This window comes from Gossypium hirsutum, chromosome D01 (assembly GCF_007990345.1).
Source record: "Gossypium hirsutum isolate 1008001.06 chromosome D01, Gossypium_hirsutum_v2.1, whole genome shotgun sequence".
Lineage (NCBI taxonomy): Eukaryota > Viridiplantae > Streptophyta > Magnoliopsida > Malvales > Malvaceae > Gossypium > Gossypium hirsutum.
The window spans coordinates 57,543,375-57,687,553 of record NC_053437.1 but is presented as its reverse complement, the minus strand read 5'-3'; the positions used below and the strand labels follow the sequence as shown (position 1 = coordinate 57,687,553).

The 144,179-nt window shown below is 32.5% G+C and overlaps 9 protein-coding genes, 3 long non-coding RNA genes and 1 pseudogene across 13 annotated transcripts; 5 read left to right on the top strand and 8 right to left on the bottom strand.

Moving 5' to 3' along the window:
• Nucleotides 1-42,271: 42,271 nt before the first annotated feature.
• Nucleotides 42,272-45,242, top strand: LOC107921034 (RHOMBOID-like protein 10, chloroplastic). Its single transcript, XM_041086400.1, has 7 exons — nt 42,272-42,522; nt 44,023-44,077; nt 44,344-44,440; nt 44,512-44,594; nt 44,740-44,838; nt 45,023-45,095; nt 45,166-45,242. The coding sequence occupies exons 1-7, from the start codon at nt 42,272-42,274 to the stop codon at nt 45,240-45,242; spliced, it is 735 nt and encodes a 244-aa protein (XP_040942334.1).
• On the top strand, nt 45,031-49,473 carry LOC107921528 (protein SSUH2 homolog; annotated as a pseudogene).
• Nucleotides 49,474-49,514: 41 nt separating this feature from the next.
• Nucleotides 49,515-52,277, bottom strand: LOC107921529 (RHOMBOID-like protein 10, chloroplastic). The gene is made up of 9 exons (XM_016851370.2): nt 51,728-52,277; nt 51,346-51,611; nt 51,214-51,268; nt 51,017-51,097; nt 50,835-50,931; nt 50,681-50,748; nt 50,436-50,534; nt 50,146-50,187; nt 49,515-49,987 (listed from the first exon to the last, which is right to left on the bottom strand). The coding sequence occupies exons 1-9, from the start codon at nt 51,881-51,883 to the stop codon at nt 49,844-49,846; spliced, it is 1,008 nt and encodes a 335-aa protein (XP_016706859.2). The 5' UTR covers nt 51,884-52,277; the 3' UTR covers nt 49,515-49,843.
• A 268-nt stretch (nt 52,278-52,545) lies between these two features.
• On the bottom strand, nt 52,546-53,510 carry LOC121213964 (transcription factor KUA1). Its single transcript, XM_041087490.1, has 2 exons — nt 53,084-53,510; nt 52,546-53,001 (listed from the first exon to the last, which is right to left on the bottom strand). Exons 1-2 carry the CDS (start codon nt 53,276-53,278, stop codon nt 52,726-52,728), a joined length of 471 nt encoding a protein of 156 aa, XP_040943424.1. The 5' UTR covers nt 53,279-53,510; the 3' UTR covers nt 52,546-52,725.
• Nucleotides 53,511-75,666: 22,156 nt separating this feature from the next.
• On the bottom strand, nt 75,667-77,078 carry LOC107921165 (uncharacterized). Its single transcript, XR_001690957.2, has 2 exons — nt 76,319-77,078; nt 75,667-75,892 (listed from the first exon to the last, which is right to left on the bottom strand). It is a non-coding gene; the product is annotated as an uncharacterized lncRNA (long non-coding RNA).
• A 1,082-nt stretch (nt 77,079-78,160) lies between these two features.
• LOC121213963 (uncharacterized) lies at nt 78,161-80,596 on the bottom strand. The gene is made up of 3 exons (XR_005909550.1): nt 79,754-80,596; nt 79,591-79,675; nt 78,161-79,496 (listed from the first exon to the last, which is right to left on the bottom strand). It is a non-coding gene; the product is annotated as an uncharacterized lncRNA (long non-coding RNA).
• An 854-nt stretch (nt 80,597-81,450) lies between these two features.
• On the top strand, nt 81,451-82,430 carry LOC107925465 (elongation of fatty acids protein 3-like). Its single transcript, XM_016856165.2, has one exon. The coding sequence runs from the start codon at nt 81,451-81,453 to the stop codon at nt 82,270-82,272; it is 822 nt and encodes a 273-aa protein (XP_016711654.2). The 3' UTR covers nt 82,273-82,430.
• Nucleotides 82,431-82,683: 253 nt separating this feature from the next.
• LOC107922362 (uncharacterized) lies at nt 82,684-88,687 on the bottom strand. Of its 2 annotated transcripts, XM_016852359.2 has the most exons (11): nt 88,074-88,687; nt 87,554-87,782; nt 87,249-87,396; nt 86,685-86,792; nt 86,364-86,521; nt 85,610-85,775; nt 85,042-85,178; nt 84,202-84,886; nt 83,995-84,107; nt 83,460-83,715; nt 82,684-83,344 (listed from the first exon to the last, which is right to left on the bottom strand). In XM_016852359.2, exons 1-11 carry the CDS (start codon nt 88,246-88,248, stop codon nt 83,042-83,044), a joined length of 2,478 nt encoding a protein of 825 aa, XP_016707848.2. In that variant the 5' UTR covers nt 88,249-88,687; the 3' UTR covers nt 82,684-83,041. The 2 variants fall into 2 exon arrangements, with proteins under 2 accessions (XP_016707848.2, XP_040943423.1); XM_041087489.1 differs by lacking the exon at nt 86,685-86,792 and having other exon boundaries at nt 88,074-88,627.
• Nucleotides 88,688-89,109: 422 nt separating this feature from the next.
• On the bottom strand, nt 89,110-91,728 carry LOC107921119 (probable plastid-lipid-associated protein 4, chloroplastic). The gene is made up of 6 exons (XM_016850988.2): nt 91,258-91,728; nt 91,022-91,135; nt 90,853-90,948; nt 90,533-90,607; nt 89,635-89,702; nt 89,110-89,388 (listed from the first exon to the last, which is right to left on the bottom strand). Exons 1-6 carry the CDS (start codon nt 91,567-91,569, stop codon nt 89,316-89,318), a joined length of 738 nt encoding a protein of 245 aa, XP_016706477.2. The 5' UTR covers nt 91,570-91,728; the 3' UTR covers nt 89,110-89,315.
• Nucleotides 91,729-107,009: 15,281 nt separating this feature from the next.
• On the bottom strand, nt 107,010-107,993 carry LOC107921532 (basic blue protein). Its single transcript, XM_041087488.1, has 2 exons — nt 107,595-107,993; nt 107,010-107,464 (listed from the first exon to the last, which is right to left on the bottom strand). The coding sequence occupies exons 1-2, from the start codon at nt 107,764-107,766 to the stop codon at nt 107,265-107,267; spliced, it is 372 nt and encodes a 123-aa protein (XP_040943422.1). The 5' UTR covers nt 107,767-107,993; the 3' UTR covers nt 107,010-107,264.
• Nucleotides 107,994-108,779: 786 nt separating this feature from the next.
• LOC107922486 (protein SUPPRESSOR OF GENE SILENCING 3) lies at nt 108,780-113,658 on the bottom strand. Its single transcript, XM_016852552.2, has 6 exons — nt 113,513-113,658; nt 111,700-112,693; nt 111,205-111,499; nt 110,311-110,555; nt 109,841-109,995; nt 108,780-109,399 (listed from the first exon to the last, which is right to left on the bottom strand). The coding sequence occupies exons 2-6, from the start codon at nt 112,657-112,659 to the stop codon at nt 109,120-109,122; spliced, it is 1,935 nt and encodes a 644-aa protein (XP_016708041.2). The 5' UTR covers nt 112,660-112,693; nt 113,513-113,658; the 3' UTR covers nt 108,780-109,119.
• A 9,321-nt stretch (nt 113,659-122,979) lies between these two features.
• On the top strand, nt 122,980-125,108 carry LOC121213962 (uncharacterized). Its single transcript, XR_005909549.1, has 2 exons — nt 122,980-123,074; nt 124,929-125,108. It is a non-coding gene; the product is annotated as an uncharacterized lncRNA (long non-coding RNA).
• An 8,462-nt stretch (nt 125,109-133,570) lies between these two features.
• On the top strand, nt 133,571-134,003 carry LOC107921533 (GATA transcription factor 20). The gene is made up of 2 exons (XM_016851374.2): nt 133,571-133,880; nt 133,987-134,003. Exons 1-2 carry the CDS (start codon nt 133,571-133,573, stop codon nt 134,001-134,003), a joined length of 327 nt encoding a protein of 108 aa, XP_016706863.1.
• The last annotated feature ends 10,176 nt before the right edge of the window (nt 134,004-144,179 follow it).

The window sequence follows — 144,179 nt, the reverse complement described above, 5'->3', positions numbered from 1 at the left end:
AATTAAGTTGTTTAGTAGTAGTGTACTAATATTGTCTTTAATGCCATAGCTTAGTGTCATGGGTTGCGCATGGGAGCCCGCAACCATGACACATTCGTCCAATCCATCATGTGGGAAAGAGGTCATTTGGCCCGATCGAACTGGCCCGTTGCTTGAAAAGATTGAAGGTCCATCTACAGATATGGAAATATAATCTTCAAGGATATGAAATCCTAGATATAATATGTAATCCTAGAAGATATGATTTTGTAATATTAGAGATTTAATTTGTAGATACCTTTAAATCTTAGCCGTTGATGTATTTGATCTGTACCGTTGAATTTGGAAAGACTCTACTATAAATAGAGGCCTCTCCCCTCTTTGTAAAGCACTTGAGTTTTGAAGAGTAATAAGAATTCTTGAGAGTATTCACTTAAACTTCTCTCTTGTGTTATTGATATTCGGAGGCTTGTTCTTATTTTTTTCTTCGTTCATCTTTGTTTGATCTTTGAGTTGCTTTTGTTTGTGTTAGTTTTTTAAAAAAAATTCCATTGAATCCTCAAATCGTGAGAGTTAGGCTGACTTAGGCGTTTTTTAAGCAAGAAACTGCCTAAGGCCGCACGGATTGTGAGGCGAAAATTCTAAGTCCGTGACAGTTGGTATCCGAGCCAGTCTTACGAAAGCATTGTTGAAGGATGTCAAAAGAAACTGTGGAGAATGAGCCAATGGAGACCCGTGTGAGGGCTAGTAAGGCTAGTCGATCGACGGACATGTTGTCGAGCTTGGAAAATTGGGTAATCAATCTCAAAGAGTCTGTTGGTGACATGAGAGAGACACTCGAAGTGGTCCTGACCCGTATGGAAAAATTGAGGGAAGACAACAAAGAATTTGTGCTGGACACCCTTAGGTCCACATTGGACAAATTGACGGGAAGGGAAGCTCTTGAGGCCCTGGTGATTGCCATGAAAGAGGAGATTGCTGAGCTTAGGGGAGAGCTCACAATCTATAAAGCTGCTTTAGAAAGTGGGATGTTGGCTTCGAGACCGAAGCAACGTCATGTGGATGTTCCAAAACCCGAGAAGTTCAAGGGGGCTAGGTCCGCAAGAGAGGTGGATAACTTTCTGTGGGAATTGGAGTAATATTTTCGAGCAATGGGCATTAAGAATGATGCCGCTAAGGTAAACACTGCTTCGATTTACTTTACTGATGTTGCTCTCTTGTGGTGGCGATGTAGGTCCACGGATGAGAAACGCGGAGGAATGGCTATTGGGACTTAGGAGGAGTTCCAAAGAGAGTTGAAGAAGCAGTTTTATCCGCAGCACGCTGAAAAAGAGGCTCGTGCTAAGTTACGTCGGCTTACGCAACAAGACAACGTTTGAGATTGTGTTCAGGAATTCAGTGAGTTAATGCTTCAGATCTCAGACTTAAATAAAAATGAGGCATTTTATTGGTTCGAGGATGGGCTAAAAATGTGGGCTAAGCAAGAGTTACGTCGCCTAGGTATCACTGATTTGACTGTAGCCATGGTTGAGGCGAAAAATTTCTACGATGTTGGGGGGAGAAATTTTGATAATAGTGACTCGTCCAAGCCCAAGCCAAGACCCAAAGACAATGATGGAGGAGACAAAGATCAAGCAGAAAAGAATGGCGAAGGCCCAAGGGTTAGTCAAGGTAGACCGTGGGATAAGAAAAGGCCAATGAAATGCTATCTTTGTCAAGGCCCACATAGGATGAGGGATTGTCCAAAGAAAGTCGCGTTCAATTCCATGAAAGCACACGAAGGGGCCGACTACGATACCAATAGTCTTAATTAAATATTGGGTGGTATCGAAGACAAGGCGAGTAATGGACTGATGTTCGTGGACATCATTCAGAAGATTGAATGCCCTTGTTGATACTGGTGCGTCTGACTTATTTATGTCTAAAGAAATGGCGAACGAATTCGGTCTCAAAATAGAGAAAGATTCGGGTCGAATCAAAACGGTGAATTCGAAAAGTATTCCCATAACGGGTGTGGCTAAAGGAGTGGAACTCAGGTTTGGCGAGTGGACTGGCAAGGCAACCGTTAAGGTAATCTCGCTCGATGATTATGACTTTGTGGTTGGATTGAGCTTACTTGACAGACTTAATGCGGATATGCATCTATTTGAGAATTACATGACAATCTCCGATTCGAACCATTGATATACGGTACGAATGAAAAAAAGAGGAAGCATGGAAGAAAAAATGTTGTCGGCAATCCAATTTGCCAAAGGAGTACGTAGGAATGAAGTTTTCTATTTAGCCACCTTGATAGACAATGTGGAGGAGAAATTCGAGGGAGAATTTCGAAGGAAGTGAAGCAATTGTTGAAGTCATTTGAAGATGTAATGCCCATGGAGCTGCCCAAAACGTTGCCACCTAAGAGGGAGGTGGATCACAAAATTGAGTTATTGCCCAATACTGAACCGCCAGCAAGGGCACCATATTGAATGTCTCCACCCGAGTTGGATGAATTGAGGAAGCAGTTGAGAGAGCTTTTAGATGTTGGGTTCATCAGACCTTCCAAAGCTCCCTTTGGTGCGTCAGTGTTGTTCCAAAAGAAGCATGATGGGTCCTTAAGATTGTGCATCGACTATAGGGCCTTAAACAAGATCACTGTGAAGAACATGTATCTCATTCCTCTTATTGCAGATTTGTTCGACCAACTTGGTAACGCGAGATGGTTTACTAAGTTAGATTTACGATCGGGGTACTATCAAGTGAGAGTAGCTGAAGGGGATGAGCCCAAGACAGCCCGTGTGACTCGATACGAGTCTTTTGAATTCCTTGTGATGCCGTTCGGGTTGATAAATGCTCCAGCCACGTTTTGCACCCTGATGAATAAGGTATTGCAACCCTTCTTAGATCATTTTGTGGTTGTTTATCTTGATGACATTGTGGTGTATAGTAAGACGCTTGAAGAACACGTGGGACATTTGAGGGAGGTCTTCCAAGTTCTACGGAAAAATGAGCTATATGTCAAGCAGGAAAAATGCTCGTTTTCCCAACGAGAAGTGCCCTTTTTAGGCCATATTGTGGGCGATGGCACGATCCGAATGGATGCAAGCAAAGTTCGAGCAATTACTGATTGGGAGCCACCAACCAAGGTGACGGAGTTGCGGTCATTTCTTGGGTTAGCGAATTACTATCGACGTTTCATTGAAGGCTACTCCAAGATCACTGCACCCTTGACAGACTTGTTGAAAAAGGGTAAAGTATGAGACTGGGACTCTCAATGCGGAAAAGCCTTCAACCAAGTGAAGCAAGCAATGATGAGTGAACTTGTACTTGCTTTACCGAACTTTTCGAAGGAATATGAGGTACGCACGGATGCTTCAGATTATGCAATTGGGGGAGTATTGATGCAAGATGGGCATCCAATTACTTTCGAGAGTCGAAAGCTGAATGAGACGGAACGAAGATACATGGTCCAAGAAAAAGATATGACTACTATGGTGCATTGTTTGCATACATGGAGACACTATTTGCTGGGTTCCAGGTTCGTGGTATTCACTGATAATGTTGCAAATAGTTATTTCCTAACCCAAAAAAAGTTATCTCCCAAGCAGGCTCGTTTGCAGGTTTTCCTAGCAGAGTTTGATTTCAGCATGTACAAGCCGGGGAGTGCAAACACGGTGGCTGATACACTGAGCCGAAAAATAGAGTTTGCAACGATAAGCCAACCCAATAGTCCTTAATTGGAGCGTATTCGAGAATGGTTGTCCTATGATGCTACAGCCAAGAATTTGATTGAGCTTGTCAAAAATACAAAAACGGGGCGATTTTGGCTCGAGAGAGAACTGTTATACACTCAAGAACAACACCTATATCTGCCTCAATATGGGAATTTGCGAAAAGAATTCATGAAAGAATGTCATGATTCAAGATGGGCTGGCCATCCAAGTATGCATCGAACCTTGGCTCTCTTAGAGGATCAGTTTTATTGGCCTCACATGGGTGATGATGTGGAGACTTATGTAAAAACTTGTTTAGTAAGCAAATAAGATAAGATTGAGTTAAAGGCTCCTATTGGTTTGCTACAACCTTTGCCTATTTCGGAGCGCCCATGGGAGAGTTTATCCATAGACTTCATGTGGGTTTACCTAAATCTAATGAATTTGCAAGCATTTATGTTGTGGTGGACAGGTTCTCGAAGTATGCAACTTTTATCCCCGTAACCAATGGGTGTCCTGCTGAGGAGATAGGTCACTTGTTCTTCAGACATGTGGTGAAATATTGAGGAATACCACAGTCTATCATCAGTGATCGAGATGGATGATTTACGGAACGATTCTGGACGGAATTGTTTAAGTTAACGGGTTCAGACTTGAACTTTTCAACCAGTATGCATCCACAAACTGATGGGCAAACCGAACGAGTGAATACATTATTAGAGATGTATCTTCGGCACTATGTGAGTACCGCACAAAGGGATTGGTCAAAGTTGTTAGATGTGGCGCAATTCTCGTAAAACTTGTAAAGGAGTAGGGCAACAAACTAGAGTTCGTTCGAGATAGTGACGGGGCAACAACCACTTACACCTAATGCTGTTGCAACTCGTTATGTGGGACCAAACACAACAGCTTATCGGTTTGTGAGAGATTGGCAAGAGCAAAACAATTTAGCTAGAGCTTGTTTACACAAAGCAGGAAGCACAATAAAAAGTGAGCGGATCAAAATCAAAGGGATATGCAATATCAGGTTGGTGACTTAGTCCTTGCTAAACTACACTTGATTTTGCGACACAATGGGTTGCACAAGGGGCTTGTGCGACGATATAAGGGGCCATTTCGAGTTGTGAAGAAGGTAGGCAAGGTGGCCTACAAGCTTAAGTTGCCTGAAAAACTCAAACTCCATCCAGTGTTTCATGTTAGTATGCTGAAGCCATTCCATGAAGATGGAGAAGACCCAAAACGAAATGAGTCCAAACGAGCACCAATGGGAGTAAAAGTTGCCTATGATAGAGAGGTTGAAAACATTGAGGCAGATCGCGTCATCAGACAAAAGTACTATCGACCGCGGCATGAATACTTAGTCCGATGGAAGAGATTTCCCGATAGTAAGACAAGTTGGGAACCCGCTGAAGCCTTGTGGCAATTCCAGGATATGATAGATCAGTACCATGCGGAAGACGCGACAAGGGTGTCGCTAGAATCGGTGGGGGAAAATGTCATGGGTTGTGCATGGGAGCTCGCAACCATGACACATTCGTGCAATCCATCATGTGGGAAGGAGGTCATTTGGCCCGATCGAACTGGCCCGTTTCTTAAAGAGATTGAAGGCCCATCTACAGATATGGAAACATAATTTTCAAGGATATGAAATCCTAGATATAATATGTAATCTTAGAAGATATGATTTTGTAATCTTAGATATTTGATTTGTAGATACCTTTAAATATTAGCCATTAATGTATTTGATCTGTACCGTTGAATTTGGGAAGGCTCTACTATAAATAGAGGCCTCTCCCCTCTTTGTAAAGCACTTGAGTTTTGAAGAGTAATAAGAATTCTTGAGAGTATTCACTCAAACTTCTCTCTCTTGTGTTCTTGATATTCGGAGGCTTGTTCTTATTTCGTTCTTCGTTCATCTTTGTTTGATCTTTGAGTTGTTTTCATTTATGTTAGTTTTTAAAGGGGAATTCTATTGAATCCTCAAATCGTAGGAGTTAAGTTGACTTAGGCATTTTTGAAGCAAGAAACTGCCTAAGGCTGCACGATTGTGAGGCGAAAATTCTAAGTCCGTGACATTAGCATGTAGTTTCCAGGAAATTCTTTTTTGTTAAAATACTTGGTAGGTTTATTATAAGAAATGAATTAGTGTCTTCCATTATAAAAATGAATTGAAAAAAATTAAGTATTTAAATTTATTGATTTATCTTATTTTAAAGTAATACATAAACAATTTAAACATTTAAATTTATTGTCACATTTGCTCACTTGGTATAATCCTTCATACATAAACTTGTACCCAGAAGCATTAGCATTATTATCACTGTCGTACTTACATATCACCCTCGTAGGTCTTTTGTAACGTAAATTATTTTTCAATGCAAGGTTTTCACCTTCAAGCCTTTGATCTCTATTTTTTACCTTCTCCCGTGTATGTCAAATTAGGACAAGAAACTTTACTTGTTATACCATTGTCAAATCGGCGGGAGTCAACAATGCTAGTTGCAAAGGTTTTGCTTTTAACTGATGAAATAATATATTCCTCTCTAAAAGTTATAGTGAAGCCTAACGACACATAACTCACTCCTTCAATGGTATTCATCACCGATTTTAATCCTTGGAAGACATCCTATTTACTTGATTGTGTTAACCCATTTACCTGATACCTTAAAGGTACGTTTGGTTAACTATAATTGAATAGAGCTGTAATGGAATAAAGCTGTAATCAGTAATTCAATTGTTTGGTTGAATGGAATGGAATAGAACTGTAATAGTATTCTTGTGTTTGGTTGAATGAAATGATGTTGTAATAGCATAAAGAAAAAAAACTAAAATAACTAGAATACCCTTAGTAGAATTTTTTTAGGTAGATGATTATTGTTATTGTTATTAAATTTTAATAAGATTATTATTAAAAATAATAAATAATTTAACCATATTTTAACATAATTATTATTAAATATAATTTAATAAATTCTTAATATAATTTTTATATGAATTAAAAAATCAAAATATATAATACAATAAAAATAATATATAATCTACTTTATTATTTTTAAATTGCAATACATATTTAATGCGCTAAAATATTATTAGTGAAACAAATAATTTAACCATTCTACAATAAAAAACAAAATATTAGAAGTAATAAATAACTTGAGAATTATATTTTACATCCAAACATAATATTCATATATTAACAAAAAATTACATGATTTCATTAGTTTATCATAATTCATATGTTATAAAATTTTACAACATTGTAATGACATTCTATCATGTCATTATACCATACAAATATTACAAACACAAAAAGTTACCAAAATATTATCAACACAACCATGATTTTTAATGGTCAGCAAGAAATCTTCTGACCCATTCCAATCGCACAGAAGAAGGTAAACTAAAGAAAATTAGCATTTGTGTTGATGATCTGGAATTTTGCTCAATGCGCGATAGCGCTCATCTTTAGTTAAATCTTCTACTTCACATAATGTTGGATATAATTTTAAAGCTCTTTCTTAAATGTTCATTTCTGACTTTTGTTGAATTAGCACTTTGAAGGCAATACTCTTATTGATTTCAACGCCAACGGTCCGTGTGTTTTCCGCCAATAAAGTGGCAGCATCATAAAATGAAGTAGAAGAAATATGATCACTTGCATCAGAATTTTTTTTTCTTTGAAAATGTGGAATCGCATTGGTTTCTATCTGGTTGCGGTTGTATAGTTGAAACATCCATATCATTCAAAGAAACATTAGCTTTGCATCAATAAAAAATGTTTCTTTGTTCATGAATATTTGTAGTAGCTACATCCTCAATATCTATTTCTTCAATAATATCAGCGGCTGTTTGAGCATCTTTCTTAGTGACTCGATCTTTTGCGTAGATAACAATAAGTTGGTCATAATAAGGGAAACTACGATGTTTGAATTGACCGACTTCTTTATAACTCTATAAATATGAAGAATTCATATTAGATATAAGTTTGGTCAAAATAAGATAATAAAGACTCAAAATAATTATTACATTTATATATGAGTTCCACGCCATATCTTCAGCAACAACAAGTTGCCTATGCTCACCCCAACCAAAATCATTATTATTTTTTCCACTAAGCATGTCATAAACGATTGACCAATACCTTTTTAATGTCCTAATTCTCGATTTAAGATTAGGTTTAGCCTTCAACATGACATTGGGTAAAACTTTTTCTAACATTTTTTCCAACTCATTTAAATAATCAACTTTGAATCCCGTATCAGCATTAAAAGTTTCAAGATTGAGCAAGTCGACCATACAGGCAACTAACGCAGCATATTCTTTTGGAACCCATTTCCTTTTGGTAACTTTTTGACCATTAAAAATCATGGTTGTGTTGATGATATTTTGGTAACTTTTTTGTGTTTGTAATATTTGTATGGTATAATGACATGATAGAATGTCATTACAATGTTGTAAAATTTTATAATATATGGATTATGATAAACGAATGAAATTATGTAACTTTTTGTTAATATATGAATATTATGTTTGGATGTGAAATATAATTCTCAAGCTATTTATTACTTCTAATATTTTGTTTTTTATTGTAGAATGATTAAATTATTTGTTTCACTAATAATATTTTAACACATTAAATATATATTGCAGTTTAAAAATAATAAAGTAGATTATATATAATTTTTATTATATTATATATTCTGATTTTTTTAATTCATATAATAATTATACTAAGAATTTATTAAATTATATTTAATAATAATTATGTTAAAATATGATTAAATTATTTATTATTTTTAATAATAATCTTATTAAAATTTAATAACAATAACAATAATCATCTACCTAAAAAAAATTCTGTTATAGGTATTCTAGTCATTTTAGTTTTTTTCCTTATGCTATTACAACATCATTTCATTCAACCAAACACAAGAATACTATTACAGTTCTATTCCATTCCATTCAATCAAACAATTGAATTACTGATTACAGCTTTATTCCATTACAATTCTATTCAATTACAGCTATATTTCATTACAGTGAACCAAACGTACCCTTAAAGTTTTGTGGTTCAAATGTATTTTGATGAGTTATTTTTTGGTTTGTGACTTGGAACAGTAACAAACTTGAGATAAGCAAAAGCAATTCTAAGCTGTCACCATGCCAACCTATAGAATTTCAGTTAAGCTGTGTTGGATGAGACTAGTCCTTATAAAAATAGACAATTTAAATAGAAATTAAGGATCTATTTCTTTACTTGTAAAAAGTTTTAAGAAAAACATTTTCATTATTTTCACATGTTTTTTCGTGAAAAATGAATTCTTCCTATAAATCATTCTCTAAAACACGAGAAAATTAATTCCATAATTAAGCATTGAAATTGAGTTGTCAATGTAGATTTTAAGTTATGAACTCTTACTGTTGACCGGTTCTATTGTATGTCTCAGAGCAAGCTATTCCTCACCAAAGTCCTAAATTTTCTAGGCAGACAATCATTAGTTGGAACAGGTTCTTATGAACATTAATCTTATTTTGCGAATAAGTTCGAGATGACTTACTCATCCAATTATTACGCCTGATGTACCAACTGCGGATGCTTTGAAGAACCGGTAACTTGTGGCGGCACCTAGTTTTCTTTGACTGAGTCAAAATCATACTTCCATGCAGGTCCTATAAGCCAGGACTCTGCTGCTCCTCCAAGAAGCCACATAGCTGAAATTGTAAGATTAGATTTTGATCAATCTCAGAAGTAAAACCGTAACTACCTGTATCAACGAAGTATGGTGATCCTTATGGTACATAACTGTTACTTTAAATAGGGGTATACTACAAGCACACGTGTAATAGTTAAAACTTATGTGTCCCCAATTATCAATGCCTGTAGACATTAGCCCAATAACCAGCATGATAAACATTCATTACCACTAACATGCGAAATGCATGTGCAAAAGCATTTGATGCGTTAAGAAAAGTACGCATGAGGGCAGTAGAGACTACACCTTTTTTCAGGGTAGTCATTCTATCACACCAGTAACATTAACAGAAACTTGGATAAATCTAGACTTACTAAGGCATCAACTCTAGGGACTGCATTTGGTATATATGAGCCCGGTTTATTGACATGTCTTTTACGGTTCCTCCGAATCTCAAACATTGAATTGCAAAAGCTTTGAATCATACCGTGTTTGGGAAAATAACTTGTGCCATGTTCTGCAGATCTTCTTTGGCATCTCTGATCAAACCTCTGTCTCAAGAAAAACACAACAACAAAAATAACTTAAACAGCCAAGAGATTGTCAAATGAGAAGAAGACCAGCGATAAAAGCAAACAATCAATTTCCCAAGCAAAAAAAAAAAAAACCCTAGATTTTAAAAGCGGACAATCATTAGTTGGAACAGGTTTTTATCAACATTAATCTTATTTTGCGAATAAGTTCGAGATGACTTACTAATCCTGAGATTGCACCTAATGCACCAATAGCAGGTGCTTTGCACAACCAGCAATTTATAAGATACTCTAATGAGTTTAAGAGTTCTTACTTGAAAGAGCAGAGGTGAAGTAAACTGCAAGGGATCTTCTTGGACCGCTTAAATTCTCCATAGTAGGTCAAACAGAATTCAAAGAATAACAATTGACCTAAAAACAACAAATTCTATTAAATCAAACATAGAAATAAACTTCCTAGTTAAGAAATTTGAAATCATCTAATTCGAAACCATACCATAAGGTTTCCGATATTAGCATGCAAAAGAGAAGATGTGGCCAAACTCCAAATCTCTCTTTTGTCAATAAGACAATTGAACCCCTAACAATATAAGGCATTTTTCCCGTGGCGGAGTTTTATCCTTCTGAAATTGCTGAGAGCCCGACTGTTTTAAGAGGCCTGCCGTAGGTGTGGATTCGTAGAGTCGAGAGCACCTCGGTTGACGGAGATATGACCTGCAAAACTCACTGGAGAGGTGCCACTATAGTGTCTAACATTAATTATGGAAATCATTTATGTGTGAGGAGGCTTGAAGCACCAACCTAAGTTATATAGGCAATCTACTTGCAAGTATGATACCACTTGAGCCTCCCTGCATGTAGATCTAGTTGTATTTTCTAAAAAATCTAATATAATTCCATAATTTTATTGTCTACGATTAACTCATGCACCAAACGCGGATATATTTTTTTGTATTAGTAAAGATAAACAGAAACTTCTATTTCACTAACACTAAATGATAATCTAAAGTGGTGGGTGGTGGATATGCATAATGCCATATAAGGAATTTTTATAAATGCTAGCATTAATTAAGTTTCCCATTTTTTAACGGATATGATTAAGTGTAATAATCATAAATCAATGGTCAAGATTCAACGAGCTTCAATATAAAAAAAGGGCCATCTTCACTTCAAACTTCACTACACTACAGATATCAGAAAACAGATTGTTTTGCTAAAATGCAATACAGAAATGGTGGTGAACTCTGAACGGTCAGTGATGTATCAGAATATGGCTAGGGAAATCACCATCATCACTTCAATTATTTTCTGGTATATCACTGGTTCGATTAGAATTCACTTCTACCTTGCAAACCCCTTGCTATACTTTGCACATAGGATAGCTGCAACCAATTTAAATCAGAGCCTGTGTCACAATTGTCAATACTTACACTGGTTCATCGAGGTTTCAGCTTTCTGTCAGTAAGGTAAAAAATGGTTTTCAGTCTGAGAATATTCTTTGGCCATTGCTGGTCATAGATTCATACTTCCATGGAGGTCATACAGACCAGTAAACTGCTGCTCCTAAAATCAAGCCACCTATCTGAAATTGTAAGTTAAGATGTTAAACAATCTCGGATGTAAAACTGTAAATGTCTGTATTAATGAAGTATAAGGAGATTCTTATGATACACAACCGTTACTTTAAATATGGGTATACTACAAGTACACGTACAAGAAGGCATTGTAGTTGAGACTTACATAACCACAATTATCGACGCCTCTTGACATTAGCCTAATAACCTGCATGATCAACATTCATTACAACTGAGCTCGGAAATATAAGAGCAAAAGAACTTGATGCACTAAGAAAGTAGACTGGAGGATTACTAGATACTACGATTTTCTTCAAGGAAATCATTGTATCAAGCAGTAACATGGCAGAAACTTGAATAAATCTAGACTTACGAAGGCATCTAACTCTAGGGACTGCATTTGGTATGTATGAGACGGGTTTTTTTATAGTTAATTATATGGTTTTAGGTTCTCAAACATAGAGTAGCGAAAACTTAGAATCATACTGGGTTTGTGGAAATAACTTGTGCTGTGTTGCAGATCTTCTTTGGCATCTCTGATCATACCTCTATATCTCGTTACAAACACAGCAACGGAACCAGCCTAGACAACCAAGAGAATGTCAAATGAGACAAAGACAGGCAATAAAAGCAAACAATCTATTTCAAAAGAAAACCTAAATTTCAAGGCAGACATTCATTAGTTGGAAGAGGTTCTTATGAATATTAATCTTATTTGGCGAATAAGTTCGAGGTGAGTTACTAATCTAAATATTGTGCCTGATGTACCAACTGAGGGTGCTTGGGAGAACCAGTAACTTGTAGCAGCACCTAGTTTTCTTTGACAGAGTCCAAATACAATATGCATAACCGGTAATCAAATATCAACCCACAGTTTCTAAAACTACAATGAAACAAAAGCAACAGCTTCCCTTGTGTTGCCAGTTGTGCAACATAAATTCTGCAAATTATATAATTTGCTTTTCGTTTTTATACAGACAATTCAATCTTTTGTTGAATGAACATGTAATTGTTTTCACAAGCGAAAACTTACAACACATTGACATCTATAAGGGTGTTGGGCAATTTCCTTGTGTTAAATGAATTTCTCCTGTAAGTATATATCTTGGATGATCCACTATTACCCGCAATTCCAAACCCTTTTCTTGGTTCTTCGCATTGAAGAATAAGTAAGATGAGCACGAAGGGCAGACAGCATCATTTGCACATCGAAAATTGCCAGTTGTCATGAGTTTGGAAGTTGTTTCAGACCATACATGCTTCAATCTAGACACATTACATAGATGACAGAGTTTCTGAATGACATAAGAACCAAAGAATCAATCTTTTTATTCTCTCTCTCTCTCTCTCTCTCTTTTGCCCTTAAAGATAAATTTGATGGGATTTATCAGCTGGGAAATGGAAAGTAATAGATGGGGGTACCTTGAAGGCGGAGCTGGTGGCGGGGAGAAGCAGCTGTGGTGATATGGCACAGCTGAACCCATCAACCGAACAACACCAACACCAAAGAAGAACAGTGTCTTGGCGAAACCAAACTGCCCTTTGAGTAATCGAAAAACCTTGGTAGAAAGCAATAATTTTGCAGTACTTTTTTGAATTTTCGTATTTATTTTTAAACTCTAAATTCAATTTAAAAATTAACCTGCAAAGTAGTTTTTTTGGTTAAAATGTGCCTATAATCCCTGTACTTGTAAAAAATTAAGAATTTAGTCCTTCTATTTGTATTTTTAGAAATTTAATTTCTACTTTTTAAGTTTCAAAATTTAGGTTTTAATATTTTTACTTTTTTATTGAACGTCTTCGCTCATCTTGTTTTGATCAACTTATCAGAATCAGAATTTTTTATCGTATTAATTTTCACTCTACCTTTCTCGAGTTTATTCTCAAAGGAACCCCATTTCATTTTAAGTATTTTATCAGATTCCTTTTGATATCCTTATTTTTTAATTTCGTTGGAAATCATATAAATACAATTCTTATTTGAGATAGCTATTTGTGCAAATATTTTACGATTTAGAAGCAACTGTTTCTTGTACAGATTGTGTATTAATTTACTATAACTATAGGATATCCCCACTCCGCGAATTACTGCATTTATTCGAGTGATCCACAAACAACAAAAATCTCTTTCTTTCCTATCTCTATCTCTATCCCGATGAGCCAAAACCAAAGCTCTTATTCTTTGTTGAGTAATAGTTCGAGTAAGTCTTGAATAATCCCCTCAAAAGCTTGATGCAAATAAACTAAATTGTGTTCGACGTCTACGAGTTATTTATCCCTGTTTAATTCTAGTCATTGAATAAAAGAAAATTTGATGAATAACTAATTCTTACTTTCAGTGATTCTTTTTTAGTCTATTAATAACAAAACGGATTCTTCCAATGTATCAAATTAAAATTCCAATGGCTTTTGCTGCTCTAATCGTCCCGACCACGATTTTTCCTTTTTTTTTAGGCATTTCATTTTGCCTTGAAATAAGAAATTGTATTGATGCTAGGTTTAAAAAAAACATATTAACTAAAATAAAGGAGTAAATAAAAATGGATAAATAAATAAATAAATAGTGGGTTCCATCGTTTATATGGTTACTTCTTAAACGGTGAGGTCCTCTCTATACACCGGAGCTCATTCCTTCATTTAATTAGTAACTTGTACAGTTCACACTCTTCGGCTCTGTAATACCCCGAAAATTACTACAGTAAGAAAGTAGGTATCTTTGATATAGTAAAATAAGGAAATAAAGCGGCAAAAAGGGAAATTTTGAGTTATGTCAACATTGGGAAGTATATAATGACATATTAATTCAAGAAATGATTAAATCGCAAAAGTGAGAAAAGCTTTGTTGCCCAAGAGTAAGTACTCAAAATTTGAGGGGTTAAAGTGTAAATTTGAAAAAGTTAAAGGAAAAATAGTGCAAATATTTTAAGGGTAGAATAATCTAGAAACTAAGGAAAATGGATGAATTAGGACCAACTTGAATAGGTGAAGAATTATGAGGGACTAAATCATAATTTTACCAAATTAAGTGATGACTAAGGATGGAATTTTAAAAGATCATAAAGGGCAAATGGTCAATTAGAAAGAGAGAGAAATCTAGAAGGTAATGATGATGTTGGTGATATTTTTAATTAATTAATTAGATCAATGTTATTTAATTAATATTTTATTAAGATTTTTAGTATTATTTTATTATTAAATGATTAATATAAAAGGGAGGGAAGATGAAGATAATTTATCATCATCTTTCATGCATGTCTCCAACGTGAGAAAAGAAAGAAAGAAAGAAAGAAAATTTCTTTTCTTTACAATTTGGTCATTTCACCAAAAATCCACCATTTTCACTTAGAAATAAAAAAAAAATTCCGTAGCCACCAAGAGAGAAAATTGATAAGGAGACTATGGGGAGCTAGAATATCAAGTTAGATTCAAGAAATAGAAGCTGAAGGAGAGAGAAAATCAAGTTAAAGATTGAAATCAATAGGACAAGGTAAGAACATCAAGATTTCAATATATTTTTGAGTTTGATATTATTGAAAAAGTATGAAATTGATGTTAATGTAGAGTTTTATTATATAAGGTTCTATGTTCTTGATATCTTAGTGAAGGGAAATAAGAGGAAGCGATGGGAAATATTGTTGAGAAAGGAAAGGAGGGTGTTATAAATTTAGTTATCAACATTTTACACTAAAACAGTTTTGAGACAGCAGCAGTAGTCTGACTTTGAAAAATCACCAAAAATAGTAGAGATTTAATTATAGGTTAATTAAAGTATTAAATTAAAGCCTATTTAGTCTAGTTTTACATAGAAGAAACGATGTAAGCAAAAGAATTTCATATTATGAGATATATGAATTTTTGTGAGACAGGGTCAGATTGATTTCGGGTTCCCTTGTTCTGACTTTTGAAAATCATTAAAAATTGTAAAAAATAATTAGGGGCTTAAATTTGTTTAAAATCTTAATGAGTCTGTTTTCAATAGAAACAAACGGAAACATCATCTAGACCCCGTACTAAAAGATAATTAATTTTTAGTAAGCAAAGGTCAAAGCTGTCAAATAGTAGAACAGGGATAAATTTGAAGATTTTAGTGTACATTTTGGCTAAACTATAAGTTCTAAAAATTTTATGGTAGAAATATATTTGAGTCTAGTTTCAAAAACATCAAGCGGTTCTTAATTTATAATTTTGTGGCTCAAGATATAAATAATTTAGTGACTATGACTCAAGTGGACAGCTTTGAATGAACATATAAATAAATAGTGGAATTATAGATAATGTCACATATAAGCATGTTATATACATTAAGGATGTGGAATGGAGAGGAGGAGGAGGAAAACATATGAATATTCAACTAGCATGAGTTTTCATTAAAAATGGCAAATTTGTATGTTTTGAGTTTAGAGACTAAATTGAATAAAAGTAAAAATTTTAAGGGTAATTTTGTAAAAATGTCAAAAATTACCAAATTGCATGAAATAAATTGTTTTATTATCTAAATTAATAAATTGAATGAAATATTAATTTAGATCAAGATCGAGTGGAAAATCGAGGGAAATGAAAAATTATTAAAATGCCCTTGTATCTTGGTATTTCTGCAATTTTAGCCTGAAAGTTTAATTGAATGAGAAATATGTGTTAGTATTGAATTGAATTTTGATTAGTGAATGAAAAAGAGACTTTGATATTGAAAGTAAATTGTAAATTGAAAGTGCAATTGAAATTGAGAAAGTGATTTGAATACCCTATTAACTAATCGGGCTTAGTCGGATATAGTTGGCATGCCATAGGATTGGAAGAGTACGAAAATTTATCGACCTTGCCGATCAGGCACTATATGTGTCGTATTAGGCACCACGTGTGTCGTTTCAGGCACTTTATGTGTTGTATACTGCTTATGATATATTGATCAGGTACTGAGTACCGTTTTAGGCACAATGTGCTGTACTGGTGTAATGGCCCAAATTTAAGATTATCGGAACAGTGGTTTCGGGACCACAAATCCGATGAGAAAAATTTTATTTTTCTTATATTTTTATGGTCTACAATTTCACAAAATGATTTCTTGAAAATTTCGTTCGAAAATTTCGACGTTTGGGCACTCAATTTAGTCAAAAGGACTAAATTGTAAAAAGTGCAAAAGTTGAGTTGTACATGTTAGAGGTGTCCAATTGTAATGAAACTTTAAATTGGAGGTCCTTATATGGTAATTATACCATTGGTAACTTGGTATACAAAAATGGACATGAGATAAGTGAAATAGAAAATTTTTAAGTTAGGGGCAATTTGGTAATCTAGTAATTAAAATGAATTAAAAGGGAAAAAGATGGCAAATTATGCTCATCTTCTTCATATGAACGAAATCAGCAAGGGGGAAGCCATAGTTAGGGTTTTCAAGCTTCCAAGCTCCATAGTAAGTGATCCTAATCCCCGTTTTTAATGTTCTTTATGTTTTTGAGATCCCGGTAGCTTAATTTAGCTTATTCTAGCAATAATTTAACCTAGGGTTTATATTTGGAAAAATACCCATAGGTGAAAAGTGTTTATTTTGATGTTTTATGATAGAATATGAAGCTATAAATTATGTTAAACAACTTTTGCTAAGCGATTTTAAGTGAAAACGAGTAAAACGACAAAATCGGTAAAAATACCTAATGTTCTTAAGTACATGTTAGAGTGGGAATTTGATGTTGCCATAGAAGGGAAAAATGTTCAGCATGTCATAAAACATAAGAATAAGGGATGAAGTTTAATTTCTGAGTTTTGGGGCAAAAATGTAATTATGCAAAAGTTTAGGGGCAAAATCATAAATTTGAAAAAGTTAGAGTCGAGGGCTGTTTTGATAAATGTGAGTATTAAATGAGTTAAATTTGCTATTTTAGATCAAGAAGAAAGAAACTCGAGGTTAGACAGAGGAAAGAATAAAGTTGAAGACTAAGTTGGTGAATTGGGCTATATTGGTATCGAGGTAAGTTTACGGTAAATAAATGCAATATTTCAATATTTATTATTAATGCTGTTAATTTCCAGAAATTATGAATTTATTTTATGAATTTATTTGATGATGATCCAAGCATGAAATGATAGAGAATTAAAATTTAAAAGTCCCGTTGATACATAAGGATGGTACTGGATACGAATGTCATGACATTTGGGTAAAGAGATCCCATGTAAGACCATGTCTGGGACATGGCATTGGCATCCTTAAGATCATGAGAGGTCCCCTGTAAGACCATGTCTGGGACATGGCATGGGCACCAACATGAGAACATCCCATGTAAGACCATGTCTGGGACATGGCTTTGGCATGTTATTATCAGAAGAGACCCGAGTATACTTATTATTCCAATGTAGCTCAACGGGCTTGTAAACGAATCATGTTCATGAAAGTTCAGTTTAAAGCATAAATGGCAAGCTCAGGTAAGTTGTAAGACTTAAGAACTTATTATACTATCAATTGATGTTCAACGATGCAGCAAGAGTTGAGTAAGTTATGCACACAAGTATTCTAAGTAAACAAGTAAGAGAATTAGTATGAGATTAACTAAAGAGTAAACTAGAGATATAGACATTGAGTTTAATTATTTAAGTTAAATATTGTTATTTATTTGCTAGTAAACTTACTAAGCTTTATGCTTACGTCTTTTATTTCTCTTTCTCTTATAGTATTACAAGGCTACTTCAAGGATCCTAAAGAAGTCGGAGATCGTCCACACTATCAACCACAACTGCTCGGTATTTTATGTCGAAACACGTTTGAGTTATGGCATGTATAGGGATTTAGTTATTCTAAATGTTTGTATTTATGATCTTGCTAAAGAATGATGTTTAAGTATTTGATGATGAATGGTTGCTAAAATGGTTAAGTATGGAAGTGTTTGTTGTTATAAAAGTTTAGGTGATAAACTATGCATGTAAATCATGAAAGGGGTAAAATTTTGCAAAGAAACAGAATTCAGGCAGCACAGTGACGTGACTTTGAAAAATCACCTAGGATGGTATAAAATGAATTAGAGGATGAATGATATATGTAATTAAGGCTTGTTGAGTCTATTTTCATGGAAAAATAACAATGTAGCAAAAGGAAATTTATATTTTAAGATATGTGAATTTTAGTAAGATAGGGTCAGAACTGTTTTTGGAGTCCCCTGTTCTGATTTTAGAAAATAATTAACAATTGTACAAAAATGGTTATGAGTTGAAATTTACATGCTTAGATTCCTTAATGAGTCTATTTTCTGTAGGAACAAGTGGGAATAGCATATGAAAATCCTATAATGAGAAAAGTTATTTTTAGTAACAAGAGGTCAGAATAGTCGAATGGTGAAACAGGGGAGACTTTAACTAATAAACTGTACTAATTGGCTGAACCAAAAATTCTAAAAATTTTATGGTAGGAATATATATGAGTCTAGTTTCAAGGAAAATTTACGGAGTTAAATTTTGAGTTCTTTAGCTCAAGTTATAATTAATTTAGTGACTGCTATGCAATTAGACAACTTTGCTGTAAATAGTGAAAATAATTTTCAAAAGTAAATTTTTATGCTCCGAATTAGTAAGATAAGTTAAGTAATACCTCGTGCTCGACTCCGGAAACGGTCTCGGGTAAGGGGTGTTACAACTGGTGTGTTTGGTTGGAATCCATGTATCTACCAAAGTCTGAGTCTGTTAATAAGGGTAATTAATTGAAAAATTAAATCGAACGAAATGAATCAGTTAAGCCATTGAAAAGAAACGTGATTGTGGAATATAATTTGAAAATGTGAATTGAATATGAAAATGCGAATAGAAAGCATGAACTAAATGTTCATGAGATAAATAATGGTTCAATGTGATAGTATATGATATTAACTAATGAAAGCCAAATTGTATTGTAGATATTGAGAAATGACAATTAAATATGAATTAGTTTGGTAAATGATACATATTATATATATGTTCTATTGTTGAAATTGAATTATTATTGGAAATATATTATCGAATTTAATACTCAATATGGATTGAACTCGGGATTGAGCACAATGTTCTATGGCAAATGATGAATTGATAGATAAGACCATAGTTGGACTATGGAACAAAAAGAACGATGTGCTCATATTCATAAGCCGTTCTTCGATTCAGTAAGAAATGGTAAGAGACTTATGTGATTGAAATGAAAGATTTATAGATTAATATTGCTATTGATTCAAAGGAAGTGTGTTTATTGATTATATTGAATCTGATAAGGAAATTATGTATGTTAAGACGAATAATAAACTTAAGCGTGACATGTCGAGAAAATAAGATTATCAAAGTTGAATTTATATGTAATATGTGCAAGTACGCTAACCAGTGTTGTTGCTTGATGCTTAGGCGAGTGTCAAGCTATTGGTTTCAAATATGAATGTTAGATAAAATGAAATGTCTTATAATTAATTTGTAAATTTCGGTAATGCTCCTTAACCCTGTCCCGGATACGGATTTGGGTTAGGGGGTATTACAGGCTCTACTCATAAATTTTCCAATAATATATCTTTCATAGCAATATCTATCTTATAAAGTAACGGTATGTAAGGATGAGGATTACTTGGGTAGCTAACTCTGTTAGTTCGTTCTTTACAAGAGTCAAAGCATAATATTTTTGCTTTTTAAATAGGATTTTCCCTGCTTAATGGATAAGCATTTGCCACCAATGGGGAATTTTTTCTCATTTTAAATTCCAAGATTTTGCGCCAATGGAAACCATAAATTTCATACACAATAGAAGGATATGGTAGATCTATCTTTTTTAGAAAGTGAATGGGCGAACTCCATTCTATCCACTGGTACGAATCATTGATATTGAAAAGGTTGTTTCTTTTTTCTCAGCCCATGATCTGAACAAGTCGTACATACACCCTAGTACATGTTCCTCGGCGATGAGGACATCCCCCAAGAGCAATGAATTTCGTGACATTTCTAATTGGTTGTCTTGGATTTCTAATAAGTTGTTTAATAGTTGGCATACTGAATCATTTACATAATAAACTAGTTTAGATCAATCCTAACCAGATGATAATGAATTATTTCTTTTTCTATTTAATAGATTAATAAAATATTAACCCCTTAGGCTTAAGTTAAGAAGGAAAGGAAAAAGAGGGATTAAATCAATCTTATGGATTGGTGTTAAATCGTTGCTATTGCTATTTGTTATTTAACTTATTTAACCGTTACAAGATCCAAAATTCCATGAGCTTGGGCTTCTATTGCAGACATAAAAACATCTCTTTCCATGTCTTCGAATACAACCCATAGGGGATTGCCTGTTCTTTGCACATAAACCCTTGTGAGGCTTTCGTGAAGTTTCAATAGTTCTTTCGCTTCCAAGATAAATTCTCCTGTTTGTGCCTCATAAAAAGAACTAGCAAGTTGATGGATCAATACCCTAATGATAAAACATAATAAAAGGTTCTTCTAACTCACATAATGAGGCGAGAAGAATAGCTAAAAATAGCTAAAGAATAATAAGAAAAAAAAGAGATAGAATTGAATAACTGTACAAGCATTTTTTGTGCATTACATATGGCTTTACAATGCAATTCTCTTTTTTCTTTCATCGAAAAAAGAAAAAGATAAAATAAAGAGAGTGTCTATTAGACCCAGATCACTAAACAATCCAATTATCACCCTTTTTTTTTTCTGAAAAAGTTCAAAAATACTATGATGGCTCCGTTGCTTTATATATTTATTTTGTTTGTGATTCAACAATCCTAAAGTTTCTTTTTTTTTAAAAAAAAGAAAGAAAAAAATAGTATTTTTTTTTCGTACTCTTTTATTTTATAACAAAAATATTGTTAATAGCCTTTGGTGTGAAAAGAAAAAAGTTTGTGAGGCTAAGATAGGCTTACGGTAGCTAAGATAAAATTGGAAATGTTATTTCCCTCGTACTACTCTTTCGATACATAATCTAATATTTTGAAAGAAAAAAGTTCATATCAAATTCGAAGTGTCATGGCTTACTAATTCATATTTCATAAGGTGAAGACATAGTCTTCTTTTTTCTTTCCATCAAATAAAAAAACCTTATTGGCGTCGAGCGTGAGGGAATGTTAGACGTTTGGTAATTTCTCCTCTGGCTAGGAGAAAAGATCCCATTGAAGTAGCCAATCCCATGCATATTGTATACACATCTGGTTGCACAAATTACATAGTATCATAAATAGCTACTCCGGGTATTACCAATCCGTCAGGAGAGTTTATAAACAAATACAGACCTTTGGTATCATTCGCTACACTAAGATGTACCATAAGACCAATAAGTTGATTCGAGATCTCGCTATCAACCTCTTGGCCTAAAAAAATAATCTTTCTCGATAAAGTCAATTGATTAGGATAAAATTGTATCCCTTAGTAGCCATACATGCACCTTTTGATGCATACGGTTTAACAAAAATTGTAAAAAAAAAAGTCAATGTGTAGATTCCAGCCATCCTTCGTTTTTTCTAGTGTGCCTTTTCTAACTTCTAATTTCTAACGAAGGGGCTTTTTCTTACATTTTTTAAATAAAATGAAATTCAAAATAAAATTAAAGAAAGATGAGTTTTGGCCTTCTTTCCTATAATCTATAATATAGAAAAAATTCGCTAAACTTAGCGCACAAACTTTTCATTGATCTATTTCTTTTTCATTGGGATTCAATCCAAATCACAATGTCATTTTCTTGTTCCTGAATGGGTTTCATCATTTTTTTATTCAATTTTTTTAGGTTTATGCTTTATTCCAAGTAAAGATCCACCCGATTTTGATTTGAAAATATGACATTAGATCTACCCGTGAATCCAACAAATTGGTTTGTAATAATTCATGAAGGGAATTATTATATTTTCGCAAGTCAATTAGATGTGAAATCTAAAAATTGAATTTTTTCGTAGTTGCACAAGAGGTTTTGTTTTTTGTTGGAAGCGTTTTTTATTATTATTTATTTTAAGGAACTACTTAGTCATCTAGTAACAAATTAGAGTAATCAATAGTATTAAATATAGGTAAAGGTTCTTTTCCATACATTAATTTCTAGCTTTCCAAATAAACAAACAAGTAGTTGTTATAAGAGCTTTGGCACTAAATAAACCAAAACCCGAAAAGGAAGTAATGATCCCTTTCGGTCATAATTGGAAATATCGGAATCCTTCCCTCACTTGTGAATAGTTAAGACTAGAAACTGCCTACACCAACTTTGTAAACAAATAGAAACAAAGAACATGTTCAGTGGATTCATCTTCACAACCTTTATTTATAGTAGTACAAAATCCCCACAACTTTGTATTTTTTATCTGTGAAATTGTGCTACTTTAACAAATCTCCAACTTAACAAATTTCTTGTAACAACCTATTTTCAATGAAATTAGAATAGTGGTTTCGGGACCACAAATTTGAGTCCGAAAAGAAAAATTATTTTAATATTATTTTATGGTCTGAATTATGATAGAAATATCGTATGAAAATTTCATTAGGAAAATTTTACCAATTACATGTTTAATTGATAAAAGGACCAAATTGCATGAAATGCAAAAGTTGAGTTCTGGTAGCTATAAGTATCAAATAGCTATGGAATTCAAAATTGGAGGTACTTATATGGAAAATAGACCATTAAGAGTTGTTAGTAGATAAGTATGATGATTCATCCATGAAAAATTAAATAAATAAAAGGATAAAATTGAAAAGATGATAAATAATAAAAGAAAAGAAAATATCATCATTTATATCATCTTTTCCAAAATTAAATACATGGAAACCCTAGCTAAGAGAAGAGAGCTCAAGCAAGCTTACTTGGCTTAATTGGGTAAGTAATCTTGTCTCGTTTTTAGTAATTTTTATGTTTCTGAGATCGTAATAATTTAATTTAGCTATCTCGGGGATTAATTTGCAAAGTTATCAAAGTATTAAAGTTTTTCCATGGATGAATATGCATGAATTACGAAATTTATAGTATAAAATGAAAGGTTGTTGATAGATAAACAACTTTTGTAAAGTGAATTTTTATGAAATTGTGATTTAGGACTAAATTGTAAAGATGTAAAATTCATGGAAAAATTTTAAACTTTATGAAATACATGGGCTGTTAATGTTATATATAAAAATCAATTAGGCTTGGAATAAGGATTAAATTGCATGAATTTTATTTCCGAGCCTAGGGATAAAATCGTCATTAATTAAAAGTATAGGGGCAAAATGGTAATTTTTTCTAAGATGTGAATAGAATTGAATATGGATTGTATTAAATTGAGTTAAATTTACTCACATAGATCCGGATAGACAAAATACAGAATTAGATCGAAGAAAAGAGAAAGTGTTGGATTAGTAGGCAACAAATCAAACACTTGTCAAGGTAAGTCCGTATAACTAAATTGTGTATATTTATATGTTTAAATTGAATTTTATGTATGTGTATTGTATAATTTACATGTATGAAAATCGGTCACATATTCGATAATGCTTGATAAGTATTAAGTCTCGATTGAATAAATGAAATTCGATGGATATAGGGTTCCCGAATTGGTTGTGGTCCTGCATATGTTGCGGACACACTATAGCTCGAAAGAGCGTCTCGTTATTAGTCCTATTGAGCTTCCCATTATATGATTCTTGCGAGCTTCCCGTTAATAGCTCTTCGGAGCATCCCGATCGGTCGTGATCCTACATGTGTTGTGGGCACATCGCGACTCTTATGAGCGTCCTGTTATATGGCTCTTCATGAGCTTCCCGATTAAAAGCTCTTTGTGAGTTTCCCGATTAATGGCTCTTCGGAGCTACCTGATATGGCTCACTTGAACTTCCCGATATATGGCTATCCGGAGCTTCCCGATTAATGGCTGTTCGGAGCTACCTGTTATTGGCTCGCATGAGCTTTCTGACTATGGCTCTTATGAGCTTCTCGTTATACAACCCGGATAAGCTTCTCGTTAATGGCTCTTAGGAGCTTCCTGTTATATGGCTCGAGAGAGGGCTTCCCGATTATGTGCTCTAATGAGCACCCCCGAATATGAATTGACAGATTTCAAATTCGTACACTTCATGTGTACTACCCTTATATCCATCAATATTTTAAATGATTCAATGGGTAAAGTTCTGATATGAGATTAAATGAATTCAAGATGAATTACTATGAGAAATATTTGAAGTACAAAGATATGATATGTACATGTTCACGGATACTTGAAGTGATAAATACATGTATGTGGAAATTGAATATTGATGAGCTCATTCATGTTTCTTGGTATTTATGTGAATTACATGACTAACATGCTTGATGAGGATATGTGTTTAGACAATTGGCCAAATTGGTTTGAGCATGTTTAGTTAGCTTACCTTAAATGTGAAATAAATGGTAAGTTAATTTCCTATTATACGAACTTACTAAGCATTAAATGCTTACTTTGTTTTATTTCCTCTGTTTTATAGTAACCCGAAAGATCGTTAAGGTTGGAAGTTGGTCAAAGTCACATCACACTATCAATCGCCCTTTTTCGGTATATTTATTAAATCAACTTTAGTATAATGTCATGTATAGGTTAATTTGACCATTGATGGCATGTAAATGTTTTGTTGTGCTTAGTCATTTGAATGGCTTATGTTTGATACATTTTGATATATATAAGTATATGGCCTTATCATGGTTGATATATGTTTTGGTATAATTGATTGATGGTTAACTACTAGGCAAATTGTAACATGGCTTGAGTTGGTATAGTTGGTATAGATATGAATATATATATGTAAGTGATCAAATTGTTAAGCATGGATACTTGATTATATAAGATGATATGATATGCATAAGACTTGGTTATAGCTTGATTCAAATGTTTTATATTGGATTGGGAATGTGTTTAAGTGTTCACATAGGTGGAAGACAAGTTTGGGTGAGAAATAAGGCTTGGAAATGGCCTTATTTTGTCCACACAGGCAGAGACCCGGGAGTGTGTCTCAGCCGTGTGTAACACACGCCCTAACACATGGGCATGTGTTTTGGCCGTGTGTTCCCTGCATATTTAAAATTTCAAAACAGAATGCTCAGAATGGATCACACGGCTTGGCACACGGGCGTGTAGCTTGGCCGTGTGACCTCTGCACCTACACACGGCCTAGCACACAGGCGTGTGACTTAGCCGTGTGACCCAAGTCAGAGAGTTACACGGGTACAGACACGGGCTGGGTCACAACCGTGTGCCCATTTCGAATGCCCACACAGCCTGAGACACGGGCATGTCTCTTGGCCGTGTGGCTCACACGGCTTGTCCATACGGGCGTGTGTACCCTTCACCTAAGAAAAATTTTGAAATTTCGCAAAAAATTCTCTAAGTACCCGATTTAGTCTCGATTTGTTTCTAATGTATGTTTTGGGCGTCGATGGTTCATATAAAGGATTTTATGAATAATATCTGACATGAATGTTAAATAATATGAAGTGTCTGTATTTAATCTGTTTATTCCGATAATGCTCCGTAACCCTGTTCCGGCGATGAATACGGGTTAGGGGTGTTACATTCCATATCTTCAATCTCCTAGCATAACAATATTTGATAGTGTCTTCAAATTTCAATCTCTAAAGGTGCCCTATAAATGTAATTGTACCAACACCACACGCTTTTCTTTTTCATATTTCCTTTCTCGAGTTTTTCAAAATTTATCATATTCATATTCAATTTCTGTTTTGTGTTTAATTTTCTTTTCTTGAGTTTTACAATCCACTAGTGGTGGTACTGGCAAGTCAAGAATACAAGAACCACTTATGAAGCAAACATCGGTCATGGGTCCCCTTTTATTTTTTGAACCACTTATGAAGCAAGCATCAGTCATGAGTCCCCCTTTATTTTTTTGGTTTTTTTTTCTTTTTTCTATTTCAACCGTTTCTTTTCAGCTTTTGTTTTTTTTTCAACTATTTTTTTAATTGATCGGTGCCACTTGACACATCGACACCCATTAAAAATATTTTTTTTCCTTTTTTTCTACACCATGAATATCTGTATTTTTCACGGGTATTTCAAAAAATACATACAGGTATTGCCAATACAATGGTGGCACCAAAAAGAAAATCTTTTAAAAAAAAATCTAATGATTGAGTGAGGATTAAGGGGTGAAGAAAGTGGTACTGCCAATGTGTCAGGCAATAGCAATGGATACGGTTGAAAACGATCTATTTTCGTAATTAATTAAAATTTTATAATATTTCTACCAAAAAAAAAAGCTCATATTCCCTAATCTTAGTAAAATGCCAAGCTCCTTTGATGAAAGTAGACCAATGAGATTTTTGAATTAGTTTCGATCTCCATGTGAGAAAAAAAGTTTTGGATGAGTCTAAATTAGATTGCTTAACTTTTTTTTTTGTTAGTGAAGATAAACATCAACTTCTATTTCACTAACACGAAATGATAATGTAAAGAGATAGGTGGTGGATATTCATATTACCATATAAGGATTTTTTTATTATTATAAATGTTAGCATTAATTAAGTTTCCCTTTTTTTAACGGATATGATTAAGCGCAATCATCATAAATGAATGGTAAAAATTCGACAAGCATCAATATTAAGAAAGGGGCTATCGTCACTTCAAACATCACTACAATACGAATGTTCGAAAATAGATTGTTTTGGTAAATTGCAATACGGAAATGGTGGTGAACTCTGTGATGTATCACCGTTGTCCGTTTGATTATTTTCTGGTAAATCACTGATTCAATTAAAATTCACTTCTACCTTGTAAACCCCCTTACTAGACTTACAATATGTCAATTTAACAAGTTTCAACATATGCCCCCACATTTTCTTGTTTTAAATAATTACCTCTTGATAGAATTTTTAAATGGATTTTAAAATTTGGCTATTGCTTTTGTTTTATTTTAAGATACAAAGACTGAAATGGATGGATATTTCAGTTCATAAACCTTGCATAAATGTATTTCTTTTTTTTTTTTTTAGAATAGACATGACTTGTTTTAAAATTACCAAACAGGTTGTCGAAATTTAAACTTTGATTGGACAATGCAATTAAGGGAGAAAATTTTATGGAGTGGTGTTTTCAGTGCAATGCATTTGGCTTCTAATTATGACAGTAACATGAATTTGGTGAAGTTTATATGTATTTGACAGTAATTAGGTAGTATCTTGGCTTTCAACCATAATACATGAAAGCAAGGAAAAAGTTACTAATACGAAAGAGAGACTGTAAACTTGGAAGACTAAGCTCTTATCAATAGGGGATGACAAACATTGATAAAGTTCACGTCAGCCAGCATCTCTATTTAACAAATGTCGTGTTTTAAAGTTCCATTTTCTATATGTGATCAAATGAGCAAAATCGTAATCAACTTTTGGTGGGGACAACAAAATAATAAGAGAAGAATTCACTTTAGGAACTGAGATTATTTGTACAACAAAAGTGTAAGAGAATGGCCTTGAAAGACAAATATGGAAAGGAGATTGAAAGAAGTCAGCTAAATGGTCCAGAGCAAAAGATGGTATGCAAGCTACAAAATAAGGTTAGTATCCATGATACAAGGAGTGGAGAGCAATAGCAATCAATCAAGCAACACTACAACAACAGTGCAACACCATAGAGAAGGAAGGGATTTTTGCTATGTCTTAGTATTTTAGTTTATTTGTTTTGCAGTGTGAAATAGTGGTGTTAATGGGTTGGATAGGGTTCGGGTCAAGTCTAAGCATGATAGTAATATACTTTATGCTTGTTCAAGCTTCGGTCAACCCGAAATAAAAGTAAAAAAATTTATTTAAGTCCACCAATATTTGTAAAAGAGTAACTCAAGCTTATTTTAGGCATGCTCATATTAATTTTTTATTTTTAAAAAATATTTATATGATTTTAATTTATTATTTAATAATTTTTATTTATTGACTTTTTTATATGGTCACTTTAACATTATTTTAAATTATAGTAGTATTATATATTTAGTATCGATTTATTTTTTAGGTGTTATAAGTTACACAACAAATAAACTTAAAATCGAGCTAGGTCAAACTCGGGCATTCAATGTTCAAGCTTGAGCCAGACCTATATTTTAAAAGGGCATAATTTTTTGCCTAAATTCATTTTTCGAGCCTGATATTTTTACTTAAATCTTTTCAAATTTTGGATAAACCTTTAGAACTGGACAAATAACCCGACCCATAAATAGGTCCAGTATCAAATGCTTGTTTCGAAATTAAAAAAAATAAAATCAAAAGCCCACATTAATTAATTTTTATAAAATAACACAATAAAATAGAAATAGACCCTTTTTCGTATTTCTTTAATGATTTTTTGTTCTCGCCTTTTCCTCAGTAGTTTATGCGCCAAGAAACAGTACCACTCCATATTGAACTGTTCCGCTTCTATTAATTCTTGCTTAAGAGTGAAATTTGAAGCTTCACTCCATTTCTCCATTATTGCAAAAGCTTGTTCAGGTAATATTTCTTTTTCTCTTTTATTTTACTGCATTTTTGTTGAAGTTGGCCTCCATGCAAACAAAGAAGTAGACCAAGCTATCGGGCCATGCAATTGCAGCTGAAGCTTATGCTACTAATTTTCATTTTGTTACTTCAAGTGTTTGTTTTGTAACTTAGTTAGATTAGAAATAAGTTGGTAATGTACTTGATGTAATTAGGTGATGTTTGAGCTGATAAATCAGCTTTTATTAAGTGTGCAAGTTAAGTTTATCAATTTACTAGGTTATTAGTGGAGTTAGGTGATGATTAGGTGACATTGTATCATTTTAACCAGCTAAATGCTTGGTTTATGTATTGGCATTATGCCTCATTTCAAATGTAATGAAAATCACTCAAAAACTCTTCTTCATTCTTTGGTTTTTACTCAAGTTCTTTGTCTGATTTTGCTTAATTGTTTAGCAAGATATCGAGCTTTTTAGCTCAAGCTTCTATCAAAATTTCTGTAATCTTTTTTCTAAGTTCCAAAAATTGGTATCAAGAGCTCATTTTCTTAGTGGACCTGTCATTTTTTAAATCCTAAAAACCATGTCTTTATCCGGTTTCTCTCCAGCACCACCACTAGAGTTCAATGGTGAAGGCCACCACATTTGGGTAGTGAAAATGAAGACCTTTCTGTAGGCATTTGACTTGTGAGAGGTTGTCAACTCGGATATTGAACCACCACCCTTGAGAGCCAACCCCACAATGGCTCGGATCAGGCAGCACTCTGATGATAGAGCCAAGAGATACAAGGCCCTGTCATGCATCCAAAATAGTGTGTTTGATGTGATTTTCACAAGGATCATGGCTTGTGAGTCTCCAAAATAGGCCTAGGATAAGCTCAAGGAGGAGTTTCAAGGGATTGAAAGAACGAGACAGCAACAACTCTTGAATTTGAGAAGGGACTTTGAAAATTTGAAGATAAAGGAAGAAGAAACAATGAAGCAATACTCAAACAGGATTATGTCTATTGTGAATAACATTAGATTACTTGGGGACCAGTTTAGTGAAGCAAGAATAGTGGAAAAGGTTTTTGCAACATTTCCTGAGAGATATGAAGCCAAGATCTCATCCCTTGAAGACTCAAAAGATCTGTCAAGCATTTATTTGACTGAGCTGATCAATGCTCTTTATGCGTAGGAGCAAAGAAGAGCCAGCAGACAGGAAGAGCATCAAGAAGGTGCCTTCTGAGCCAAGAGCAGACCAACATCGAGCTCCTCTGGCTACAAAGGGAATAAGATTTGGTCAGACAAGCCTAGAAGAGATGGAGCAAGAAGAAGATATCCACCTTGCCCACATTATAAAAGGCTCAGTCATCCAGAAGCAAACTACTGGTTCAGGCCTAATGTGCAGTGCAAAGTTTGCAAAAAGATGGGCCATGTTGAAAAGGTTTGTAGAAACAAAGGCAAGCAGAGGCAAAACCAGCCTCAACAGCCCAGAGCTGAGGCTCAAGTGGCAAAAGAAGGCTGTGACCAAAAGGAACAAGTCTTTGTTGTGTCCCGCTCAGCTGCCAAAAAAAGGACCACAAAAGGGTGGTTGATTGATTATGGTTGCACAAACCACATGACACCTGATGCTACTATCTTCAAGAACATAGATAGAAGTTTCAACACAAGAGTAAAAGTGGGCAATGAACACTTTATCAATGCAGAAGGCAAGGGGATGTGCTGATTGACACCCCTACAAGTACAAAACTTGTTTCTAATGTCTTGTTAGTACTTGACATTGATAGAAATATGCTTACCATTGCTCAGTTACTCGAAAAAGGATACTCAGTTGTGTTTAAAAGCAAAGAATGCCTAATCAGTGATCCAAGTGGATCCAAACTCATGTCAGTGATCATGGCTGATAGAAGTTTTGTTGTGGACTGTAACAAAAGTTCAGACAGTGCCTACATAACTGTCTTAGATGAGTCTAAGATATGGCGCAAAAGGCTAGGCCATGCCAACTACAAGTATCTAGATCAGCTAACCAAAAGGGACTTGGTTGAAAACTTCACAAAGTCAGTTGAGAAAGAGGATGTTTGTGAAGTGTGTCAGCTAGGAAAGCAAGCTAGATAGCCATTTCCTTTAAACAAGGCCTGGAGAGCCTTAGAAAAGTTACAGCTAGTCCACACTAATATGTGTGGCCTTATGAAGATACAGTCCTTGAATGGTAACAGGTATTTCATCCTTTTCATTGATGATTTCTCGAGGTTTTGCTGGGTTTACTTCCTAAAGCACAAGTCAGAAGTGGCCTCAGTGTTTTGGAAGTTCAAGGCTACAACAGAAACAGAATCAGATTACAAGCTGAAGATACTAAGGTCAGATAATGGCACAGAGTATACTTCAGCCATGTTTCAAGGCTTTTGTGATGAGATAGGCATTAAGCACCAGCTCATAAACACCTACACACCTCAGCAAAATGGTGTCAGTGAGAGGAAGAATAGAACCTTGATGGATATGGCTCAATCTTTAATGTTTGAAAGGAATTTGCCTGTAACAACCTGGTTTGACTCTAATCAGAATAGTGGTTTCGGGATAACACATCCGAGTCTAAAAAATATTTTAGTATTTTGTTTGGTGTTTATTATGTGTGAATTTGCATGTGTGAAAGTTTCGTGAATTAATATTATGGTTTGAGTGCTTAATTAAAGAAAAAGGACTTGATCGCGTAAAAAAATAAAAAGGCTAGTTAATGTGTAAAGTGTTAAATTGCTAATGCCTTTTAATATGGAGTCCTTAATAGGTTATTAGCCCACTATTAAATAAATGGGTGGTATTGGTCAAGAATGACCTTGTATTATAAGGTATATAAATTTATAAACAAAGGTTAAATAAGTAAACTAGTAATATGTTAATATATGTTAAATTATATCAAATATAATTCATTATTCTTCATCTTCTTATGACCGAAACTAAAGAAAACAAAAAGAGAAAAACTTAAGCTAGGTTCGGCCAATTTACAAGCTTAATTCAAGGTTAGTTTTGTTTTGATTTTTGATAATTTTTACGTTTTTGATATCGTTGCTAACTTATCTTTAAAGCCCATGCTTGAATTTTTGAATTGGTTGTATTATTTATGATATGCCATTGAAGAGAGCTTGTTGTTTTTGTTGTTAGATGATGGAAAATAAATATATGTTGTTAGATTTTTCATGTTTTAATTAGCAATTTTTAATAAAAATGTGTATTAAGGACTAAATTAAGAAAAGTGTAAATTGAGGGACTAAAATGTGAAATATATGTCATGCATGGACTTACATGAGCTTATTGAATATTCGGCTAAGCTATGGTACAATGAAAGTTTGTTAATTTTATATTTTTTTGAAATAGAGACTAAATTGTAAAAAGTGTGAAATGTCATGGGCAAATTGGTAATTTACCCATTTGTGTGTTTTTGGACTAAACTAAATGAATTATTGAATAAAAGAGTTAATTTTTAATATGTTTAGATCGAGAAACGAAGAAAACGGAATTGGATCGGGGAAGTCAAAAGTAGTCGAGTAGTCAACTGTGTCCGTTGATATCCGAGGTAAGTCTAATAGCAATTTAAATGTTATTAAATTGGAATTTATATAAATATATCTATCATACATTTAGTAAGCTAGAACTAAAAGTATATAAATTGAATAAAACTTGATGATTTTTCTATGTGAAAGCCGAACATAGAAATTGATTTTGGGAGGTTAATATTAATGGTATAAATTACATGTATATTAACCAAAGTATGCTTTAAGTTCAATGATATGAAACTAATAGTAGAATTTACATGGATATGTAGTTCGAATGTAAGATTTAATTTCTTGAGTTGAATTTAAAGTTATGAATTATATATATAAAGTTTGAATGTATGATACAAGTTCTTTGAGTTGAACTTAATATTATGAATTATATATATATGCACATACGGTTCGAATATATATATTTAAAGTTCTTGAGCTGAAATTAATGTACGAATTTTATATACATATGTGGTTCAAATATAGGTTATAAAGTTCTTGAGCTGAATTTAATGTATGAATTTTACATACATATGTGTGTGGTTCGAATATAGGTTACAAATTCTTTGAACTGAATTTTAATGTTGTAAATTATACGAAAGATCATCTTTGTATCTGAGATTTTCAGGCTTAATGCCTAGCAGGCTTGATGCCGGTGAATTACTTCAGACTTTATGTCCAGCAAGCTTTGTGCCGGTGAAATGTATCAGGCTTTGTGCCTAGCAGGCTTTATGCCGGTGTTTTATACAAGGCTCTATGTTCTATAAATCTTATGTGAGCAATAGTAAAAGCAAATAAAGGTGTTAAGAAAGCTAAATTATTCAGGTATGTGTTAGCCATTTGCTTAATTAGTGTTAAGGTAAGTTGATTATTTTTAAATTGATAATAGTTTCAAATGAAATATAGAGTATGAGTTAACCATTTGAGTATAAACATATTTGGGCATAATGATTTATTGAATATTTGCCTTTGCTAAATATTTATGTGTATTTGGCCATATGGTTTGTTTATATGAAAATTTAATGTGATTTTATTAAAGCGTTATATGATACAAAATATTAGGATCTTGGTTTATTTTAACTTAATGATGGAATAAGTATTAATATATAAATATATATATGAATTTCTGCTTATGACTTACTAAGCTTTAATAGCTTATTATGTGTGTTTTTGTTTACCTCGGTTTTATAGATTTTGGAGTCGTGTTACGAGCTCGGGGATCATCAGCAAGCTTATCACACTATCGACTGTTTCTTCGGTATTTTACTAAGTTAAATTTTGAGCTTATGGCATGTATAGTCTGGATGAAATAATTGATTTTGGGACTTGTATGTATATAGCCATGCGAAAAATGGCTTGTCTTTAATCATTATTATTTGTTTTGGTTTTTGTTTTATGGGTTCTTGATTAAGTGTTTAATTTTATAATTTCGGCTATGGCTTATTTATATGTAATATACGGTAGCTATGTTTTGTTGATAATACGGTGAATGAGATGATATATAAACATATATATATATATATATAATATGCGTGGAATGTATGGAATTGGTAATTAATTGAGTTGAATGTTTATAAATTTTGGAAGTGTAGGATAATTTGATCCGGGTTGTATTGATAATATGTTTGGGTGTATCTTGGTTATACAGGTTCGGTTTGTTTTTTTTTTAAAAAAAAGAGTTATCCATGATCATTTTGTTTAAGTTGAGTTTATGTGATTTTGAATGGATATTTGATGTGTATAATTTTTATATTTGAAATTGATTATATTGGAGCATGAATTGAGCTTGCAATCGAATGAAATATTAAAGTTACACGTATATGACATTTTTTTTTTGTTTAAGCTAGTTATTAAAATCTTGAGACATGAGTTGAATATTAAGGTGATATTTAATTATGAGTTTTGACATGTTAGTTGAATTTTAATTATGCTATGTAATAATTAGGTATTTAGAAATATCGTAAATTCATGTGGTGCATTTAAAATATGTTTGATTTGAAAATATAAGTGATTATATGATTCGGTTTGATGTTCATATTTAAATTGATAAGTATGCGAATTGATGAATGTCAATAAAGTATAAATATGTTATAGGTAATGTGTTATAATGACCGAACATGTATTTCTAGCCTGGTAATGATATTGAAATATGGTTATTTGGAAATGGCTCATTAGGAGTTCAAGCGCAAGCTTTGGTCTTTTATAATGATGTATATTTGTCCTTTAAATGAGCTTAAATAGGTTAGTAGAATTGAGTACATGGTAACTGGCGAGGTGTGAATATAAATTGATGTGAACAACTGAACATAAGGATTTTAATTACTCAGGGATTTTTATTGAATCGATGTGATAATACATAATTCTTACTTAATATTTTAATGTACATTTTCTTGTATGGCTTTGTGACATGTTTGTTTAAATATAATTATGATTATATGCAAGTGAAATATATATATATTTTTTTGTATGTTAAATTTTAATCAGACATTAGTTTTATTTATGCAAATATGACATATATGCATTCAGAATTATTTGAAAGTTGTATCTTATTTAGTAATGCATCGTAACCCTAATCCGACGACGGCTACGGGTTAGAGGTGTTACATTTTATTGGTATCAGAGCTATGGTTTAGTCGATTCTAGGACTAACATAGCGTGTATGAGTCTAGCTATACATGTCACATTTTATACTGAGATAGTGTGATGACTTCTGATATCTAAAAATGTGTTTTCGTATAGTAATGGATCCCGATCGAGCTGTAGCTGATGATGTTGAGAGTATAGCGCCTGCTCTCGCACAAGGGACAGAGCCGGTAGATTCTCGACCGACCTCGAGTAACCAGGAGGGAGAGGCTAAACAAGCCTTTTACCAAATGATGAATGACTGGTTTTGTAACACCCCTAACCCGTATCCGTTGCCGAATTAGGGTTATGAGGCATTATCAAACATAGCACAGATCAAAACAGACATTTATTTAAATTCAAGCACTAAGCAAACTCGTATATATATATGGATCACATAATCAATTTAACGATGTGAAATGAAACATATTACAAGTGCTTAAGGCTTAAAGATGTTCGAACCACATGATTTAAATTAATGGCATCTATATACTTAAAACGCATCCCAGCATATAACATTATATAGTATATATATAAAACATAAATCAAAACATATATACATATATATCATAAATTGAATATCGATTATTTTACTTCAATACTTGCGCATATTAACCAACCGAACCATCTTATACCATTAAATAATTAAATATAAATTCAAGCATAGTAATATTTCATCATAGCTGAACCTATATAGTCATCATACAATCTAATATATCATAAACTCATTGTTTACCATTCATTAATCAAGTATATAAGCAACTTTGGTGCAACTCTTAAGACCTAATAAACATATTTTATTTCGTAACGAATAATCAAAACAAACTATCATTCCATCTATAGTATAATTAACATTTCACCTAAATTTATTAACATATAAGTAAATCTAATTATCATGCCAACATGTATTTATTCGAACAACTCATTACAATTAACATTATGACATATGCGTATATGACAATACATATATAATTTCAATTAATCTATCATGACCAACATTTATGTATATCATCTATTCTTTCCACACCAATTCTTAATACAAAACATACATATCCATCAATTCAATATCATAGCACAACCGAAACTCATCCCTTAACCAATTTACAGCATAAACACCACTTCAAATTAAGGTTAGATCATGATCAAATATACATTATGTTCTTTCATACTCCTTAGCCGAATTATTTAGTAAAAACTTAAAAGCATTTTTACTATGTTTTAAACTTACTAATACAAACTAATTCATGAATTATTCATGATGTAACCAATCAAGACATAAAATCAAATTACCAATCATACTAATTATCATTTATACAAATAGACTTATACCATGGTCGAATCATTGAAACCAAACACATTGAACATTCAACCTAGAATATATAAAACTAAGTTTAAACATAATGATCAAGCCATTTTTAATTAAACCGAATTTAAGCATGGGAATTAGACCATTAAAGCATATTCGTTAATACCAAATTCAAAACAAAAAGAGATAAGCCATTTTCGCACGGCTTTTAATTACACATACACATTGATCTCAAAATCACCATTTTTAACTAAGCTATACATGCCATATATTTGAAAACAATTTAGCAAAATACCAAAAGGAGACACCGATAGTGTGATGAGCTTAGCTGACGATACCCGAACACGTAGCGATCTCCAAAATCTATACATCGAAACAATAATCCAACACATTGTAAGCTAATTTAGCTTAGTAAGTTACAAGCAAATAACTCTACAATTTAATTGATATCTAGAATAATATTTAACCAATTCATACTTCTAAATCATCTTACCTTTAACTTCCCATAGCATAATATAATTATTCACTTCATACTATGATTTAACAAAAATCAAAATAAATACTCAACTATAAGCATTTCTTCAAATCTAAGTACAAGGCCAAGTATTTTATACATTTTATTATCATAAAATATAATGAATCATCTTAAATAAATATAACTCAAATTATAATCACCTCCTAGGTTTGATACCTACAGAAATTAATCTTGAATACCATCAAAATAATTATTACTCACTTTGTTAGTCATGATTTCTCGATAAGTCAAATACTCGATATTAATAATCTTTTGAAAATATTTAATAAGTACGCACACTTAGTGCTTAATAATCACACTCGCACACTTAGTGCTTTACCATTATACTCGCACACTTAGTGCATTTCAATTAAACTCGCACACTTAGTGCTAATCTCATTATCGTTTATTTTTATACTCGCACACTTAGTGTTGGGGGTCAACAACTCAATACGTCATATTTCAAAAATCGTATCACTATATATATATCAATTCAATTCAGCATAATTACGTAGATGTTAAGATAATTTAAAACGACACAAATATGTATGCTTAATAACTTACCTCGGATGTCGTCGACAAATAGATCAGCTACTCAACTACCTTTGATTTCCCCCGATCTAAATCTGATTTCTTGGTTTCTTGATCTAAACATATTCAAATAAATCTCATTTAAACATATTTTCATTCAATTTAGTCTAAGAACACATAAATGGGAAAATTACATTTTTACCCCTAATATTTCACATTTTCACAATTTAGTCCTTTTTGCTCAAAACACAAAATACACAAAATTTGACTACTCCTTAAGGGCCGAATATTCCTAGTATCCATACAAACCCACACATTTCATTTATTTCACATTTTAGCCCCTAAAAAATTTATTTTTACAACTTAACCCTAATTACTCAAATTCATCAACAATTCAAAGACAAAACATGCTAATCTAACACATATATTTCATATTTCCTCAACTAACATCATAAAACTCAAACATTCATCAATGGAACATTTCAAAATTATCATCAACTCACAAAATTTAAACATGAGTTTTAAAGAGCATAAAGCAACGATCTCAAAAACGTAAAAATTATCAAAAACCGAACAAAAGACTAACCTCAATCTAGTTCAACAATGGCCGAACCCTAGCCAAGCTTTTATCTTTTATTCTTTCTCTAGTTTCGAAAGTGAAGAAAGATGATATGATAATGGCCTTGTTATTATCACTATTATTATTATAACATATATTATAATATTATCATTTTTTTATTTTTAATGTATAAAAACCATATATTAAACAATATGCCGTCCACTATTTATAGTATCGGCTAAATTTCAACATAAGGCCTCCAAATTATAAAGACAAAAATAATTAGGCACTTTCTTATTTAACCATCAAATTTTCATTTTACGCGATTAAGCCCCTTTTTATTAAATCGACACCCAAACAACAAAATTAATTTACGAAACTTTCACACATTTAAATTCACACATCATAAACACACAAAATAATATTAAAATATTTTTCAGACTCAGATTTGTGGTCCCGAAACCACTATTCCGATTAGGGTCAAAATTGGGCTGTTACAGGTTTACTCAATATGTCCGAACTAATCCGGTTGTACAACAACCTCCACCCCCGACTAATCCATCTTCGATTCCTGTTATACCTCAAGTAAGTGATCCGATGAGATTACTTAAGCCTCCTGTTGATAAAATTCAAAAACACGGGGCCGAAGTGTTCAGAGCCACTGATGATGATGATGCTGAGCGAGCTGAATTCTGGCTCGATAATACTATTTGAGTGTTTGAAGAGTTATCTTGCACCCCTGATGAGTGCTTGAAATGTGTCATATCTTTGTTACGAGACACTGCATATCACTGGTGGAATACACTAGTATCAGTGGTTCTGAAAGAGCGGGTGACCTGGGAATTCTTTCAGACTGAGTTTCGTAAGAAATACATCAGTCAAAGATTCATTGATCAGAAACTCAAGGAATTTCTTAAATTGAAATAGGGTCGGATGACAGTGACAGAATCCGAGTGAAAATTTGTTAAACTCAGTAGATATGCCCGAGAATGTGTTTCGACTGAAGCTATTATGTGTAAAAGATTTGAAGATGGGCTGAATGAAGATATTAAACTGTTAGTTGGCATACTTGAGATAAAAGAGTTCGTAGTACTTGTTGAACGAGCTTGTAAAGCCGAGGAGCTCGGGAAAGAGAAGAGAAAAGCTGACTTTGAAGCTTGAGATTCCCGTAAAAGATCATTTAGTAAATCGTTCCAGTCGGCCTCAAAGAAATTTAGAGAGAATCATAGCCGATCTAAAGCTACTACAGGGTTTCTTAAATATGATCGAGATCGACCCCCTGTGAGTTCACGAGCTACTTCAGTTGCTAGTGTTGGTAATGTTCGACAAAATAGATCAGAGTGCAAGCATTATGGTAAATGGCATCCAGGAGATTGTAGATTACATGATCGGTCTTGCTTTAAGTGTGGATCAAAGAATCATTTTATTCGAGAGTGTCCGATGGTGGCCGAGCAAAATACTGTACAGAGTACCAGACCGAGTAATGTGTCAGTACGAGGTAGACCACCCAGGCATACGGGTAATGTAAGTGGTAGTCAGAGAGGGACAAAGGACACAACAGTTCGATCTGAGGCTCGTGCACCTGCTAGAGCATATGCCATCCATGCTCGAGAGGAGGCTTCTTCTCCAGATGTTATTACTGGCAGAAGTATGGCATAGACTACTTTGAAACATTTGCACCAATGGCTAGGCTTGATACAATTAGCCTATTGGTTACTTTGGCTGCACAGAAGCAATGAAAAATTCATCAATTTGATGTTAAGTCTACTTTTCTCAATGGTTTTCTTGATGAGGAAATCTATGTTGAACAGCCTGAAGGTTTCAAAGTTGTAGGCAAGGAGGACAATGTGTATAAGCTGAAAAAGGCTTGTATGGCTTAAAACAAGCACCAAGAGCCTGGTATGACAGAATCGACAGCTACCTAGCTAGCTTGGGGTTTGAGAGAAGCATCAATGAGCCAACCTTGTATGTGAAGAAGGAATGTGATGAAACACAGCTCATAGTCTATTTGTATGTGGATGATCTGCTGGCAACTGGAGGAAATAATATCATATTGGCTGATTTTAAAGACAAGTTGGAGAGGATGTTTGAGATTTCAGACTTATGAAAAATGTCCTACTTTCTTGGCATGAAAGTGTCACAGACTCAACAAGGAATTTTCTTGAGTCAAAAGGCATTTGCCTTAAAAATTCTGAACAAGTTCTCCATGCTAAATTGTAAAGCAACAAGCACATCAGTTGCTGTTGGAGAAAAGCTAACTAGCCAAGGTGATTTCGAGAAAGTAGCTGAGTTAACCTACAGAAGTTTGGTTGGTTGTTTGCTCCACTTGACAGCCACAAGACTAGACTTCAAGTTTGTTGTAAGTCTCCTATCCAGGTTCATGCATTGTTGTAATGTGAGCTATTTTCAAGCTGGCAAAAGAGTTATCATGTACATCAAAGGTACACTGAGCTTTGGAATAATGTTTACCAAGGTTGAGAGCATGAAGCTACTTGGTTATGCACATAGTGATTGGTCTGGATCGGTAGATGACATGAATAACACCTCAGGGTATCTATTTACCCTTGGTTCAGCCATTTTTTGTTTACCCTTGGTTCAGTCATTTTTTGGCTGAGTATGTGGAGCTGCTGGAGTTGTTAACCAAGCAATTTGGTTTAGGAAAACCATGGCAGATTTGAATCTACACCAAAGGGAAGCAACAGAGATCAAAGTTGATAACCAATCTGCTGTTGCAATTGCAAATAATCTAGTATTCCATGGGAGAACAAAGCATTTTAAGATAAATTTTTATTTTGTTAGGGAAATGGAACAATCTCAAGAAGTTAAACTGATTCATTGCAATTCTGAAGATTAGCTTGCTGATATCTTGACAAAGCCTTTTTGGGTGTCAAGGTTCAAGGATTTGAGAACCAAAATGAGAGTTTGCAGCATGGAAGCCAAGGAAGAGTGTTGAAGTTGGCCTCCATACAGGCAAAAAAGCAGACTAAGCTGCCAAGCCATGCAATTGCAGCTGAAGCTCATGCTGCTAATTTTCATTTTGTTACTTCAAGTGTTTGTTTTGTACTTTAGTTAGATTAAAACTAAGTTGGTAATGTACTTGATGTAATTAGGTGATGTTTGAGCTGATAAATTAGCTTTACTAAGTGTGCAAGTTAAGTTTATCAATTTACTATGTTATTAGTGGAATTAGGTGATGATTGGGTGACATTGTATCATTTTGACCAGCTGAATGCTTGGTTTATGATTGGCATTATGCCTTATTTCAAATGTAATAAAAATCACTCAAAAAATCTTCTTCATTCTCTGGTTTTTACTCAAGTTCTTTGTCTAATTTTGCTTGATTGTTTAGCAAGATGTCGAGCCTTTTAGCTCAAGCTTCTGTTAAAATTTCTTCAATCTATTTTCTAAGTTCCAACAACTTCACCATTGAACCTTTCTTTGAAAACCTTGAACTTTTACTTGTTTCTGGTTTTTATTGTGTTGGGTTTCACTTCTTGCATGTTCATATTTGCCTTACACAATTTTCATTTTTTATCTCCTTTTAACATTGTTTTAGATTTTCTTGCTTTCTTTTTTTCAACTTATTCCCTTTCTTTCCATATTTGTTTTTATGGGCTTTGCCTCGTTTTTACTTCTTTAGTGTTGCAATGGCATTCTTGCTTTCTTTTTTCAACTTATTCCCTTGATTTCAATGTTTGTTTTTATGGACTTTACCTTGTTTTTACTTTTTTGTTTTTACTTTTTTAGTGTTGCAATGGCCTTGCTTTTTAACATTCTTTTGGGGTGTAACCAGGCTTAACCATGGTGCCATCGCATCGAAAACCAGTAAAAGAGAGGGCATTATCTAAGTCCAACCAAGCAAGATCTGTTGGAAAAAAAAAGCGACATGTTAAGGCTTCTTATGCTAGCGAAGACGAAAACACTACTTTTACTTCGGAATGGAATGATTGTCGTAGAAATATCATTGATTCTCTGAGACGCTACAAAAAGTTATGGAAAGACAAGTTCTCAAACCAACATAAGATGAGCCCAGAACAAGGTAGATGTCGTGGCTTAGCGCTTGATGGCAGAGTAGCCAACATTCTTAAGGTATCAGGTAAATGGGTTAACACAATCAAGCAAATAGGATGTTTTCCGGGGATTAAAATCGGTGATGAATATCATTGGAGGGGTGATTTGTGCGTCTTTGGGCTTCACTATAACTTTCAGAGAGGAATAGATTATATTTCATCAGTTGAAGGCGAAACCTTGGCGACTAGCATTGTCGATTCCTGCTGATATGACAGGGGTATAATAAGTAGAGTTCCTTGTCCTAATTTGACATACACGGGAGAAGGTGAAAATAAAGATCAAATGCTTGAAGGTGGAAACCTTGCATTGAAAAATAATATACATTACAAAAAACCTGTGAGGGTGATACGTAAGTACAACAGTGATGATAATGCAAATGCTTCTAGATACAAGTTTGTGTATGAAGGATTGTACCGAGTGACCAGATTTGACAAAGAAATTGAGTCTGGTTTTTCTGTGTACAAGTTCCAACTTGATATGTTGGAGGATCATCAACAATATGATTCCAAATGGAAGCAGAAACGAATCTGGAGGCATTAGTTTTGATGAAGCTGGCATTTGATACTCGACAATTGAACAATGAGCGGGCATCATCATCACCAAATTTGCCTTCTTTTCTTTGACTGATTTGGTCTATAAATAGTAGTATAAAGTAATTGCAGCTTTGGCATTGACAATGGTTACTCCTATGCTACTAATTGCCTTCTTGTTTTGATCTGTAAATAGTACTTGAACGAGGGAAGGACATAATTGATTTCACCAAATGCCATCATATATACTGTAGTTTAGATTTTATAGCATTTTGAAGTTGAAAAATCAATATGCAATTAAGTTGTTTAGTAGTAGTGCACTAATATTGACTTCAATGCCGTAACTTAGCATGTAGTTTCCAGGAAATTCTATTTGTTAAAATACTTGGTGGGTTTATTATAAGAAATTAATTAGTTCTTACATTATAAAAATGAATTGAAAAAAACAAACATTTAAATTTATTAATTTATCTTATTTTAAAGTAATACTTAAAACAATTTAAGCATTTAAATTCATTGTCACATCTGTTCACTTGGTACAATCCTTCCTACATAAACTTGTACTTAGAAGCATTCGCATTATTATCAGTGTGATACTTATATATCACTCTCGTAGCTCTTTTGTAACGTAAATTATTTTTCAATGCAAGGTTTCCATCTTCAATCCTTTCATCTCTATTTTCACCTTCTCCCGTGTATGCCAAGTTAGGATAAGGAACTCTACTTATTATACCCGTGTCATATCGGCGGGAGTCGACAATGCTAGTCGCCAAGGTTTTGCCTTTAACTGATGAAATATAATCTATTGCTCTCTGAAAGTTATAGTCAAGCCCAACGACACACAACTCACCCCTCCAATGGTATTCATCACCGATTTTAATCCCCCGAAGACATCCTATTTGCTTGATTGTGTTAACCAATTTACCTAATACCTTAAGAACGTTGGCTACTCTGCCATCAAGCGCTAAGCCACGGCATCTACCCTGTTCTGGGCTCATCTTATGTTAACGTGATCACTTTGTCCCGAAGCCCCTTGTTCTTCAGTAACTCATTGTATCATCTACAGAAAATCTGTCATCTCTGTAATGTGCCTAGATTGAATCATGTATGGTCTGAAACAATTTCCAACTTCATGGAGACTGGCAATTTTTGATTTGCAAATGATGTTGTCTGTTCCTCGTGTTCATCTTACTTATGTTTCTTCAAATCCAAGATGGATACTTCCAGGAGAAATTCATTCAACACAAGGAAATGGACCAACATCCTTTTAGCTATGCATGTCTTGTAAGTTTTCCATGATGAACAAAACATTGAATTGTTTTTGAAAAAAGAAAATGAAAACTAAATTATACTATTTGCAGAATTTATGTTGCACAACTGGCAACACAAGGAAATGGACCAACATCCTTTTAGCTATGCATGTCTTGTAAGTTTTCCATGATGAACAAAACATTGAATTGTTTTTGAAAAAAGAAAATGAAAACTAAATTATACTATTTGCAGAATTTATGTTGCACAACTGGCAACACAAGGGAAGCTCTTGCTTTGGGGAGATAAGGTGAGATTCGGATCGATTCATGAAGGATATTTCGGAGCCGTATCTGCTTTGGTTTCATTGTAGTTTTGGAAAATTTGGGTTAATCTTTGATTACTGGTTATGCATATTGCATACAGATTAATAGTCTTATTGAGAAAGGACAGATTGGAGGCTGGCCACATATTCTCTTTTGCATGCAAATATAAGGCACCTTATGGTTTGGTTTAGGATCTCTCAAATAGGAAGTTTATTTCTCTATATGATTGATTAGAATTTGTTGTTTTCAGGTCAATTGTTATTCTTTGAATTCTGTTGGACCTACTGTGGCGAATTTAAGTGGTCCAAGGAGATTTCTTGCAGTTTACTTGACATCTGCTATTTCAAGTAACAACTCGTAAACTCATTACAGTAGATTATACACTGCTTGCCTGCTAGTACAATTTTGACTCAATCAGTTGAAAGAAATCTAGGTGCCGCTACAAGTTACTGGTTCTGCAAAGCACCCGCAGTTGGTGCATCAGGCGCAATCTTTGGATTGGTAAGTCCTCGCAAACTTATTCACAGAATAAGATAAATGTTCGTATGAAGCTGTTCCATCTAATATTTGTCTGCCTTGAAATACTTGGCTTTTATTTACTCCAGAACCTCAATTTTCTCATTTTGTAAATCTTTTGGTTGTCTAGGTTGGTTCTGTTGCTGTGTTTGTCATGAGACATAGAGGTATGATCAGAGATGCCAAAGAAGATCTGCAACACATAGCACAAGTTATTTTCCTAAACATGGTATGATTCAAAGCTTTTGCTACTCAATGTATGAGAACCCTAAACAGTCTATCAAATGCTTTAAAAAAAAGAGTTTCTGCTATGTTACTGCTTGATACAATGATTTCCTTGAAGGAATTGTAGCTTCAAATGCTTTTGCTCTTATTTTTTCCGAGCTCAGTGGTAATGAATGCGGATCGTGCAGGTTATTGGACTAATGTCAAGTGGCATTGATAATTGGGGTCATGTAAGTCTTAACTACCGTCCTCCTTACACGTGTACTTGTAGTATACCTGTATTTAAAGTTTTACTTCTGAGATTGCTTAAAATCTTAATTTGCAATTTCAGCTAGGAGGCTTGCTTGGAGGAGCAGCAGTGTCTTGGCTTGTAGGACCTGCATGGAAGTACGAATCTATGGCCAGTGATGGCCCAAGAATATTCTCAGACCGACCACAACTTTTTCACCTTACTGACAGAAAACGGAAACCTCGATGAGATTCGATCAGCCACTTCTTTTTCTACTTCTTACCCGCCGTCCATTCATGCTCCTTTGATCAGCTCCCCTGAGCCACTTCCCAATGGTATCTCCAAAACAAGCCACTTCTTTTAGTACATGGTTATTTAGTGTTTCAGTCTCTTTCGTTAAATGGTTTTATAACTTTTTTGGTTCATAGTTGGGAATTTTTTGAGTGGCTTTAAATTTTCAATTTTGGTCTTTTTAGTGGATGCAAGAAAAGTAATTCCGTAATTAAGCATTGAAATTGAGTTGTCAATGTAGATTTTACTGTTGACCGGTTCTATTGTATGTCTCAGAGCAAACTATTCCTCGCCAAAATCCTCACGCAGCAGATTATGGCGCATACTCCAATGATTTTCAGAGGTATGGCTCAATGAAAGTCGGGACTCCCTAGCGTTAATTTGCGGTGTTGTCATATGTTCTTGAATTAGGAGCTAGGACAAATATAGCAGCAGCATTCTATACTAGTAATATAAAGTGTCTCTAAATCAAGGTTTCACCTATTTTTGAACCGATTAGAATGTGTCCTCTAAGTGTGAATTATCAATGTGAATTCTTAAGCATCAAGCATTAGCATGTATTGATTAAAATGTGTCATCTAAGTGTAGGCAATTATTGAATGCGGTAGAGATAAGAGAGTTGCTCATCAACCATATCAGTCATCGATGCTGTTGGGGGAGTCGCCCTGCTCGTACCTGGAAGATTCATGCTGTTGAAGATTACAAAGTTTATGTGGGAACTCTTGAAACTTTCTTAGAAGAAAGGGAAGTGATAAGAGAAACAGAACCTTACCTTGGTGGGAACTTGACATTTGGGAATTGGATTTAAGATCACAATTCCCTGTTCTCTTTGTGCCGTATAAAAAAACCCGAGTCAAGATTCCTCATAGTGAGACCATTGAGAAATGTTCAGGTAATACTGCTTAAACATTTGGTGTCTATGGGGTTAAAACTGAAGGATTTAAAATCTTAAATTTTTATAAACACAGTTATTTGCCACTTCGATGATCCTTTAATTCCTTCATATGTCTCGTTCCTGTTATACTAATGCTTTGTGCTTTATTAGTTCTACATTTCCTATATGATTCCTGCCTTCATGGTCAGTAGTGCTTAGCTTTGATTTAATGTATAAAGAAAAATATGCAGATTGTGCAGGACGAGGAGATATTCCATGTCCTACATGCAATGCAGACAAAGATCCTGGATTTTACAAGGAAAATCAGATGTCCCAGTGCCCTGCTTGCTATGGAAGGGGATTAATTGCTCACAGAAACGGATCAGACACCATGTGAGCAGTTTCTACTTTATTTAATTCTACAAAACCTATATTTATTATCCAAGATAGTTGGTTACTGGTTCCAACATATGACTAATATGGTTGAGCTAGTAGTTCACAACCATGCATTCTTTCAAGACACCATATTTGCGTGTAATTATCCTTCCTAATTTGTTATCTGGGTGTTCTAAGTTTGAAACTTTTGCCTAATGATCCCCATATTGAACTTTGTAAACATTAGTTTTATATTTGGTTTTTTGTTAATTTCTTTTCTTCTGAACATATATTGTTGAGGTATGAGTTCTTTACATGATCCATTTTTTCGCCGATGATTGATTATATCTCCATAGATACACAAAATGTGATGGAAAAGGAAAGATACCTTGTGGATCTCGTGGCTTACTTAAATGCGAGACATGCAATGGAAGCGATTCTCTATTGATTCACAAAATCGCCATTGTTAAAAGGTAAACATGCTTATCTATGTTGGTAGTATAGTTATACACCAGCACTACCTCTAAGATACTATTGTTGGAAATATTTTTTATCAACTGAGTTTGATTTAAATGATTAGTGAAACTCAATTTGGAGGGATATTTTAATGTTATGATCTGTGAAATCAGGATGCATGTATATGCTATATTTATGTCAAATGAATTGCATTTGCTTTCTATAATTGGACCTTGAATTATTTGATAGGAAGACACTTTCAACCCATAAAGTGGAACAAGTGGCGCAGCATCGATTCCAAACGAGATTTTCCATAGGGCTAAAGGGGTTCAGTTTTGCAAGCATACCAGTTCACCTCAGCCTATTTTGCCGACTCTTCATTAATGTTTTGAATACGTTGTGCACAATGGTTTTAAGGATATTTTTTACTGGAGACACTTCATTAATGCACTGAAAGATGATATTGATATTGTTGAGTATCTTCCCGTTAAATACTCAACAATAAAGCCCCTGTTTCCTGGTCTAAGATATTGAAAGGATCGAAATTTGGCGTTAAATGTATGGTGATATTCCATTTGGTTTATTGTTTTTGGAAAGGTGGCTTAGATGGCTTCTTTCGCAGACTAATTAGTACAGGAGGGAAGTGCTCCCGTTACTAAAGCTACACAAGGTGATCAAGTTCAAGTTCATGCATACAGATTCAAGGCTTGCTAATAATGACCTTCCAAACTCCATTCAAAGGCTAAGGTGCCAAGCCAATTATAAGGCTCTCTGGTATGCAAAAGAGATAGAGGATCTCGGAAGTACTTTAGTTGATAGACTAAAGAGCAAGAATGACCCATATATTGCTTGACACTTAAGGTACACAATCATTCTTTGGTTTCTGGTAGTATTTCTCTCAACGAAGACTCTGAGCCTAATAATCTTGATTGCTTAGGTATGAGAAAGATATGCTTGCATTCACAGGCTGCATCCATAATCTGACTGTAGAAGAGAGCAATGAACTCACGGTTATGAGATACAATGTTAGACATTGGAAGGAAAAAAAGCTAGATAGCGAAGAACGGCGAAGGCAGGAGGGTTGTCCAATGACCCCTAGAGAAGCAGCCATGTTCCTCAAGGCAATGTGTTACCCTTCCAGTACACCTATCTACATTGTTGCAGGAGAGATTTATGGCAGCAATAGCATGGCTGCCTTCCATTACTGTATTTTAATAAATCTTAAATTTTAATTTTTTATGTACTACTTTAAAATAAGATAAATCGATAAATTTAAATGCTTATTTTTTTCAATTAATTTTTAAAATGCTAGAGACTAATTAATTTCTATAATAAACCCATCAAGTATTTTAACAAATAGAATTTCCTGAAAACTACATATCACAATTATATTTGAAATGGGTAATCTTTCACAGCTTCTCATCTCAAAAGAGATCCATTGAATCATGATTCAGCAATTTGGAAACATGCTAATATATGGCATTGAAAACAATATTAGTGCACTACTACTAAACAACTCAATTGCATATTGATTTTTCAACTTCAAAATACTATAAATGATCAATATCTCGCATTAATTATGTCATTCATCAGTTTAATCATTTGTTATGAGTATTAAATTCCAGATTAAATTTAATTAATATTAATAATTTGAAAACTCAACTAAAATATTTTAATTTTTAAAGAATATTTTTATAAAATCTAAACTATAGTATATGAAGGCATTTGGTGAAATCAATCATGTCCTTCCCTCGTTCAAGTACTATTGACAGATCAAAACAAGAAAGCAATAAGTAGCATAGGAGTAACCATTGTCAATGCCAACGCTGCAAATAGACCAAACCAGTCAAAGAAACGAAGGCAAATTTGGTGATAATGATGCCTGTTCATTGTAGACCAAACTCGACAATTTAACAAAAAAATATTCTAACATAGCTTAACTGAAATTCTATTGGTTGGCATGGTGACAGCTTAGAATTGCTTATGCTTATCTCAAGTTGTTCACTGTTCCAACTCACAAACCAAAAAATAACTCATCAAAATACGTTTGAACCAAACTTACCCACAAAGAAAGATTTGATCTTGAAACCTTAGAGTTCTCTAACTCTCTTCCGAAAAAATTTAAACTTGAAATCTTAAAATTTCGAATTTCGAACTCTCTTCCTTGCCATTAAACCAAAGAACCAATGCCTCGTTGGCAAATGATTTAAAACTATATGTAAACTGAATCAAACTCTCAAATAATTCATACAATTAACTCGTGCATCAAACTCGGTTAATCTTTTTGTATTAGTAGAGATGACAGCAACTTCTGTTTTACCAACAGTAAAGGATAATCCAAGGTTAATGGTGGATGGTGGATATGCATACTGCCATATAAGGACATTTTATAAATGTTAGCATTAATTAGTTTTCCTTTTTTTCAACGGATATGATGAAGTGTAAGAAACATAAATGAACAGTCAAGATTCAACTAGCTTCATTATAAAGAAAAGGGCTATCTTCACTTCAAACATCACTACACTACAGATATCAGAAAATAGATTGTTTTGGTAAAATGCAATACAGAAATGGTGGTGAACTCTGAGCGTCCAGTGATGTATCAGAAAATAGGTAGGGAAATCACCATTTCCCCTTTGATTATTTTCTGGAAAATCACTGATTCGATTAGAATTCACTTCTACCTTGTAAACCCCCCTACTATACTTTGCATATAGTCTAGTATGTCTAGAATTAATTTAAATCAGAGCTTGTGTCACAATTTTCTATACTTACACTGGTTCATCAAGGTTTCCATTTTCTGTCAGTAAGGTAAAAAAGTGGTGGTTGGTCTGAGAATATTCTTCGGCCATCACTGGCCATAGATTCGTACTTCCATGCAGGTCCTATAAGCCAAGACACTGCTGCTCCTCCAAGCAAGCCTCCTAGCTGAAATTGTAAGTTAAGATTTTAAACAATCTCAGAAGTAAAACTTTAAACGTCGGTATTGATGAAGTAAACGGAGATTCTTATGATACACAACTGTTACTTTAAATGCAGGTATACTACAAGTACACGTGTAAGAAGGCATGGTAGCTAAGACTTACATGACCCCAATTATCAATGCCTCTTGACATTAGTCCAATAACCTGCATGATCCACATTCATTACCACTGAGCTCGGAAAAAATAAGAGCAAAAGCATTTGATGCTACAAGGAAATCATTGTATCAAGCAGTAACATAGCAGAAACCCTTTTTTTTTTCTCAAAAGCAAATAGCAGAAACTTAAATCTAACTCTAGGGACTGAATTTGGTATGTATGAGACGGGATTTCCGATAGGCTGTTATACGGTTTAGGGTTCTCATACATTGAGTAGCAAAAGCTTTGAATCATACCATGTTTAGGAAAATAACTTGTGCTATGTGTTGCAGATCTTCTTTGGCATCTCTGATCATATATCTATGCCTCATGACAAACACAGCAACAGAACCAACCTAGACAACCAAAAGATTTACAAAATGAGAAAATTGAGGTTCGGAGTAAAAAAAAAAGCTAAGTATTCCAAGGCAGACAAATATTAGATGGAACAGCTTCTTATGAACATTTATCTTATTCTGTGAATAAGTTTGAGAGGACCTACCAATCCAAAGATTGCGCCTGATGCACCAACTGCGGGTGCTTTGCAGAACCAGTAACTTGTAGCGGCACCTAGATTTCTTTCAACTGATCGAGTCAAAATTCTACTAGCAGGCAAGCAATGTATAATCTACAGTAATGAGTTTACAAGTTGTTACTTGAAATAGCAGATGTCAAGTAAACTGCAAGAAATCTCCTTGGACCACTTAAATTCTCCACAGTAGGTCCAATAGAATTCAAAGAATAACAATTGACCTGAAAACAACAAATTCTAATCAATCATATAGAGAAATAAACTTCCTAGTTGAGAAATCCTAAACCATATAATTTGAAACCAAACCATAAGGTGCCCTATATTTGCATGCAAAAGAGAATATGTGGCCAGCCTCCAAATCTGTCCTTTGTCAATAAGACTATTAATCTGTATACAATATGAATAACCCGTAATCAAATATCAACCCACATTTTCCAAAACTACAATGAAACTAAAATAGATACGACTCCGAAATTTCCTTCACGAATCGATCAGAATCTCACCTTAGCTCCCCAAAGCAAGAGCTTCCCTTGTGTTGCCAGTTGTGCAACATAAATTCTGCAAATAGTATAATTTAGTTTTCATTTTCTTTTTTCAAAAACAATTCAATGTTTTGTTCATCATGGAAAACTTACAAGACATTAATAGCTAAAAGGATGTTGGTCCATTTCCTTGTGTTGAATGAATTTCTCCTGGAAGTATCCATCTTGGATGATCCACTATTACCCTCATTTCCAAAATATTTTCTTTGTTCTCCCCCATTGAAGAAACATAAGTAAGATGAACACGAGGAACAGACAACATCATTTGCAAACCGAAAATTGCCAATTCCCATGAAGTTGGAAATTGTTTCAGACCATACATGATTCAATCTAGGCACATTACATAGATGACAGAGTTTCTGTATGACATACGAATCAAAAAATCAATCTTTTTACTCCCTTTTTGTGTTTTCTTGAAAGATTAGTTTAATGGGATTTTCCCAGCTGTGGAAATGGAAAGTAATTGAGGGGGTACCTTGAACGAGGAGCGGAGGTGGAACCCTAGGTGGAGCTGATGGCGGAGAAGGTTGCCGAGGCGGAGAGAAGCGGCAGTGGTGATGAGATGAAAAGTGGGTTCTTCAGTTGGTAAATCCCACTTGAAGGGGAATGGCTGAGGCAGAGTTGACCCCATCAACCCAACAACCACACCAGAGCGGAGCAGTGTCTTGGCCAAACTGAACTGCTCTTCCAGTGATCCGAAAGCCTTGGCAGTAAGTAATAATGTTGCACTTTCTAAAAAATATATATATAAATTAAATAAAATTGAGAAAAAATTAATTAAGCCACAAATTTTAAACTCATCCCAAATTTCAAAATTTTTAATTGAATCATCAAACTATTAATATAGTATGAATTAGAAATGTTTAAATTTATATAAAAAATTAAAATGAGTTATAATGTGAAGATTTTCGATGGAATTAACCCAAATTAAAATAAAGACATGCTTTTTATTTGGAAAAAAAATAAAGATTATGTCATCTCATTTGTGTGGATAATATAGTAAGTTGGATTTTCGACAAAATCATGGAAAAAATTTGAATGATAACAATATATATATAATATAAATTGACAAAACTAAATTTGTTTACTTGTATCACTTAAGTTTTAGCTTGGTATGAATATTATTGTCAATATAGGATAATATGAATTTCAGCTTGGTATGAATATTATTGTTAATATAGGAAAATATGAATTTGATTGTGCTCAAGTACATTATTTTCACATTTATGAATTGGAGAGAACATATAGATATTTTTAAGTATTATGTAAAATATATATATAATCAAAATTTATAATAAAATCGTTAAAAAAAATAGTTTGTTTGTTTTTCTATGTTGTTGGCTTTAAATTTATTATTTGCTGGCCATATGTTTCTCGCTTTTGACGATTACATGGGAGTAGCCATAGAAACACATTCCTTATTGCTCAATGTTGTCTCAACTATTGTCTTAAACTCGACATTGCAACTTTGTTCTAATTAATTACCCTAATGAACGGCTGAGATTGTAGAGTTGTGCTATTTGATGATTGAGGGGGAGCAATCTTGAGCTCCAAAAGATCTTTTTCTGTTGATGAAGCACCAGGGCCTGCTCGAAACATGTTGTCCTGAACTAACCTCGGCGAAGGGTGATCAGCTGGCGCACAGACGGCTACATGGGCTTTACCGATGTAACCATGGCGCGGTCCAGCATAATTCATTGTATGCAGAAATGGCAGAGATTGCATCACATTTGGAGTTACTTCTTCTGCCTGTTAAAACATTAATTTCGTGAGGTTATCTTATCTCAATGGTAATCTGAGAGTAAGAAATGAACTGCAGATAGGTTCTTACCATGGGTTGAATCCTTGACTGATAGGTTGGAAAATCAGGTCTGCGTTTCTCCTTATTGTTACTGGCATGCTGCAGCCTGAGAAAATATTTTTGGGCATGGCTTGCAACTTGAATTGGGGTCCTACTGGTTACATAATTCTCTGAAATTCCTTTCCAGTTACCTTTTCCCAACTTTCTCAAACCTTCCAAAAACATTCTATGCTCCTCTTCTGTCCATGGATTCCCTGTTTCATAATCAAATACTAACTTTCAAAAAAGAAAGAGTTTACGACTGCACATATAATACATCATAATAATAAAATTATAAATACATGTTTAAACAACTACAAACTAAATTCAAACAAATAAAAAACATAATGGAAAAAGAAACGAAATATCACACAACAACTACGCAAGATAAAACTCGAGACCCACAAATAATAATTATACATATTGAACATGTTAGACTCAAACCTAAATACTTAAAAACTCCAATGCCTCAGGCTTTTACTACCAAAGCTTCATCAGCAGGTATAGTATTTAAGGTTTTAGGATATTACTCGTGAAAAATCATAAAAATACTTGTACAAACTCATACAATAATTATAACAAAAAAAAGTACACAGAGGGATGAATGCCTCTTTTAAATTTATGGGCTGCATTGTGTTTCTTAGAATGAATCTGTGGTTGAGCACCATTGTTATGACTAAAACTTTCTCCCATAGCAGCTATATTAACACCAAAAAGTTTAACATAATCTCCCTTCCCATTACAAGTTCTCGAATTATGGCCATTATGTCCACAATAACTACACCTTCTCCCTCTTCCTTTCACCATTATCTCTCTCTCTTAATTTTCCTGGAAAATTTGCTTTACTTTCCATTACATATATACTATGTATGAAGTGAAAAGAAGATCTGAAAACACAAAGCAAGGATTTTGTTTCCAAAGTCGCAAGATTTTGATATGCAAAGCTAATCTAGTTTTCTTTTAGGACAAGTTTCATTAATATTAAAAACTTGGTTTCCAAGCATTATGCATTCGAAAAATAAGGTTAATATTAGATTATCGATAATTTTTATTTTTATTTTATCAACTAATAATAATAAATAAATAACGTTTGCCAACCCAAATATATATTTTATGATTTAACTTTATTCATCGAATATCCAAATTTAGCCGCCCGTAATTATTATTAATTAAGAGTACATTAAATGGAAGATAATTCTCTCACTAAAAAGTTTAACAGATAATTAAAGCTTTATTAACACTTTGGGTTTAGTTATAGTTTTTGATTATATTATGGAACTAATTTTCTATCTCCTGGGATGTACATCTTGCTTATATATTTTATAAAATTATTATTTAAATAATAATTAAAATTATTGATGAAATAATATTTGAATAATATAAATAAATTAAAAAAAATAAATATAATTTTGAAATATAATATAGTTGCAATATTATATATTTATTAATTCCGAGGAAGAAAATTTGAAACATAAAACAATTATAATATGTATATATAATTAATGATTCAAGATATTTGTGTATATTATATATATATATATGATATAAGTAAGTTTAGAAATAAAATTTTAAATAATTTTTAATTTTAGAAATAATACATATCTATTACAATCAAAAGGGCTCACATATTTACAATATTTGCAACATATTACTATTATCTAAATTATAAATCAATTACTCTCTCGTACACTTGATTATAGGTTGGATTACGCTCTCAAACTTAAAAGTCTATTTGAAAAATGGGAGGGTTTAAGCAAAAATATAGACTCGAAAAATAAGCTTAGATAAAAAAAAAAAGGGATCGAGCCTCTGGTAAGATTTTTTTTGGCTTGGGCTCAGCCCGAATTTTCTTAATTTTTTTTCACTACTGTTTACTGTTGTGTTTGCTGCCACTTTGATGTTGTTTTGTTGTCATTTTGCTATTATATTGATACTATTTTGTTATTATTGTCTGGATATTGTATAACTGTTACTTTATCATTAATTTTGTTACTATTTTAGATGCATTTGCTTGCTAAGTTGCAACTATCTTAATGTTATTTGAGTACTTTTTTTGTAATGTATTTTCAATTTGTTGGGAAATATTTATTTTAATGTTTTATGAGTATTTGATGTATTATATTTTTAAAATTTTTTTGTATATAAAAAAATTAATATAGGTGGGTCAAGCTCGGATTTTAATATTTTTTTTAATTTAAGTCAAACATGGACAAAATTTTAGGCTCAATTTTCAAGTCAAGTCAAGCTCAAACCTAAAAAATAAACCTAAAATTTTGCATTAACTCGAATCATTTTTAGGTTTACTCTCTAATATTTATTGTTTAATTTTATTGTAGAGAAGGAAAGCAACCAAAGGAAGAATGATCAAATTACTTATTTAGTTTCGATAAGCTAAATCTATTTCTATATTTGAAGACTCTCTAAATTGATTTTCTCAAATACAATTTCTTTTGTTACAATTGACAAGCACAATTAATATTTTGGTCAAATTTGATGAAAAAAGCGAATTTTAAAGAAAAATTAGGGAAATGAGCTAGTTTTTGTAATATTTAGGGAAATAGATTGATTTTGAAGAGAGATGTAATATCCGCGTTTTAACTCGGGGTTGGGTACAGTGATGGATCGGGTCAAGAATTAGTATAAAATTTTTGAAATATAATAAATAGGAATTTTGAGTATTAAATTAGGAAGTATATAGATCCAATAAGAAATTAAAAAATATATACTCTTTAGATAGGAAATTTTAAAATGGATACTTTGATTTAGTTGAAAGAATAAAGAAATTGTTGTGGCCAAAGTAGGAAAAATATTAAGTTAGGAGATATATAGTAGTAGAGGAAAGGAAGGAAGGATTAAAAAGAAATTTAACCAATGTGTGGTATGAGTTATCCTAGGAAATATGAAAGATGAGGAAGAACAAAGTGGTAATTAGCCAGGTAGAAATTTATTAGATGTAATGATGATGGGTAAAAGTATAAATATGGATGACTTAAGGACTTATTAACAATTTGACCATTTTAATTGAAAAGGTGAGATATTTTCTTTTAATTCCCTTTATGTCTTTCCATCATTGTTGAACCATCCAAGCTTCAAACCTTCATTTTTCTTTGAAATTTCCTTAGTAAAAATCAAAGAGAAGGCTAGTGAACAACTTTATTCATGAGAAATTTCCATAGATGGGTTAAAAGAGAGAAAAGCATGAGTTAGGTTTTTGGGTGTTCAAAGAGATAAGGTAAGAAATGGTCAAATTATCATATTATACATATTTATTTATATTAAATAGTATAGGAAAGTCACTTGATTGTAGTTTTAACATATAAATGTTATGTGTTTGATATGAAAATTGAAGAGAAAGAAAAGAAGGGAGAGGATAAATTTGAAGGAAAAGAAAAGGAGAAGATCAAGGAGTGAAGGAAGAAAAAAATACATTATCTCAATCTTTTTGTTGTAAGAACTACAAGATTTTAAATTATTTTTATTTAAATGCTTATATTGTAATATGGAATTACTTAGAATAAAAATGTAGAATATATATTTATATTTGTAAATAGATAATAAAAAGGGGATTAGATTATGAAATTGTGAAATTTGTAAAAAAATTTATAGGTGGAGAATATGAAATGGTATATTTGTTTGAGCATTAAGTAATGATGTTGTGGTAAAAGTATATGTGTGAAAAATATGTGATATTTGTGATTTGTGAAATGTGGACTAAATTGTAGATGATGGAGAAATGTGAAATCTTTTCTGAAATACTTATGTAAAGAATTTAAATGTATGAAATTCAACTTTTATGCCCAAGTAGACAAAAATTAGAACTACTAGGATATTAGTCGCATGCCATTAAGGGACCCTAGCGCGCTCTCCTATTATTAGCACATTAGTGCTCTCCGTTTCGCACATTTGTGCTCTCTGTATAGCACTTTGGTGCTCTTTGTTTAATAGTGCATAATAATACACCTCTGTATTTGTTCCGTATATCCGATGTGTTCTATAAAGTCTACTTTGGGCTAAGAATATGAGTTGTGAACAAAAGTGAATCATCAATGTGTTGAGGTAAGTTTGATAACTTACAAAAGGTAAGTTAAATTTCATTAAAGTAATGTATAGTTGAAGAAACTTGTTTGTGTGTAAATATGTATTAGTTGAATAAGTTTAAAATATTATGTTATGTTTCATTCATCTATTTAATTCTTGTAGTGCTTACAAAGCCTTCACCGGCTTAACGCGTTTATTTTTAACGTGTAGGTACAGTTAGACTCGAAGAGGTAGAGTCAAGCTAGGAGATCTCTCATCTCATCACATCCTCAAGAGCTTCAAGAGTAGGTACCATATTTTGAATTAAAATGACATGTACATACGTAGACCAAATGTGTTCCCATGTGTTAGGGACTAAAATGCAAACTCTTGAAATTCTATCTATTTTGGTTTACTTAAAGTATTTTGGTCTATATAAAATGAATTAGGGAAACTATAAGTATGTTTGCAAATGTGGTTTGGTAATATGTAGATATTGATTGATTTTGAAGTGGTTTTAAGTAGTTTTAATACATTTTGAATTGGTCTTGAGTATTGAGAAGAATATATATATTGTTGGGGTTTAGTGAACTTTTAAACTAATTTTTCCCAAATTTTACACAAGGTATCGATTCCAAGGGTATAGGTATCGATACCTAAGCTTTGAAGTACAAAATTTCCAAAACAGAATATGATTTTGGTATCGTTTTTAACATCGGTATCGATATTGAAGGCTAGGTATCGATACCTAAGTCTAAGGTATCGATACCTTTATCAAAATTTGAATTTTCAGAGTTTTAGAATGTCATTTTGGTATTGATTTTGTGCAGTGGTATAGATACCTTTTGTTTTGGTATCGATATTTTCCCCCTGTTTTGAGTAAAAACAATGTTAAAACCATTTCTAAACATATTCTAACATCCAATAATGACCCCCTCACATTTATATTAATAATTTTTGGATTAATTAAATTAAAATACTATGTATAAATGTTTAAATTAAATAGTATCTAACCAAAACCGTTTTGGCACCAAATGTAATAGTCTTATATTGGGTCCGTACAATCGGACCGGGTGCAGGGGTGTTACAAGAGAAGACAAAAACACGACTTACAAGTGCGCTTTCTGACTTTTTTGACACATTAGCTCCTTTGGTCAAATGGTTAAATATTAGTGGTTTTGTCTGAGTCCCGAGTTTGATTCCTCTTTTTATTTCATGTTGTTTCAAGATTTGCTTTTATTTTTAATTATTGTTTTTAACATATTAGCAACATGAAATAAAAATACAAATGTGAGTAGGAGAAGAATCAAACCCAGGACTCAAGGATAAACCACTAACATTTAACCATCTGACCAAAGAAGCTAATGTGTTAAAAAAGTCAAAAAGCACGCCTTATAGGACACGTTTCTACTAACACGCAGAAAAAACTTCTTGTAGGATGTGTTTTCTATTTCTCTCTTCAAAATCGGGCTATTTCCATAAATATCAAACAAAGGGTACATTTCCCTAAATATTTTTTTAAAATAAACTTTTTCTCCAAATTTGCTCTTAATATTTTCTGTTTCATTCATTATATGGTATTAACATAATATCATAATGTTGTTCTTCACTATATATATGCGATACAAATTTCGTCTCAAAATAATAATAACGAAATCAAAATTTTTGAAAATTTTTATTAATTAAAAATAATACATAACACAGTTTAATAGTTTAATAGAAAAATTATTAGTATTTTATTAAATAAATAAATATAAAATTTGAATTGAACAAAATATTTTAATACTTTTTGGTAACAATATTTTAATATTTTTAATTCATTGGGTTTTCATTTAATTGAATAAAATTATTATTTTATTATTTTTAAACATATAATTTTAGAGAAAACTACATAAATGTTCACCCAACTATTAGAAAGTTTCTTGTTAAGTTTCTCGACTTTAAAAAATTTCAAAATCTTTTTAGTACAAAATCGTTAAAAAATTAATAATTAATTTCTTTCATATATTTTCCAAATCATTTTTATATTTTATATAAAAAAACTAATTTAAACCAAAAAGGATCAGTTTTAGGTGAAACTACAACTTCATCTTCTTTAAATGAGTTGACTCATAAGTCAAAACCCTCAATGAATGAGTTACCTAAGTTCTTAAAACACATGGATATCATCCTGCAATGAAAAACTACAAAAACATATCCACATGCACCTGAACGAAACAGAACTAATGATAGCAAGTTAATTTTATGTGTTTAATGTACCTCATTTTTGTCAATTTTTTAATAGAATACTACTAAGCTTATGATTTCTTGCTTAAATTTTATCAGGGACACAATTAGAGTGTCGAAGTTCAAAAACAAGCAAAATCAGACTAAATTGGAACAAAAAGTAAGTTGGGATTGAATTGAAAATTGCATAATTATTTTTGGGCTGATAAAAATATCAGAATTTTGACTTTGAAAAATTCTATATTTAGAACACCTGATATTGTGGTTAGTTGTTAAGCATGATTCTAGGAGTAAATCATGTGAATTTGGTTCTTTAAGAGGTGTATATATTAAAGCTTGTAATCGTGACATCAAAACACACTTGAATTGAAAAAGGCAATTAACATATTCTTGCATCAACCATTCTCTCATTTCATTCCTCTTTTTATACTTTGGTGCAATTGCCCTTTCAGTCCACTCCCTTCTTCACCTATTATCTTTCATTGAAATCCACTCTCATAATCCAATCAAGTATGATTAATTTCATACTTGACTAATCTCTGTTTAGCTTTAGGCTGGTTATTATTCCGATCGAGAATTGTGAGAAATGAATTTGCGCTAAAACCTTATAGCATGATATTCATTATCTCTTTAGAATATAGGATAGTTACAATCGTCCCTTAAAGTTAATTCAATTTCAACTCAAAAAGTGTACGTTAGGGGAGTAGTTTGGTGTACAATTGGGAAAATGAGACGGTCGTCTGCTGCGTTCGGGTTCTTGTGAACAAATTGGTGTGTCCAAGTGGGAAAAGACCAATTGAATTTCGTCAAGGGAGATAGTGATCGGATTTAAACAACCCACGTGGTTGAGGTCATTAATTCGAGTTGGGCTCTTCTAGATTGCAAGGCTGTCGAGATTTTAAATTACGGACGCGTGTTGTATGGTTAGATAGTCGGTAAGGGTTGATTTGCAAGGTATACCGAAATCAACTACACAAAAAAGAGTTGGCAATTAAGGCGTCATTGATCGTTATCGTTATAACCAGCTTATCATTTGGAAGGAAAAATTTTCTTTCAAGGATCGACTTGAGCCTAGAATATTCAGAGTCTAAGGCTAAGAATTCGCACATTAGATTATCTACTTTAATTTTTGTAACCCCCCTTACCCGAGACCGTTTCCGGAGTCGAGCACGAGGCATTACTTAGCTTATCTTACCAATTCGGAGCATAAAAACTAGGTTTGAAAATTTATTTCATTATTCGCAGCAAATCTGTCCAATCGCGCAGCAGTTACTAAATTAATTATAACTTGAGATACAGAACTCGAAATTTAATTCCGTAAATTTTACCTGAAACTAGACTCATATATCTACTCACCATAAAATTTTTAGAATTTTTGGTTCAGAAAATTAGTACAGATTATTAGTTAAAGTCTCCCCTGTTTCACCACCTGACTGCCCTGACCTCTAGTCACTAAAAATAAGTTTTCTCACTGTAGGATTTTCATATGAAGTTCTTACTTGTTTCTACAGAAAATATACTCATTAAGAAATCTAAGCATGTAAATTTCAACTCATAACCATTTTTGTACAATTTGTAATTATTTTCTAAACTCAGAACAGGGGACTCCAAAAACAGTTCTGACCCTATCTTACTAAAATTCACATATCTTAAAATATAAATTTCCTTTTTCTACACCGTTATTTTTCCATGAAAATAGACTCAACAAGCTTTAATTCCATATATCATTAACCCTCTAATTCATTTTATACTATCTTGGGTGATTTTTCAAATTCACGTCACTGTGCTGCCTGAATTCTGTTTCTTTGCAAAATTTTATCCTTTCATGATTTCCATGCATAATTTATCACCTAATCTTTCATAACAACAAACACCTTCATCCTTAATCATTTTAATAACCATACATCATCAAATACTTACACATCACTCATTAGCAAAATCATCATTACAAACATACAAAATAACTAAATCCCTATACATGCCATAACTCAAACGTGTTTCGATATAAAATACCGAGCAGTTGTAGTTGATAGTGTGGACGATCTCCGACTTCTTTAGGATCCTTGAAGTAGCTTTGCAATACTATAAGAGAAAGAGAAATAAAAGAAGTAAGCATAAAGCTTAGTAAGTTTACTAGCAAATAAATAACAATATTTAACTTAAATAATTAAACTCAATGTCTATATCTCTAGTTTACTCTTTAGTTAATCTCATACTAGTTCTCTTACTTGTTTACTTAGAATACTTGTGTGCATAACTTACTCAATCCTTGCTGCATCGTTGAACATCAATTGATAGTATAATAAGTTTTTAAGTCTTACAACTTACCTGAGCTTGCCATTTATGCTTTAAACTGAACTTTCATGAACATGATTCGTTTACAAGCCCGTTGAGCTACATTGGAATAATAAGGATACTCGGGTCTCTTCTGATAATAACATGCCAAAGCCATGTCCCAGACATGGTCTTACATGGGATGTTCTCGTGATGGTGCCCATGCCATGTCCCAGACATGGTCTTATAGGGGACCTCTCATCTCGGTGCCAACGCCATGTCCCAGACATGGTCTTACATGGGACCTCTCGTCTCGGTGCCCATGCCATGTCCCAGACATGGTCTTACAGGGGACCTCTCATGATCTTAAGGATGCCAATGCCATGTCCCAGACATGGTCTTACATGGGATCTCTTTACCCAAATGTCATGACATTCGTATCCAGTACCATCCTTATGTATCAACGGGACTTTTAAATTTTAATTCTCTATCATTTCATGCTTGGATCATTATCAAATAAATTCATAAAATAAATTCATAATTGCTGGAAATTAACAGCATTAATAATAAATATTGAAATATTGCATTTATTTACCGTAAACTTACCTTGGTACCAATTATAGCCAAATTCACCAACTTAGTCTTCAACTTTATTCTTCCCTTTGTCTAACCTCGAGTTTCGTACTTCTTGATCTAAAATAGTAAATTTAACTTATTTAATAATCACATTCATCAAAACAGCCCTCGACTCTAACTTTTTCAAAATTACAATTTTGCCCCTAAACTTTTACATAATTACATTTTTCCCCAAGGCTCGGAAATTAAACTTCATCTCTTATTCTTATGTTTTATAACATTCTGAACATTTTTCCTTTCTATGGCAACATCAAATTCCCACTCTAACATGTACTTATGAACATTAGGTATTTTTACCGATTATGTCGTTTTACTCGTTTTCACTTAAAATCGCTTAGCAAAAGTTGTTTAACATAATTTCTAGCTTCATATTCTATCATAAAACATCAAAATAAACACTTTTCACCTATGGGTATTTTTCCAAATATAAACCCTAGGTTAAATTATTGCTAGAATAAGCTAAATTAAGCTACCGGGATCTCAAAAACGTAAAGAACATTAAAAACGGGGCTTGGGATCACTTACTATGGAGCTTGGAAGCTTGAAAACCCTAACTATGGCTTCCCCCCTTGCTGATTTCGTTCATATGAAGAAGATGATGATTTTTGCCATCTTTTTCCCTTTTAATTCATTTTAATTACTAGATTACCAAATTGCCCCTAACTTAAAAATTTTCTATTTCACTTATCTCATGTCCATTTTTGTCTACCAAGTTACCAATGGTATAATTACCATATAAGGACCTCCAATTTAAAGTTTCATAACAATTGGACACCTCTAACATGTAGAACTCAACTTTTGCACTTTTTACAATTTAGTCCTTTTGACTAAATTGAGTGCCCAAACGTCGAAATTTTCGAACGAAATTTTCAAAAAATAATTTTGTGAAATTGTAAACCATAAAAATATAAGAAAAATAAAATTTTTCTCATCGGATTTGTGGTTCCGAAACCACTGTTCCGATAACCTCAAATTTGGGCCATTACAACTCAGCGCGTTACAAGTCGTGGGCACGACAGCTGCCATGACTTTGGAAACTGGTCACGCAAAAAAAGATATTAGGAATCTTAGTCTTTGTGAGATCGACCCTACTTCTCTACACTACTGCTTAGTTTAGTTGGAGCGTAAAAAAATTATATTTGGTTAACAAATTAATTTTATATGTTTAATATACCTAATTTTTGTCAATTTTTTACTAGAATGCTACTAAGCTTGTGATTTCTTGCTTAATTTTTATCAGGGATGCAATTGGAGTGCCGAAGTTCAAAAACAAGCAAAAATCGAGATTAATTGGCACAAAAAGCAAGTTGGGACTGAATTGAAAATTGCAGAATTATTTTTGGGATGAAAAAATATTAGAATTTTGACTTTGGCAAATCTATATTTAGAAAAAAATTTGATTCAGTGGTTAGTTGTTAAGCATGATCCTAGACGTAAATCATGTGAAATTGGTTCTTTGGGAGGTGTATATAAAGGCTTGTAATTGTGGCATGAGAAAACACTTGAATTGAAAAGGAAATTAGCATATTCTTGTGTCAGTAGTATTTGAGCATTTTACCATTTCTTTTCTCTTTTTATATTTTGGTGCAATTACCCTATTAGTCTCCTCCATTCTTCACCTATTGTCTTTTATTAAAAATCACTTTTATAAGCCAATCAAGTATGATTAATTTCATGTTTAACTAATCTCCATTTAGCTTTAGGCCGGTTATCATTCGAATCAAGAATTGTGAGAAATGAACCCACGCTAAAACCTTAAAACATTGTATTCATTATCTCTCCGGAATATGAGATAGTTACAATCGTCTCTTAAAGTTAATTCAATTTCAACTCAAGAAGCGTACGTTGTGTTAGATTTTTTTTTATGTGCAGTTTGGAAAATGAGATGGTCGTCTGTCGCATTTTGGTTCTCGCGAAAAAATTGGCGTGTCCAGGTGGGAAAATGTCAGTTGGATTTTGTCAAGGGAGATATGATCAAATTTAAATGACCCACGCAGTTGAGGTTGTTAATTCGAGTTGAGCTCTTCTAAATCGTAAGGCTGTCGAGATCTTAAATTGCAGACGCATGTTGCATGATTAAATAGTCAGTAAGGGTTGATTTGTAGGGCATACCGGAATCAACTACACAAGAAGAGTTGGCGGTTAAGACTTCATTGATCACTATAACTAGCTTATCGTTTGGAAAGAAGAATTCACTTTCAAGGATCGACTTGAGTATGGAATATTCTGAGTCTAAGGCTAAGAATTCGTACATTTCATTATCTAATTTAATTTTGGTTATTTAATTTTGCATTTATAATTCAATTATTATTTTGTTCTATTTATATTTTAAACCTTTATCAAATAAAACCCCCTTCATTTTATTTTCAGCTCAGCACATTACAAGTCGTAGGTATGATAGTTGCCATGATTTTGGAAGCTAGTCAAGCAAGAAACAATATTAGGAATCCTAGTCCTTGTAAGATCGACCCTACTTCTCTATACTACTGTTTAGTTTAGTTTAGTTAAAGCATAGAAAATTTATATTTGGTGGCCTCGACAACCATCAAATCTTGGCACCGTTGTCGAAGAACTAGAAAACAATTTTATTTTTTTCTTTTACTTATGACCAAGTTAGAACTAGAGACCTTTGAGTTTGAACCAGAAATTGAGAAGTTAGCCTGGTCACTGCGAAGAGAAGCTATTCAACACGAAAAAAACCGTAAGTGAAATAATTTGAATACAAAACACTGTCTTACATAGAAGAAATTAACGATACACTCAGTAAACCAGAAGAAATGACGAATCAAACCATTCGACAGTTCATTGACACCGGATGAGCAACAACCATTGTGCATAACTTATCCAATGCGAGGAACATCGTTTGAGTTAAAATCAAGTTTAATTCATCTATTACCCATTTTCTGCGATTTGCAAAATGAGAATCCCCACACTCATCTCAAGGAGTTCCACATGGTTTGCTTAAGCATGAAACCTTAGGAAGTAATTGAAGATCAAATTAAACTTTGAGCTTTTCCTTTCTCGTTTGTCGACTCTACTAGAGAATGACTATTTTATTTACCTCCAGATTCAATTAATACATGGTCTAACATCTCTCGCTTGTTTCTTGACAGGTTCTTTCCAGCAGCTCGGGCAACCGAATTAAGGAGAGATATTTTTGAAATATGACAAAAGGAGAACGAATCACTCTATAACTACTGGGAATAGTATAAAAAGTTATGTGCAAGCTGCCCACAACACGACCTAACTGAACAATCACTTCTTCAATATTTCTAAGAAAGGTTACTCCCTATGGAAATGAAGAACAAGAGAATTAATTTCAACCATGGCTGAGAATTCCTAACAATTTCGACCAACTATAGAACCTACGAGATGGGTTCATGGGCTGAGTAATCCATCATTAGAAGATAAAATTGACAAGTTCAATAATGTAGTTCAAAATTTACTTGCAGGAAAAACGAACCCAGCCGATTGTGTAGGATTTGTGTTATGCTTGATCATCCAACAGACTCGTGTTCAATTTTACACGAGGGTACGACTCAAGTAGATGTCGTTGGGAACTTCCTGGGACCACCCTAAAGGCGCTATGATCTACATTCAAATACTTATAGTGCGGAGTAGAGAGATCACCCAAATTTGAGCTTTGGATCAAATTCTCAGTACAACCAACCGTATCAGTCAAGACTACCTTCGACTCAACAATTTTAACCCCCAACATCATCTCTTAATGACATAGTGGAGAGGTTAGCTAGTAGTACCAAAAAGTTCCAACAGAAGATTGAAATGCACCTACAAGAACTAGATAAGCAAATGAGTAAACTTGTACTTACGGTTAGTCATTTGGAACCCTAATGAAAGTTATCGTCTCAAACAGGCCAAATGTATGAAAAAATACATGTGCTAGGACCTTAAGAAGTGTAACATATTTAAAGGCAACATCTAGCACGAATCGTGATCACGACACTGGATGGGAAAAATAAAAACTTAATCTAGAAGCTACTTTGAAGTCAGGACCACAGAAATCGTTCGTGGTACCATGTCCATTTCTGGAAAGGCTCACCAAATGTAAAAATGAATGGTAAGAGAAAAAAATCCTAGAGACGTTCTAAAAAGTTAAAATTAACATACCCCTTGCTCGATGCGGTAAAGCAAGTTCCACGCTATGTGAAATTCTTAAAGGAATTATGCACTAGCAAAAAGAAGCTCCCAGGTAACGAAAGGGTAAGTGTAGGAGAAAACGTCTTTGCAGTTTTACAAAAGAAAATTCTACCTAAGTGTAAAGACTAGTGTATGTTTGCTATATCTTAAAAAATAGGTAATGTTGGCATTAAAAATACCATGTGTGATTTAGGTGCATTTATTAATGTTATGCCTCTTATCTATTTATAAATTACTAAACACGGGTTCATTGAAAGACCAAGGGTAATCATTCAAATAGCGGATAGGTCAGTTGTGTATCTAGAACGGATGTTGGAAGATGTCTTTAGAAAAGTAAATAAACTAATCTTTCTTGCAGATTTATACATCATTGGCATGGAGGATGAAACTCAAAAATTATTTTTGATATTCTACTCGGGAGATCATTTTTAAGCACGCGCGTATGAAAATTGATATTCGGAGTGGAACATTCACTATGGAATTCAATGGTGAAGTGATCACATTCAATGTTTATGAGGCCATGGGCTGCCTTAGTGTAATGATGAATGTCTTTAGTGCCGTTATAATTTTTACCTAGACTTCTGGGGAACTGTGGTGCCTCCATGCAAATGAGAACTTCACATATTGTTTCTTTGATCGTCAATAATTCTTCTAGTTTTTCCATAGCATTGAGATCTAAACTACAAAACACTATTTGTAATTCATTCTCTTCGTGATATTCAAAATGTAATTTTGTCAATGGTTCAATTATATTGACATTAGAGACATTCGTCATTGCACTGGGGCGACCTATGGCCTTATAAACATTAAACTTGATCACTTCACTGTCGAATTTCATAGTAAGTGTTCTACTCCAAACATTAATTTTTGTTCGCACGATGCTTAAAAATGATCTACCTAGTAGAATATCGAAAGAATTTATTAAGTTTTCATCCTCCATGTCAATGATGTATAAATCTACAAGTAAGATTAGTTCATTTACTTTGACGAGGACATCTTCCAACACCCCTTCCGGATACATAACTAACCTATCCGCTAATTGAATGATCACCCTTATTTCTTTCAATGGACCCGTGTTTAGTAATTTATAAATAGATAGAGGCATAACGTTAATAGATGCACTTAAATCACACATGACCTTTTTAATTCAACATTACTTATTTTGTAAGATATAACAAACATACCTTGGTCCTTACACTTAGGCAGAATTTTCTTTTGTAAAACCGCAAAAACATCTTCTCCTACACTTACCCTTTTGTTACCTAAGAGCTTCTTCTTTCCAGTGCATAATTATTTTAAGAATTGCGCATAACGTAGAATTTGTTTTATTGCATATAGCAGGGATATTTTAATTTCAATTTTTTGGATCGTCTCTAGGATTTATCTCTTTTCGCTCATTTTTACATTTGGCGAGCCTTCCAGGGAATAGGGGTGGTACCATGAATAGTTTATGTTGTGCCGAATCCGAAGTAGCTGCTGGATCAAGTTTCTATTCTTCCCATTCAATGTAATGATCACGATTCATGTTAGGTGATGGTTCCAAATCTGGTCCACTTCTTAAAGTTAAAGCACTTGCATTTTGTCATGGATTTGGCTATGTTTGAGATGACAACTTTCATTGGGACTTACTCATTTGCTTATCTAGTTCTTGTAAGTGTGCTTCAATATTCTATTGAAAATTTTCGGTACTACCAACTAATCTCTCCACTATGGCCTCAAGAGATGGCTCTGTGGGTTAAAATTGTTGAGTCGGAGGTGGCTTTGGTTGATACAATTAGTTGTACCAAGGATTCGATCCATAGCTCATATTTGGGTGATCTCTTCACCTCGTGTTGTAAGTATTTGAATGTGGATCATAACGCCTTTAGGGTGGCCCCGGGAAGTTCTCAATGGCATCTACTTGTACTATTATATCCTACACAACTGAACTAGGTTCGTTTTTCCTTCAAGTATATTTTGAACTACATTAGTGAGCTTGTCAATTTTATCTTCTAATTATAGAGTACTTAGCCCATGAACTCGTCTCGTAGGTTCAATAGTTGGCCGGAATTGTTGGGAATTCATAGCCATGGTTGAAATTAATTCCCTTATTCTTTGAGGAGTCATGCCAACAGGTGCCCCTCTATTGGTGACATCAATTATCTTCATTTTCATACGGAGTAACCCGTCATAGAAGTATTGAAGAAATGATTGTTCAGTTAGGTCGTGTTGTAGGCAGATTGTACACAACTTCTTGTATCGTTCCCAGAAGTCATATTCAGTCTCCTTTTGTCATATTCTGAAAATATATTTTCTTAATTCGATTGCCCGAGTTGCTGGAAAGAACCTGTCAAAAAGCAAGCAAGACATGTTAGACCATGTATTAACTGAATCTGAAGGTAAATAAAACAGTTGCTCTCTAGCAAAGTCTGCTAACGAGAAATGAAAAACTCGAAGTTTAATTTGATCTTCGGTTACTCCTTGAGGTTTCATGCTTAAGCAAATCATGTGGAACTCCTTGAGATTAATGTAAGGATTCTCCTTTTGCAAATCGCGAAAAGTGGGTAATAGATGAATTAAGTCTGATTTTAACTTAAACGATGTTTTTTGAGTTGGATAAGTTATGCACAAAATTTATTGCTCATCTAGTGTCGCAACGAGCTGTCGAATGGTTTCATTCGCCATTTTATCTAGTTCACTGAGTGTATTGTTAATTTTTTGTGTAAGACAGTGTTTCATTTTTGGATTCTTTCACTTACGGTTGTTTTCCGCGTCGAATAGCTTCTCTTTACAGTAATTTAGCTAACTTTTAAATTTCCGATTCAAACTCTAAGATCATTAGTTCTGACCTGGTCATAAGTAAAAGAAACGAAAATTAGAATTATTTTCTAGTTCCCCGACAACGATGCCAAAATTTAATGACTAAACGTGTGATATATGGACCGAGAATGAATGGTCGATGATAAAAGAACATGGAAACCTCACGCAAACCAATATCATAAATTGACTCTATAAATGAAGTGCATACACCATAAGAAAAATAATTCTGTCTTTGTTAGGGTATACGAATGTATCTTAGGGCTAGTTCATGCACTGGTAAGATTTTAGAAGTCTTAGAATTGTAAGCGCAGTGTATAGAGTAAATTAGAGCCGAGTAAGCGACACAGACATCAAAATCGCTAGGTATATCAAGTAAAGTTGCATTGTATGAGTTGGATTGAACATCATTAGAGTCAATGAAGCCCATGGCTATGTTAAAATCCGAAACTGACATTCTAAAAGTATTACTAAGCAATCAGAAGCAGATGATGTATTGAGTTTCAACAGTCCTAATGACATTTATATCGAAACTAAATATTGCATAAAATTCATATACGAGTTCGAAGAATACAACACATTTAATATTCGTATATGATTTCCAACTAATAGTATCAAAATCATTTAACACAACATCACGGAAATTAAGTGTATCGAGGGTAAAAAGAGAGATGCTCTTACAGACTGGGATTGGGTGATATCAAATTTCATCGTATCTTGTTCAGTGCTTTGGGGTCGTAAAATTTAAAAATCCCCGAAGTCTTTCCTTCGGCGGTATCGTGTAAGTTCGCCCTTCCCTCCCTTCTTCACTGATTATTTTTCATTAAAATTCACTTTCATAGTCCTATCAAGTATGATTAAATTCATGTTTGACTAATATCTATTTATCTTTAGGCCGGTTATTATTCCGATCGAGAATCGTGAGAAATGAACCCATACTAAAACCTTACAGCACGATATTCATTATCTCTCTGAAATATGGAATAATTACAATCGTCCCTTAAAGTTAATTCAATTTCAACTTAAAAAGTGCACATTAGGTTAGAGTAGTTTGGCGTACAATTGGGAGAACGAGACGGCCATTTGCCGCGTTCGAGTTCCCGCGAACAAATTGGCGTGTCCAAGTGGAAAAAAGCCAATTGGATTCCATTAAAGAAGATAGTGATCGAATTTAAACGACCCACACAGTTGAAACTGTTAATTCGAGTTGGGATCTTTTAGATTGCAAAGCTACTGATATCTTAAATTGCGAAAGCGTGTTGCATGGTTAGATAGTCGGTAAAGATTGATTTGCAGGGCGTATCGAAATCAACTACACAAGGAAGAGTTGACGGTTAAAGTTTCCTTGATCGCTATAACCAACATATCGTTTGAAAGGAAAAAATCACTTTTAAGGATCGACTTGAGCCTGAAATATTTTGAGCCTAAGGTTAAGAATTCACACATTTGATTATCTAATTTAATTTTGCTCAGCACGTTATGACAGCTACCACGACTTTAGAAGCTGGTCACATAAAAAACGATATTAAAAATCTAAGTCCCTGTGAGATCAACCCTGCTTCTCTATATTACTGTTTAGTTTAATTAGAGGATAAGAAATTTATATTTGGTACTCTCGACAACTATCAATTAATGAGAAGAAAAAGCCACTCTTCCTTCCTTCTGCACGATGAGGCTTTCCATCGAACAATATTAATCAAATAAGCTTTAAAATAATCAAATCTAAGTAAACAAACAAACAAAAAGAACTCATGAACCGAGTCTCAAACCTAGTTAATTCATACATTCACTATCTAGCAGGTCACGAATTTAAATCACAATATCTACAAAACCCTTTATCGTATCCTTTTTTTTTATTTTATTTACCAAAAACAAGAACTAACAAGTACCCATCTAACTTTTTATAGTGTTATATGCTTCATCCCATTAAAGGTAGATGAAGAGGAAGATAAAGGTACCTCATTAAGTAGATCGAAATTGGATTTCACTAAGTTGATCTTACGCTCGCAATAATTTCTGCCTTCATCCATTGTTTTCTGTAGGGAAAAAAATTCAAAATACAAAACAATTGAGGGCAAATTAGATCATACTCCAGCAGCAACTGCAAGCGTTGTAGAAAGCAATAAATAGGGAAAACTTATATAGGGACCTCAACGAAGTATACGGTGCCGATATCAGCAAGAACTTTGTCGGCATCATCGAGTGTGCCAGGAACATAAAGGGAAGCAGTGAGAGGAACCGACATTTTCTTCCCTAAAACCCAAAAAGAATAATTATAGCAATTAAGATATTTTAATACTAAAAATAAGGAAACGAAAGAGGTGATTGATAGGATTCAAATTTCTCATTGCAGGATGATTTTAAAATTAGTTTTCTTTTATTAAAATAAGTACAATGAAAAATTAATATCAAATTTCTGTTAAATTAAATAAATCATTTTTAAAGCTAAATCACTTAATTTTGTTTAACTACTAATGAAGAACGTTTTAAAATATCAATCACAAAATTTGACTTAAATTAATTGTTAAAATGAGATATTTTTAAAAACAGATAAAAATTAAATTAATCTATACTTAAAATTTAAATTATCCATCTAATAAGAGTGTTTATATAAGTAAATTTAATGTGGTATATTGATAATATATCTTTTTTTAATTTTATAAGTAGAGATAAAAAATTATCATATTTAATGCAAGAACACTAGGAATATACAAATTATAAAAATGATAAATCATCTTCAATTTGTTTTTTCGTTTCTTTTATAGTTTTCTTTAATATGATACTTGGCAAAGAGATTGAAGGTAATCGTCGATTCATTTCTCTATAATGTTTTTTTGTGCTTCAACACTATTTTACTTTTCATTCTTTTAAGGTTCTGTTTCCAAATACCTTAAATTTATTTTGTACTCCGCTCTTTTCCTCAATAAATTTAGTCGGCTATTATTATTCAAATAAAAAATTAACCTTTTGTGGTTAAAGGTTTAGCAGCATTGACGCAAACTTCAACAAAAATCACGGGGTATTAATTGTTGTGGTTAGGGGTGAGCATTCGATCGAATCGAATCGAAAATTTTCGAGTTAATCGAGTTTTTGAATCTCATTTTATCATCTTAACTTTATTTGAAGTTTTTCGAATCGAGTCGAGTGAGATGGAATTCGAATCAAATATATTTGTTCGAGTTAAATTTTAAAAAATAATTTTGGGTGTTTATAATCATTGTCACCCATCGTAATAAAATTTATCCACATTAATCAAATTTTTTATTAACTTTCATCACTTCATAATTTATTTATTAATTTTTTATATATTGGCTAGCTTCTTTGCTTGCTTAGTTGTTTTAATTATCTTCAGATTCTTGTCACTATTTTTTTTAGAATTAAAAAATATATTAAATGTAAAAATATAATTTTTTAATAAAATTTATTTTAAAAATAAAATGTGAAATTCATACCAATATAAAATTTTAACACGAATATTTTATGGCATAATTAAGAATTCAATTTTAATATAAATATTCAATATGACTAAACAATTTAATAATATAAGTAATATAAAATGTGAAATTTAATTTAATAATATAAATAGTAAATATAAATAAAATTATTACTATTTATGTTTAGTGATTTTTTTTGGATAATTTTGATTTTTTATTTGAGAGTAAAGGGTGATAAGTAAAAGTTTAGGGGAAAAATAAAAAGTTTTGGGGAATAAAAGTTTGAGGGAAAGTAAATAGGGGGGAATAAAATTTTGGAGAGAAAATATTAAAAAAAAAATTGGAGGGCGGAGGGTTTGGGATAGATGGGAGGTGGGATGGGAAGGGAATAAAAGTTTTAAGGGAAAAGTGGGAGGGAGTAAAAATTTTGGGGGAAAATAAAAGGTTTTGAGGGTTTTTGGGAGTAAAAATTTGAGAAAAAAATAAATGGGAGAGTAAAATTTTGGTGGGAAATGAATTTTGGGTAGATTGGGGGGTTGGAGGGAAGGGGAGGGGAGTAAAAGTTTTGGGGGAAAAGTGGGAAGGAGTAAAAGTTTTGAGGGAAAAGTAAAAAGGTTTGGGAGTTGGGGGAAAAATGTAAAATATTATAGTTTGATATTCAAATTATTCGAGTTATTCGAATTCGAGAACTCAACTCGATTCGAAAAAAATTCGAGTTGATTCGAATAACTCAATTCGTTTAACTCGAAATTCGAATTTTTTTTTGATTTTTTAGAGTCGAATCGAGTTTTGCTCACCCCTAATTGTGGTAACTAAATGTTACATATGGTCTAGTTAAGGTCAAATTTGAATTGAGTTTCAATTTTTTTTATAATTTTATAATTTATTATATTTAGAGTAATTAAATCATTAGTTATTAAATTATGAATAAGATTTTGTTTTGGTTACTTAATTAAAAAAATACAATTTGATCACTCAAAAGATTTCGTTTAAGTTATTGGCCTATTAAAATTGATACCATATGGCTTTCTTTGTTTGTACCAATTGAAAGCTCTCTTTCCCCTTTTTTTTATACAGTTCAGTTTTTTTTTCCATAAATAACTTTGGTTGTCAGAAATCTGCGAACCAAAATTCAAACAATTTTTTTTCAATCTCCGACATTGATTGTCAGATCGACTTGGATTTAAGGTACGTTCTTCTACTCGTCGATGAGTAATGATCCACCATACTGATCGTCCAATCGTTGCTTGGAGCTCATTGGCGAAACTTTGAAAAAAAACTTGACAATCTAGTGACTTAAATAAAAACTTTTGAATAGTTTAGTGACTTAAATGAAAACTTTCAAATAGTTTAGTGACAAAATTGTAACTTTTTTAGTTAAATAATTAAAACAAAAATTTACCAATAATTTAGTGATTAATGATGTACTTTACTCTTACATTTATTCTTAAAATATTTGAAGTTGCTGTAATGTGCTAATGGAAGTGTCCACTTCCATCACCACTGCGACAAACAACACGTTACCATATTTGAAATATTGAGAATTTATTGAAACAAATATTAGATTGGTAATTTATTGAAGCAAATCTTTGAGTTGTGCTGATTTCATGGAATAATTCAAGCCCATCAATAAAAATCAATTCACTTGAAAAAACGTATATTGAGGATTAGATCGGATCAATTGTACCAAATCTCTTAAATCAAGGATGTTGGATTGAATGAGAAACTTAAAGACTTATCTACCAACAACCCACATTAATTTGGTCATTAATATTATATTGTATTTAGCTGCCTTTTAAAAGGGAATGTAATTGATTTTTAAGTAGGTTAGATAGATTTTCGAGACTTGTATAGGTTCATGTATTGATTTATTGAGGACACTTATCTATTTAGTAATGAATGTTATTTGTGAGAGTGCATTTTGACTATAAGGCTTTTTTGTGATTGATTTTACAAGCTAAGTTCTCGTAGGAAAGTATTTAGTGGTGAAAGGTCTAATTTTTGAATTATAAAAGTGAGGATTTTTCACTTGGGTGTGTTAGATTTAGGATCTATTTTATTGTGTTCAAAGATAATAGACTCATCTCACTAAGCTAGGCTCTGCAAATATAGAGAAACCAAATTACGTAAACAATATTGTTGTCCATTTATTTTTCACTTTGGCTGTCACAATTTGATTAGAAGTGTTCGCTCCCATAGTCACTTCTGCTCATACTATGTTGTTACAGTTTAATAATTGGTTCAAATCAACAATTATAATTATTTATGTGATAATTTCATGTATTTAAATTAATATATACAATTAACACATGCATTACATGAGTAAAAAACTAATATCTTATATAAATTCAATAATAACTAATCCCTAATTAAAACTTACATATATTAGAGTGGATAATGACACATTGATACTATAAATGATAAATACTAAGCATGATTTAAATAGATACTATTATTTATGTTACTAAAATATTCATATTTTATACTTTAAAATATTTATTACTAGATATTTATAAATTATAATATATCTATATTATTATTTAATTATTTAACTGAATTGATGTCACCAATCAATTGAATCTTAACTCAATTGTGAAATTATCAAAAATTTATTATTTTTATAAAGCAAAATATATTATTTTGAGGTTATTTTTGTTTTTTATACTTTTATATAAAATCTAAAAAAAAAACATACACATGATGAGAATTGAACTCAAGACATCAAAATCTTCACTATATCAACATTAACATTTCAACCAAAATTACAATCGATTTTTATATTTTTTTTTATAAATTTGTTACATTTGTTTTCATCCACATAGTAAATGTGTCATAATCTAGTATTTATTATTAAAATACTTAATAAAATATTAAAGATACTATTAAAATTATTATTAATGTTAAAATTTATTATTAAATAAAATTAGAACATTAAATAATTTTATTAAGATAATAAAATATTTTTAAATATAAATATGTGTGTTTGAATAATTTATTATATTTTCAGTAAAGAGTGGCTATAAGATCTTAATTCAGAATGCCGAGTCTATTGGTAGAAACAATAATTATACAACCTTCTTTAAGAGACTTTGGTAGATCAATTTACTAGAGAAAATAAAAATTACAGCATGCAGAATCTTTAAAATTTACATCCCTAACTACAATAATTTGTACAACAAGAGGCTGTGAAGTTCAACAATGTGCCCGAAGTGTACAAGAGATGTCGAAACCTCTGAGCATATTTTTAGAGACTGTCCTTCTATAGCGGAAATATGGAGAAAGTTAGATTTCGAATAGCCTAATGATATTGCTAATGGATCTTTACAAGAGTGGCTTAATTACATTGTTTCCACATTCTCTACTACTATATGAAGAATTGTGATTTGTACCCTATGGTATATGTGGTCAACAAGAAATAGATTAATTCATGACAGGACGATCTTATTATCTCAAGACATAATTCATAGGGTTGAGTCCTACATTAGAGATGTTGATGTGGTTCAAAGGAAATTACTTGTTCGAAGGGTTGAGAATGAAAGTTGGAAGCCTCCAAAGGATCCTTTCCTCAAAATAAATTTTGATGCAGCATTTCAAGGGAATGATAGGAGATCATACTCGGGGGTAATTATCAAAAATTGGGAGGGTAAAGTGGTACGCTCAAAAACAATAATAAATTGCCGCATACCTACGAGTTTTGCAGCAGAGGCCCTTGCATGTCTTCAGGCAGTAAGTTTGGGGATAGATTTAGGGATTCAATAGGTGATGGTAGAAGGGGACGCCTTGTCAGTGATAAAAAAGATGAGGTCCTGCAATGAAAATGGGCCGTTTATAGGGGCTTATATATACGATGCAAAGAAAAAAATAGAAGGTTTCACAAGATGCTCATTTAGACATGTTCCCAGGGATGCGAATAGAGTTGCACATATACTATCAAGAGAGGGGTTGATGAGAGGTGGGAGTACTTATCTGGAAGGGTGTGTGTTGGACTTTGCGAGGGATGCGATGGACAACGATCGGCGCGAATGACAGTTGGGGGAAGGGGGAAGAAATGGTGGAGATGTTCTCTGATGGCATCGCAAGAAACTTCAATGGGGTTTGAAGGGGGGAAGGGTATTGAGGGCTACTACTATCTAGGGTGGGGGTACGAAGACCGGTGGGTTACTTTTGAGGTGGTGATGGGTTGCTAAATTCTTTGAGTGTTCGACAATGTTTGGGGGGTTTCGGTTGAGATCAGGGGAGATGAACGGTATGATTGTTGGCTAGGAACATAGGTTGCCGTTTTGGATTCCATGGTGTTGCTGATTGCCCATGGAAAGGGAAAGTGGATGCCTGCTCAATGTTGGGTTGTTATTTTATTTGTTTGTTTGTTTGGTTTTGAATTCTTTCAAATTGTGTGGTTTGTTTATGTTCCTATTATTATTAATAAAATAACCCAAATTCCCTTACAATTTTAAATAATGTCCTTTTTAAAAAAATTGAAATTAAAAATTTATTATTACTATAACATTTTTTAAACTTGATTCAAGTAAATTTTTTATATAAAAATCAAGTAACTTATAAATGATTCATTTCCGAAAAATGATTTATGGTTTAAAAAAAAGTCAAATTTTAGAAAAAAAATTACTTCTATTTTATTTATTAATAAATTATTTTTCATTAACTAAGCTATTTTCCATGAAACAAACTTATGAAAGTACAAAAATATTTTCCATCAGTCATTTTCTATGAAAGATAGACACCAATTGAAAATTTAATCAAACGGTAAAATCACAATTGAAAATTGAAAAACCAGAAAAATAACTGGAATAGATCATTTTTTGTTAAATTACACCTATGGTCACTCAATTATTAGTAAATTTACACTTTGATCACTCAATTATAAAAAATTACAATTTAATCACTTACTCGCTAATGGATCTTAACGTGGGTCATTAAGACATTATTCCTCAAATATATTTGGGTAAACTACAACATTAATCATCCAATTATTAGTAAGTTTTTGTTTTGATACCTAACTATGAAAAATTATAAAATAATCATTAATGGATTTGATGAACTGACACATTAACTCAAACTTAATAGCTAATTTGGTCATTGAACTAGAACTACAATATCAATTTAATTCTTTTAGAATTTTTTTAACATTAAATATAAAAAACTAAAATTATAAAAAAAAAAGCTATAATAAAAGTTAGAAAATTCATGATTTATTTTTCTATACTTAAATTTTTTTAAAAATCATAATTATACGAAAAATTATTAAAAAGTAAAAATTCATAAAAGTTAAAAAATATCTTTTTAAGAAAAATGCCTAAAATTGACAAATTTATTTAAATATGCTGAAAAAGAATAAAAATTGAGAAAGTATGACATTTTTTTAAAATTTATCGATCTATGTTGTTTTTGGAGGGAGAAAAGAAAACGCACCTTGTAGGTCCCGTTTTCTATAAAGATAGACATTTTTATAGTTTTAAGGTATATTTGAATTTACCAAAAAAAATTCACCGTAAAAGACACACAAACCATATACAACATTAATTTACTAAATTTTCATTTAAATCCTTCAAGAATTATAATGTTTGTAGCATGACCCAACATATTCAAAATCCTTAACTTAAAAACTTATGTATATGCATCCAAATTGTAGTAAACAAGATATATATATTTTAAATAAATGTAAATTGTGAATGTAAAACAAAGTAAACAATTTCGTAAAATTACAAATGGACATAATCATCGATCCCCCGAATGTATGCCACAACCGGGTGCACATCGGGTACGCCTAGGGTTTCGTCACATTTTTAAGTTGGTGACTCCATTGGGACTTCGGCCTCGTCTTCATGTGCACGTTGAGGTTGATTAGTGACCTTATCTCCTCCATCCGTGGATGACTGGGACCATGTCCCAGAAGTCGTAGTGCATCCCTCCCTGACCTAGTCGGCGTTTGCGAGGATGACCCAACTTGGAAGAATAACGTTGTTGGGGGTGTTTGCGACACTATCAGCAGACCACTATATGGTGTCGCATGGGGCGATGATGCATAAGGCGTATAATACGATGTAGGGGGTGGTGTTCGTGAAATATATCACTAGAGAAGGTATCGGTGTAGGAAATGATTGAGCATGCTGTGGTGCTTGTGTAAAATAAATTGGTGATGACTGTGTTGGTGCAGGGAATGATTGTGCATGTTGTGATGCTTGTGTAAAATAAAATGGTGCTGACTATGTTGGTGCAATGAATGATTGCGCGTGTTGTGGTGCAAGTGTAAAATAAACTAGTGCGTGTTGTGATGATGGTGTAAAATAAAATGGGTTAGTGACAGGAATAAATGAATCATACTGACTGGGAGGTTGCTAGGGAACTGGGTCTGGGTGTGCATGTGGAGCAAATGTCAATCTGTCTGCGACATGTCCTCTTGACCTGGGATTGATAGGCCCTCGTATTGGCCTCTTACGGAGATATTGCTTACTCCTTTCTAAAGTCGGCAGTAGACATAGTTTCCCATAATGCCTGAACCAATCCATGTAATTCGAAGATGTCGCCAACTCTGATGTCGGATACGGTTCACACATTGGCAAGTAATCGTACCTGTGCTGCCATAACTCAATATACTTCTTACGGAATGTTAATCTTCATCTGGTCTCCCTCGCATGTTGGTCTTTTTGTAAGTCACCGAGCTCTTAAGCTTGTCGCGGAATATATTGCGTACACCTAAACTGCCGCATCACTCGGTCGGATTCGTGCATCTCGACCATTGCAAAAATGACCAATGACACTTTCACGTGCCAGATGCTATGGTTGGCCAAAAATTCCTCCGGGACGCATTCTTAAATCCTCGGATCTGTGTATGGCATCCATACAAACTACAGTACGAATTTATAAATTTCAGCAAGTGCCTAATATTTAATTTCAAACGCTAGAATAAAAAACCGATAACTATGAAATTAATAAACTAACCTCCTCGTCGATTTCTTCATCTAAAGCTAGTCAGATGCCTTTAAACTCTGTCGGTATACTATTATGGCTTGCTAGGTTGTTCCACCTATTTAAAAAATATGTATTTCAAAATTACAACAATGAAAATTCCAAAACGGTGACAATATTATTAAATGAATTTTACCATGTTACGCGTGGGAATTCGTAAGGGACTTGCACTCGATGGTATAAAAATAGCAGTCGATACCATGCCCACAATTGAAGAAGGAACATGCAATCACCTATTTTAGTTTTTCTCGGTATCGTCGCTAGACACATTTCTTGGTACAATGTCGCCAGCACCGTTGATCTCCAACTAAGTTGTCCTGCTTCTCTCAAGTTGATTAGTTGTAGTAGCCACTTCAAGTGTACCAAATTGCGAAATTTATCTGGCATTAGCAGATCCCCCATCAACCTTAAGATGATTGCGCATGCAGATTGCTCATTTTCAACGTCGCTCGTTGAAGCCTCGATAGTCTGAAAGTTGTCATCCAACCATCTCATCTCGATCCGACTACCCCTAAATCAGTTCGACACCTTCCCCAGCAATTGCTCGCATGTTGCACTCCAACCGACACTAATAATTGGCCCCGTAATGACATTCCCATCGATCGGTAGACCAAGTTGTAAACTGACGTCATCGAGTGTAAATGTACACTCGCCGTAGGGGAGATGGAACGTATGCATCTCCAGTCTCCATCTCTCGACCAAAGCATTAATGAATAGGGGATTCAATTTAATCCCCCTAAGTATATGAGTCGTGTATAAAAAGCCTACATCTCACAAGTGTCCATGAATGACCTCCGGTGCACCTTCGCTTAAGTTGTTTATGTATGTCTTCAAAATTCAATCTTCAGCCTTAGTATATAAACATAGAAAATAATTAATCTGAACAGCGTAATAAATAACTATTTAAAATTAAATAATTTGATAATATTTTCTTAACATCATAATAATTAACGGATTAAAATTAAATAATTAAATAATATTTTATTACCATTTGTAATTGAATGCCGGAGATGTGCTTGTCATCTAAACGAATAAGCTGATATGCCATCGAAAAATTAATAAAATAAAATCAAAGAATTAAGAATTTTTTTTAAAAGAAGTTTGGAATTGAGAATTTGGATTAAAAAAATCGAGAATTGACAAATAATAACAAATCGAGAAAAAGAAAATTGAGAATCAAATTGTGAAAATTGAGAGTTGAGGTGAAAAAAATGAGAATTTGAGGGTTTATATAGGGAAAAATGGTTGTTGGGAGAAAATGAGAATTTGAGGGTTTCTGGTCATTAAAAAAGGTTACCGTTGGAGAGAAAACAGAGCGCGTTTTTACTGAACTGACAGATAAAATGCACCACGTAGAATGCGTGTTTTTTGATGGGAGGAAAACGCGTCCTACGTAGCGTGTTTTCTCAACTATTTGAGTGAAAATACATCCTCTAAGAAACGATTTCCTTTCTTCTCCAAAAATAACATAGATCAATAATTTTTTTTAAAAAATGACATACTTTCTCAATTATTATTGTTTTCAACATATTTAAATAAATTTGCCCCTAACCTAATACGATTTTGTTGTTGATGAAAAAAAATGCAAGAGGATAAAAGCACCGTTTCTGGTTTTCTTTTCTTTTTTTGCTTAGCTAGTGATATGACCATGAATATAGTTTATTCAATAAATAAAATAATAAATGAGGAATAGTCTCCCGACATTAAAGAAGGTGAAACGAAAGGATAGCATAGAAACCATTGAATAGAGCATTGAACCACCCCCTCATCCATCGTCCAACCACCACAGCCGGCAGTCTCCACCATCAGAACTGGTGGCGCTTGAGCTTCAACATGGACCAAATCTACTCGTCTCTCCAGTATTGGCTAGTGAACCACCCCAAAATCCTCCATTTCCAATGGACGGAAGGTCAAACCCTCGGCTCCACCCCACTCTTCCTCGCTCTCACAGTCCTCTCTTACCTCACACTCACGCTCCTCCTCTCCCGATCAACGCTCCCTTCCCTTGGTCCCAACATTCTCAAACCCATCACAGCCCTTCATTCCCTCAATCTCTTCCTTATTTCCCTCATCATGGCCGTTGGATGCACCCTCTCCATCATATCCCTTCCATCTCCTTTACCCCACATCATTTGCTTCCCTCCCAACACCCCTCCCACCGGTCCCCTTTTTTTCTGGGCCAACATCTTCTATCTCTCCAAGCTTCTCGAATTCATCGATACCCTTCTGATTATCTTAAGTAATTCCAAGCAAAGGCTGACATTTCTCCACGTCTACCACCATGGGACCGTTGTCGTTATGTGCTACCTTTGGTTACGCACTTCCCAGACGCTGTTCCCGGTAGCACTCGTCACCAATGCCACCGTACATGTAATAATGTACTTTTACTATTTGTTGTGTGCAATGGGGATTCGTCCCAAGTGGAAGAGATTGGTTACAAATTGCCAGATTGTGCAGTTCATGTTTAGCTTTATGGTTTCTGTTTTGATGCTGTGCTACTATTTTAGTGGATTGGGTTGTTCAGGGATGTTGGGTTGGTGCTTCAATGCTCTTTTCAATGCCTCTCTTTTGGCTCTTTTTCTTGATTTCCATGGCAAGAGTTATGCTGCCAAACAGAAGAAGGTTGCTGTTGTTGATAAGGATAAACGTTCATGATCCTGTAACGATTGGTGAATAAATCAGAGAAAAAGCTTCCCATTTTCTTATCCTAGTAACATCAGTTACTTGTTTTTAATGATTCTGAATTGTGCATTATGTTACTGTAAAGTGTCAACTTGTTTTTTCAATAAAGAAGCATGTGAACTATCGTATAATTGGAACATTGTTAATGAGCTCAATAAGGATATGTTTTTCCATTGCTTTCTCTAAAGTATTTTTGACTGAAATTGCTTTTAGATGCACCGTTTTTTAAGTAAAATATATTTTCTTGGAAAAGTAATTGTACACAATTTTAACAATCTGTCAATGCTACTAAAATTTTAACTTTTTTTTCGTTCCAAAGAAATTAACCCAAGTGATAAAAAAAAAGGAGTTAAATTATGACCAAAGTGAGAAAATGAGCATAGGTTAAAAACTAAATTTATCTTTATGCTCTTTCTTCTATCCATTATCGTTTAGCAGATAACTTCATTTACATGAAAAGCTTGTTATAGAGACATGATGGAGAAAAATTGGTCCCATCACTGAGACCACAGGCCAAGCAGCAACAGAAAAGCAAAGGGTAAGCACTCCTAAGATGAATCTTGGGCATACCAGGACCAGGCCACATTCCTCCTCCCCCTCCCCCCCCAACCCACCGGGAAGAGTGACAGCATTGGCCATCCTGATGATGCCTATACAAAAATGGAGGAAGAAACTCGATGTAACTTTGCCTTCTCTGTATACAATATTGAACAGATTTTTCGGTATAAAACTACACTGGATGTCAAAAGCTTTCTAGCCGCGTAACTGATCTGCCTTCTTTCTGGTTGCTTTTCCTATCCATTTGGCTTCTTTGATTCGCAGCTCCAGATTCCCTGTCCTCAAACGGTAATACTATTACAGGGGCTGCAGGCACGGTGAGCCAACGCTCCTTCAAGAAACTTAAGAACTTTTTAACCATTTCCCTCCTGAATTTGAGCTCTTGAGTGAAGAGATCACATAGAAGAAAGGCAATAACATATTTGAAAGGAACAATGAGAAGAAGGGTTGCAGATGATAACAACACCAGTGCAACCTCAGTTGTTACCTGTTAAAATGATTAAACCAGTATAATTTAATTCAAATTTGGACCATAAAAGAACGAAAGGTTCTTAGTACATTTGCACTCTTTACTAGTTCCCTCAAGGCTCATGACATCATACCTGAGGCTGACCTGCTAGGAGAATCGTGCGTAATTTCAGTAGAGTAACATTCAGATTCTGGAGATAGCATTCCACATCACGCATCGCATCTTTTAGAGCTACAATCTTTTGAATAGTATTCGAAGGTGGCTGATCACAGACCGTGACTTTTCCGAAAGATCTACCCAGACGACCTTGCTCCTTGAGCCCTTTAAGGGTTAGCATGCCAATGGCTAAAACAATCAATGTTGCGGGAAACACATACGGTAGCAGATTCCTACGGAGTAAATGTTGAAGCAATCAGCTTAGTGTGCTAACATAGAGGAATATGAGTGAAAAACAACAAAATCGCATTTAAGTAACTATATCACATCCCATTCCGTTCCCCGAGAGCCGAAGCTCAAGAGCAATGGACAAATTTGGTCATTGTAAACATTTTGTAACATCTCTGTTCTTAAAGCATGAATGAATCATCATCTTGCTCCAATGATATATATATCAGCCATTTAGAATGTTGGTATTGTTTGCCTAGAAATAATTTATGCAAAGTGTGTACCTGAAAATAATCGTATAAGTGAATGCAAGAAAAGAGAGAGTCAGGTGCGGCTCCTCCCAGCGTTTAAGCTTTTCAAAATTCCTAGCAATTAATGCGAAGGGAAGAATAAGTTCCTGCATGGAGAAAATCAACTGACATGTAAGGTTATATGTATAAACTCAATGGAACCAATGAGAAACACAAAACATAGGGAAATATATGCCGAACCTTGAAAAGGTCAATATTACAGGGTATTCCTTGAAGTTTTGCAGCATCAATTGTGGCTTGAGTTCTCTCTGCAGCCTGGTACTTCTGTTTGCAGATTGTTGCTGCCCTTTCTACCAGGGTCTCATCAGCTATAACAAGATTTTTATTTAACACAACTGCTTGTCTAACAGAGGAATGCTTCCAAAAACCAATGGAAGCACTAGAACCCCAAGATGGAGATCTCATCCACTTCCGCAAGTAAACACTACCATCTATGTCAAACACGTGATCACTGATTTCATATTCCTCTTTGCAAGGGCTCATTCCTTGAGCTTGTGGATAACCTGCATCTGTAAGTTCTGCAACTAAATGACCACCCCAATAATTTACAGCTAGAGTTTGGAAAACAGCATCCCCACGGGGTGCATTTTGCAAAAAGGAGAACTGGACAAGTTTGATTGGATCATCCAACAACTTTCGCAAAGATTGGAGTGCTTGAAGCCTGGCAATGCCATTAATGGCACCTGTAGTTGCCTTGTCCTTCCCTTTGTGAGAACCAAATACTTGAAATAGCGATTGGTCATCATCATCTGGTCCATACTCACTAAGAAACTTGTGTAGAGCAATAATTTCACTGATAAATGCATGCCAAACATCTCGTCTCAATTCACCTCCCAAGTCAACAAACTCCAGCACCCACTTTGACCTGAATAAAAGTTCAAATATATAATTATTTATTCATATGGCAGTAATTCTAATAGAAAAATAAAAAGGATCTAAATTAAACTACATCACTGAAAAAAGAAACTTTACATATAGCTTAGTACTTTCCACCACTAAAACCAGACTAGAGAAGCTCACCCTGGGCCAGATGAAACAGCTACTCCAGAGTCAAAAACCCCTGAATTGAAAGGTCCAACTTTCACTTTCTTCACTTGCAATCCATGCTCTGTAAGATCAAGTCTTATTGCTTCTTTCGGACCTTGAATTCCAACTGCCTGCGAGAACATGACAGTCACTGACATCAAATACAATTTTATGCCCAAAAATTGGAACAGTTCTATAGTGAACTGCAGCTGTTCTACCCTTAAATCAAATATAAGGACTGCTCCAATAGATCATACAATCATTCTAAGTTCCCTAACAAACTTGCTAAAAAATTTCAAACCTTGTTACTCATTTTCATGATTGAAACCAATAAATTAATTAAATTTCTAAATGGAGCAGGATACTTGCACCCCGTCCTTCTTTGTATGCTAAAGGTCCTCACTCCCCATTTATTTGCAGGAAGGGATAGTAAAATAAACAAAAAACAAAAGAGGAAAAATGTTTATGCATTTATTAACTAGCAACATCAGCCAACTCATGAAAATGGTATTATAAGCTGCAATATAAAATCAATAAACACCTTATGGCGGACGATAAGTACCTCAAAATACAGTGCTTTATCTGTTAGAGTAAGTTTTCCTGGCCATGCCATGTTATTCTCCCATTTTAGAACTGGTTGTTTCCTGCTAGAACCAGTGTACAAAATTCTTTCCTCTGAGAGCTGAGGATATTCATGGATTTGATATGATTTCCTTGCTTCATGCACTCTACACTAAAACCAGCAGGAATCAAGCTTACCATAATGAATTTAAGAAGAATTAATTAACAGAAATGAGCCTAACTAACAAAAGATACACATTAAAATGTATGCAGAATCTACCAACCGATATAACGATTTTAAACACTTTTTATTATTACTAAATGTACAAGTGTTGAAATAATGAAATAGAAGAGAAATACGAAAACAGAAACAAAACGATATCATTTAGAAGCTTAAGCTAAAAATTGAGTGCATAGAGCAAACGATAAGGGAAAAACAAACTGGACCTCTTCTAGTTAAGCAAGTTTGGATCTGTTTGTTCTAACACCATACCATTTATATTGGAGTTTGGATGGTTCTACGAGTGGAAAGAGTTGAACAAATGCAAAAATGCAGGCCAACACTCATGAAAAGGCAAGATCAGCTCAATTAATATTCTTATTATTACCTTAGTCATGTAGGGTTTCCCCCTTTCCTTCAGTAATGCTTATAAAATTGTGAGGTTGAGCTATTACTGATTGTTTATCTCATATTGATTCACCTATGACCATGAAATTTTAATGTGAACAAATAGTAGAACGAAACCAGAACTTACTTGAGAAGTTCATGAATATAAGTTAGCCACACTCTTAATGAGATGCCCTTTTCATCACCAGCAAGAGCTTTGAAAAGGTTATGCACTGTAGGGTGATCAGCTACACCAGGAATTGCAGGAGCGATCCGAGTGAAGGCTTCTTCTCCCACCAGCTTTCCCTTCAATATCACCAAGAAAATAATTAATTTCATGACTCATGCTCTTGCAACTCCATGTTGAAAGATAAGAAAGGCACTTTTCCCTCTCTCTCACTCTGTGTTTAAGGAGGGGCGGAGGTGTGTGATTTAATTTCAGAATACTTCAAAAGATAGCAAAAGGAACCTGAAAAGAAGCTTTTCTCGAAGCATGAGCACGCAAATCATTTTTACCACTGTAAGGATTCTCCCAAGCAATCATTGTGATGAAAATTAGTCTCTGGAATGCAGGTTCCTGTAAATAATGCAAAATTTGTTCCAAAAAACAGCTACTCAGGAACTTCATGACACCCAAGACATAGATGGAACTGAGGGGGAAGCTACTCATTATGCAGCTCATGAAACTGGTGATAGTGGTAGTGGAAATGCCAATCATACACTATTTACAAGTTCTCAAAATTATTAATAATCAAAACAATTTTCTTTCTTGTCTTCACATTTTATGTGTAGAACTAAAAGTGAATATTGCAAAAGCCATACACTGATGACACAAAACACATGCAACCAGTACGAAACACAAGGACAAATGTCAGAAATTACAAAAAAGGTCATAAGATCATCCTCACTCATATCATTCACTGAGGTGGCTTGTATGATCTTAGGAAGAAAATGATGACGATGATGAGCATAATATTAATAAAAATAAAGAACATAAATTTTTCATATGATCATGGTTGTACAAAGTGCAGACCTTCAGGCAGGGATGAAGAGCGGAGGCATCCCTTGACAAGAACCTAAAGCAGCAATACTCCACCAAATTACGAGCATCATCATACACAGGTTTAGGAACAAGAGCTTTAAATATGTTTTGCATCTTTTGTCCAGTCAATCCATTCAACCTGCAAACTTCAAAGATTCAAACCCTAATCTAATAGCTTTCAGCTGCTTCCTTTTATTTTTAATTGAAACCACTGGATTTTGAAATATTCATGTCGAAATCCGTATTTCACAGAATGCTTAGAAACATGTAGTAAAAGATGTAAAAGATAATTTCACCTGCTAAACTGCTCAATAGACACAATAGCAGCAAATGATAGATTTCCATTAGGCATACTACTAGTAATAGTCTGTTCTCCCAAGAATATGTCATCCATGTCTTGAGTGTCAACCTCATTTCCAGGATCAGGCTTTCCAATTTGACCAGTTTTTACTAGAGGCAAAGTTACCTCAGTCAAAAAATGCTGGGTTTTTGACAACCACGAATTTATGCTTTCTTGCACAGCGTCTGTCAATACAACAAAAGGTATAAATATAGAACTAAGAATCAAGAAAAAGGAAATCCCACTTTAAAGTATCGAAAGCGTCTTGGGTTTTGCTAACTATTTTCTATATTATAGATATCTGCACTGAATTCAATGGATTGGGAATAATTCCATTAACTGTAAACTGCTACAATTAGGACAACTATAATCAGCAAAACCAAACAATTTAGACAGCATCTCATCTTAATAGCTAAAATGATAAGACCTGACAACAACAATAATAATATAGCTTAAAAAAAAGAATTCAAACATACTGGTATGCTTCCATCTATCCCCGTGAGCTCCCACAAACTTGAACCTTAGCTTATGGCGTGAAGCAGAGTTTATTGAGAAATACCCAAGCTTGGAAGCATCTTTATTGCTGGAAATTAAATGACTAAACCCAAAAGTTGAAGCTTTTTGGTGGGTAACCGGCAACTTTGCAAACATTTCTTCTTCTTCTTCTTTTCTTTTTTGTTTGGATTTCAAGATTCAAAGATTGGGTCCATAATTAAGTAGTAGACTCAATCAAACAAGTAGTTACAAACAATTATTAAAGAATGGAATTAAAAAAATAAGCTGGGGATGACTTTAAGAAAATCAAGCTGTTGAGTTAAAAAAAAAATTACTTTAGCTTTTGGTTTCAAAAGACTTGTTTTTGAGACAGAATTCTAATAAAGAAAACTGGAAATCAAATCAAAGGAATCGGAAATTAGAGAGAGGAGAAGAAAAATATAGAAAGCGAGCTGGGCATAACTTTCCTTTTACTACCCAGCCAATTTGAGGACACGACAAAAACGAACTTGCTACAAACAAGTACAAACTTGAAATATTTTTACCTTGGATTGATTTTACTACCCAAAGTTTGTACTATATTTATAATCATAACCGTTCCTTTTACACAACATTCTGTATCTGATACTCAAAAATAACTTTTATTAAATTTAAAATCGAATTTTAAATGAAAATAAAAAATATTTTCTTAATCCGCAATCCAAACTCCTTGAAATAAAAGTTCTTTATTTCTTTTACATAGATTTCCCAGCATTTCTTTTGGCAAAACTTTTACTTGTTTTTCTCAAGGTTTTTATCCGATAATGACCTTTTCATAAAACATTAGTTGACCACCTTGTCTTAAATCTCTGTTTTTCTTTTTCTTTGCTTTTTTTTTTGTCTTAAATTGGTCAAAAAAAGACTGTCTTAAATATCTTTTGTTTATGGTTTTCTGATGAAGATTGTTTTGGTCGATTTATATTAACCGTCGACAAAGGTAAGGGGAAAAAAATACTGATAAAACATGAACATAAATCATAAGTCAATATGATTTATTTATTAAAAATATGTTGTAATATAGTGTATGCGTATCGAATACAAATCTTTACATGAAATATATATAAAGCCATAAAACATAAAAAATGACTGTCTGCTGTGTATCAAATACAAGACCACTGTTGTAAGAGTAGATCCATTGCTAGTAAAGCTTAATGGCAGAGCGATGATGCTAATGCTGCATTTCACTAGACAGGGACGCGGTAAGAACGGTCGATCATTTTCAAGATGAACAAGTTTCCTAAATCACCTCTTGATATCCTGTTCACAGTTTAAACACACCAACAATTAACTATTATAAATCAACATTCATATTGTTGTTTCGGGATTTTCCTTTTACTTAAAAGTACTCGTTTCCGGAACTCATATTTGGCACATATATATAGAGAAAAACTCGGGAAAAGTTGAGCATACCCATGTCGGAGACCTATCCGAGTTTGAATAAAATAGGTTTATATTGGCTCGGGAATACTTAAATTTCGTTTTGATCTCGGGATGTTAACTCACCTCAGTTCTTCATCCAAATAAGTAATCTCTAGTTCACCACGAGCTCTTCCAGGTGCCTTTATAGGTATCTGCAAATCAAGATAAATATGAAGCATGCAATACAATAGGCTTTTAGACAATATTCTATGCTTCTTATTCCTTTACAATTAATGAATGGAGACGAGGAGAGCTAATAATAAGTTAAGGCAAAGAAAATGCCCTCTCTGCAATTTTTTGTTTATTTCACCTTCAATATGTTGTCCATGGCTTTGTAAAGTAAGTACTGGAACTAAAAGAGGTCCTTTTACAAGCCATTTACATGTTCTAATAAAATCCAAACTTCAAAAAGAAATCGGCAAGCATCTGTTTTGCAAAGTGCACTCTTTTGTGTTGTGGTGTGAGTTTGAATATCTTTAGCCAGCTCATTGAGTACGGGCTGCACCGTGAGAACATAAGCCGAAATTATCCTCTTTAGGCCCGTACAGGTCCCTAAAGGTTTTGTCATCCTCAGGTGTGCTTCTAGAGATTCGAACTCTATATCACAACACAAATGCGTAAACTCCTCAACAAGAGAGACCTTAGGAGGGCCTAAAGAAAACAATTCAAACTTATGTTCTCACGACAAGACTCATGCCCCGCATGTTAGGTTGGGTTGTCACAGCTCCCTAGCCCAAACACCCAAATTCCAAAAATACATTTTGGAGGCTTTTCATGTTAAAGAAAAGAAGTTCCACCATTAAAGCTGATCTTGTTATGGATATCAAAACTCTTAATTAATACAGCAATATAGGAATTCATGCTACAAACAGCAAATCCAGGTTAAAACACAGAAGGAGAAGCAAAGTTGATAATATGTACTATAAAGAGAAACAAGATTTTAGATACCAAACTATGAGTTGATTCAAACATTTCAACTTACCAAACCTCCAATTTTGAAATAATCAAATTTTACAGCCACTTTCCTTGCATTCAGAGGTGTTAAATCTGCTGTAACCTACAAAAGCATAATAGTCGATTTTCACAATTTAATCAGATGATATTTAAGAAGGAAGTCAAAATTTACTATTTTTTTAATCATTTAATATTCTCTAAATTAAAAAAAATCACTAGGCATGCCAATGAATAGACCCCTAAGTCCATGAAAAGGTATTTATGAGTAACCAAAAAAAAGACAACAAACAAGAAGTTCATTACAAAAATTGGAACCCAATGGTGGAATGAGAGCCATTTAAAAATTACCTGGTTGAAGAAAGGCCAAGATTCCATGTTTTGGGCCCTAAGTGTATCCACATTGATTGCTTGGTAGTTTGTAGAAGATCTTAGGAATTTCGGTCTCTGTCAAAATATTACTTCAAATTAAACTAAAGAAATGGCAAAAAGAACATGAAAGCAGAGTGAGTTTAGTAACCTGAGTTTGCAAAATAGATTTGGAAGTGGTGTAAATAAGCTCCCATTTTCCATTTAGTAAATCAGATTTCAGAGGCTGCTTTGTGGGATTAACTGCTTCAAGTTTGCTTGCTAACTGTTAGGATTATAGACACAAGTCTTTCAAATTCAATAACACAAAATCAATGAAAAAAACCAGGTTTAAATTGAGAATTTCACTCTCTCTAAATGAGGGGGGTAAAAGGGAAGAAAACCCACCTGATCAACTCTCTGCTGGTCCTCGGGGGTGGCATCGGCACCTCGGTCAAGTGGTGCAATGCAATCAAGAAGGTCTTGCTTGAGAACCTTAGCATCCTTACCTTTGTTTAAAAAGGCTGGGAAGAAAGAAACGTTAACCCTCCATTTCTGATCAGGAGCAGATGATGATGTTGAGAGATTGAAGGCATTGGGGTGGAGGGGTTTGATTAAGAAGGGAAAGCGTTGGGGTGAAGAGATAGAAGGGGGAAGCTTAGGGGATGGGGCAGAGAGAGAGATGGTGAGAATTGTATGGAAGGTTGGAGATAAGGCCATGGCTCAACTCAACTGTCTTCAATGGCTCCCCAGTGCTGGAAACGTAACATTTTCCATCATCACACGTGCATTGCTTGCTGTACTGCTTCATGGGCTTTGTTTCTTTCTCCTTGCACCTTGATTTGTATGGGCCTTCTATTCAAGTTCCATCTTATGCTTGAGCCAGCTATTCAAGTTAGAAGCCCAAATACTTAGGGTTTCGATTCGAAAAATTGAAAAAATAATTTTTGAGTTAATCAAATTTAATTATTCAATTTTTTATTCAATGTTGAATTTTATAATTCAAATAATTTGAATAATTTAAATAATAAATTAGTGTAAATACCTTTTTGGTCCTTGTCAATTTTTAAAATGAGCAAATTGATCTCTCTAAAAAATTATAAAAAGATTCAAAATAATTTTTAAAATTCAAACTATTTATAAAAATGCCAAAATTTATATATATTTTTTAAAAAATTTAAATAATGTATAAAGAAATTTAAAAAAATTAATTTTTTTCTAAAACAATAATTTTGGGACCTAAATAAATTAATTAATGATACAAGTTTATCAAGTATTTTTTTTCTTATTTTGCTTTGAATTTTTTTTCAAATATACATGGGTTCAAATTAACAAGATTTTAATTTTTTTAATTTAACTAAAATAATTTTATAAATTAAGGTTTCATTGCTTTATTTGGTCTTATTTACATTATTGAGAAATAAAATTGGTTAAGATAAATTAATTACTGGATATCATGCTAGAATTAATATCTATTGGAACCGTGCTTTGCTACAACAATTAACAAGAGCAAATGCCAATCTTTAAATTTGATAGGATTATATTTTTCAAATATTTTCTCATATAGAGTTATACATGGGGTGAGTGTTTGATCGAGCCAAGTTGAATTGAGTGAAAAATTTTTAAGTTAGTTGAGTTAACGAGTCATATTTTATCATCCTAACTTGATTTAAAAATATTTAGAGTCGAATCGAGTGAAATTATTCAAGTTAAATTAAAAAAATTAAACATGCCAAATTAAAATCCTTATTACAATATAACTACTTCCATGTTAGAGAATGTAAATTTAAAACCATATTATTTGAAAAGAATTTTAAAGCAAATAAGATAATTTAATATGTAACTAAACCCTAAAATTATTATTTTAGAAAAAAAACTTTCTTTATATATTCTTTATAATTTTTTAAAAATATATATAATTTTTTAAAATATAAAATTTGAATTTTTTTTTGTAATTTTTGTTGAGAGAGAGGCCAATTTGCTCATTTTCAAAATTGACAAGGACCAAAGGGGTACTTACACCAATATGTTATTCGAATTATTCGAATTGTAAAATTCAACTCGACTCGAACTCAAAACTCAAATTACTTATTTGAGTTGACTCAAAAAAATCGAATAATTCAAATAACTTGATTCTATTAATTCAAAATTCTAAAAAATTTTCGAATCGAATCGAGTTTTATTCACCTCTAGTTATATGTTGCACTATTAACGATTACTTCTAAGGTGAATTTTTATAGTAAGGGAATAACATACATAAGGATAATCCTAAAAATTAAGGTTTTTAGGCACCAATAAAATTTTGCCACATCATCAAATTTTAAATATACTAAATTATTATTATACACTTATCCATAGAGAAATTATTTTATGGACCTTTCTCACCACATTATTCATGACCCCTTTTCAACTATTTAATCACATTCCAACAAAATTTTCCATGCCATTAACACATAATTTTGGTAATTTTTTTACCCTAAACCCTGAATATAGAATCCAAAACCCTAAATACAAACCCGTAACCTCGAACACTAAATCTTAAATCCCAACCCATAAACCTCAGGCTTCAAAGTTTAATGTTTAGGGTTCAAGTTCAAGATTTGGGATTCTGGGTTCAGGTTTAGAGTAAAATAATTACCAAAATTATGTATTAATGACATAGAAAAAATTGTACAAAAATTACTATTTTTTTAAATTGGTTGCACAAAAATAAAAAAAATATTAACAAAAAATGATTAAAATTTGTAAAAGAAGAAAAAATGTTTGTTTATAATTTAAAAATTAATTATTTTAAGTATTTAATTAAAATTAAATTAAATTGGAGAAGATATTAGATATAGATGAGTATATAATAATATTCTATTATCTTTAAAATTTAATGGCGTAGCGCTATTTTATTAGTATCTAAAAACTATACTTTTAAAAAAAAATATTTTTTTCATATAAAAGTATTTTGGGAGACACTAATAATTTTAAAACTAAAAAATAAATAAAAAGTTAAACCCATTGCTATTCCTAGTCTTTTACATAACCAAGTTCTGACTTCTGTTCAATTATGCGTATTAGAATTGAGCACTAAATTTGGTTATGCGTGTAGTAATGAGAAGGGCTCATTCATTCTTCCCATGAGAAAGCTTGAAGTAGAGCTGTATAAAGTTGATTCCTCAATGTCAAATCTCTTTTCATTTTCTAATCTAACACACACTTCACGGATTCCCTTGTATAACAGCATGCGCTACAGTGCAGCATGGCATTGAAAAACGCATATCTGCATGCCACCAACCCCCTCCCCTCCCCAACAAAAAAAGGGAGGGGGGCTGTGAAAACTGAAATGGGAAAGGAATAATCTGGCTTTCGGGCATCATCTAAATAGTAAGCTTGAAAATGACCATTAAATTCGTTGAGCAAAACACTAATCATTCGCAAAATACTAAATCAAAGGAAGTTTGAATTGGAAGCTGAGTTGACAAAGTGATTAAACAGCAACAGTACTGAGTGGAAGACAATAACAGCTCACAACCCATTCTTTGCCTTGAACCTAGGGACCAAATAATAAAGCATTTCCAAACCCCAAAACAGACGTATGAATTGAAATCCCATAATCAATGAAACTAAATTGTCTGCCGTCTGCAATGAAATATATAGATTTTTTTTATAAAAAAAAGTTATATACATATATTCTTTGTTAAGGTTACAGTTGGGTTTTCATTGTCAAAGGCTCAAAGCCTAGGGCAACCTTCTTTTCCAAGGTAGACAACATTTAGTATTAGTTGAATAATTGACCATTTGTGGAAAAAACTGCAGGCAAAAACGCCAACCACCGTATTCATTAAGTCGTACAACACCATGCACGCTCATGCACCCTCTTTCTACTTATAAACCCTTCCTTTTTTTTTTCAAAGGCTCAAACCTAACTATCTTTTAAAGTTTTACCCTCAAGTTTCCAGCTGAAGTACTTGTCTTTCCATGCTGGTTTCTTTTTGGGGGTATTTTCTAGGGGTTCTTAGAGGCTTTGTTGCAGAGCCAATTTGGCATTCTGTCCACCTCCATTGATGTACTTCTTCTTACCTACCCAACTTATAAAATGATTTGTCTTTGAAGTAATGGAGGCGGCCAGTATGTCAAATAGACTCTGTAAATTTCTCTCTGAGAAACCCTAAGAGAGGTTAATGAAATACCCCTTCACCCTTTCATGTTTGCCGAGGCAAGGATCAGTCTTTTCGTTTTTTTTTCCATTTGCTGCTGCAAGTGCAACCTTGAAAGAACTGTGCACGTACTGAAGCTCTTAAGGTATACAATTCCGACAAGGTAATACACATATCTATCTTGTCTTATTGCTTGCATAGGTAATTGAGTGAAGAACATTAAATATTCAAAAATTTTCCTTTTAAAAATGTTCCCTTCTTTCTTCTTCTTCTTGTATTTTTTTTATAATATGCTTATCACTTGTTTTGGCTGGTAATTGGCAATGGCTTCCAGCATTCTTCCATATCCGTTTCTAATATTGTTTAAAACATTATACTTTTTTTTTTCTATTTGTGTCTAAGTACATATGTTAAACAGATACATAATATAAAAATATAAAGAAAATTCAGATTAATAATAATATGAACATAAGTCAACCATCTGCAATAGTGCTAAAAAATTAAAGCAGGCAAATTTACTACGTAAAATTCGACTTTTGTTTTTGCTCCTGACCTTTTTCATTGTATGTAATGATGGTGTAAAGATGATAACTTTCACGTTTTTAAAGTATCTTTCATGATTATTTATAGTGAACATGTGTTCCACTGTCAATGGCTCTTAGAATGTGTTTTTTTTTTAGCTTTGGATTCCCGGAAGCAATATCTTGGAAAGTGGCGTAAATCCCAGAGTTCCATTTTTGGTGAAAGTAGTGTTTTTTTCTTCTGGTAATTGAGGGTTCGCAGATAATTCAAACTAATTTATGTTTGCAATAAAAAAACCCTAAACCAAACACACAATCATGAGTTGGGAAAATTAAACATGCCGTTTTGTTAAAACGGACAGGATAATTTGCTTCAACAGAAGAATCTCGAAGTAAATAATTATTGAAGTAAGGGTGGGTTTGAATGGACAATATATTTATTTGCAGTTAGTATAAAAACAACGATGACTGTAATGTTAGATACTATAGTAATACTGTAGCATTAAACAAAAAAATAAATTAAATGCACTGTACTGCACCACACCTCACTACCCATCCAAACTCACTCTAAATTTCACCGAAGTAATCTTTTTTGCCCTAAAGGAATCCCTGCTAATTTTGGTGTTATATGAGCACGCTCCATTTCCACTCCAACAATGCCAAACTTTTAATTTGACTTTAATCTACTAAGTTAGACTTGTAGTCTATACCCTACTTTTATTTTTAAATACACTAAATTATACCTAAAGTTATTAAACTATTAATAAGTTCATATTTTAATCATTTAATTTCAAAAAATTACAAATGGTTATTAAACTATTCGAAAGTTTTCATTTAAGTCGCTAAATTATTAGAAAATTTTTATTTAAATTACTGAGATATTAAGTTTTTTTTTTAAAATCTGGGTAGTGAGCTCCAAGCGACAATCGGTATGCTAGATCAATACCTATTTTGATAAGTAGAAGAACATATATTAGATCCAAGTCGATCTGACAAATAGTATCAATGATTAATGAAGAAAGTTGTTTAGATTTTAATTCATAGAGTAATGTTTAAAGTTGTTTTATGAAAAAATTGAACCGTAGAAGAGAAAGGGAATGTGAGCTTTCGATTAATGCAGGAGGTATAAATAGAGAAGACCATACAGCAATAATTCAAATAGCTCAATGACTTAAATAAAAACTTTCGAATAGTTCAGTGATCATTTTATAATTTTTTAATATTTATGGTTTAATCACCTTGGGCATAACTTACCCTCACATTAACCACTTTTTGTAAGAATCCTTTTTTATTCTTTAGCAATTGCAAGGGTAAAACCTTGTAAATTTTCAATCTCTTCATAATATTATATTTCGTTAAATTAATATTATTAATTTTTATTTCTCTATAAGCTTTGTTATTGAAAACCTATCCTTGGACAATCTAAGAGTTGATTTTCAATTATTATTGTTGGATTTCACAAAGGGTATGTGAGGTTTGCATTATTTGTATCCAAAGCTTAGAATTATTCTAAATCTAAGCATTATTTGTATCCAAAGCTTAGAATTATTCTAAATCAGATAGATTTCTTATTTGATTGAGTCTTGTTTATTTTTTTCCTCTTATTTTTGTTCATTGTGTTTTCATCGTTGTTGTTCAATTGCATTTATTTTTTAAAAATTAGTTTGTTTTTTGCATCTTGCTTTTCTTGGATTATATTCTTTTAAATAAGATAGATTTCTTATTTGATCAAGTCTTGCTCATATTTTTTTCTCTTATCTTTGTTCATTGTGTTTTTATCGTTCTTGTTCAATTGCATTCCTTTTCTAGAAATGCATTTTACTTTCTTATAGTATATTCTTCTTGTGAAAAATAAAACGTCAATAATGACAATGTATCGCAGAGAAAAGGGAAAGAAAAATAAAGAACATACAGATTTTTACGTCGAAAATCTTTCAAGAAAAAAAAACCACGGGCAGAGGAAAAGATAATTCACTATGTCGAATTCGAATGATTACAAGAGAAGTAGACTATGTCTATTTATAGGCTTGTAAAACCATATTCTAATAGGAGTGTAGTAAGGTTGAAACATCTTATTCTAACCAGTATCAAATAGATGAAGTGTAATAAGGTTGAAAAACCTTATTCTAAAATAAAATAAAAGAAGTGTAGTTTTATATGGATTGTACTTTTATTTTATTTTACCACTGTATTTTATTTTAACAAGGATTCGGGTCACTTAATTCTAACAATCTCCACCTTGAATGAATTCTCAATGAATAAGTTCTTCACCACGAACTCTCAGCGAACAAGCTCTCCACCTCTTCCATGAAACCTTTTAAAGGGTATTTTTCAACAATGAACACCAACCAAGTCTAAGCAATGCTTAAACTTGGTTATGGGAAATGACTTAGTCATCATATCTGTAGGATTTTCATGAGTACTATTTTTCTCACAACAATATCACCACGAGCAATAATATCACGAAAAAAATGATATCGAAATCAATGTGTTTTATTCTCTTATGAAACATGTGATCTTTTGTAAGGAAGATGACACTTTAACTGTCACAAAATACTATACTGATTTGAAGGTATTCATTGAGTTCACTAAAGAGTCCCTTCATCCAAATGATTTCTTTACAAGCCTCAGTAATCGTCATGTACTCAGCTTTAGTTGTAGACAAAGCGACTGTAGTTTGCAAAGTGATTTTCCAACTAATTGCACAACCTCCGATTGTAAAGACATAACCTGTGAGAGATCTTTTGCTATCAAGGTCTCCAGCAAGATTAGCATCAACATACCTAATGACTCCATCTCTAGTTCTTCCAAACTGTAAGCAAACATCAGTAGTACCTCGTAAGTATCTTAAAATCCACTGAACTATTTTCCAGTGTTTTTTACCGAGATTCGCCATGTATCTACTAACTACACTAACTGCATATGATAAATCTAAATATGAACAAACCATAGCATACATGAGAGATCCCACTACACTAGAATATAGAACATGTGACATGTATTCAATCTCATCGTCTGATTTTGGAGACAAAACCGATAAAAACCTGAAATAGGATGCTAAATGAGTATTAACAAGCTTAACACTCTGCATATTGAACCTGCAAAAAACTTTCTCAATGTACTCCTTCTGACTTAGGTACAATTTACTTGTTTTTCTATCTTTGAGAATCTCCATACCAAGTATTATCTTTGCTGGTCCTAAATCTTTCATCTCAAATTCTTCACTAAGCTGGGCTTTGACCTTTCTTATATCTGATTTATCTTTCGTTGCTATCAACATGTCATCAACATAGAGATGTAAATACACAAAAGAACCATCACTGTTTTTCTTAAAGTAAACACAACTGTCAAAGCTACTTCTTTTGAAATCATGAGAAGTTATAAAGGAATCAAACCTTTTGTACCACTGTCTTGGTGACTGTTTCAAACTGTAAAAAGGATTTTTTTAACAAGCAAACATAGCCATCTTTTTCTGAGACTGTAAAATTACCTTCTAGTTGTTGTATGTAAATATCCTCCTCAAGTTCTCCATGCAAAAATACAATTTTTACATCTAACTGCTCAAGTTCCAAATCATGTATGACCATAATACCAAGTAAATGTAACACCCCTAACCCTTATCTGTCGTTGGAACAGGGTTATAGAGCATTACCAGACTTTTCAGATCATATACAAACATGTCATATCATTTAACATACATATCGAAAACCAGTCATAATAAATTATATTGTCCCTTATATGAGCCCTCGAGGCCCAAAATAAGCATTTGAAATAAATCAAGACTAAATCGGAAACTCAGAATTTTTTTTAGAAAATATCAAAAATTTTCAAAGGAGTAGGGGACACACGCCGGTGTGGCCAGGCCGTGTGGCTCACACGGTCAAGAGACACACGCCCGTGTCTCTACCTGTGTGGATGAAAATAGGTTATTTTACAAGCCATATTTCTCACCCAATTTTGTGTCAACTTACAATCAACATTATACTTATCATCAAGCCATAATTAAACATCCAAAACAAGCCGAAATAAGTGGCTAATCTCAACAAATTACATATAGGCCAACATTAAACAAGTTACCTATACATGCCATTATAACCAAAATTAAAACATTCGAAAGTACTGATAGAACCGATGGATAGTGTGATATAACTCCGACAAACTTCCAACCCAATTGAGTTTTCGATACTCTGAAAAGTAAAGAAAAACAAATACGTAAGCAATAAATACTTAGTAAGCTCGTATATACTTTAATCATATCCATTCATTTCAAATGTGAAATTTATAAATATCAAGAATGATCTAAAATTGATATCACAATACTCATGTAGCTATATTCATCAACTCACAAGGTAAATAAATGCACAACATCACTAATACATATTATCCCTAGCATAGTAGGATTTTAAACTAACTTTAACTCTTCTAAGTTTCTTTATTTTCATTTGCATTTCTTTACTTTCTACATTTATTCCATATGTATAACACACCAGTCATAAACATATCATTCAATCGTAGCCACAAGCTAATGCATTTAAACATAACCTTTTTCGAATTAATCTTGTAATAAGTCATTTCATAAGAAATTGCATAACTTAAAACATACCACTCTTTCATGAACACAAGCATATTTTCATTTAAGCACTTACCATTTCAATGCATCTTATAATTAAACATATTACCATTCAACCAATAGCTTAGCACTTGACTAAGCATCAAACAACAACACTTGTTAGCGTACTTGAACATATTTCATATAATTTCAATATCGATAACCTTACTATCTCAATATGTTACACTTGAGTTTATTTCTCATCTCAACTTACATGATTTCCATGTATCAACATATCAAGATATTGGTATATATATCATAATACATATCATTCTCTTACCATTTCTTCATATAAATATATCATTTAAGACAACTCTTGATATTTTACCTTTCCAAAAATGACTTACGGATTTAAGTACATCGTTAATAGAAGTTCGAAAGCTGAACAGAAGTTCATGAGAGCTAAACAGAAACTCATAAGGGTTGAACAGAAGCTCATAAGAGCTTAACGAAAACTTATAAGGGTTAAACAAAAGCTCAAAAGAGCTGAACAGAAACTCATATAAGTTAAACAGAAGCTCAAAAGAGCTGAACGGAAACCCATAAGGGTTAAACAGAAGCTTAAAAAAGCTGAACGGAAAGTAAACATGAAAGTTCGCAACAAATGTTGAACCTCGGTTTACTTGGGTAATTTGCTTCCATTTTCCTCCAATGTCGTCAATTCACCGGATGCCGAATGTACTCAAATCCTGCGTTCAATCCAAACTGAGTATTAATTTCGATAATATTTTTTCAACAATAATTTAATTTAAAAAATAGAACATATATATTACCAATCCCCAATTAACATTCACTTTAATCAAAATTATACATAATACAGTTCATACGAACTTACCTGGTTAAATTGCAGAATTACCAATATTTCGGGGATTTTAAAAATTTTCCATTTTCCTCGATTTTCCACTCAACCTTGATATAAATTAATAATTTCATACAATATATTAATTTAGACAATAAAATAATTCATTTCATGCAATTTGATCATTTTTTACATTTTTACAAAATTGCCCCTAAAATTTTAATTTTATTTAATTTAGTCCTTGAGTCTAAAACATGCAAATTTACCATTTTAATGCAAGCTCATGCTAGCTAAATATTCATGGCATTCAATACAGCCCATTTTATGCTTTTCTATCACTACTAAACTTAAAAATAACATAAAATCTTAACATCCATACCTTATTCTCTTGAAACCAAACTTTAACGCAACTTTCTCTCTCCTTCGGCTTCTATTTCTTGAATCTAACTTGATATTCTAGCTCCCCATAGTCTCCTTATTATCTTTCTCTCTTGGTGGCTATGAAAATTCTTTTGATTTCTAAGTGAAAATGGTGAATTTTTGGTGAAAGGACCAAATTGTAAAGAAAAAATTTTTCTTTCTTTCTTTTCTTCTTTTCACGTTAGTATCATGGAAAGATGAAGATAAATCTTTCTTTCCTTATATACTAAATAAAATATAAATAAATGTCAAATCAATATATTAATAAACTAATATTTTTTATTTAATTATTCTAAAATATCACTAACATCATTATTACTCTTCAAAATTATCTTCCTTTCTAAATGACCATTTTGTCCCTTATGATCCTTCAAAATTCCTCAATTGATTCATCACTCATTTTAGTAAAATTGTGATGTAACCCATCATACTTTTTCCACTTATTCAATTTGGCTCAATTCATCCATTTTTCTTAGTTTTTAGATCCTTCTACCTTTAAAATATTTGCACTATTGGTCCTTTAAAATTTTCATATTTACACTTTAACCGTTCAAATTTTGAGCATTTACTCTTGGGCCACAAAACTTTTCTCACTTTTTCAATTTAGTCATTTCTTGAATTAATATATCATAATATACTTTCCAAATAGATTTTGTTGACATAACTCAAAATTCCCTTTTTTGTCACTTTATTCCTTTATTTTACTATATTAATGATAATATCTCACTTTTTTACTATAGCAACTTTTGGGGTATTACAGTAAAGCTCAAATCGAACTATGCTTCACAACTGAGGAGAATACATCTGTGAAGTCCACTTCTGGAATTTGACTGTAACCTTTTACAATAAGCCTTGATTTATATCCCGGTTCTTTAACTTCTGGAGTCCCTTCTTTCTTTTTAAACACTCATTTACAATGAACAACCTTTTTGCCTTTAGAAAATTTCACAAGATCCTATGTTCTGTTTTTGTAGAGTGATCCCATCTCCTCTTGCATAGCAAACATCCACTTTTCTGAGTCTTCACAGCTAATCGCCTCAGAATAATTAGATGGCTCTTGGTTTGCATCTATATATTCAGCCACATTTAAAGCATAAGCAACTAGATCAGCCTCAACATACTTCTTTGGAGGTTTAATCTCTCTTCTAGTTCTATTTTTGGCGATAGAGCATTGTGGTGGAGAAGCAACTCTGTTCTGAATTTCTGTACTGACATGAGGAGTTGACTCTGTTGTAGATTCCAGATTAATTTGATGCTCCACCTACTTTTGTTGTTCTTTATTGGAAGAGTCTTTAAGAAATAAGTTAGGTAGCATAACAGTTTCATAAAAAATAACATCTTTGCTAATCACAATTTTTCTATTTTCAGGACACCATAACTTATACCCTTTTACACCAGCTTTATAACCAAGAAAAACATATTCAATGAATTTCGGTTCCAATTTTCCATTATTAACATGAGCATACGCAGGACACCCAAATATCTTTAAATTAGAATAATCAGTAAGATTACCAGATCATACCTCTTGTGGAGTATTTTTCTCAATGACAACAGATAGAGATCGGCTGATCAAAAAGCATGCAGTAGAGACTACTTCGGCCCAAAATGACTTTGGTAAGTTGGCATTCAATAATATACACTGAACCTTCTCCATGATTGTTCTGCTCATTCGTTCTACAATGTTGTTTTACTGTGGAGTATAATAAACTGTCAAGTGTCTCACAATCCGTTTTGACTTGCACAGTTCATTAAACTCATCAAAACAGAACTTTAAGCCATTGTCTGTGCGGATGTGTTTTATTTATTTTTCCGTTTATTTTTCAATCATAATTTTCTAAGACTTAAATGCAGAAAACGCATCGTTTTTCTGCTTTAAGAAAAGTGCCCAAATTTTTCTGGAAAAATCATCATTAAGTGGTAGCATATAATTAGCTCTACCTCTCGAAGGCACTTTGGATGGCCCCACAGATCATAATGAATATAATCCAACGTTTCTTTCGTGTTATGGATTCCTCTGTTGAATCGAACTCTCTTTTACTTCCAAAAAATGCAGTGCTCATAAAACTTCAGTTTGCAAATTCCTTACCCATCAAGAAGTCATTTTTTGCTCAATTATGCCATGTCATTCTCACTCATATGCCTTAAGCGCATATGCCAAAGTCTAGTAACATCATTATCTGATAAGGAAGAGGAAGCGACAGTTGCACCACCAATAACTGTAGAATCCTGCAAAACATATAACTTGGCAGTCTTTCTCTGTCTTTTTATCACAATGAGGGAACCTTTGGAAATCTTCAAAATCCCACTTTCAGTTGTGTATTTTTACTTTTTTGAATCAAAAGTACTCAATGAAATCAAATATCTCTTCAATTCTAGAACATGTCACATGTCACTAAGTGTTCTGACAACTCCGTCAAATATCTTAACTTTAATCGTTTCAATATCTACAATTTTACACGAAACATTATTTCCCATCAAAATAACACCTTCAGACACTATTTCGTAAGTTGTAAACCAATCCAGATTGGGACTCATGTGGAAAGTGTAGCCCGAATTAAGGATTCACTCCCCCTCACTTTAGAATTGTTGATAGAAGCGACTAGAAGTTTACTATCGCTGTAGTCTTCTACAACATCAGCTTCACCGAATTTTTCTGATTGTTTTCCCTTTTGATTTGCAGTCTCCCTTTTGATCTTGTTTTGCAGCTTATAGCACACAGATTTAATGTGTCATTTCTTCTTGCAGAAGTTACAAGTAGAAGTTACAAGTTTTACCTCTGTTTGAATACTTTGATCTACCCTTAGATTTACCGTGAGGATTCTGTTCTTGTGTCCATCCACGATCATTATTAGCATTCCGATTTTGTCTCTAACAAACAATAAGACCATCTCTCTTAGAGTCTGGTTTAACCACAAGATGCTTCATCTTATCATATGAGGTCAAAGAATCATAAACCTTATCAACTGTGAGAGACTCGCGGCTATATAAAATCGTGCCTCTAAAGGTTGAATAAGATGGGGGCAATGAATAAAGTAGAATCAACCCTAAATCTTTCTTATCATACTGAACCTCCATGGCCTCTAAGTCTGAGAATCATAAACCTTCCTTCAAACGATAAGCATAAAGACACATTTTCTTCCATAATGCAATGACGGTCTTTTCCTTCATCACATCCCGCAAAATGTCGTTAGCCAAATGCAAATGTAATTGTGTTAATGCCTTTTGATCTTTATGCGTCTTCTCTTCTTCCGTCAATGTCGAAGGCATCTTATCTATCCCTAGCAGGGCATCTTTTGAGTCATCTACGCAAGAACTGCCTACATCTTATCTGCTACAACGCGAATCTGGTGTTGCAATCCTACAACGAAATTTCATACTTCAAAGATGTCATTACCGTGATTGAGATGAACAACCTAGAAGTTTCGATACCAATTTGTGAAAAATAGAACGTTGATAATGGCAATGTATTACAAAGAAAATAGAAAGAAAAATAAATAACACACGAATTTTTACGTGGAAACCCTTTCAGGAAAAAAACCACGAACAGAGGAGAAAATAATTCACTATGTTGAATTCGAATAATTACAAGAGAAATAGACTATGTCTATTTATAGGCTTGTAAAACCATATTCTAATAGGAGTGTGGAATCCTAAGATCTAAAGAAAAAAAGAAAAATTGAAGAAAAAAAATAGAATACAAGCACTTGAATCTAGCAATAAAAAAAGTATGAAAGTATTACCTTTGATTTATAAAAATTTTAATTTATAAAAGTATAACCACATTTAAGATAAATTTTAAGTGATTTTGTAGAAAATTTATTGAAAATCTCATTAAACATTTTCAAAGCTTTAAAATACTCTAAAGCATATTCTAAAAGTGTTTTATTTTATACAAAATATTTTAAATTGATCCCAAGTAGTTATAAAGTTTTTGAGATGGTTTTACAGCAATTTATCCATAAAAAGCTTGTTAATCGCACTAAAAAATGTTTAATAAAGTCTATATTCAATAGAGACGTTTTTTTTTCTTCATTAATGAGATTTTAATAATCTTCAAATGACAATAATTCAAGGTATAAACAAATTTGGTCAAAACATGTAACATTTCATATTTTTTGTCGCTATCGAAAAAGTTGATTTGGGGCCAAATTTGTATATCGGGCTATTTTGAGAAGCCAAATCGAGAGGTTTTCAAAAATTGGTTTCGGGTTAAGTCATGGGTATTTAATTAGAGTAATTATTAAGTTTTAATTAGTGTTTATTGATGGGATGAGAGATTGGGACTAAATCGTAAGATTTGTAAAAATTTTGACGCAATTGTATAAATAAATAAAAGTTGGAATTTGAGACGCAGGAGGTTTTGAAAGGTAATTTTCTCAAGGACCACCTTAGGTAGTTTTTGAATGGTTGAGTCTCATTCTTTCTCACGACCAACTTTTTACTCTCAATTTTTCTCTCAAAATTCTCAACAATTTTTTAAGGTTTATTTTTTATTTTTTATTTTTTATTTCTATCCATCATCCTAGTTTAAGGTTACTTCGATAAACAATGTAAAATCGTGCATCTAATTATTTTTCATATCAAATATAAGGTGTCACAAACGAGCCAATCAAACAAAATAAATTATAAATGCTCTTTAAGTTGCAACTATAGTATTACTCATTCCGGATATAATAAATTGATAAGAAAAATAATACCCTACTATTCTTTTTATAAATAAATCGGATTTGATTTCATGCTGGCATATTTATAAGATTTTGCATGACCATTTCATAGAGTGTTAGATCAACCAGTTAAGCAGAATTTAAAGTTTATATACATTATAAATTATTGAAAGTGTTTATGAAGTCTTCAAACTTCTCCTAGGTCATTAGGTAGCTTTGGTGTGTTAAGCATGTTGATTTTACTAGTATGAATAATTTAGGTAATGTCTACTTTGTTCACTTGAAATCTTCATTCATATTGCAGAGCACAATTTGATCTTGTCTCGTACTTATGTAGATTTAATCATGGGTCGGATTCATCAAGTTTGAAAGTTCGCTTAAAAAATAAGAGGGTTTAAGTAAAATATAGGCTCGAAAAATAGGTTTAAACAAAAAATTAAGATCCGTTTTTTAAATGGGTTGGGCCTCAGGTAGATTTCTTTGCCCGAAGTCCAGCTAGAATCACATGCCTATATTTTTTTTGTATTTTCAATTTATTGAGAAATATTTATTTTAATATTTTGAGTGTATTTGATGTATTATATTTTTAAATTTATTTTTATATAAAAAATATTTTTAAAAAATAATTACAATCGAGCTCGAGTTTAGCGTTTTTAATATAGGTCCGAACTTAGATAAAATTTAAACTTATTTTTCAGGTCAGACTTTGATGTAGAAAGCGAACCTAAAATTCTACATCGACCTGGTTCAAACAGACCTAGCCTATGATGAGGTTTAGATATATGTTATGCTTTAAACTTAAACTCAACTGTGCCTGTAACCTATCTCTCTCTCTCACACAAATCAAGTTGTGGAGTGCTGGGTCATGGTTTAAAAGTGCAAAAGCATAGCAGATAATGGGTGACCTACTTCAGTTTCAGTTTTTCCTCTATGAGCAAAACCCTTGAATATGAAAGATGAACAACAAAATGATGATGCTTAATTTTCAAGAAGTTACCCAAGTAATAAAACTGGTAGAAGCACCTTTATATATTTTATTGCAAAAGGGGAGTACAAGTAAAACCTTAGCCACAAAGCATTACACAAAAGATTTCCACTTAAACCCATCATTATTATAGTATAGATTTAGTGTTTGGAGCACCACCTACCCACTCAAAGCAAGCAAATCCAACACTAGAGTAGACTTTGTGACACCAAATCTTACATTAATACTTTAAAGCAAACTGAAGATATCATATGGCAATGCCTAATCTCGGATTAGGCAGCAGTGACTGCTATTTTCATTCCTGCTTGGCAATGGCCAATGTAATTGCAGATGAAAAAGTTTTGGCCCTTTTTAAGCTTGATCTGATCCTTGCCTGACTTGAAAACTTTAGCACCTTTTGGTGCTTTGCATGATTTGTATCCTGCTCTGTTCACAGCTACCACATTGTGGATTGAAGGGTTGTAATTGAACACTGCAAATAACATACACGATATTAGCCAACGTTCATGGAGTTCAACATCACTGATGATGCTAAACAGTTTATATAGATACTGCTGAATCTAATGGGGAAAGCAACGATTGGAGCATGTGTAAATGCTTACCGAGAGTGTCACCCGCCTTAAAGGGCTTGCCTTTTGGCCAAGCAGCGGCGTTAAAGGTCCACCCACCTCTTCCTCCAACAGTGAAACTTGCTGATTGAGCCACCTCAAAGTGGAGCAACAAGCAGCAGAGCAGCACTGTGGCTGCCACTGCACTGCATCTTCCCTGAACCATTCCTATTTCTCTACAACTTGGAGAAAATAAGAGTGGGGTGCACTGGGTGAGCTTGTGAGGAGGAGCTAGACCAGGGAAGTTGGACCCTTATAATGGGGTTGTTGGTTTAGGGTGACTTGAGTAGGACCCATTGTTTCGATCAAGTCAGTGCCATAAAAATCGGAACCTTTAATGAAATGGTAGTGTGATATTATTGAGAAAGAAAAAGCTAGCTGTGGAATTAAAGTTTCCTAAATTCTAAGGAATTCATAGAACCAAATAAATATAGCAAAAAAGGAGAACACGGAAAAGAAAAGTGATCAAAGCAAATCATAACCTTATGCCAGATGGTAGGTTTAGATTAAATTGATCCCAGGCGGTGAAAAAGCTAATTAACTACAGAATGGTTGAAGCATTGCCTGCACATACATATATAAATTAAATTAACTTTTTTATTAAAAATGCTTTTTTATAATATTACAATTACTCGTTTCATCCTTTAATTATGAGATCGAAATTCAATCTTCATTCATATAAATAAAACATATTTCATAACCATCCGAACTTCCGATAAAAAAAATAGAGATACCCAATTTTTTTTAAAAATTGAACTTATCAAATCGAGAAATTTTTTGTTCAAAGTTGGATGCATACAGTGCACACTATGTTATGAACTTTCTTAGGGCTTAAGCTCTCTTTTCTATGAAAAAAATAATGAGTTCAACGCTTATAGTGGGTTTTTCTTAGTAAAACTGAGATTCGCAAAGATCATTTTACTAATCTCAACTGCAACCATTTTAATAAACTAAAAAAAAAAACAGCTACTTGTCTGACCTTTTTTAACAGTTGCTCAACTGATTATAATTCCATAACTTCAAACAAAAACAAATTATAACTCCATTAAAATTAAGAGTCAAAGTTAAGAACTTGCAGAACCCAATCCACAATATTAGCAGGTTTTCTGCATGGACAAAACTCAATTTCTATATTTAGTTAACTTGTAGAAAAAATATTAGAGAGAGAGAGAGCAAATCTGCAGAAACCCCAATTTTTTTTGTCGATTTCTTAGCAAACAAAAATGTTTTCTTTTTGCATGGAAATTCAGACATCGAATCATCAAACATATATGCCACTGCAAAAATTGTCATTGCAAGACAGCTTAAACACAAAAGAATCCTCAGATATGTATGTTCAATAATAATAATAAAGCACTTGAAGTTTCATTATTCCAATGTTTGTACCGATCCAGAAAGGCTTCACTTTTAGCCCTCTATATCCAAAACTGAAGTATCTTTGGTAATAAAACTGGTGTATACCTTTTACCCAAAACATAATATGCTGCTTCTTACCCTCGACAAATAGGATCATTGTTGTCTATTCTGTTTCAATATCTCTTGCTCCTCTCTTGTCTCGTCCTTCAAGGCTGTCAGTAGTCTCTTCCTCAAGGCGATCGGGGTTGTACTTTCCCATAAGCAGGGTCAATTCTTTTTCAAACCCTTCCTCAAGCTCAATCAGCTCTTCCCAGTACCGCTGTGTGATTGCCAATCTTCCATCTTGATGACTTTTCATTAGCTTCTCCCTCTCTGCCTCGAATTCCTCCATCTTCTTCTCCTGGATTGTTATGGACCTTGAGTTTTCCTCCAACTCAGTAGCACTGAATGTTCAAATTTTGTTGAAAACTATTATCAGATCATAATTACAGTAGAAAGTCAACAAGTTTCAGTTTCAACAAAACAAGACCCTAGTAGCAGCAAGTGACCTTGAATTACCCACGGTCGGAGGTTTAGAGTCCGATATAGTAGGCATCTAAAACTGGTATAGAAATAATCTTTTTCTAAGTTTTGCATATGTTCGAAAGATCATACCTCGTTTTATGTCTAAATATGCATCAGACAAACACAGAAACTTAAAAGGAAAAATAAAGAGACAGATATTTTATTTGATGGACAGAGCAGTATCAAGTCAGCAGAAAACAAAAACCTTCTCAAGGTAGTCAGATCGTATAGACATTCCATCTCAGAAAAGAAAAATCTTCATTACAGCATGAAGTAGGTCATGTGTGACAAAACGAGATATTTTGAATCATAACTGTTACCTGTGCTGATCTTCATTATTTATCAGAGTTGCATTTGACCGCTCAACTCTCTCCCTCGCTGCCCTCTGCAGCTTCTCAAAATTATCTTCCTTCAACTTTATGGCTTGGTAAATAACATTAATTTTCTCCTTAAAATACTGTTCTTTGGCGCCCAACTGCAAATCAATGCATTGAGATAACAAATTAGAAGATTCGATGTCAACTTAAATATACTTATAAAACATGGAGAAGATTCAATGTCAAGCACAAGCATGCCTCTGAACTGACTTCTTAGATTTACCTTAAGTTCAGCTTCCCTACAAGTTATTAAGAAACGACGTGACAATGGTAATAGCATCCACTGAGTATGATCACCATTTTACCAAATAGTGAAACATGGAGAAGGTGGTCCCCGGGCACCCTTCTTGTCCTAACTTGGCAACCATGATTGGCAATAAAAGTAGAGGAATACAAAGTTTTAAAAATGCTACCTCTTCTTTGTTCTGCTCATGCTGCAATCTAGTTTGCTGCCTCATGATACCATATTCCTCTGTCGTCTGGCGCAGCTTCTCACTCAATCGTCCTAGAGACTCTGCAAGGACTTGTGAGGGCTGCTGCTCTTGAGCAACCTTCTTTTTAAGTAGGTTAAGCTGCTGACTATCATCATCTATCTTCTTTATCTGACTCTCAACCATCTCTTGATATGACCTCGTCTCAAATTTCAGCTTGGACTTTCCTGCTTGATCGCATAGAGTATCAAACATGACTGAAAAAGGAAACTACATTGCCAATACAGGTTAAATTATGCATCTTCCACCATCAATCATTCATTAAATTTTTTCTTTCAAGAAAAGGAAATATTTAAATTTTAAAACAAATTATAGAAACAAAACACCAGCCAATTCGGCAAATTTAAATGCATGTTTTAACTACTTCTCTTACTAAAGTAAGAGTATAATTTAAGGCAATGTCGCTTTATCCTAAACAAGAACAAACTGTCACGAACTGGTAAGAGTTGTTTTTGAGGATTACCTCCTGTCTCCATAATCAAGTAAGGCTGTGACTATCAAAGTAATCAAAACTTTGCAAAGAAGCCAAAAGAAAAAGGAACTACAAATCATCTTTTTAAGTTTGCAATGGCACCAAAAGTTGAAAATTTTATATTAACAAATTAAATAATATTTCCATTAGCAAATAGCAAAGTTACTCCCAACCCCCCCCCCAAAAAATGATAAAAATGTGATTTAATCCTTTAAAAATTATAAAGGTATAGGCATTCAATTCCTTGCTACTATGGAGTTCCTTTTATTTCTTTATCTAGCACATGCAAGCACAAGTGTATACACATAGACACGATATTTTGAGAGGAGAGAGAGTGATTTGACCTTGAGAGTGCTGGTTAAATAAATCCAGATCTTCTTTCATGGCAATGTAGCCATAGAGTTGGCGCTTGCCACCTGGACAGAATGGAACCCGTGAACAATCCCAAGCATCCCTATCCCTCCCTTGCTCCTTAAAATGCTTATGCAGGCGTGCAGTCTCTAAATATCCTGCTGCTGAGCTCTCAAAGATCAGAAGACTCATCCCCCGATGCCCTTGTGGACCATATGAGTGTCTTGCTTTTACTGCAGCATACGAGCTGAAGTAATTGAGAAGCTCTTGATTTCCTATTCCAATCCACTGATGAAATGATACAAGAGATATTAAGAGTATATTAATACAAGAGTACAAGAGATATTTTACCAAAAAAGCAATAAATGCTACGTAGCATTTTCTTGGGTTTTCTTTTACAAGATATTTTACTGAAAAAGGTGTAACATTTTGCTTGAAACCAGGGGAAAATAAGATCTCTGAAAACAAAGATGATAGCCATATAGTACCTTGCCGTTTTCATCCTGTTCATATCTTGTATTCATAATGATAACCATTGGAGGCCAAACTATCTCGTGATCTGCAACTCTATCAGTCAGCCCTTCCCACCTGCCAAATGCATCATTGACTGGTTTAATGAAAGCTCCTCTCCTGCGCATCTCCTCAACCAAAAGTCCAGCAAATACACGATGCAGCTTAGCTCTCCGTGTTGTTTTAGTCATGGAATGAGTCAATAAGGGTTGCACACCTCGGTACCAGTTGATGGCTCCTGGCCCACCTTGACATGCTGGACAGTGCCACCGCCGAACCGGAGAAAGAATCTCCTCAACTGTCAGTTTCTCTAAACTTTCAAAAAAAAAATAGAACCACTTGCTCTCCTTGCGTGCTTCATGGCTCTTCTCATCTTCATCTGAACCGGAAACATAATCATCGATATCATCACTATCGTACTCAATATTAGAAACACCATTACCATATTCATCATCAACATTTTCATTATCTCCAATTTCATCATCCAACTTATCACCCACTTCATGGTCGGTTTTAATTTGACCATCCCAAGAATTATTAGAGAAAGTAAAACCAGCTTGATCAGGGTCATTCCTTCCATACTCTGAGGATGGAGATTTTATACTACTATTTCCCCATGTTCTATCACCTTGTTGGGTCCAAGAAACAGCATTTTGAGTTGGCCAGGCTTTGTGAGTAACCTTTTCTGAACCACGATTACCTTGCATCCTAAGTTTCTGAATCACATTCGGATGTCCCCATACATTAGGGGTAGAATCTTGAGGAAACCCAACATTTTCAGCACCTTTGTTATTGGATCCCAATGAGTTCTCCTTGTCACCATCTTGCGCAGAAGCTAGCTTCATGTTTGCCACATTCTGACTTAGGCGATTAACTTGGTGACCAGAACTTTTATACACACTCCGCAAGTCAGGAAATGAATCAGTAGAATCTGCCATTAAGATCTTTCAAACGCTTTCTAGTCCTAGATCACTGTTTGAATGAAAAGATTGGTCAATTTTCTTATTCGATGCCACAATCAAAAAAGCCTATGTTATAACCAAAACTAATATGACAAGTTGGCGACGAGTTAACGACCTAACGACCTATAAATACCGCCCATTTGCTTATCAATAAAACGTCCCAACTGTAAGAATTCCTCAGAAAAATCCTTCCTTTTTTATCCCATCATAGCAAAAGGCAAAGATTCTTTAAGCACTTAAAACAAAAATAAAATACCAATGTGGAATCCAAATAGGCCAATTGTACAGTAAAAACTGAATAATCTCCCCAGGATAAATGTATCTTTTGTTCTTACCAAGATTAAACCTATCTCAATAAATCTCTTTGTAGCTGATCATAAGCAAGGACAAGCAACAAATTAACCGTGGCAGATTAAAACAATTATAAATGAGTAAAACCCATATTTCAGCAATCACTTTGGGGTTCACTATATGGGTTTTAAGAGATCTTCTCAAAAAGCTTAAAACTTGAAAATAAAATTTTAAAAAATAATAATAAAGCACCAATTCAAAGTGTAAGATTACAGAATATAACAATGCGAATAACTGGAATCCATCAGACTACATAACGTACACATTTGCACAAGTAATTGATAAACAATACATTAAAAAACAAAATCATAACGTGAAATAACGTTCTCTGTTTTTTTTTTATGAAACTGGGAAGAACACTAAAGCCATGCATGGCGAGAGATTAAAAAATTAAAAAAGAAAAACACTTTAAAATAGAAAAATAGATTAAAAGCACTATAACTTTTAAGAGAAATCAAAGAATAATGGGTATTTTTACCTGATAATCGTAAGAGCCACGAGAGAGAAGGAGATACCCGCAGAGAAAAGGCAGTGGTGTAGAAGTGAATGGAGAGTGAGGACCACAAAAATAGCTGAGTGCAAGAAGGAGATTTGTGTTGCACGCGCATTGTTGAGAATGGGGATATCTTAACTAATTAAGCTTACCTAATATAAAACTCCTCGCGAGGAATTTCTGTTATCTAGGGTAATATCATATTTGGTATCTGTAATTTTATAAAATATTCAATTTGATACTTATACTTTAAAAATTGTCTAATGTGGTACTTGAACCATCACTATATATTTTATTACAGTACTTATACTTTCATAAAATGTCTAATGTAGTACCTCTACTTTAAAATTCTCCTATGTAATTTCTAAACCATCAATATATGTTTTATTATAGTATTTGACGTTAATATCGTTAGTGAATTGTTAAACCAACCAATATAAATTCGACACGTAACTTTTTTTCCAAATCATCATTTACTAGTAGATAATATAACATTACATTAAAAACTAGATAAAAAAAGAATTAAATTAAATTAAAAGCAAAGAGCTAAACATGGTTAATTTACTTTAATTTTTTTATTTAGTTTTCCATATAATTTTTATATTATCCGTAAGGACTTATGATTTGGAAAAAGAAATTATGTGTCAATTTTTTATTATTTTATTTAACAATTCACTAATGTTGTTAACACCATGTACCATAATAATTAGTACAGGAAAGTAACTCATTACACTTGGTTCTCACTACGGAGAAGTAGTAAGTGATGCTTGTATTTCTTCAAGTGTATGACACTTGGTCTCCCGTACCATCTTTGCAACAAATATGACACAAAGCACATATTGATAGTTCGGATACCACATTAGACATTTTATTAAAGTACAAGAACAATGATGAAATACATATTGATAGTTCAAGTATCACATTAAACATTTTCAAAGTACATTAAACCTTCTATGAAAGTATAAGTACCAAATGTAACCTTATTCCTTTTATATATATTGCTTACTTAAACATTTAACTACAAACATCTCAAATTTAAAAGCAAAAGAAGATACATACTTAAATGCACTAGAAAGCGCGTCTTTCTAATTACTACAATAACAACCATGTCAACGAATTATATATCATTTAAAATTAAATAATTATATTTTTTACTCACGTTGTGAGTATTTCAAAATAAAAAAATTTACATAATTTAATTTATTTAGAATATCATTGAATCTAAGGTATAATATTTTAAATTTAATCATTCTTATTCAAACTTGAATTTGAGATTTATAAATTATAGGATCAAACTTTTGTTAAAGAAGAAAGAGAAAACAAAACGTGGATTGAGCCCTAAATTGACTAGTCATTTGAATATTCAATTAATAGGTAAAAATAATGGTTTTTCTTTTTTAATAATTTCATTATAAGTTCTGATTATATTTGTTTTTGATACAATGTCTAGAACTATCTATACCCCTCCTCAACCCATAAATACTCGAACTCACGTCCTCTTGTATTGAGAACAATGTTCATGCTAATTGGATTAAGACTACAAAAATAATCGTACTTTATGTATTAAAAATTTTAAATAAATATATAATTTTAATATTATCTGCTCTTGTAAAAAAATTAATAATCTTCTCAAATTGTCTTAAGTTGATAATCAAGAAGGTTGAATTTAACTTACATCTCATTGAAGTCAATTAATTTAATAGTATAAATAGAAGGTTGACCTTTGCATTTCCAGGGGCGAAGCCAAAACAATTTTTTAGGGGAGCCGAATAAAATTTTAATTTTTTATAGTCTATACTTTTATAATTTTTAAAGGATTAAATCGAATTTTTATAATTTTAAGGGGACAAAATAGAATTTTATCTTTACTAATTTAAAATTTTAAAAAATTTTAAAGGACTAAATAGTAATTTCCCATTTTAGGGAGTGTTGGGCCCTTGTCAGCCCCTAGCATCCCTATGTGTATTTCACTTTACCCTCTAACCTATCTTTATTTCAAATTTCAAAATGGTAAAATTCACTCTTATTATCATATAGGAAACAAAAATTATTACAAAAAAAAAACAAGGTTAGCATTCAAATAAATACAAAAATCGATTTGAATTCGAAAATTCGAAATTGAATAACTCAGAAATGTGACTCCAACTTAAATAATTTCTATGAATTGACTTAATTTAAATTAAGTTAACCTAAAATTAGATCGACCCGCTTAAAGATGGTCTAAAAATAATTATTTAAGATATATTTAAAAATTATTTAAAAATTACTAAAATTTATATTTAGAAAACAGCCCTCGTAATTGATATTGCATGAAAGTAATATAAGCCCTAAATTGAGTCATACAAATCTCCAGCAAATAAGATTTGATTGAAGCCCATAGAAGAAGATTGAATGTGAGTGAAAAGGAAAACAAAAAATGTGAGAAATATCATTGGATTGGTGGGGGACAAAGGGGATTACTGATGGATCCTAGGCTCTCACATTCCAAGTCTTGTTGAAAGCACAACCATGGGAGTCGTGCAATTTGTTTTCTTACACTAACTCATAAAAAAATTAAATCTATTAAATTATAAGAAAAATTATTAAATATTTATCTAATTTAGAAAAATTGATGTTATTAAATTACACTAACTTAATTAAAATTTATTTTCTTTTTCAATCCAAATTTTCTTATAAATTCTTAGTTAATAGAGTAGGGTATTTATAGATTCATAACTTTCAAAAAATTTTCATGAAAAGAATTAAACTGTAGAAGAAAATAAGAAAAACAACTTTCGATTGGTGTAAGCAGTGAGAATAAAGAAGTCCATACAACAACTACTTTAATTGCTCAATGACTTAAATGAAAATTTTCAAATAATTTAGTAACTATTTTGTAACTTTTTTAAAGTTGAGTGACAAAAATGTAAATTTACTGATAGTTTAGTGAAATGGAGTTAGTTTACTCTTAAAATGTTGGTAGGTATTAATATTTTATTATCTAGAAAAGTCTAATAAATTATAATTATTGACCAAATAGTTGTGTTGTAAAGATGTATCTTTTGTTCATAAAGTTGTATTTTTATCTTATAAAGATACAACTTTATTTAAAATTATCATGTGGAACAACACAATCTTATAAAAATGTATCTTATTAAAATATATATTCCTATTAAAGGGTATCTCGTGAAAAGATACACTTATTGAATGCCTATATAAAAGACTTTTCTACGAATCATTTTCACTATTCTACTTAGGATGTTGAGGGCATATAAAAGTCTTAAAAAATGTTCTATACGCCTCAAAGCGATCATATTTTACCAACTTTATTTTATTTCCTATTATTCTCATCATTTATATTTATTTTTTCTAACATAAAAAACCGTCTTTCTTTTTTAACAAAACTATTTTTAAAAAGATATTATTCATTTAAATTATATTTTTCAAGTAAAATATTTTCTTTGACTCGAATATCGAATATGACATGATTCAGAGTTAATAATCTTTCAGTGGACAAACGCTTTCTTTTTTATAATCTAATTCAATTGCGAAAGTATTTAAAAGTTTTGAAGTTGATACAATGCTTAGAACTACCCATAATTTTTCTAAACCCTTAAATAGGAAGATAAACGCGTTTCAACACGTTCGAACTCATGTCCTATTGTACTGACAATCGACAAATCAATAACCTCTTAACTTAATGATTATAACATAAGAAGTTAAATCCAATCCCTAACATCTCTATTTCTACCCAATACTTCAATTGAATTTTCATATATTTTACTTTTCTGTTATAATAAGGTTATTGTTATGGCGAGTAAGAATGTTGCAATATGATTAGACATCCAAATGGGAGAGGAGTTAGATTTTTGTTCTTAATTAATAATTAGAGTAATTTATTAGGCATGTAAAGAGCGGCTCATCAATGTCGTCCCTTGAGTGCGCCCATTGTTCAAATGGCCATTCAACATTTATTAAAGAAAAGTAAGCCAGATAATCTTTAGTACAAATCTTAAAACAGTTAATGTATGAAAAAAATCACATATTTAAAAATATATAGTTTGAAATTTATTAATGATTTAAATGGGCCACAATTCAAACAGATAATTTAGAGATGATTAAGGCCTTAACGGATAAGGGGATGGAAGATTCAGGCATCACGGTGCTTCGAAGGGTCCAAAAGACTATGCAATCTGAGGGGTAGTGGGGAATTCGATATGTTCCTAGAGGGGAAAACTTAGTTGCGAACCACTTGGCTAAACCCTGACTAGCATGGAAGTCAAGCCTATAGATTTTCGATGTGTCTCCCAATGATGTATTAGGGACTATTCAACAAGATACAGTTTATGATGCTTTTGAACAATTGAGTTGATGTGATTTTGCTTATTTTTCAAAAAAAAAAATCATTAATGACAACATATTAAATATCTATGATATTAAAAAAAATAGATTAGAATGTGAGTAAAATAAAATTTTAAACATATAAATATATCAAGCTAAAAATATTAAATGAATATAATTAATGAATGTAATAATTATGTATAATAAAATAAAGCTTCAGTTGAGTGGTAAGTTAAAAGGATTTACTAATGTAATTAGTATAAGTTCAAATCTCATCATACACATATTTTATTGATTTTTTAAATAAAAAGAATAAAGTATCCTCAAATAATATAACTTATTTTAATTACATAAAAATATTTTTGTAATTTCTCTAACCGAGTTAGTGCCTGATTGACTCATAGCACCAACTTCTGTTAGGAGCAATGTTTTTTAAATCGGGTCGATGATCGAACTAGTCTAGCCATCGGTTTGATAGGTCCGACCGGTTCAATTAAAAAATTATAAAAATTAAATATTTAAAAATTTTGATTCAATCATTTTTAGTCGATTCAACCACCAGTTCAATTAGTTTTTTGGTCGATTCAACCGCCAATTTTATTGATTTTTTAATTGGTTCAACCGGTTCATGTTGATTCTTGATCTAATTAGTTTAATGCCACTATTTAGACTGTACCCTAGCCGATTCTTGTTTTGACCGTCTGGTCTGATTCAAACAACACTGATCAAGAGCTTAAATAATAATAATATAGATTAAAACAAAAGCTCAAAATTTAATAAAAAAAGTATTCTTGTCTTTAACTTGTATAAAATGGTGGTTAAAGCTCTTAGCAAACATCTGTTTAACACAGGTTCAAACTGTATTACCCCATCCCCTACCTCCAATATTGCATCTAAATAAAAAATAAAAAGTATACTTATACTCTAAAATTTGAAAAATATCCACCTAATTCACTAAAGTTGAATGAGAAATACATTAATTCTCCAAAAATTATTTATTAAATCAATTTTAAATAAAAGGAAACTTTAATTGATTTAATAACAAAAGATAAAGTTATCAAATTTAAATAGAAAATGTATTTTTATCAAATTAATTTTAATTGATTTATTAATTATTTATTATTATACTTTTTTTTGAAGGAATTATTCTACTTATTTGTTATTGTTAGGATCAACCTGATTAAGCAACAAGTAACAAAAAAATAGCAAAATAAATTGAGAAATTGAACACACAAATTTAAGGTAGAAAAACTCCAGAGAGGATAAAAAACCACGGACAAAGATAATTTTACTATAGTGGAAAAAGAACAAAGAGTATAAAAAATGGAGATAAAAAACTAAACCCCAAAAAACTTGAAAACAAAGAACCCTCAAAATGTAAACACAAAATTCTCTAAATGTATTATGAGTTCTAATCTCTAATGGGTGTGTATTCTAAGGTTGTAAAAGAACCTATTTGTAGGCTAAATTAGTAAGTCAAATAAACTATGCTAATAAATGTTAAATATATTACACTAATAAATACTAAATCTTCTAGAAAGAAAATATATTTTATTTAACTTGACTTGCAAGCAATCTCTTAGAATTTGGGTCACACAACTCGAACAATCTCGACCTTGACACGAATTATTACAACGGCATCTTTGCCAAAGCCCACCATGGGCCTATCTTGAACTGTGCAGGGAATTAACTGAGTCAAATCTGTGCTTAGAAGTTGGAAGACTTCTAGCCTTCGACTTGTGCACTGCTAAATCAAAACTAACCCGGGTCTGATTTTCACAAACACAGTGCCCTAACTTTTCAAAACCTGCATCCAAAAAAGAACCTCCCTTCAACGAAACGGTCATACATTTTTCCCTCCTATGACCAAGTTGCCTTCGCTCCAAGCGAGTTGACTTCGACTCCGTAACGGACGAGGGATGTCCGATTTCACCGGCCACTATAGAACCTTCCAGAATATAAAGACTGTCGTTTTTTTCACCTTTTAACAAAACGAGAGCTCCACGAGATACTTTAATGTCGCTCGACTCGATGTTGATTCTGCATCCTTTCAAGTCTAAAATACTCAAGGAGGTGAGATTCTTTCGTAAATCAGGTACATACCTGACATTTGAAAGTGTCCTAATCGTCCCATCGTGTACCCTAATTTTAACAGTACCAATACCAATTACCTTACTAGATGAATTATTTCCCATGCGCACAACTCCATCTTCAACCGAACTGTATGTGGAGAACCATTCTCTATTGGGACACATGTGGAAAGAACATCCCGAATCTAGGATCCATTCGGATGTGAGCTTGGAGTTATCGCTCGTTGACACTAATAAGAAATCATCACCGCTTTCATCTACCAAATTAGCACCAGCTACATCTTCCTCGTTACTCTTAGCACTTCTTTTATGTCACAGTTTATAGCAATCTGCTTTGACATGACCTAACTTTTTACAACAGCGACACCTTTTGTCTCGTTTCTTTGATGCTACCAAAACGGAAGCTTCCCTATCTGCCTTGCTATCCAAACCTGTAACACCTCTAACCCGTGTCCGTCGCCGGATTGGGGTTACGAGATATTACCGGACATAAAACCTATTTGTAATTTTAGTTAACTTATAATTTTTTTTATAACATAAACAAAATGAGACAAATCAAGAATACCAAATTTGCATACTTAATAATTAATTCAAGTACATAGACTAACCATTCAAGAAAAATAAAAGTATACATTTTACCGATTCAATTGAACCAAAGTACACAATAATTATTCAAACATATAAAATTATTCAACAAAACAAATACCTATTTTAATGTCATCAATAATTTCAGGCTTTAGCTGAATACACCCTATCCTCTAATAAGACACATTACCTGCTTATTGATAGAATACACACCCAAACCAAATTTTTATAATTTCCAACATCTTCAAAATAAACATGTTTCAAATACACTCTATTTATAATTATATTATTTCCATATACTTAATTATCACTTATTAAAATTTTAATCAATCTACGCACATGTAATTTAAACGTAATTATAACTTGAACTACAAAGTAGACCTGCCCATGGGCCGGGCCGGGTTCGGGCCGGGCCCGTAAAATTTTTGTCCCGGGCCTAAAATTTTTCCCAAGCCCGGCCCGAGAAAATATCATAAGCCCGAGCCCGGCCCAGCCCGTCCCATTTTTAAAATAAACATTAAAAAATTATTTTAAAAAATAAAAAATAAAAAATATATATATTTATTATATTCGGGCCGGGCCTGGGCCAAAAAAGTTATGCCCGAGGCCTGGCCCGTTTTTTAAACGGGCCTCATTTTTTTGCCCAAGCCCATATTTCGGGCCTATATTTTTACCCGAACCCTCCCATATTTCGAGTGGACCGTCGGGCCAAGCCGAGCCGCCCGGCCTATAGACAGGTCTACTACAAAGTATAAGGCTAAACATGGCTGATCTATTACAAAGTATAGACAGGTCTCCCATATAGACAGGTCTACTACAAAGTATAAGGCTGCCATCTTTGAATAGGCTGATCTATGAAAATTGAACCTGGCTTTGATACCACTTATTAGGATCGACCCGATTAAACAACAATTAACAAAAAATAACGGAATAAATTGAGAAATTGAACACATAAATTTAACATGGAAAAACCCCTTCAAAGAGGATAAAAAACCACGGACAAAGATAATTTTACTATAATGGCAAAAGAAGGAAGAGTACAAAAAATGGAGATAAATAACTAAACCCCAAAAAACCTGAAAATAAAGAACCCTCAAAACGTAAACACAAATTCTTTAAATGTGCTATGAGTTCTAATCTCTAATGGGTGTGTATTCTAAGGTTGTAAAAGAACCTATTTATAGGCTAAATTAGTAAGTCAAATAAACTATGCTAATAAATACTAAATATATTATACTAATAAATACTAAATCCTCTAGAAAGAAAATATATTTTGTTTAACTTGACTTGCAAGCAATCTCTTAGAACTTAGGTCACACAACTCTAACTGTTATCAATCTCAATATTCAATAATTTTTAATAAAAAATAAAAAATTAATTATAATTTTTTTAATTATTATTAAATTAAATTAAAATTACATTATTTTTTAATATAATCACATGTTAAATATAGTGTATATTTCAATTAATATATAAGTTTTTATTTTTGAAGTTACAAATACAAAATCATTTTTGTAACAGCTCGATTTTGACCCTAATCGGATAAAATGATTTCAGGACCATAAATCCGAGTCAGAAAAATATTTTAAAATTATTTATGGTATTTACAGTATGTGAATTACTATGTGCAAAAATTTCGTATAAAAATTTGATCGTTTGAGTGCTCAATTTGATAAAAAAAAAGGGATTAATTGCGTAAAATGAAAACTTAAGGATTTAATTTAAAAGCATCTATTAGTTGATGTCTTTTTAAATGGGAGGTTTAAAAGTGAAATTTAACCACTATATAGATAGTGGACGGTTGAAGACAAGACTAACCTTAGTGTTTTAATATTATATATTAGATAAGTAAGGTTAATTAAGTAAATAAACATATATTATAATATATGATAATTAAATTAAACAAAAATCCTTATGTTATCTTCTTCCTCAAAACCGAAAGTGAGAAAATAAAAACAAAGAAACATCCAAGCTAGGGTTCGGCCATTAGGAAGTTTAAATTAAGGTTCGTTTTTGTTCGGTTTTTGATAATTTCTACGTTTTTGAGATTGTTGCTTCGTGTACTACAAGACCCATGCTTTAATTTTTGAATTTGGTGTTGGTTTTGAGATATGCCATTGATGAATGCTTGAGCTTGATGATGAAATATGAAAGATATGTGAAAAATTAACATGTTTTGTCTTTGAATTTTTGGTGAAATTGAGTAATTAGGGCTAAATTGTGAAATTAAATTTTTGAAGGAGTAAAATGTGAAATAAATGAAATGTGTGGACTTGTATGAGCACTAGGTACATTCGTCCCTTGTATAGTATGCACAAATTTTGTGTATTTTGTGTTTTATGCAATAGGGACTAAATTGCAAAAAGTGTAAATGTCAGGGAAAAAATGATAATTTACCCATTTATGTGTTTTTGAACTAAATTGAATGTAATAATATTTAAACTAGCTCATTTTGAATATATTTAGATCAAGAACCAAAGAAATCAGAGTTGGATCGAGGAAAAGCTAAAGTCGTCGATTAATCGTTCGGTTTCGATTTTACACTGTCCGAGGTAAGTCTATTAGCAAATTCATGTTATCAAATCAATATATATATGTATGTATGTATGTATGTATGTATGTATGTATATCTATTTTATAATTAATGAGCTATAACTAAAAGTATAAAATTTGATTTTAGTTGATGTGTGAATCTTACATATATAAGATGTTCGAATAGGTATACATATAAATGTATAAATTTTTGGATTTAATTAAAAGTTTGGATGTTATATTTGTGTATATATAATGTACGAATATATATATATATATGTGTAATATATATATAACTTCTTGACCTTAATTGAAGTATGAATTTTATATAAGTTCATAAAAGGTTCGAATACATTAAGGTATATACATGTATAATTTTTGGTTTTTAATCAAAGGTATATATATAAAATATATTTGTATATATATGTGGATCGAATAAGCATGTATAGAAATGTATGATTCCTTATATGGAGTTGAGTAGGAAAGTAGGGATGTATATATTAGATTCGAATATGTATGAGTATACAAGTATAAGTTCATGTTTTGATTATAAGTATGTAATTATATATGTATATGATAGACTCGAATATATATATAAATATACATGTATAAATTTTTGTATTGAAATTAGATATGAATCTATATATGTATATGTGAGGTTCGAATGTGTATGGTTATACATGTATAAGTTTATATTGAATCAAAGGAATGAAATTATTAGCTTAGATTATTTTAAAATCTTCGAATGTAGGATATGTTTTCTTTGGATTAAATTTGATGCCATGAAATGTATATATATTTAAGTAATTCGCAGGTTAAATATACATTAATTAAGGTATGTTATAAGAAAATAGTATAATACTAGTAGTAGGATCTAAAGTATAAAGTTATATATATAAGTATTCGGTTGGATCATTGAGTTATCGAGATGGATTTTGTGATTGAACTTTATATACCAAGGTGGTTCAAAGATATAAGTTATAATTTTTTTTTTAGTTGAATTATGATGTATGGATTTCATATACGTAAATAGTTCGGATATGAGTTACAACTTATATAAATTGAGGTTTTCAGGCATAGCGCCCAGCAGGCTAAGTGCCGATGATCTGAATCAGGCTATAAGCCTAGCAGGCTAAGTGCCGGTGAACTGAATTAGGTTATAAACCTAGCAGGCTAAGTGCCGGTGATTTGAATCAGGCTATAAGCCTAGCAGGCTAAGTGCCGGTGATCTGAATCAGGTTATAAGCCTAGCAGGCTAAGTGCCGATGAATCTGTTTAAATTAAGTGATTATATGCATTGGGTATATATATATATATGATTTTGGTTATATGTAATGGATAAATATATGAACATTTGTTTCAATGTATTTGATGAGCATATAAACGTTCTGATCTTTGTGATTAGTGAGTATGTACATATATTGGTTGTCGTGAAATTGTTGGATATATATATGTATGCATTCGGCATATGTGGATTATAAGTATATATGCGCATTCGGCACATGTAGTTGATAAGTATAAATATATGCTTTTGGCATATGTATTTGAAAAATTATATATATAAATGCATTCAATGAAGTGCAAGCGATAAGTACACAAGCAATCAGTATATGATTATGTTTGTAACTTGGTTATATGCATATAATGTATATACACATGTTCGTTTATATGTATTAGTTAAATATACATTCTTTTAGATATCAACAAAATGACTTAAGATAGCAATGTTTGAATAGTAATTATATTTGATATTTGTGATCTCAATAAATTTACTTAAGGAATTATATGATTCTTTTATATGTATTATAGATATGCTATAGACTTACTAAGCTATAAAAGCTTACTTTGTTTGTTTTCGTCCATTTGTTTTATAGATAAAAACTAAGCTGCAAACTCGGGGATCGTCAGCAAAGATCATCACTCTATCTACTGTCTCGGTATTGAAATGTTTAAATTTTAACTTATGGCATGTATAGGCTAGATAATGTTTTGGAAGTCGTACTTTGATGTACTGTATATATAATTAATAGCCATACGAAAATAGCTTATTTTCTTATGGTTTAACTGGATTGAAATGTTATGTTTTGTTTTAAAAGGTTAAAGTAGAATTTATAATTATACTTACTTAAAGTTTGACTAAGCTTAATATATTTAAATTTATATATATATAAACAATGTTTATATTTTGATTTGGAAATAGTTGATTAAACCTGTATTCAAACGATTTGCATATAAATGTTAAATTCTTGAATTCTACTGAACGTCTATATTGAGTTGTGTTTTGTCCGATAATGCCTCATAACCCTAATTCATCGACGGATACAGGTTAGTATTTTAAAGTGCAACCAAACTAATAACAAGAATATAACCAGATCTAAACTAGAATATATCTATACATGACCCAAATATAGTAGAAGAAAAACGAAAATAAATATGAACCAAAAATCTACACATGATTTATATAGAGCGAGACCCAAACTTTGAATTTTAAAATTTTTAAGGTCTTAATCTTGACATTAAGTTAAGGCTTCATTGGCTATAAGTTTATTTTAAAAAGAAAATTGTTAATTATGATGTTTATTTTTCTCTTTTACTTTTTGTTTATTTAAAAAAATTTGATGCAAATACATATTAAATATTTAAATCTTAATTTAACTAAATTAATTTAAATAAAAAATATTTTTATCATTTATTAATTAATTATTATTTTATTTATTTTTTATTTTCAATATTTATAGTCAATAATTTTTAATTGAAAATAATAAAAATCTAATTAATTATAAAAATTAATTAAATTATTATTAAATTAAATTATAAATTAGATTTATATTCTAATCTAACTATATATTAAACACAATATATTTTCGCAAATTTTTTTTTTGAAGTTAACGGCAATTGTAATTACAAAGAATATATCTAAATATCTATAATTGGAATTAATTGTTATAAAGTACAATTAGAAAAATAATCAAGATATATCTATAAAATACTCATACATGATGTGACATAAATCAAAATAAATATGAAATGAGAATCCACGTATGATTTATACAGAATGAGACTTAAATTTGAGATCTTAAAGTTCCAAAAGTGTTAACCATTCTATTAAGCGAAGGTCTCATCGATTGTAATTTTTTTTTTAAATGTTATAAATAATAATTATGTTTTGTTTTTGTGTTATCTTTTACATTGTTTTCTTTTTTAAGATTTTTCTAAGCAAATACATGTTAAATATTTAATAATTTGTTATATTTTAATCAATTTATTTTTCATTAAAATTTTATAATTAATGATAATTAATTAAGTTTTCATAAAATAATTTAAGGAATTCATTTAAAGGTTATTATATAACTGAATTAAATATAAATTTAAAATACTTGAATTTTAATTGAAAGTTAAATATAATTTTTTATGAAATAAATCGAATACATTTAATTTAATATTATTTTAATATGTAATTAATTTTGATTATTTTTTTAATTAAAAATAGAAAAATAAATAAAATAAATAATAAAAATGGTATATTCATCTTTTTATCAAAATTACTCTTTACTCTTTGAAACACTTGTTTACGATTTGGATAAGTTACTCTTTTACTCATTGTCTTTTAAAAATTTTTAAGTTATTCCATATATTTTGTTTAATTTTTTTCTTTATAAATTTTATTTTTTAAATATAAAGTTAGTTTTAAATGAGTTATCTCTTTGTTTTAAGATTTTACTTAATTGAATTAACTTTTAAATAATATTATAATTAATAAATATTAAATTATTATTAAAATATAGTTAAAAAAAGACACATATTAATAATATTTATCAAATTAAACTTATATTTTTCAAATATGATAAGAGATAATTACATTCAGCTATTAAAGGAGAGCAAAGATAAAAATCAAATTACAAAAAATCAAATTTTAACAATTTTAACATTAAAATAAATTAATCTAACAATATAAATAAAATAAATAACAAGTAATAAGTTATTAATAATATTATTTAAATTATATTATAATAATATTAATACTCAAATCATTATATTTTTGTATTATTTTAATATTAAACAATTTTAAAATTAAATAACATTCATATAATTAACTCTAAATTAGTGAAATTTAAAAAAAAAATTTGTAATTACATTATTTTTTCAACTTATTAATGATTTTTTGAAGAAATTCATTAAAAGTTTTAAACAAAAATTAAAATTGTAAAAATATTATAAATTTAATATACATTACTGACTCATGCATCACATAAAAATACAAACTAATATATATACTATAGCAATATGAGGTTAAAAAAAAAAAGAGAAAGTAAATAGTCATATTCAAATTATAGTTTTTTTTACACATATGCTATCTATAGCACTTATTTTTAATTTGGGTAAATTACTCTTTTACTCCTTAATTTTTCTAAATTATTCCATGCCTTTTGTTGATTTTTTATTTTTGATTTTTGATTTTTTTTTAATAATTGGATCGAAGTAATTGGCCAACTCAACTAGACTAATCTACCATCCTATGTAAGCTCCAACTGTCTGAACGAATAAGGCAAGAACTCAAGTTTGATCTTGATGAATGCTTGTCGGATAGAGTGGATCGAGAAAGTTCTATCCAAAGTGTGTGTAACACCCCTTACCCAATTCGGTTGTCGGACAATAGTAATAAAATGGTACTACAAAAATCCAACAAATAACAAATACTTTAAATAACAAAAACTCAATTCTTTATCATTAAATCATATATAAAATCAAACATATTAAATTTTTTGATTTCTACACGGACCTATCTATGTAATACAATAAAGTGAGATTGAATTGTAAAATTTTAAAGTTTAAAGGTCAATAATGAAAATACATAGTTGGTATCGATACCTTATTGAAAGTCAATACCAAAATTCAATTCTATTTACTTTGCAAAACAAAGGTATCGATTTTTATATTATGGTAACGATACTTTGTAAAAAATATCAATACTCAAATAAAAATCGATATCATTTTGGTATTCTGTTTATTTTTAACACTGTTCATATGGTTAGGTATCGATACCAAATGTAAAAATATCGATACCTAAATTTAAAAATGGTAAAATATCCCTTTAAAAGGTCCACTTTATGCCCAAAACTTACCTAAAACTCAATTGATATACCTAGACATAATTAAGACATGCAAATTATCATCTAATAACATACCTATTCATATATAACCAAACATTCGATTTCATTTATAATACATACAACAAAGCATTATCAACCAAATGCAAGATTACCATGAGTGAAAACAAGCTTTACAATCATGTGAAGCTTAAGTGAAAAAAAAAGTGATTTGTATCCATATCATACTGTTACATAATTAAGCATAATAAGCATTAAATCAAATTCAAGTGTACCTCAAAACAATGCCTATCATATAAACACCATAAAACACTTAGCAAATGATTAAGACTACCATTAAGCTATCAACAAATTGTTTATGCTATCAACTATGTTTCCAACATTCCAACACAAGACTCACTAGGCACATGCCAAGAACCAAAATAAGAGCATCACCAAATGTTGAGTTCGGGATTATTTTTGGATGCTAAGTTGATGTACGAACCGAAAATTACCTAACTTGCGCACGAAATTAAAATGTACGCCGAGTATAACTCAGTTGCATTTCTATAATCCAAACATTATTAACAAAATATTATACATTAAAATATTCAAATTCAAACTAGAAGATACTATTCTATTATAGACATTTTACTAATGTTAATACATGGCAAATTCCATTCATACATATCCCTTTCCTATATTAATCTCCAATACACCTTTCATTTCACATTACTTGCCATTTCAAATCGATACTCAAAATTTACCATTTACTTTCCCTATTAACACAACTCGGAATTGAATGGATACACGGATCCAATCAATACACTAGTGTGGCACCCAGTGCCTCAACGGATAAATCTGAAACAAATGGTTGCGCCCAGCACTATAAATAAATTTGGCACCTTGTGTCTCATCGGTTAAACTGAAGCAAATTGGCACCCAATGTCTCATTGACTCAAAGTCGAAGTAACTCTAAACTCTTCCTATCTTATTGCATGCCATCTATATCCAACTTAACTCGAATAGTTAATAGGATTTTTATTTTATATTTCCAAACAAACAATATTTCAATTTCATATACATTCTCAACATGTGTACATTTATTCAACTTTATAATAACCATAATTTTCCCGAAACATAAATTCAATTCATACATTTATAAAAACACATATATTTCTCAAAAAGGCATAATTGAACCCTCATAATCATAAATTACTCAAATAATCCCAATTGAGAAGAATTCTCACCTCAAATGCTTACCCTAAACAAATAAATCAATAGATAACAATTTATAAATTAGTTCGGATTGTAGAAACACAAATCGTAAATTCCGAGCTATTCGTCGACGACCTTATCTTTTCCCTTCCTTTTCGAGGAATCCGGATCGACTTTAGCTACGGAATAAAATAAACAACACATTTTATCAATTCACAAACAATTTCACCTTCAAATGCTAATTTATGTAACTTTTACATTTAATTCAATTTAGTCCCTAAAACTGAAACTAACATAACTTTCACATGTAATCCCGAATTTTTATACCAATTTCATTCTAAGCTAAACTTAACTCCCTATTTCTCATTTCTACCCCTAAAATTTGATTTTTTTTTCAATTTAATCCTTTTTCTTATTTCTACCCCTAAACTTAACTCCCTATTTCTCATTTCTACCCCTGAAAATCTATCAAATTAGTCTCTAAAGTTTTAACTAATCAACAATGGTAACATTTAAAATCTTAAGCAATACCGAAAAGCAGGACATGAGTCGACTAACTTATAATACCGAGATTCTAAAAATATAAAAATTACGAGAAAAGAACTAAATTCAACATACCAATTATTTAAAACTTGAATTTTATAAAACCTAAGGCCGTTCTCCCCCTTTTCTTCTAATTCTTCAATTCGGTTTCCATGTAAAATGGAATAAGAAATGGGTTTTGTTTCTTTTAATTCCACTAACTATATCTTATTCATTATATATTTTTTTTACTTAACATAATTATAACTTAAATGTTATAATATAAAACACATATATTATTAATTCATTACCGTCCACTATTATAATCCCATATAATGGTTTATTTGATTTATAAGTCCTTTATATTCATTTCTATTTGTAATTCCTTTATAAATCTTACTTTATTCACTTAATCGATTTAGTCCCTGTAATCTAATTAAGCACTAACTCAACCAAATTACCTACCCTAAATTCAATTTGCTTCTAAGATGACTATGTAAATATTTAATAAAAATATTTACGGAAACAAGATTTTAAAACCATACTTTCCGATACCACTGTCTTTTAGATTGTTACAATGTACGTTTGATGTGGCACATTAGATGTGTCATGTGTAAAAAATCTTTATCATTTTAATATTAAATTATTTATTTTCTTTTTTATTTTTTCTCTTAAATGGCCATTAAACTCCAATAGAACTACACTTTCATCCTCCTCCCTCCCTTTTTCCTCAAGCTTTCCTCTCCCATGTCTATCACTGTCCCACACTCACCCTACTTCTTAGTTCACTCTCAAAAAGGGAAAACAATTTCTTGAGAGTTTTAACCCTAAAATCTCAAAAGAGAAAAATGATACCCTAAGTAAATTCCCCCCAAACCCAGAATTCCATTAAAAATAAACCCCTCTACCACCAACCACCTTAAAACAACCCCCCCCCCAGCTTACTCCAAATACCCTATTTTTTGTGCAAAGATCGCCTTCAATTGCTTAGCAGACGTAACTTAAGGAACAAAATTTGAAACCTTTCAATAATCATCATTTACATCACAAATAATTGTAAGGGAAGAAACTTGCTTCTCAATTACTCCGACGGACCAAAGTAGAGTAGAGCAGCATCCATGTGTCATGAATATGATGCAACTAAATAACATTTACAATGAGAACTCAAGTAGTCATTTTTATATTAATCTTTATAAATCCAACAAATGCAACTATATTTTCGAGATAAAAATGCAGAAAGCAAACAACATGGAGCAATTAAAATAAAATAAAGGGAGGGAGACTAGTATTCCAATCCTTCAAACTAAGCAGTAAGCACCTCTATTACAAGCAAGAGACCTGATCTTGCCATGACATCTTTCTTTTCCCGATTCTATTTGGCCCATTTCCGGTGTTCCTGCAGGCTGATATTTTAACATCAAGGTGCTGCTCATCACTGAATTAGATTGAGTTTGCACTTCTTCTTCCTCTCTCTCTGAAAAGAAGGAAGGAGATGTTGGGGACATTAGCAAATGATAGAAGACAATAAGAGATTTACCGAAATCAGGTTTAGGTCAAAAGTTGGTTTCATGCTTCGGTGGTTAGGGTTTGTTGGGACAGGGAAATAAGATGAAAAGAAATGAAGAAGAAGAAGAAGAAGAAGAAGAAGAAGAAGAAGAAGAAGAAGAAGAAGAAGAGAGGAGGAAGATAAGGAAAAAAAGAAAAGAAATAAGAAATAAATAATTTAATATTAGGAATAAATAATTTTTTAAGGGTAAACTATCAAAATAGTCACTTTTGTTTGTTCCAGGTTACATTTTAATCACTTATGTTTGAAATATTACGTTATAGTTACTTACGTTATTGTGTTGTAACATTTTAGTCACTGAACTGTTAATTGTCGTTAACGGTGTAACGATATGTTGACGTGGCATGTTAAATCATCATTTCAAATGAAAATTTTAGGTTAAATTCTGCACTTGGTCCTTTTTTTTATTTTGAGCAATTTAATTTTTTTTCTTTTATGTTATTTTAACTTTCCTTTTTTTCTTTTTTTTTTCCATTCTCTTTTGCTTCTCCCTCTATTTACCTCCCTTCTTTATTTATTGTAACGTAGTTTTTCTATGTTTTTCATTTGTTAAAACTAGTCCACAAACTCACCTTACTCGAAAAAAATTAAATTGTTTTAAAAAAATAAAAGTATAAAGACTAGTTTTAACAAATGGAAAACATATAAAAATTATGTTAAAATAAATGGAGAAGGGAAGAAGACAGAGGGAGAAGTAGAAGAGAATGAAAAATAAAGAAAAAAAAAAGAAAATTAGAAGAACATAAAAGAAAAAATATGGGAACCGATTGTATAAATTAATCTAAAATTTTTGTTTGAAATGATGATTTAACGTGTTACGTCAGCTTACTGTTACACCATTAACGACAATTAACGGCTCAATGACTAAAATGTTACAATACAATAATATAAATGACTAAAATGCAACTTGAGATAAACAAAAGTGACTATTTCAATAGTTTACCTTTTTTTTTAAAATATATGTTACAATCAGATTCACATTATCCAAATAACGGTAAACGGTGGAGTGGCATCTTGATAATAATTTGAGAACGTAGTATTTTCGTAAGTTTGATAAAAATTAAAAATTTCAATCAAATTTGGTAGAATTTTTCCTATTAATATTAACTAAAAAAATTTAATAATAAATCTTTGCATATAATTGCTTAAACTCTTAATGTGTTGTTATTTAATAAGTTCATACTCAAAGAAGTAAAGGGTAATTATATATATGGTATCTTTCTATGCCTCATAAATGTGATGATTTTGTTGCATTGTAAAATATCCAAAGCAATTAATAAAAATAAAATAAATATGCAATTTTGGAAAATATTTCCAATTATAAGGTGTTTTTTTTTCACAGAGAAGAAAAAAATGGAGAATTGCCACATCACACATACACATAGTGGAACCCACAATAGAATGCATTTATATGGATTCCACAAGCATGTTGGGAGAAATGGGTAGTGCAAAATTTGAAAAAAAGAAGAGGGTTTGTTGATAGGTAGATATTGAGTTCTCAAGTAAGTCTCTTGTTTTTCTTTGTAGAAGTTTATATTTATTTTACAGTGCTTACTTTGAATCTTTTCTGATTTTGGCTTTCACAGATTGGGATTTTATATTTGGGACTAAAATGAAAAAACAAGGACCTTGTTTTCACTGTGGGATTGACAGTGAGTTTTTCTCTTCCCCCCTTTTTTCAATTTATAAATATTTGTTGCAATTAATTATATTCTCACTATCATATGATTTTGAGTTTTAAATATTAATTTTTTTAGTAAACCCTAATAAAAATATTCCTTATTTGAATTATTTTGGTGTAGAATATGTTAATTAAATATGAAATATTATTTAATAGATCTTGTCGGGTTTAATCCTAAATCGATCTATGAATTAGTGACCGAGTCAGAAAATTTTTTTGGGCAGAATTAAATTGTATTTTTTTACGACAGTAAAAATACAATTTCACCAATTTAATAGTCTATATATTTATAATTTTTAAAGGATTAAATTAATTTTTTATCATTTTTGAGGGACTAAAATGTAATTTTATTATTACTAATTTAAAATTTTATAATTTATAAAAAGCTTAAATGAAAAATTTTCCATTTCCGTCTGCTCCGCCGCTATTGTTATTTTCGTGATGGTTTTGGTTATTTTAGACACACCACTTTGGCGAAATGGACCACCCGAGAAACCAGTTTTGTGCAATGCTTGTGGTTCAAGGTACAGATTAGGGAAACCCCTGGAAAACTATATACCCAAGAGTACTCTTCAAATTATTCAAAAGAAGAAACGGAAAGCAGTGCCTAAATCAATTGTGACTAACAATGGCAATGCCTCCTATTCATCATCCGCCATGGGAGATTATGCAAGTTCTGAGTCTTCAACTGCACACAATCTCAACTTTTGCTCTATAAAACAAGAGAATCTAGATGATGATTTTCATCCAGGTTCATTATCCACTTACTTTTACCTCATACCTTTTCTTTGTTTTATTATATGAATGTTTTAATGGTTTAATTATTTTTTTAAAATTATCATTATTGTATGAATCAGGTTTTTCCGTATCCTAGATGTTAGTTTAGGCGTTAAATATCAATTTAGATATGGCATGAAATATTTTTAAAACACATGTATTTATTGTATGAACAATTTTAATATGATAGATAGTGTCATTAAAATTTAGAAGGATTATATATTTTTTCTTTAACATGTTATATTCGAGTCACCCATGTATCAAGTACACGTATAATTCAAATATGAGTCTAATTATGAATCCCACCTCTTTACGTTACAAAAATGGAGAAATTAATCTTTCTATTTTAATACCTTATAAAAACTAAAAAGTTTGTCGGTAAACATATGAAATGATGTGCTTATTTTTACTAATTGCTTGCATATAAATTATTGAGTTGATGATTCCCATGTTAGAAATTCAACATCAAAACTTAACAGTGTTACCCAATTAGACTAATTTCTCGATTTTTGTAAAATATGAGAATCAAATTTTAAGAAATTAAAGTAAAAGACTATCTTTTCGGTTTTCATAAAAGGATGGCATTCATAATTAGACTGTTTCTACCCTAGAAGTTGAGTAAATAAATTATAAAATTTTGGGTGTTTGATTATGCAGTTGAAGATTTGGGAAGTTCATGGAGAAATCATTCAAGGAAAAGGTCAGCAGTTGTTTACAATAGTCTTACAACAATCCAAAAACTTGAAAGGGACCTTCAGAAAATTCTAAGACATGAACCACATCTTTTCAATGGAGTTGAATCTCAAGATGATGTGCTGATTTATAACGTTAACATCAACAACCTCCAAATTCCTTCAAAAGAAATTGGTCTTGGTACCATTCTTCTCAATGATTTCCCTGTTTCTTCTCCTCCTCCTTCCCATCATCAAGATGAGCAGGAAATTGAAGTTTCGCCCCCAAATCACGCTCCGACAGCTCCTTCCTATCCGTAAGTAAAAACCCGTAGCTTAAGCCATTTTGATACAAATGTTAACAACAAAGTGAGTTTAATGCGCTTAGCGATATTGTCCACAGAAACAAAGAAGGCATTGTTGGCATAGTGTGTGTTAACACCAACGGTGACTTGTTAATGTATTGTGTATTGAATGAATGAACCTGTACTAAGTATTGAAAGAATACAATGAAAATGTATTAAGTAATGAAAGAATTCTTTATATTTAGTCTAGTATCTCAAGTTTGTACATCATAGCAATAGTATTTATAGAATATATAAATAACTGCTATTGCTAACAACTTTAACTGTTTGAATAACAAACTAACAACTAATAGGCTAGCTCAATAACAGAGTTAGCTAGCACAGTCCTTATCTGTACTCTTAATAGTGTGCAAGTTGGTCTAATGAATTGATTGAAACAAGATTTTCATCTATAAATGTCGCTCTGAAGGCTTTAATTGTTTCAGCTCATTTTGAATATATCATTTGATTTTTCAGTTTGACAATTTTTTATATGGCATGCATGTAATTTTTTGATCCAATGGGATACTTGTGTTTGATAAAAATGATATATTTTGGTACTCAGAGATAATGATATTAATTTTTTAATGTCTAATTCGGATTTTAATAGTGATTTGTTGAAATTTAATTACTAATATTATTATATTTGAATTCTTCATAATTTTGTTGATTGTAAATTTATTTAATTTTGCATTTAATTTGTCAAATATAGTCCAATGAATATGATTTGATTTAGGTTTTAGGGTTGATTTGATGAAAGTAAATTGCTAATATTATTAGCTAATTATGAATTTTGATCAAATCAACTCTAAAAGTTGAGTTACTTCAAAAAAAAACTTTAAAACTCGAATTAAATACTAAAAGGTTAACACATTACCTTTAGGTAATAAAATGTATAACTTTTGTCAGTTATAGGTGCCATATCATAAGCGAAGCCAAAAAAAATTTTTAGGAGGGCCGAAATTAGATTGTAATTTTTACGATAGGAAAAATGTAATTTCAATATTCTAATAACCTATATATTTATAATTTTTAAATGATTAAATTAAAATTTTATCATTTTTAGGGAACTAAAATGCAATTTTATTTTTACTAATTTAAATTTATAAAAATTTTAAGAACCTGAATAGAAAATTTTCATCCCTACCCCCTTTTGAGTAAAATATTTTAAAGCGTAAAAATCACAAACTAAAATTCTAAATTTCCATAACCTAGAAGCAATTAATTTACAGTCAGCCACATTTCTACGGTTTGCCTAACACTTTTGCTTCAAAGTAGAAAATCATACAAACTTACACTAAAGATAAACTATGGCAGGGTAACTTAATCTCCATGCCAAAACATGATATTTGGAGATCACGAAAGGTGATTCTAAAAATATAATGAAATCAAGTATTATTTACCTATAATGGGACTTGGCAGTTGCCATTAAGTGATGAAAAGAATTGGTGGTGATAGGTGGCCGTAGAGGAAAAAATAACAAAGGAAACTATCAACAATTTTCTTGGCTTTGACTCTTAAAATCGAGGGATTAAAAACAACTTAATTCATGAAATTTATAAAGTGGCGGATTAAAATATAAGTGTTATTAAACAAGTACTAATGTCTTCTTTTTGGGAAAATATTGGACTTGGAGATTTCTCTAGGGAAAGTTTGATCCTAAAAAGGTTCATTTTAGGGATAAAGACGAAGATGAGGGTAGTGATATGATGGTATTACGTGCTCATTTTACTAGTTGTTGTTATTTCTTTCTATTTTGAATCATACGGTGAGTTTGGAAACAAATCAAAACACATGATTTGGTTGGTTTCGATCTTGCTGCTTGAAAATACGTGGGTATTTCTGATTTTTAGGGATTGTAACGGCTCCAAAACTCTATTATATAAGCAGGGAAGGGAGTTAAGGAGGACAAAGTGAAAATAAATAATTTCTTCTCTTTTATTCTCAAATTATCATCTTTGTCTTTTCTTTGCCATACTTTTTCCTTATTTCTTTCTTTCTTCTTCTTGTCTACTATTCTTTTCTGCCATAAGTTGCTTCAAATTCTTAAGTAAAATTCAACCTGTTTCCAGTAATTAACAAGGTATCAAAGCCAACCATCTATGATGTCTGGCGACAACGTTTCTACTCAACTTCAAAAAGATGTGGGAAGTCTGCAACAAATAATGGCAAAACTACAGGAGGATTTTTCCCTGTGGAGCACAAAGTTGAATGACGAATTGAAAGAGTTAAGGGTGGAATTCAAGGAAGAATTCAAGCTGAAGTTGAGGGAACTAAAGGATGGGTTATAAGGGGAGACCAAATCTAAAATGCAAGGACTGCTGGAACTATATTTGGGTCGACCGTCTACTTCTGTTGCTGGTGTGTAGCCATCTACTACAGCTTTTACTAGACAGTCGAATGAAAAGGGGAAGGGAATTCTAGGTGTTTTACCAACCAGGTTTTTGCCCAAAGAAACGTCTCCTAACTCACCTTTGAAGGGCACTCGTTTCTTTTTACCTAAGGTTGATGCCAGTTTGTGGTTTCATGTAGAAGATCACTTCTTTAAGTTGCACAACCTAGAATGTCATGTTTTGACGGATCTAATTTTAGAGGTTGGTGGGAAAAATTGGAACAATATTTTGATGCCGAAAGGGTCTCTTCCAATGCTAGGGTCTGAACAATTATGTTACACTTTGAGGGCAAGGCTATCGACTAGCACCATTTTTATGTACAACGGCAAGGGGGTTTCACATGTTGGTTTGGGAAACTTATGCACAGAGCTTGCAGGAGCATTTTGCGTCAGGTTATTTTCAAAGCCCCATGTCCGACTTAGTGGCATTAAAGCAACATGGGATGATGGACCAATATCACGACACTTTTGTTAGCTTGTTGAATCAATTGTAGTTGTCGGAATCATATGCCTTAAGCATATTTACTAGTAACTTGAAAACTGAAATCGAGTAGTACTTACAATTATTCAAGCCAAAAACATTGGTAAAAGGATTTCAAGCGGCGCATAAAGTGGAAGGCACATTGCATCAATCTCCTAGGAAGCCACTCTTAACGGGAGGTTATACTTCTGCGAAGTCTTCCTGTAACACCCCTTACCCGTATCCAACACCGGAATAGGGTACGAGGCATTACCAAAACATATACACTTGTAAACGTATTTAACCGAGTTATAAAATTTCATCAAAATTAAAACTTTCAAAATAATTAACATGTTTCTATAACTTTTCACAATATATCCTCAAATATTATAATCATAATAATTAGGGCCTGCGAGACCCGATACATACTCATGCAATTTAATGCTTCATTTCCATTTCATTCAATTCGCAATTTCTCATGCTCATAATTTAAATCATATCACTAGAAATTTCCATTTAATTCACGTACAATTCAATGACATCAAATTCAAAACTAATACGTATTTACCATTTAACTCAATGTTTATTGATTATACCATTCAATAACACATTTATGAAATTCTCAATTTAGCAATGAAAATATCACTTTAGTTTGAATAACAACATCGTCCTGATATAAATACACTACCACTTATCCATTTACTTTAATTCTTTTGGGCCCATTTGTCACTTACCATCCTTAATCAAATTAGGGAACGGTCACGGAAAATTGAGTACTTCACTTTCACTTTGCCATAGTATAACTATGGTCTTACGTATGATCACTTATCACTTGTCCCTGATCAGATAAGTGTAGCCACCTATCACTTTGTTTCTTGATCAGATAAGTGTAGCCACCTATCACTTTGTTTCTTGATCAGATAAGTGTAGCCACTTATCACTTTGTCTCTTGATCAGATAAGTGTAGCCACTTATCACTTTGTCTCTTGATCAGATAAGTGTAGCTAAAGCTATCACTTATCACTTTTCACTTGTCACTTGATCAGATAAGTGTAGCCGAAGCTATCACTTATCACTTTTCACTTGTCACTTGATCAGATAAGTGTAGCCGAAGCTATCACTTATCACTTTGTCACTTGATCAGATAAGTATAGCCGAAGCTATTACTTATCACTTTCCACTTGTCACTTGATCAGATAAGTGTAGCTAAAGCTACCACTTATCACTTTGTCACTTGATCAGAAGTACTCAAATCCGGCGTTCCGCTCAATTTGATCATTTATTCATATATCAGGCTTACCAACATGTGTTAATTCATAAACCATTCATGGTATTATTTCATGCCAAATCATATACTGAATATACCATACACACATACTATGAAACTTTATTTTCACACATGAGCTTAAACCATGACCAATAATGCACAAAAATAAGCATCATTCATATTTCATCGTTTATGAGTTATAATCAAACATATGACCATTTATACACGAATCATTCATATATTTCCCAATTTTCCTCCTCCTCCTCTCCATTCCACATCCTTAATGTGTATAACACACTTAAACAACATTAACCATAATTTCAATATTCACTAACATGTATATTCAAAGCTGTTTATCCGAGTCAGAGTCACTAAATTATTTTTATCTGGAGCTACAGAGCTCCAAATTAAGATCCGTTAATTTTCCCTGAAACTAGACTCACATATCTTCATACCATAAAATTTTCATAATTTTTGGTTCAGCCAAATAGTACAGTTTATTCTTTAAAGTTTCTCCTGTTTCGCTGTCTGACAGTTCCGACCACTCTTCACTAAAAATTAATTATCTCATTGTACAGAATTCGGATGATGTTTTAGCTTGTTTCTTATAAAAATAGACTCATTAAGGATTCTAACCATATAAACTATAACTCATAATCATTTTTGTACAATTTTTAATGATTTTCCAAAGTCAGAACAGGGGAACCCGAATTCATTCTGACCTTGTCTCACAAAATCTATTATATCTCATGATTTACAATTCTATTGCTCACATCATTTCTTTATAAGAAACTAGACTCAATAAGCTTTAGTTTCATATTTTATTCATCCTCTAATTCAATCTCTACAATTTTTGGTGATTTTTCAAAGTTACACTACTGCTGCTGTCCAAAACTGCTTTAGTGCAAAATGTTGATTTCCATTTTGCCCCAAATTTCACAGTTTATACAATTCGGTCCTTTCTCAATTAACCCCTCAATTAATCTAATTTTCTCAATTAGTACTTTACTAGACATTATAAGTTGTTACACAACTATTGAAATTCAGAATTTCCACATATAACTCTATCTTCAAACTCTTTTACTATTAGGTCCCAAACATTCACTTTCTATTCAATTCTTTCAATAAAATCAGCATATGAACAATTTAAAGCTCTAATTTCATGCTAAATCATCATATACTTCCAGCACATATTCATATCAACTTTCAACTTCTTTCATAAAATCAAAAACTAATGGATTTAACAAGTGGGCCTAGTTGTAAAAGTCATAAAAATACAAAAATTTCAAGAAATAGTCAAGAATTGAACTTACTTGTAATAAAAATATGAAGAACCAGCTTGAAGAAGCCCTTCCATGGTGTTTTAGCTGATGAGAATTCAGAAAAATGAAGAGAAATCTGGATAATTCAACTTGGGTCCTAACTTTATTAAGCAAAATTTGCAATTTTCCAATTTTGCCCTTAATTCTCCTTACTTTCTTGCTGATTTCATGCCTCTGCCGTCCAGCCCAAATAGACCTTGGGTCTATTTGCCTTTTAAGCCCTCTTCCTTTTATCATAAGCTATTTAATCATTTCCCAAAATTTTGCATTTGTTACAATTTAGTCCTTTTTGTTCAATTAATTATCGGAACTTTAAAATTTCTTAACGAAACTTTAATACTAACTTTTTAACACTCCATAAATATTTATAAAAATATTTATGGCTCAGTTTAAAATCCCCGAGGTCTTGATACCTCATTTCGATTCTAATTATTTTAATATTTATTTCTAGTGCACTATTCACTATTTCAAAAATTTTCCTAACTTCATATTTAACTTATACTTACTAAATTAATAATATTTTCTACCCATTTGTCGAATTTAGTGATCTCGAATCACCGTTCCGACACCTCTGAAAATTCAAGCCATTACATTTTTTTTTTCGTCGGATTTGTGGTCCCGAAACCACTGTTCCGACTAAGCCTAAAATCGGGCTATTACACTTCCACTCGGAGTCATACAAGTATTGTTTCTTAAACTTTTAAGCCTTGGGGAATGCGTAATAATAGTGGTTCCATGGGGCCAAATGTAGCTCACAATTCAGTTCTGACGGTAGGTTCACCAAAGAAGTTTAACAAAACGTTCTCGGCCGCAGAGATTGACGAGGAGAAAAAAGAGCCTGTGCTTTTGTGTGGTTCCAAATATAGTGTGGCCCACAAATGTGTTAGGTCTCAGCTATATCAGTTACTGTTGGATTCAAAATTAGATAAGGATGGGGAAGAGGCCCACGAGGAATTAAAGCAATCAATGGGGTCTCTGATCGAAACTGTGGCCCAAGATCCTATACTTTCGCTCCATGTCATCCAAGGATCCCAAGGTACCAATACGATGAAGGTGGCAGGATCTGTGGGAAATGCTCACATTATTATTTTGGTTGATTCGGGAAGTACGCAAAATTTTATAAGAGTAAGACTGGTGAGGCAGCTCGCTATAGCCTTCAGTCAAAAACATAAGTTGAAGGTCATGGTGGCTAATGGGGGTAGTATATTCACCCAAAGGTTGTGCCAGAGGGTGAAATGGGAGGCCCAACGACTGCGTTTTTCAAAAAAATTCTTTGTTCTACCGATTAAAGGTTGTGATATGGTTTTGGGGGTGCAGTGGCTTCTATCCTTGGGGAGCATTACTTGGGACTTCAAGGCTTTGTCAATGCGGTTTAATCACGAAGGAAATGAATGTTCGTTATTGGGCATTCAGCTGGGGGTTATACAAGTCTTGCGAGATCGGGAGGTTACTAGAAACTTTTCTATTGTGGGGAATCACTAAGGCCCCTGTATGCTCTTGATGGCTATGACTGACCAGGCATCGTTGCAATTGCCACCTGAACCAATTCCTAGGGGTTTGCTTAATCTTTTAGAGGTATTTAATGACGTGTTTCAAACACCAGTTGGGCTACCCTCGTCACGTTTACAAGATCATCGCATTTCGCTGCACAATAAATCGACAATAGTCAAAATGAGACCTTATTGCTACCTGGTCATTTAGAAAAATGAGATGGAATGATTGATCCAGAAGATGCTCCACAACAGGATTATTAGAAACAGTAATAGTGTGTTTGTTTCTCCAATTATAATGGTAAAAGAAAAAGACGGGAGTTGGCATCTATGTGTGGACTATTGACAATTAAATAAGTTAACTATTAGAGACAATTTCCCAATTCCTGTAATAGAAGAACTATTAGATGAGCTTGGTCAGGCAAATTTTTTTCGAAATTGGATATTCGCGCCGGCTATCATCAAATTTGCATGCATAAAGAAGACATCCACAAGACGACATTTCAGAATCATGAAAGTCATTACGAGTTTTTAGTGATGCTTTTCAGGCTCATTAACGCTTCATCCACCTTCTAGGCTCTAATGAATTCAATTTTTAAACCTTTATTGAGGAAATCGGTACTCGTCTTCTTTGATGACATATTGGTATACTCTAACTCATGGTCTGAACATTTATTACAGTTAGAACAGGTGTTAAACATCTTGCGATCCCACCAGTTGTTTACTAAAAAAGAAAAATGTTAGTTTGGGGCTACCAACATTGAGTACTAAGGCCATGTCATCTCTCGTGGCACTATGGCTATGGATCAATCAAATGTCAATAATCTATTCAACTGGCCTGAACCACGTTCAACTAAGGAGCTTAGATCATTTTTAAGATTATCGGGGTACTATAGGAGGTTCATACAGGGGTGCGAAACCATTGCTAAACCTCTTACCGAGCTTTTAAAGAAGAAAAAATGGGCATGGATAATATCTATCGATGAAGCTTTCCAAGCTCTGAAAGTGGCCATCATTTCAGCCCCTATCCTAGTGCTATCTGATTTTGACAAGGAATTTTGTGTTGACACTGACGCTAGCAATATTAGAGTTGGGGTTGTCCTCCATCAACAGGGTCACCCAGTGGTGTTTTTAAGCAAGACCTTCGGGGTAATGTATAAAGCGCTGTCTTTTTACAAAAAAATGTTAGCAACACTATTAGCTATTAAGAAATGGCACCAGTTATTGGATACCTACAATCTTTGACTTTTCAAAGATGAATAGTGGCAGAAAGTTGGCACCGAAAGGCACCGAAAGTAGAAAGTAAGATTAGTTGGCATGGGATAATTGCAATTTTGGTCCCTAATTGTATAGGGACATTGCAAGTTGATCCTTAAACCTCAACTATAAATATGCCTAACCATTTCTTACTTTCTTCATCCCACACTTGCCATTCTCTACTTAAGGCAATTGTTCTCTCTCCCTATTTGTAAACTTTCACTTGTATTTTTGGAGTGAAATATATTTGGTAGTGCCCGAGGACGTAGGCAAAATTTGCTGAACCTCGTTAAAATTCTAGTGTTCTTTATTTTTTTATTCTGCATATTTTGCAAGTGTCATTGTAGTGATTTATTGTGCTATTAAATTACGATAGAGGGATATTCTGGCTAGGAAAGATCTGGTATGTAAGCGATCCTCGTGATCCACCTCTCTTTCCTAGGAATTGAACTTAGTGTGATTTTTCAGTACAATAATTTTACTCTTTCACACGCTTCCGCGCAACAATTGGTACCAGAGCCAGGTTCGTACTTGGGGAATACAATCGTTTACGGTACTATTCATGTATACGGAACTATTCACGTATACGATACTATTCACGTATACGGCACTATTCACGTATACGGTACTGTTCACGTATACAGTAGTTGGGATTGAGGAGAAAAATGGCAGCAGCATCGTCATCAGCAAGGACTACTGTGACAAATGCAAAATTTGAAGTAGAGAAATTTGACGGTACCAATAATTTTGGTATGTGGCAGTGTGAGATCCTGGATGTCTTATGTCAGCAAGAGCTGGATATAGCCCTTGAAGAAAAACCTGACAAGATGGATGACAAGGAGTGGGCCAAGATCAATAGACAGGCGTGTGGTACAATCCGCCTATGTTTAGCCAAAGAGCAGAAGTACTCCGTCATGAGGGAGACATCAGCGAAGAAGCTGTGGGATACATTAGAAGAAAAGTTTCTAACGAAAAGTCTTGAAAATAGGCTTTATATGAAAAAGAAACTTTTTCGGTTCACGTATGCACCCGGTATGTCGATGAATGACCATGTAAACTCATTCAATAAA

Excerpts from the sequence above, each read along its gene's own strand:
- LOC107921034 (XM_041086400.1), top strand. The coding sequence starts at position 42,272 with ATGCTTGAAGGTGGAAACCTTGCATTGAAAAATAATATACATTACAAA. Across the intron at positions 42,523-44,022 it reads AAGCAGAAACGAATCTGGAG|AATTTATGTTGCACAACTGG; the intron begins GCATTAGTTTTG and ends TACTATTTGCAG. Across the intron at positions 44,595-44,739 it reads CAGGCGCAATCTTTGGATTG|GTTGGTTCTGTTGCTGTGTT; the intron begins GTAAGTCCTCGC and ends TTGGTTGTCTAG.
- LOC107921529 (XM_016851370.2), bottom strand. The coding sequence starts at position 51,883 with ATGGGGTCAACTCTGCCTCAGCCATTCCCCTTCAAGTGGGATTTACCA. Across the intron at positions 50,535-50,680 it reads CAGGCGCAATCTTTGGATTG|GTTGGTTCTGTTGCTGTGTT; the intron begins GTAGGTCCTCTC and ends TTGGTTGTCTAG. Across the intron at positions 49,988-50,145 it reads GCATTGATAATTGGGGTCAT|CTAGGAGGCTTGCTTGGAGG; the intron begins GTAAGTCTTAGC and ends TTACAATTTCAG.
- LOC121213964 (XM_041087490.1), bottom strand. The coding sequence starts at position 53,278 with ATGTTTTTGGAAGGTTTGAGAAAGTTGGGAAAAGGTAACTGGAAAGGA. Across the intron at positions 53,002-53,083 it reads AGTCAAGGATTCAACCCATG|GCAGAAGAAGTAACTCCAAA; the intron begins GTAAGAACCTAT and ends ATGTTTTAACAG.
- LOC107925465 (XM_016856165.2), top strand. The coding sequence starts at position 81,451 with ATGGACCAAATCTACTCGTCTCTCCAGTATTGGCTAGTGAACCACCCC.
- LOC107922362 (XM_016852359.2), bottom strand. The coding sequence starts at position 88,248 with ATGTTTGCAAAGTTGCCGGTTACCCACCAAAAAGCTTCAACTTTTGGG. Across the intron at positions 87,783-88,073 it reads GGATAGATGGAAGCATACCA|ACGCTGTGCAAGAAAGCATA; the intron begins GTATGTTTGAAT and ends TTGTATTGACAG. Across the intron at positions 84,887-85,041 it reads GCTGTTTCATCTGGCCCAGG|GTCAAAGTGGGTGCTGGAGT; the intron begins GTGAGCTTCTCT and ends ACTTTTATTCAG.
- LOC107921119 (XM_016850988.2), bottom strand. The coding sequence starts at position 91,569 with ATGGCCTTATCTCCAACCTTCCATACAATTCTCACCATCTCTCTCTCT. Across the intron at positions 90,949-91,021 it reads AATCTATTTTGCAAACTCAG|AGACCGAAATTCCTAAGATC; the intron begins GTTACTAAACTC and ends ATATTTTGACAG. Across the intron at positions 89,389-89,634 it reads TATTTGGATGAAGAACTGAG|GATATCAAGAGGTGATTTAG; the intron begins GTGAGTTAACAT and ends AACTGTGAACAG.
- LOC107921532 (XM_041087488.1), bottom strand. The coding sequence starts at position 107,766 with ATGGTTCAGGGAAGATGCAGTGCAGTGGCAGCCACAGTGCTGCTCTGC. Across the intron at positions 107,465-107,594 it reads TAAGGCGGGTGACACTCTCG|TGTTCAATTACAACCCTTCA; the intron begins GTAAGCATTTAC and ends TGTTATTTGCAG.
- LOC107922486 (XM_016852552.2), bottom strand. The coding sequence starts at position 112,659 with ATGGCAGATTCTACTGATTCATTTCCTGACTTGCGGAGTGTGTATAAA. Across the intron at positions 110,556-111,204 it reads ATTTAACCAGCACTCTCAAG|GAAAGTCCAAGCTGAAATTT; the intron begins GTCAAATCACTC and ends GCGATCAAGCAG. Across the intron at positions 109,400-109,840 it reads AATAATGAAGATCAGCACAG|TGCTACTGAGTTGGAGGAAA; the intron begins GTAACAGTTATG and ends TTGAACATTCAG.
- LOC107921533 (XM_016851374.2), top strand. The coding sequence starts at position 133,571 with ATGGTTTTGGTTATTTTAGACACACCACTTTGGCGAAATGGACCACCC.